This window comes from Sebastes umbrosus, chromosome 1 (genome assembly GCF_015220745.1).
Source record: "Sebastes umbrosus isolate fSebUmb1 chromosome 1, fSebUmb1.pri, whole genome shotgun sequence".
Classification (NCBI taxonomy): domain Eukaryota; kingdom Metazoa; phylum Chordata; class Actinopteri; order Perciformes; family Sebastidae; genus Sebastes; species Sebastes umbrosus.
The window spans coordinates 37,860,848-37,971,368 of NC_051269.1; the positions used below are offsets into that span (position 1 = coordinate 37,860,848).

Here is a 110,521-nt window from a genome sequence, read left to right on the forward strand (position 1 = left end):
CCCGAGTCCTTTCGCCCTCCCCCAAGTGAGCACTATTTAATTGGTTGTAAAAAGTGAGGTTGGCGGTGTGAACAGAATAGTGAACTGCTGCAGTTTTGAATGATGGTGTGAGCCGGACTCATACCAGTAAAATTTGTTAATGAGAATTCATGCTGGCTGATTTTTTTTTTGTATTTGTAATGATTTCAACTCATTTCATATGCTGGGTTTTGTGTTGTTTAAAAAAAAAAGAAAAGAACTTTGCATTTTTTGATATCAGAGTAGTTGTGTGTCATGATATATTTCTAAGTTTGTAATCGGAGTCTTAATAGCATTGTACAGTGTTGTAGTACTCAAGATCGGTTGAAAGTTTCTGTCTCGTCTCGGAATCGACCGCATTTTTACATGGTCTTGTCTCGGACAAAGAGGACTCTGGTTTTTATTTCAAGACCGGTCAAGACCAGAACTGCGGGGATGTCACTAAATTGTCTGTGCATTGTCATTTATTTGTTAAAGTCATTAAAGGGACAGTTCAGGTGTTTTGAAGTGGGGTTGTTTGAGGTACTTATCCATAGTCAGTGTATTACCTACAGTAGATGACGATCGGTGCGCCCCAGCTTTGAGAAACAGACAGGAGCACCAACACCGAAGCAAAGCAATGCACTGCTGTGGATGGGGCCGGCAGAAAAACATATTTTAGCCACCTCAAAGAAAGGCCCACCTAATAAAATCAATATCCGTTTAAGTGTACGCTATATTTAAAATATTTTGATGGCTTTATCTTGCCGTCAGACAGACCTTTCCTTCTCCTTTCTCAAGGGGGAAATAAAACGTATCTATGCTCTCCCCAAGGCCAGCAGGCTCAGATGACAAAAACAGTATAGATATGTTTCACTCTCCGTTCAGTTCGCTATCGGAAAATATAGTGTACACTTAAACAGATATGAATTTGTTTTAGGAAATTCTTTCTTTTAGGTGGCTAAACTATATTTTTCTGCCTGCCTCGTCCACAGCACTGTGTTGCTTTGCTTCGGTGTCGGTGCTCTTGTCTGTTTCTCCATGCTGGGGGTGTGCCGACCGTCATCTACTGTAGGTAATACACTGATGGATAAGTACCTCATACAACCCCACTTCAAAACACCCAAACTATCCCTTTAATGTGATTGGATGTAAAAGTTCCTAATTCAAATGCAACCATTAACTTGATTCATTTCTAATTTGAAATTTGTGTTACTGTTAACGGCTGTCACCCCTCCCCGTCCTCCTTCACACACACTCCTAGAAAGTGAATGAGGGAGACAGAAGAACAAGCTGTAGCTGTCTGGGAGGAGATTTGGCTATACCTAAAAACACACAGTGGTACTGGGACTGGCACTGGTCTGGTCTTGTTCTTGACTCAGTCTCAACCCCTCAAAGTCTTGGTCTTATATCGGCCTCGATACACTCTGGTTTTGGTCTTGACTTGGTCTCGGTTTAGGTGATCTTGACTACAACACTGGCGCTGTAAACATCAGAAAGATCAGGATAATACACAAAATCCTCAAAGAAACTGAAAGTATATGTCTTAATGTACATTTTTAAGTTTTTCCTCCCCATTCAATGTACTTGATCTGTGGCCATCTTAGGACTCATCTGAATGTAATTCTTTACGTCATGTCGTGATGTTGTTTTTCTACTCTGTTACAAACCGTAGCGCATCGTGAATGTTACCTGGTTTCTTCTGCTGTCTGATGTGTTCATATCCTCTCAGTATCCAGCTTCATGTAGAGCTTCTTCCAGCTGGTTTAAACCTGAAACTAAAGACCAAACTGCTGTGCACTGGGGGTCGTAAATGTATTTTTCATATAATGTACTCTGTTAAAGTTGAAAATGAATGATATAAATTTAGCTCTAATGCAAATTTATTCAAACTATATTATATTTATGAACCTATAACATTTTGTAGCTATCTACTGTAGCTCTTTCTCATCAGTGCGGGGATTGGTAATGTGTGTTAAAACCACTTCATTCAGCAGTGTGACGTGTTAATATTTGATTCTTCTTTTTTTTCTTTTTTCTTGTTTTAGATATTTAAATGCAGCTGTTTTCTCTTTCCCTCCTCTCTTTATACCCAGGCCTATGAAATAAGACAAAATAGGCCTGTCCTTTACTGTATGTATGAGATTGTGCATTCATTCTACTAAATAAAGTGTCATGTTGAAATCAACACAGAGTGTCTCAGACATGTTTATTTACTTTAACACAGACTGTATGTAATAGCGGAAGCATACACAGTTGCAAGGACCTTGTAAAACTAAGTGGAGCGTAGAACCTGCCCAGAAAACACTTAAAGGTCCAGTGTGTAACATTTCGGGGGATCAATTAGCAGTAATGAAATATAATAATCATAACTTTGTTTTCATTAGTGTATAATCACCTGAATACTGGGGGTGTGGAGGGGGGATATTAGGGCGTTACACTTGCTCTTATAAATGTAAGAAATGTAAGAAATAAAGTAGTATGTAACATGTAAATTATACAATATAAATGCAATATTTGGAAATATAAGTACTAAAATTAAAAATGAGAATATAAAAAATATGAAATACGTACAAATATTTGCATTATGACGTTCAATATATAACAAATAACCACAGTGCAAAAAAATAAATACAAAATACTGGGAAGGGGGTTCTATTAAGTGTGTTAAATATAAATGCCAGAATGGCATAAATAAGAAATGAATGAGAATATTTCTTGAATGTACAGTTTAAATGCAGTTGACAGTATTGCACAGTTGAATTATTGTATAAATTATTGTACAGTTAAGTCAGTATTTATAGGTATTGTATTGTGTTTAGTGTGTCACAGACACTCCAGTCAGCCAGCATGCACAATAACAGGACCCTGACCCACTTCAATGGATCAGGGCCATAATTAATGTTATTAATCACACCTGTGTTTACCCCAGGATTCTGCTGCACCTCTGACAGTCTCTACAGGACACATAAATGCAAAAGCATGTAAGCATAACCTCAATGTATGTAACTGGAATTGCTTTTTTCTCTTTTGTTTTTAGTTCTTTTACTTTAGTGCAGCTTCCTGTTTTTATTTCTTGTTGAACTTCAGTGTTTTGTTTTCATTTTGCATATGTTTTCTTTATTTTTCACCCAGCTAGAATCATTATTTATGCATGTTATGTTGTGTATAATGTATTATATATTTTTATGTCCACATCTGTGATTGTCAACAGTAATCTTAGTATTTTATGGCATTATTTTAACCTCTTAGCATCCAGTTTTTCCCTTTTATTCCCCCTTAAGTAGCTCTAAGGTTGTTAAAATCATCTAATTCCACTTCATGTGACAGCATCATATGCTGTGTATTGTTTCAGTTCTTCATTGAAGCTTTAAGATGGTTACAGTCAGTGAAACATTCAAACCAACATGGTTTTATGTCAGCATCATTAAATCAAATGGAAATATTCTACATGACACATACACATTTCTCAAAACTCCATCCTTATGTCGTATTTCACATCTTTGAAAAATATTAATCTAAAATAATTGTGGGTATTAACAATATTTGGGTTTGTAATGAATATTGGTTGCTGTGAAAAAGCCATATTTAAAGATGGGTTACAGGAATTATCTCTTTTGCATAACTTTGCATTATTTGTACCTGCTCTGTCACTGTGCCCTAGATTATAACCAACCCAGTATTTTTTTATCAGTTTAAATATCTTTAAAGCAGTAATAGGCTCCAATATTTAGTATTTCTAAAACCTGTAGGCATAATTGTAGTGTAGGAAAATCAACGTTGAAATAATAAATAAGAGAATGACCACCTTGGCCCCTCTGTAAATAGATCTGGTAGCTACATAGTGTTAAATGTTGTCAGAAACACAGCAGCAGTAGGAGCAGTAGGAGCAGTCTGCTATTCCTGGACCAGAGAGTCTTTATCAGTCACACTGAACACAGTGAGGAGGAGCAGAGCACGCGGTCTGAGTCCTCGTGCCAGGCTCGGTTTTATTTCCCGCGTTACAAATATTAAACCTGGATATATATCACAGACACAGACAGGGGGGTAAGTAGGCTCCTCCTCTAATGTTGTTGAGTATTTAATGTGAGCGGAAAAGACTCTCTGACTTTTTGTACTTCCAAATCTCAAAAAACCAACAATAACATGTACTGAACTTATTTAGTCCAGCTCTAGTCGACTTCCTGCAAAAACCTTCACAATAAAACTATGTTTGACTATATCTATAAATTGTAGACAAAAACAAGGTAACAACTGCAAAAGTAAAATAAACGCTAGGTTAGCTATATAAATATTAATTTGGTTAATTTAAAGTATCACAGCTGTGTGAAAAGGAGCAGTATGTTACTTCAAGATTTGTACTTTTCCCAGCCATGTTGAACAGGTGTTGTGTTGAAATCTGTTCCCCTGTCGAATAGTGTTTCCCTCCTGTTAAAATGATAGAACTCAGGTGTTTTTTGTTTTTTTTACAATAGCCGCTGAAGCCATTTTGGACCGCTTATTATATTTATAATATTTTATTGTTCAACACAGGCCATTTCGGTAGAATATGACAATAGAATAGAAATAATTTAGTTTTAATTTTGTACAGCACTTTTTAGGCAGACGTTTACTGGTGTCCGGTTGTCGCTTTCAGTCCAAAATGGCAGAAGGTTAGCTTTGCTGCTGGGCGCTGATCAAGCCCCCAGGAAGTGTGCCGGTCGTCGATCCCGACTTTCGTAGTGGCCAAACGGCGGTACTTCAACTTCCGTGTCAATCACGTGATGCATTGGGCCCAAAAATACTTTTTCCCATAGACTTACATTGGGAAAGAGACGTCTGTAACTCAGCAGATAATTTTTTTTTAGATGAATCAACTCCCCAGTATGAACAATCTAATAGTCCTTATTTAAAAAAATTAGTTTTTAAAGTTGTAAAACGCACTAATAGCTGAATCCAGAGTTATTTCCCTTCCTCCGTTTATGTGAATGAGACCCAGACCGAGGCTGGAGTGCAAGCCGTGACGACGTCGTGACCCCGTGACCAAGTCATGTGAGCGAGCGGAGATCCGGGTTCTTTTCCAGACGGAAGTTGAGCCATTTAGGCTTCATGCGCCAATGAGCAACTCTCATTGGAATGACCGGGGCCCCGCCTCCAACGCTGTATTTAGTTCTTTTAATACATCCATGGCGCTGATGTTGCAATGGAACTAACAATTGACTTTCACTTCTTGGCAATATACTTCTTTAGTCAGGGTTAGGGTTAAGGGTTGGTTCAGGTTTAGGTGGGAGAAACACATTGACGGGAAACATTACTCGACACAACACCTGTTAAAGCCAGTAGTTTTGTTTCTGAAATTTAAACTCTAAATTTTTCATTAACCACCATTTGAGTAGAGTGAGAGCTCAGCTGCCTGAAACACTGATCACTTTACTGTCTGAATTCATATTATGAATTAATATGAATTGCCAGCCATTCATGTTTACAACGGTGGCAAGCCACACTTAAGCCAGTATCAGGAAGAGTTCAGTTGCAGCTGGGCCAGTGTCAGGAGTCAGGACAGGAGCTATTTACGTTGACATGCCATTCATCCAGCTAAAAATAAAACGCACACATTCACTGCCCCTTTGAAATGTCATTGCAAACCACCTCCTGCAATCAGGGACTAAAAACAGCTAGTGAACTCTTGTTTCAGAGATTTAAGTTAAGCATGATTGAAGAACTTCTATTTTTGAAACGCATTTTTGTTGCAGCTTTTTCTCTGCTGTCATCGGGGCCCATCTTCAGCTGTTCTCGAACTTCTTCAGGCCCCGTTAAACATGTCATCTTCATATGCTGCTGCTATATCAGCCCTTCTTTCAGCCAGCTCTTCCAATCCACCCGTCAAACCCAGCCCTCACCCCTCCCCAAAAACAGGAGGGAGTCCTAAACCTGCCCACCACCCTCCAGCTGTACACAAACATCCTCATTCACCTGAGCCTCTGGGGTCTTATGACGAGGAACAGGAGAATCCTGCAGACTACTGCATTGGTAGGAAGCACCCCAACACCAGACTCCAACACACAGCTTGAGATCTTTTCTCTGATGCAGGCGGTTCATTGTGTTGCAGGCGGTTACTACTCTGTAGAGATTGGAGAGATTTTCGTTGACCGTTACCAAGTGGTTAAAAAGTTGGGATGGGGTCACTTCTCTACTGTATGGCTCTGCTGGGATATGATGTAAGTACAGATTTGACCTTTTGATTTTTCATATATAACATGATAACATAATAATATACTATAGAGATAATCTAATATGATATGAACATAACAGTAGCTAACTGCCATAATTGTTTGCATGCAGGAAGGGGCGTTTTGTGGCTCTGAAGGTGGTGAAGAGTGCCCAAACATTCACAGAGACGGCAATGGATGAGATCCAACTTCTGAAATGTGTCAGTGTGATCACATTGTTTTGTTTTAACATGCATACTAAATAGTTTTTAGTCATTTTAGAGTACTCTTACAATGCACAATGCTCTTACAAAGTGGTAGATCTGGCTAGAATGGTTGTGGAGCAGGGAGAGTCACTAATAAGTGAGACAGGTAATGGCATAAAATGCCATTTCCGTTGTCATTTCAAGATCTCTAATAAGAGACATGTTTGATATTGAAAGAAGTGTATCATGGGGAGGAGACTGTGATAGTTTTATTAGAGATAAGGGCGAAAATAATGCACTGTATACACTGTATGTGTGTGTGACAAATACAGGGTGGGGTACACAACATTTTGAAATACAAAATGAATATGTCATAGCAGCTCTCAGTTACAGCAGCTCTCATTACCAGTGGTTGCTCAGCCCATCTGCAAAGATTTTTTTATACACACCAATATGACTGTCTTTATCATTTTTATACATTTTTGTTGATATGTTCTGACCATCAGGTAAGGGACAGTGACCCCAAAGATCCAAAACGTGAGACAATCGTGCACCTTATTGATGACTTCAGGATTACTGGAGCAAATGGAGAGCGTATCCTTTACAGTCCCAACGTAATCGCAAAGTTTAACTTTGGTATTTTACTACCTGGACCCTATTTCCCAATGCTTTTGCATCTAATTGACTATTAACAACAACAATTTCTGAAACTGGTCCAGTATTGAGGGAGAGCGAAGTAGACGGCAGCTGTTCACGAACTGCAATATGGTGCTATTGGGGCAAACTGGCACCATCATTTAGGTCCACTAAAAGTGCTTGTTTTTGCCATGACAGGCTCTGATTGTCATTTTAAGTGCCATTATGGACAGAGTCTCGCTCAAGGAGAAGTCTTGTAACTCAGAAATGTGGCAGTAATGCAACATCACGGATGCAAGCTGCCGTTAAACACAAAAGAAGAAGTCTTGTTCTGAAATCTGGCGAGGTGACGTGTTGCTGGAAGACGACGGCGGAATAGTGGAATACATCCATGGTGGAAACCCGACAAAACGTGGGAAAATAGGGTTGAAAAGGTTGGAAAATTCCGAAGTTACCCTTTCAGTTCTGCTGTTTACAAATGTGCCTACACCCAGACAAACAGATGCCACCATGACAACATCCTTATATCATGGTGGTAGGATTTTAACACAAGATTGTGTCAATGTGTTTTTGCCTTCTTCAAACACCCAAGAAACTCTAAATACCCGAGCGGTACAGTATGAAACAAGGTCCTTAATCGCTCACCAGATGTGTGCATGGTTCTGGAGGTGCTGGGCCACCAGTTGCTGAGGTGGATCGTCAAATCCAACTACACTGGCCTCCCCCTGCCCTGCGTTAAGAGCATCCTCAGACAGGTGCTGTGAAACCCTTTATTCCGTCTTAAATCGTCTCTTTCAGCTCTTTTTTTTTTTAACAGATTATCTTCTATTTTTGCTCCTGGCTGATACGGGGTTGCGATGACAGTGACTGTATTTTTCATTCCTTATCACAGGTCTTGCAGGGTTTAGATTACTTGCACACCAAATGCAAGATTATCCACACAGACATCAAGCCAGAAAACATCCTCCTGAGAGTGGATGAGGTTTACATTCAGAACCTGGCGGCCAACACCAAGCTGTGGCAGCTGCCAGTGTCCTCTGCATTCACCGGCTCCACAGGTTAGTGATGCTGCATTAGCATTATAAAGAAATGTGTGTCACAGGAATCTGCGAGTATCAGGCCAAAGGAGGTGATTAAATTCAAGAAAAATATTCACTGCTGTTGCCCTTTTCACTTATTTTCACATTCTGTGCCTCTTTTTCCTGCTGATGTTTTCGCTTCCTGTCAGTGAACAGAAGCTCCAGAGAAAAACAGGTTTGCAACCTGAAATGTGTTCTTCTTTTCATTACTATTTCATTAATTATTATTCGGATAGTTGTGTTTTATTATAATTGCATTCTGACATCCGCGTTTCTGCTGTGACTTCCTAAGAGTTTGTCCAACGTGTTGGGGAAGCTGACTGGGGTTTTCCACACTCTTGGGGAGTGGGTAAGATGGATGTTGTGTTTTGCTTTTGCACTTTAACTGCATCTTGACAACATCTACAGCCTGGAACTCACTAATAGGACACTTGAAATCATGAAAAGGCAGGGCGTCGGACATGTAACAACTGACTTTGTCAGATTACTGTCCTAGACGAGCACACTGCATTGAGATTTCTGTTGATTCTGATTGATATAATCGCGACTGTAGGAGCCATCTCTTGAGTTAAGTGTATGTAGGACATAAATGGTGCTGTAGGTGGCACCCTTCTGTTGGGGTTTTCTATAAAGGTAGGAACCTTCATTCCGGTGACAGTTGTTGCTAGACGAAGGAGGAGCACAAATAGTTGAGAACGCTGGGTTTGTGTCCGTCAAAATGTTGACTGTATGGAGTTTTTGGACATCGCCGGTCATGATTGCTTGCATGTAGCTCATTGAGGACACATAACTGTGACAAATTAATATTCCAGCAGAAGCAAGAATGGAAGTTGGACTCTGTTATTTCACAACACACTACTTATACTACTTAGTGATGCTACGGCAAACGCGTCAATTACAAGCCCGTCTATGCAGCACCTCAGTGGCTTTAAGTTTTAGGATTAGCCGCTACAGTGACTGTGATGCTCTAGAAGGAGGAGACTTGAATCCTTAATCTACACACACATTTATGATGTTAATAATAAAGTAATTTCACCCCCACTTCCTACAGTTATGTGAGCTACACAACTTATTCTGACAAATCATTTTGTTGTCTAATCATCTTTTATTCAGGGTTGAACTGAGATCTGTAGAGACGGAGAGCTCTTGTATTTGCACTTTAGAAGTTTGGGTGATATAGTAGGTGTCTACCATTCTCATTCTGCTGCACTTTTCTTTTATCACACTTTGACCGTAAAGAGACAATAGAAATCCCTTAGCAATATTGTACAGTTTGCAACTCAACTTAAAAAAAATATTTTTACAAGCACTTTCTGCATTGCAGTCAAGACAAGTGAAGAGGACGTTATCAGAGTCGAAAACAAGAAATACTTATATTTGTACTGGGCAGTTCTTATATATTTTATAACTTTCACAATTAGAAGCCAGAGTTAAGAGAGAAATACTGAAATAGTCCCTGATCATTATTTTGCATGGTGACAGCTCTTGTGGGTTTGTTGCGTCACTAACAGTTGTAGGCTTCTGTAAGAGGACACAACTGCAGATTTTGATGTCCTTCCAACGACCGCTGTTCTGGTTTCAAAATAGCTTGTTGTTGGCAACTTAATGCTTTACAACATGTAGACTAGTAACAGTTTCACAACTTATTCTTGAGATATCAATACATGGATTTAATGTAAAGCTCTATAGGTGTATGGTTACTAACTACAGATAATATGCAGAAGAAAAAAAAAACTATGAAAATTTGGCGAAGGCTCAAACTAGCAAAGATTTCAGGATGGTCTGTAACAGTGTATTTGATATGTTGGTAAAAGAAGTTGATAAAAGTTCCAGCCCGTTCTCATTCCCATGGCGTAAAATACTGTCACGCTCTCTGACACTAAATTGTCACGCTCTAGTGTGTGATATCGACGCGCAACGCACCCTTTAGTGCCTGTATGAGACGCACCAGGCTTTCAATTAACAACAATGTAAACCCATCCGCGGCAACAGTAAATGCTCAGAGAAAGTGCTCCGGGAGTGTGGTGACGTAGTTTAAAGTTTGAAAATACACACACAGGGCGGGAGGGGAGGTGGAATGTGTCCAACAAACACAGGGCTTTCATCCAGGAGAGCGCCGTTCGTGTCCCGTTTTCACAACGTTTCATTTCATTTTCTCTTTACAAACGTAGTAATTTTAAGCCTAACCATGATGTTAAGCTAAACTAATCTGTCTTCTGCTCCACTAGCTCACCTTTTCGTTTACATCACACACAGTCACTTCCGCTCTCTCTCTCTTGCTTCACTACACACTTCCCACGTACACACACACACACACACTCTAGCTCTGCTGTTCTCCAAATGACCTACGCTACTCTTCAAACAAATGGCTCTGGATAGGGCCATTCACGTTTTTGTGTCGGCCACCGTAGTTTTCCTACACGCTTGGCACACGGGAGAGGCTGCAATCTGCAACCTCACTGCTAGATGTTGCTAAATCCTACACACTGTTCCTTTTAAGCATGTGCACTGCAACTGTAAAGTGACGCGGAGGGGTCTGACAAACCCTCAGTATGGGATGAGTTTGGATGACAATGTGTTGAAAGTTCATATAACACTTAATGCTCCTTTAAAATGTGAAAATCATGTTGAGTGCTTTTTGATGCTACCATTAGGGGGCGCCAAAGTCAAAGTTTTAAAATCCTACACATAGTGGCTTTAATTTGCATGATTTGCTTTACTTCCATAACAGGCATGACATTGTGATAATTCATTCAACAATTCATGAATTGTTTTACTCGATGCCCACATCTGATTGTTTGCACCCCTTCAGTCCAGCAAGGTCTCCAGGAGCCCCATAAAACGACTGACAAGAAAAGACAGGAGTCGACGAGGACAGGAGAGCACATCTGACCACAATCAAAAAGACAAGCTTCATGTGTCGTTCTCTGATGTCCCCGCTCCATCTGGCACCCGTAGCTCCACCTGTCACTCTAAGCTCACGGGTCCTAACCTCAAATTAAGGAGGCAGACGCTGCTGCTGGAAGACGGACTGGATTTGAAACCAAACAGCCACAGAGACTCTATTTGCTCGTGGCCAGACCTCAACACAGATGCTCCTGTCTCTGGCTCCAGATCAGTGTTATTACATCAGACTGCAGACAAAGAGCTGCCTCCTCCATCACCATCCTCTCCCCGTGGTCAGTCTCATGGCAATGTGCAGTTTGTTCCTCTTCCTGTGGAAACTCACTGTTTGTCACTAATCTGTACCATTTGTTAGTGTTTTTACATGCGCTAATATTTACATAGTATAGATTACCTAGAGCATCATCAGTACAGTACACTCAGTCTATCCTGGTCTGATATACTTGGCTATAACATTCTTTTATGTTATTTTAGGTATCAGTGATTCGGATGTACTCTTGGACCTACTGAAGCCCCAGAATGCTGATAAAATCCTCATCAAGATTGCTGACCTGGGCAATGCCTGCTGGGTGGTGAGTGATTATTTAACAAGATAACTAAACCTGAAAACCTACAGAATTACAATTTAATACAGTAGTTTCATCTCCCAACTAAAGAGCTGTCAGTAAGTGCTTACCTCCTCCATGTCTTCATAATCCTCCTTAATTTATTTTGATAATGGAGCATTCTTTAATATTTAATCTTTATTTATGCATCAAAATACACATATTGAGAATCAGGCTGATTGACCAAGATTTTGGGCAATACCTAAATGAATCCTGCATCACACTCTTGGGTTATATTCGTCTATATTTATCATGCAAACAAACTGCTTTGGAAAAAAAACAGCAACAGATTAATAACTGAAATTAATTTCAGGTTTATCAAAGTATTTTCTGTACCATACCAAGTGAAGATTTGATGAAATCGTAGCGGCAAAAAATAATAAAAGGATTAAAAATAAAATTAAAATCTGTTCAGCTAGAAATGGGTGGGACCTATCCTGAAAGATTAGTCTTAAATCAAGAAGTCTAGGACAAAAAATGAGATTTTTCTTCTGCATCTCCCAGTTTTTGGAGCCATGAAGCAAATTGTGATGTGTTTTATGAATGGCCACTGTCAGGCCGGTGAGTGCAATCTTGGCAGAGAGGAACAGCTCAGTGATTTATTGAAAGTTACGATCAGTAATAGGTGGATCCAAACACAGACGCAGAGTGTTGGGTTGAGCTAAGCTGGGCAGGCTGGAGTGAGTGAGAGCGTGGCTGGTGTGATAGCTCGGGGTTATGGTGAGGCAGGCAGGCAAAGTAAATCGAAGCAGCACAAAGAAATAACTCTGATTACATCAAGCAGAGCAGACAAGAACCACTAACTACCACAGTGATGGCAACAACGATCTGGCGAACAGTGAGTGAAGAACTGGGGTTGATATATTGCAGAATGATGAGCTTAATGGAAGGCATGTTTGGGTAATCAATGGTAACTGGAAGCTAGGAGGGAGCCAGGAGAGGAGCGCCACGCCCTCGCCACACAGACACAGACAGGGCCTTTCTCAAACCATCTCCTACACCCTCTCGCTACCTACTTCCACTCTGTTTGCGTGTTCACGTGGAGGGTCTGCCATATTCAGCGCCATTCCAAACCAATTAGCGGTGAGTGTAAGTGGGTTATAAAACCCTCCAACAGTGAGCCTGCATCGATGCCGACTTACTGGCCACGCGCAACGGCGTTTTATGTTCATCATGGAAAACTCTCCGTAACAAATGTAAGTTCCATGCGACTACCCGTTCAAACATAAACTGCTCAAACTAAGATAGCAACTTAAGTTTACATTGTATTTTGGATCAAATCTACCCTTGTCTGGCCTAGAAAACGGTAAACGTGTTCCCCTCCGCTTGATACGAAACCATGGTTACGAAATGTTACGACAGTTTCCGTCTGAGAGAGGGAAGTTCGTCCCAAAGCTTGCCGCTGTATTTATACCCTACACCTTAAACAAGGGTGCATCATTTAGCTGTGAATGTGACTACAAACGAAGTTCACTCCGTCATGGACTGGGAGGGTATAGGGCCCACAGACAAACACAAAGGAGGGGAAAAACACAGGGAAACCACAAGGGAAACTCTGAGTCATGGCCGTTACTGAGAATCCACGGGTGAACAGAAATGAGGCAGGGAAATGGTACAGATGAGGGTTCAGGTTCAGGAACAGGTGGCTGGAAAGCAAAGCATGAAGCAACATTGACAATCTGGTGTGGAATGGCTGTAAATGGGCCGGTAAATGTACCGCAGGGCTGATGAGGGAAAGTGGAAACAAGGGAGCAGGTGGTAGTGAGAGTCAGATGGGAGAGTCTGAGGGCATCTGGTGGATGGATGGAGAATAGCAATGCAGGGGAAGTCCCCAATGGAAGAGAGACCGAGAGGCAGAACAGACACAACAGGACCGAGGCAGCCGGTATGACAGCCACATGTCTAGTTTATAAAACACTTCCAAATCATCGTTTTTATAGAACCAAATGTGACAGTTTCTTTCTGTAAAGCACAGTAGCCATATTTACTGTGTGCCCTCCAGTGAAAAACACAGCTGCCATATGTTTCCAGTGAGACAAGACTGTGTGGGCTGATGTGAAATGTAGCTCGAGAGACACATATACAGTATAATCTAGTGCAGTTCAGAACTACCCGCTGGTGGTGGTTCTCATTTCATTTGGCAGAATCAGAGAAAGAGACAATGATGTTATTTCCTCTGATGACATTTCTCTTTTTTTTTTTTGGACAAAATGTTTATTCACTTTTGCACATTTGGAATATGCATAGCTGCTTTGTCAGGAAATGAAAAAAGGATCTATTCACAAACATTATGATTCAAATTAGAACTCATGGCATCATGAGCATCCACAGAGGAGTCTAAATAATTTAAAAGAAGAAAGAAAGAAAGAGGAAAAAGGAAGAAAGGAGAAGAAATAAAATGAATAAACAACAATACCTTAAAAGAGACGGATGTTAATTTTGGTCAAATTCACAATTAGATCGGTACAGCACCTTATCACTTTGGTAATATAAGTAATTACAGGAGCCTCTGTTTCTCATCTGTTCTATCTCTCATCTGTTTCATAACATGACTGTCTTAACATCATCATCATGTCATTAACCTGTCTTGCCATTGATGTAGTGTGGGTGGTAGTGGTTTGAGCCAAGATAAAGTTGCCCCCAAATTGTTTTAAATTGTTTGTTTTTTTAGCCATGCTAGAGGCACAGGTTTAGGGATGACAGTGTCCACCACTTTGGTCCAGATGGAAATATTTGACAACTTATAAGTACTACATTAGCATTTAGCTCAAAGCACCACTGTGCTTAAGTAGCCTCCAGTCTCACGGAGCCGCTAGCATGGCTGTAGACTCTCCGTTTTGTTTAAGAAGTTTGTTATCTTTGTCATTAAAGGCACGTTTTATTTACATTTTACAACTGCATATAATAATAATAATTATTGAGATAATATTGTATACCAAGATAATTATAATAAGATAATCATATGCACATAATTGAGAGTAAAAAGTCTGTAATTCGTCCTTTTCTAAGCCCCTCCCCCCTTGGTTACTGTTGCTAGGTCTGTCGAGCTTTTGAATCCGGCATGTCAATATGCCGTTTTCAACAATATCAGTGAGAGATATTCCAAAGGAAATAAAGGAAGATTTTTCTGGAATAATTGTAGAGAAGTAGACAGAAAGAACTACAACATGCATTTGAGATTTACATTCACAGTTTAGGCTAATTTGTGTTTGAGTATTGTAAATTAAGAAAATCAAGAGGAAAGCTCACCGGTCCTAATGCAAGCGTCAGACACCCCAAGTCTTTACAAACATACAGGAACAAAAATGTTACGGCACTGCAGGGTATGTGCCGTATGTCAATATATTGTTTGTTTGTTTAATTATGACTCCCTAAAGCTTTCATTATCTAATATAAAACTGAATTATTCCACTTTTGTATTTATTTAAGGTGTGCCAGGATGTTGCTCGCACACCTTCAACACACCTTCAACACACCTTCAACACACATTCAACACACATTCAACACACCTTCAACACACATTCAACCGTCTTTGTTTGCTAACGCGCTAAGCTAGCTAACGTTGTGAGCGTGTCTTACCTTGGAGCAAACAAAGGAGTTTTAGTTGATCTTCGATGGATTCAGCTGTGAGTGAGGTCTTCCACTCCGTTTAATCCATATCCGACTCTCGCCTTTTTGGCTTCAGAAAAGCGACAAAATACGTCACTCTTCTCTAAACTGCGAGGATTTCTGCTGTTGGACTTGCAGGTTCATACACAGAAAGCTTGACAGGCCTCCTGCGCCTAGTTACGGTTGCTAACGTAGGATTGGACAGTGGCCGTTCTAGGGAGGGGCTTAGCGAAGGGTCAGTTTAATTTAGAAAGTTAAATTAGTTGTAATTAATTTGCATTGAGCTGAAGAGGAGCTTTAATAGTCATAGAGGCAGGTCCTTTAATAGTGGAACATTAAAATCTCTTTTTCCGTCAGCACAAACACTTCACCGAAGACATCCAGACGTGTCAGTACCGCTCGGTGGAGGTTCTGATCGGTGCCGACTACGACACACCGGCTGACATCTGGAGCACCGCCTGCATGGTAAGACGAGCCACTGCATACATGTGTATTTTTGGAAAAAAATGTTTTTCATCTCTTTTTTCTTTCTTTTCTGTTCAAAATCTTTTTATTGAAACATTCCCAGGGTTGGGCAAATATATAGACTACCACAAAATATACACCAATATCTTACTATTTAAGTCTCTTTTTAATCTCTGAAGTAAGATCTTGTTAACTCATGATTCTTCTTATTTTGCAATATATATATATATATATATATATATACACAGTATATATGGGAAGATAATCGAATCTAGTCAACAAAAAATGATTTAGGGATGAACATTGGTACACACTGTAAATTTGGGGAATATATTAATTTTTATAGTTTATTTGTCCGGCAAGGGGACAGTGTGAAAGGGGACCACTGCAGTAGCAATGTTTTAACTCGACATAGTACAGTAAATTGTGTTCAATTTGAAATAGTATGTCACTGTAGTCTAGATCAAATGCTTATCTATTAAAGGAACAGTTCACTTTTATGTAGGTTTATCTTGTAATCCCGATAGGGATTCAAATTTAGCACAGAACGTGGTGCTTGTAGAGAGGTTGTTGGATCTGAAACATAGTAAAAGGTCGTCTGCACATTGCTCCTTTTTCAGTATGTTTCATTCCAGCATTGCCATTTCTAGATGTGTCTCAGCCATATTCTTTATTCCTTTAGGCGTTTGAGCTGGCCACAGGGGATTATCTGTTCGACCCCCAGTCAGGAGCCACGTTCTCCCGCGAGGAAGGTTTGTTTTGTTCACTGCATCTCTTTTGTCCTTGATTAAACTAGATGTGCTAATTATAATACAGTGTGCTCTGTCTTCTCACAGATCACATTGCCCACATCATTGAGCTGCTGGGATCCCTTCCATCCCAGTTCATGCTGTCGGGGAGAAATTCCAAACGATACTTCAACCGTAAAGGTAAAGTGTACTAAATTATTACAAATACAGTAATACTTTAGAAATGCTTATTTGCTCATCATACGGCCAAATTACCTGCATCTGATATTTGGACTCGGAGACTTCAACTTATAGTCTGAATTTATTATGCTTAAAGAGGATTTTGTGTTTTGTTTCATGAATTACAACTTGATATCAAAAGTACTCTTTACAATATCCAAAGCATTAATTTAGCAGCAAACAACTATTTGCTATGTAAAGATATAGAGACGTAATGTCTACCTGAGCAGAGAATGAAGTCACCCTCCTTCTGTGTATGTTGTAATCAGAGCTTTTCCGTGCTTTGTTGACATTGCCGGGCCGGCCGTGCGTGCTTTTACAACACATTCTCACTCCCAACTCGTCAAATACCGCCACTTGGTCAGTGCCCCTCGGCATCGGAGATCGACGCACGGGGTACCCCTCTTGTGTTACTGTTGGACGGATCAATATACGATCGTTACATGTATAGTGTTCTTTCAAAATAAACTTCCGTTTTCACAGGACGTTAGGTTTAGGCAATGCAACCACTTATGCCTAGTTCACACTACTTGAATTTAACCCTGACTTTCCACTCCCCGGCGTTTACAGATGATAACACTGTACCAATACAACCGATGGTGCCGTTGCGGAAGCGTTGTTAGCTGCAAGCACCGCTAGCTTCAAGCACCGCTAGCTGCATGCCAAGCTGCAAGCCACTGCTAGCTGCAAGCCCCCGCAGGTGTCGCAATGTTGAAAGCCATACGGAGGCAATAGAAATTTTATTTTTTATTTGTTTTATTTGCAAGAAGGAAAAAATTTTTTATAAGTAGACAAAAGCAGTGTAACAGTCTACTTCTTACTCTGTGCAGGACAACTGCGACACATTTCAAAGCTGAAGCCGTGGAGCTTGTTTGAGATCCTGCTGGATAAGTACGAGTGGCCGCGGGAGGAAGCCTCCCAGTTCAGCTCGTTCCTCCTGACCATGTTGGCGCTGCTGCCAGGGGAAAGAGCCACAGCTGCCCAGTGTCTGAAACACCCCTGGATCACCTCCTAGACGTGCCAGTTCTGTCTTGTTCAGAGCCCAGTGGACCAGCTCTCTGTTCAGGAGCAGGCTTGTACGTGGCATGGGACTCGGACAGCTGTGGGATATTGAAGAAACTGGCCTTCTACCTCCAAGAGGTCAAGGCCCAGTTACGTGTTGGTTAATCTTGTGTGACAAAGAGAATTTCCAAACAGATGAGTTAAAGCATAATGATTCAATTTATTCCGAACAATCAATGTTGCATAAGTAAAATAAAAGAGTTTACAGATATCTGGATCCAATCAACGTGTCCCTGACAACATACAGTGCATGGGTCAGTTCGTGAAGTCTGAATCCCGAGCTATCCCTGATCCAGTCTATTCATGGTTTACACAATAGTAATATTCATGAGCTTATGACATGTGATATTTTTGCTGCATATCTTCTTCTTTGTTATCTCCTTCTGACTCCTTCCTCTTCTTGACCTTGCAAAAAGAACAGCACCTGCCTCCTCCCTTTCCTCGCAATCACTCCATTCACAACAAATCCAACAGTCAGGTTATTGCAGGTCATTGTAAGCACTTTTGTACATAATAAATCCAACAATATACAGCAGTAGTCTGGTGCTGGCATCATGAGCACAGCTTTCATATTTATTATCCTGAATACAAGCCTTTTTCCCAGTTGGATTGCTTGGTCTTTTAGTATTTTAATGGCAGTCACATCTAATTCAGGCATAGCAATGACCAAAAAGAAACTTTGTCTTACTGGAAAACTGCCTTGTTACATGATCACAAAGTTCTTGAATTTCAATAAACTGACACAAGACTGACTTTGTTCTCTAGTAAGAAATGCCTAAGCAGTGAAAAGGTAATGGTAAACCAGTCTAAGGTATGATTTATTCTGACAGCACTCCGTCTCAGAAATGTCAAATGTCTTGAAGGAATACCCGGGTGACTCACCACAGAAAAAAAGCAGCTTATATGTTCCAGTATTAAAAACAACAAACTGCAGTCTGTGATAGTGACCTCATTGTAGGTGCTTTTGGAGAAAACGGTGAAAATGTAATCAAAATGTAAATGAGATACTTAGAATAAAAAATCTGTTTAAACGTCCAGATATAATGAATAGTAGTGGTTGCAACAGCTCTCAAAGTGAACAAGAATAAATCATTAAAGGAGCTGCAGCAGCCAAAGTGTGTATTAGCTTGTGTTGTTTATTGTAGAGAGGCGAAGTCACGCCCCTTTAAGTGCACCACCATGGGACCTTATTTCTGAAAAAATATGAACGGTAGTCAAGGTTTAGAGACAACATTTTTGATCCTGCTTGAATTGCGCCATGAATCACACATATGATGTTTGTTAATATAAAACATAATTTTGCAAGTCAAGAAAGTTTCAGTTTGTTGTAAAACGGTTGAAGTATCAGACTGTGAAAATACGAAAAGTGAAAGACTACACCCAGAAGTGGCATTAAGTGATGTCTCTCTCGCTGAAGCTGTGTGTTTCCTACTGGGATGAACTCACACCAGTAACGGTCTGGCTCGTTTTCTCTCTTCGCGGATGATGAAAATGTTTCATTTGTACGTGGAACACAGTTAGCTAGAGATGTAGTTCACTGAGCAGCTTCACACAAAACTAAATTATACTACGACAAACCTACGACTTTCTTGACTTGCAAAATTATCTTTTAAATTGACAAACATCATATGTGTGATTCATGGCGCAATTCAAACAGGATCAAAACAATATTTGTCTCTTGCCTTTGACTATAGTAAATATAATTTTCTGAAATAAGGTCCCATGGTGGTCCACCGGAAGGGCCGTGACTTCGCCTCTCTATACCATTTCAAGCCCTTGCAGCCTCTCATACTCAACCATTTACCGGGTGACGTCAGTCAAGTACCTGAGGGTTCAGGCTTTAGGGGGGACATTGGGATTGGGCCTTTATTTACCTGTGCACATTTAGACAAAGAGGGTGAGTCAGGCTTGGACATTTTCTTTTGACTGTCACGTCAAGTCAGGTCCTACTTTCATTTATCCATAACAGTTCTTTATCATTCTTTCCATTTAATAAACATGTGGCAGCTGCCAATTCTCTGGTGCTTGCTGTTGTTTCCCTTTTCCCTGGTGTTTTTTTGGTTGAGTTGCTGAGTGATTAGAGGGTTATTCAGTTCACCTGTTGCGCAGGGTGTGGGGACTGGCTCTTAAATGATAGTTGAGAGCAGCTTGGTGCATTCCCCTCTTGGCCAATCAGGGTGTAACGACGCCCTTTCTGTAGGGCTTAAAAGAGGAGGGAAACTGCACACCCAGGGTCATTCTGATCTCTCCTTCACTCAATGCAACATGTGTTATCAGCTTTACCAGAAACTCTGGTCTGTTTTGGGCCCTTTTGGGATTCTGTGATCTTTGTGTTTTGTTTGTTGAGAGTGTTGACTCCTAGTTGGGGAAACAAGTTAAGTGCCAACCAATTAGGTTACCTGCACTGGGACGATTAGGTGCTATTTGTGCAACAGCTGGCTTGCCTTACAATAGCCTAACGCCTGCAGGCTGTATTTTTGTATTCTATTCATTTGTTGATTTTCAATGAAACCCTTTATACCCATTTCTTTTAGTGTATTTTATTTGGGAAAACTTTAAAGGAGGGTAAAAGGAAAAACACAAACCAATATTTCAGTTTCCTTAATTGTTTGTTAATATAGAGGCATTTGTTCATTATTGAAGAGGCATTTGTTCATTATTATTATTAAGAAGGCATTTTATTTTATATTATTATGTGGATGGGAACTGTTTTTCAGTCTTCTGACTGAACAACTAAAGTCTGGGGAACTCAGTACCGCCACAAACAGTCAAACGTATGGATTTGTTTTACGCGTCACAGTAAAGCAGACCCCGCTTTGAGAATCACTGTTCTAAGCTTACGAAAACCAGGTGATTTCAGGTGATTATACATTCATGAAAACATATTTATGAATATTATATTCCATTTCTGCTAATAAATACCCCGAAATGTCACACACTGTTCCTTTAAATGCCAAGCAAGAATTACCTCCTCCTTTTTTTTTTACAATCCCAGAGTGTCAGCGTGTGACCGTTGAGATTAAGTCTGTTGTGCATTTCTTGCATGCTGACATTCAGCAGAGCACCAAGAGGGGGATGGAAAGAAGAGGAGGGAGGAGTTAGCATATATCAAAATATTATATATATACGCAGTTCTGTCTGCTAGAAGACTGACAGATTTTCCTCTAGCAGCCAGAGGAGGTGAGAAGAGGACAGGGAGCGCCACCTGCCCACACATGTAAGTCTCATTTACACAGTTAGATTTTAATGAGAGAATATTTAAGAATGCATGAGGTGTTATCTTAATGCCTCACAAGTGTTTGTTCCTGTGCTGCTCAAGGGAGACCAGTCTGGTTTTAATTCCTGTGATACCTTTTCTTTTATCTGAAAACTTTTAATGATTTGCATAGAGATGGAATTTGTTAGATCATATGCACAGCATGCAATTTGGTATTGTGCAAATGTCTCTCTACACAATGATAAAAAGATGAGAAGTGTGTTTATCAAGCTGTGCCAGGACTATTCTGCTTTTCTGTTTCTGAATCTCTTGGTTGTGTGTACGTTAGGAGGAAGACAAAGTAAAGGTTAAATCCCCGGTGAGCTGCCTTTTGTGACACAGCTCTTAACCCCCAGCCAGTTGCCATGCAACTCAAACTCCAAATCACAAGGAATTACCTCAACCACCACTGGTCTTTCACAGTTGCATTATTAGTGCAAGGTAATTCTGTTTCCAGCCATGCTCTTCACTGCTTTCCCACAGAAGGAGCCCTTGTTTAGGATTCTGGCTGTGCTTTTTCTCCTCTTCTCCTTTTTTTGCTCTGTTCTTCCCAGTTCATCTGTGCTCGGGGAACACACTAATTGATTCTGTGAGTGGGAAAAGCTGCACACACAGGGCTGTGTTGTGTGCTTATTGCAGTTGATATTAAATGATATCCTACAGTGATAACACCACAGTGAGACGTGTGTTGGTGTGCAGCTTGGACCTGGCAGCAGCAGCAGCAGCAGCAGCAGCTGATAATGAAAACAGGAGCAGTAACAGTATTGTACTCTGTATAGTAAACACCCATCTCATTAGCCCGACACAAAGGCAGAGTGAGGGGAGATATGAGAGCTTTCATTTATCTCATGCAGATGTACAGTTATTGATAGTGTGTATGTGGTTCATTAATCACAGCCTCTCTCTCCATAAATGCAGCAACGTATGACCACGCTGAATTAATGTATATACGCTCTCTGTCTCGGCTGCAGGATGTGGCTGACTCTTCTTTACAGTTGCACCGGTGGAGCAGCTCTCCTGTACGCTCTGTACAGATGGGTGATCCCCACTGCTGTGCAGTATCACGGAGGACTGGCGCTGATGTGGCATGATGTCATTGTGGAGTGGATGCTGGACACGTTGACCCAGTCCACACGTCCTCAGGTGTGCCTTCAATTTACAGTATCAACACATTCTCATCCTCTTTGTCATGGCCCTTGGCATCACTTTATTTTTGGCATCAAAATCACTATAGTTGGCATCACTTTAGGATTAGGCAACAAAACCACTTAGTTAACGTTGGCGTCACTTTAGGATTAGGCAACAAAACCACCACCACTGACGCCATGGAAATGAGAACAGGCTGACATTATTCACCTCTTAGAAGAACAGCCCTAACCACCAGATTTAACTATTAAATGTGCATTATCTGTCGCTATAAGCACCATAGATGTGGGTCATTACGGACCTACTACGTTGTGAAAGTGCAACTTCAAAGCAACACATTTTAGCAAGTTGGAAAACTGAAAGAAATGTTTTGAACACAAACAAAACAGCTTCTTTAGGTTTAGGCAACAAACAACAAGGTGTTAGCATGCTAAGATTAGCTAATTAGCACTAAACACAAAGTAGGCTACAGCCAGGGCTGAGGAGAATCATTAGTTTTGCAGGAATTTAATCATAAACCAAAGGACAAATGAATACTTTGGCCTGATGGCGGGCTTTGTTCTTTGTGGACCATAAATGTACAAAATGTCATGGCAATCCGTCGAATAGGGGCGAACCGAGTGACCTCCATAGAGTCACGCCGCTAGAATGACTAAAAATGTATGTATGTGTTCTCTTGTGGCTTTTTTTGACCTCTTGTTGCACATTGAGGACGTTGTTGAACTTCATTCCATTTTCACAGTGATTTCTTTTGATAAAACAATACACGTCAGCAATAGATTTAACCTGAAACAATAGACCTTTCACTGTAACAGAGAGCCATTGTTAACAGTAACAGTGCTTTTCCTGCTATGATGAGCCAAAAACGCTTTCATCTATTCTCATTAACAGTGGCTGCTGAAGTAGCTGGTCAAAACCTGCAGTATATCTGTCTGTGAAACAGCACAGAGATTTATGGATTTCAGCAATAAAAAATGTCACAATGTTGGAGAGAAAAACTACAGACAATGGAAGCACAAAGTTTCCTGTGTAGATGTTACAACATTTATAATAGATGTGCTTTGCCTTAAACACATAGTATTACAAAATACTGATACATTAAAGGTGCTCCATACGATATCTAGAGCATTAATATAGCAGCAAACAATTATTAGCTATGTAAAGATATAGAGGACGAATGTCTACCTGAGCAGAGAATGAAGTCGCTCTCCCTCTGTGTGTGTTGTAATCCGAGCTACTTCTTGCTTTGTTGATGCCAGCTGCGCATGCTTTTAGTGCATGTGAGCGTGACTAGCTCACGGCCGCCGCTCTGCACTGCTCTCATACTGCGGTTACAGCTGATAACGTCGTCCCGACCGACGCGGAAATAAATATTCTTTATAGTATTCTTTTATATTTTTGTTTTATTTTTCCTATATTTATTAGGGCTGTCAAAGTTAACACGTTAACGCAAATTTGTTCTAACACCACTTGTTTCTTTAACGCATTAACGCAACTTGTGATTTTTAGGTTGTAGCTCAGTTTTAAAGCTAGAGTGAAGATACTGGCATCATATGAAACTATAAAACCTAAAGAATCCATTGGTACAAACCATGTCATACTAGCCTGTAGCGCGAAGGAGGCTAAATAACGCTCCAAACGTATGCAACATTTTGGTGAGGAAAAACTGACATGGCCATTTTCAAAGGGGTCCGTTGACCTCTGACTTCAAGATATGTGAATGTAAATGGGTTCTATGGGTACCCACGAGTCTCCCCTTTACAGACATGCCCACTTTATGATAATCACATGCAGTTTGGGGCAAATCATAGTCAAGTCAGCACACTGACACACTGACAGCTGTTGAGTTTGACATGTTATGATTTGAGCATATTTGTTATGCTAAATGCAGTACCTGTGAGGGTTTCTGGACAATATTTGTCATTGTTTTGTGTTGTTAATTGATTTCCAATAATAAATATATACACACATTTGCATAAAGTAGCATATTTTGTTGATAAGAGTATTAAATACTTGACAAATCTCTCTTTAAGGTACATTTTTAACAGATAAAACATGTGCGATTAAATTGTGATTTTTGTGATTGTGAATATTTTAATGGTTTGACAGCCCTAATATTTATTTCTCTACTTTTGCAGTACTTTTACTTTTATTTTAATGTTCTCTTACGATGCTTATTAAATGCACCAAACACCAAAGCAAATTCCTTGTATGTGAAAACATACTTGGCAGTAAACCAGGATCTGATTCTGATAAAGGAGAGCCAGATGATTCTTATTAACTACTTGACAATAAAGCCTTTCATATAATTACATCAGACCCAACAGTGGTTCCTGAGAGGAGTTCCTTTGTGCTGATTAATTAGGGCTGATGCTTCTTCATCTGTCCCTAATGAAAGCAAACACACTAAAAAAAGCCTTCCGGCCTTGTTGTGTTCTGATCACAACGTGTTCAATCTCTGCTTAGCAAATGAACAGATAACAACAGAACATTTGCAAACCTTAACTTCACATTTTATACAAAGAGTTTGCCATGAAATAGTTTAGGTCAGAGTTGAGAGCTGGAAAGTTGCTGGATTGAATCCCAGGAATAATTGGCAAACGATCAAAGCTTCTTTTAAAACACTCAGTCAAGGGGCCATACTGTTGTTAAAGGCACGGCACACCCACTCAGATGATCTCATTCTGGTGGATTAGACCTCTGCTCACAGTGTGGTTCCTGTGGTCAAACTCAGGCGATTGGGTGTCTCGTGGGCATGTAGGGACTGTAGACTTTGAGAGGGTCAAAGGTTCAACAAACAAAGGTCAGTATAACCTATAAAAGAAACAGTGAATCAGTAACAGGTTGACAAACAGACTCAAAACAACAACCTAGAAGGGCTTAAACTGTTTGATAACTCTGAGAAGGTGCTGCCTGTAAACTACATACAGGCAGCCTAATGAGGTGACGGGAGACAGCTGTGCAGGCAGGTAGCAGGTAACCATGGTGATCAGTTGATGGCAACCAGGAGTGCAAGAGAAGAAACATGCTGAAGAAAGACTTGTAAGAAAAGTAGATATATGTGCGTCTTATATTATATGCATATGTTCAGGATCTCCCTCCAACGCTACTCTAAAACTACTGACCTCTTGAAATATTGAGCATCACTATTGATCACTTCAAGTCTGCAGAGTTGACTCGCAGCAGCCTTTTTCTAATTTAATAACTAGACAATAACAAAAACACATATTCCTTTTTTTACTTTATTTTACTTTTCTTATTAGGCTTTGTCGATGCCTGCTATTTAACTTAAATACCAAAAAATATATACACGCCAAAGGTTCATTCAGAAATGCCTCTGTTCCAAGGTTATTATAGTAATCTAAGCAGTTAAAAATATTTTTGTAAACTGAAACTAAATAAAAACTGAAACTGAAACGATATTGCCTGGTTAAAAACTAATCAAAATAAAACAAAAAATGAGCGTAAATTAATTTCAGTTTTTGTTTTTTAGCTTCTGAAAAAAGAGACAGCATGAATATCCATCAACTCTCGTGACATTGAACCACAGAAATTGAACGGACTTGACCTTCCAGGAGACGGCACTGTGCTGCAGTTGCTTCACTAAAACATCACGAAGATTAAACATTAAACATTATGGCCATTTCTCTACAGTTCTCCAACCATATATTTTGTATGTATATGTAGCTTCATACTAAAACTAAAACTTTCTGAAAACTAAAACTAAACTAAAATTAAATCAAAAGTCAAAACTAAAATAAAATGAAAAATAATGTAAATTTCACAACTATTATAACCTTGCTCTGTACCTGTATGGACAAGAAAATAATTATCAATAAAACATGTAAAAAATTAATATAGCTAATGTTTTCAACACTTGATGAAATCAAATCAAAAAGATAAAGGGACGGGTCATCGGGCAGAGTTGTAAAGGGTAAAAATTAAGGCTTTACATGCAGTATTATTGCTCCTTAATGCTGTTCTGCTGCATCTTCTTGGGAAAATCCCTATAGACTCTTTTCACAGCAGCCATGTTGACATGTTATAACAGGATAAACACAGGTGTAATTGCTCAAATTAATTATGGTCCCCATCTATTTAGTGTGTCACAGCCGTTCCAGTGGGCCAGCATGCACAATACCAGTGCCTTAGTCCACCTAAATAAAACAGTGCCATAATTAATGTTATTAGTTTATTAATTACACCTGTGTTTACCCTGCAATTACATGTCAAAATAGCTGCTGTGAAAGGGGTCTATTAAAAGAATTTGAGGAACAAGAGGATAGACACCAACGAATGGGGCCTATCGCTTAAATGTGTGGTCACAACCTGGCAACCCAGAAGTTCTTTTATGTATGCTTATTAATCATCTAAAGAAAATTAATGAGTGAACATGCCCTATTGTAAAGTGTATTGTTTTGTTGTTCTCCCTGCAGCGTCTCCTGGGTGCAGTAAAGAAGAACGCCACTAGAGGGGACCCTCGTAGCGTGATCCAGGCCATCGATCAGTTCTGCAGAACTAAGGAGTGGGCCATGAATGTGGGGGATGAGAAAGGTACAGATTTCTAATGTGTGGACAATAATATACACAATATGGGGAGAAATTATGCCTGATCAGAAGTGTTTTCTGTTAGTTTTGGTTTTATAGGTCAGGTAGAGTTTTTCTTATATATTATTATTATTATTATTATTATTATTATTATTATTATTATATATCTAATATAATGACTTTATTCTCATTAAATTGCGACTTTATTCTAATAATATTCCAACTCTTTTCTCAAAATACTTTATTATCAACATCTCAGAGAACACAGATATGTGGGACATGTTTTGAATGTGGTAGTTTTGAACAGGAGCAGAAATCTTGCTGAAACACATATGAACTAAGTCCAGCAGTTTATAAATGAAAATTAAATAATGGGTCATTGAGGTGCCACATGCACATTTAAAGAGGTTACTACTCCTAACAAAAGACACAAAGGAGGATGGAAGAGTAAATCATGACTGCCTGAGAGCCTTACTGCATTACATCCCATTATATTTTCATATTTTGAATTTCCACCTGCACCTGAATTTTGTGTTTTCTTTTAAATAAATAAACACATTTCTACCATAAATGATGGAGAAAAAATTACCAGAATGCAGGAAATTAAATGTTTGACGCTCAGAATTTTCTGGGGGAGGACTCCTAGACCCCATACTTAATGTGTGTCCCCACCAGTGTTGACATGAAACCCATGCTCCTACATATTATAAAGAGACACACTCTGAATTTCAACAGTGAATAAAAGACACTAGGAGATATTGTGTTGGGGGGTCCTCCTCCAAGAAAATTTGAAGATTTTTGTCATAAAACTATGCAATTTTATATCACTTTGGACCATTATTATTACTAGTTAAGTGATTATTTTATTATTTACACATATCACAGCATTCGTCTAAACATTTCATTCTTTTGGAAGCCCTAAAAGAGCAGATCCAGAAAACTTTTAAATAATGTTTCATTAATTATATTTGTTCACAAATACAAAAAGTTGAGACGAACAGCTCACTAAATATTTTACAGATGTGAACATTGTATTGATAAATTACAGCACCCTCGTTCTCACCCCCACTCCACTCTAGATGCTCCCCACATAGTTATTATGTTCATACGGCTTATGAGGCGAGGCGCAAAAACGCTGGCGCTGTGCCGTCTGATTATGAATCTCCCAGAGAACCTGATATGGAAGAGGGCAGAAAAGAGTACCGGCAGCTTGTGAGAAGTTCCGGTGCGCAAGAAAAAGTCACAGTATGCTAAAGAGTAAAATGAAGAAGTGCTGGTACTGTGTACCCACGTCGAGCACTGATCATATGTGTGTTTCATGTGTAAAATCATTACATGACTCAGTTGAGTGTTTTTGGTGTCTTCTTTCTTTTTCTTGCCGCAGGCTGCATTCTTGACTCGGTGGTGTCTGAGGTGAACCCATCCACTGTGTTGGAGCTGGGGACCTACTGTGGCTACTCCACGGTGCGGATCGCCAGCCTGCTTCCCCCTCACGCCAAGCTCATCACTCTTGAATTCAACCCAGACTTTGCTGCGATTGCTCGTCAAGTCATCGCTTGGGCGGGATTAGAGGACAAGGTAAAGCCGGGTGTCTCTGCACAAACTGAAAAATAATCACTTACATAGTGTGCACAGGTCAGAAGCAGAGGTCAGAGGTCAGAAGACGGTGTGTTTCTTCTTTCTAGATCCAGTTAGTTGAAGGAGCGTCTGGTGACTGGATCCCTAAAATGAAGGAGCAGTTTGGGGTGAAAACATTTGATTTGGTTTTCCTGGATCACTGGAAGGATCGTTACCTTCCCGACACAAAGCTGATAGAGGCGAGTTTGTTGTGCTCATTTTATACCGATCAAACTCTTGATTTTTCCGCCATGATGCGTGATGCTCTTTGCTTTTTCACCAGGAGTGTGGCCTCCTCAGGAAAGGCAGCGTCCTGCTGGCCGACAACGTCATCTGCCCCGGGACTCCGGAGTACCTGGAGTTTGTCCGGAGCAGCCCGCGGTACAAGAGCCAGTACTTCAAATCTCACCTGGAGTACACCAAAGTGGAGGATGGCTTGGAGAAGTCTGTCTTCTTGGGGTAGTTTTTAACAAAAAAAAGTGTCTTGTTTTTCACCGGTACTAGTCAACCTCAGACCTCTACTGTCTTGGGTTCACTGAGCAGAAGTTTAATCTGTTTTTCTAATATGTAATAGAGGCTATTAACTTGAAATTAAAAGTAAGGTGAAGGAATTTGTATTGTGTGCCTTATTACATCACACAATAGTGATGTGCAAAGTAGATCTTTTCAGTGTGCTGAATCACTAGAATCAGTTCAGCAAAAAGATCTGTTCGAAAGATTCGTTCACCGAATCGTTCAGTGGTTGACCGGAGCTCTGACTGCACCGCACGTAGTCCCACTCACTAACCTGAAACACGACTGAATGTTCAGTTCAGGTCGCTAACTAGTGAACTGAGAACGTAGAACTTAGTTGGATAAAAATACCGTTTGCAAATAAAAGATGAATGAAACTAAATGTCAGGTTTTTAAATATTTATTATACTGAAATGAAAACAAGAAATGATAAAAGCAGGAAATATAAATAACAGTGCAGATTAGGGCTGTCAAAGTTAATGCATTAACGCAAATTCTCAAATTTATTTAGCGCATTAACGCAACTTGTGATTTTTAGGTCATAGCGTTTTAAAGCTAGAATGAAGATGCTGGCAACATATACAACTAGAAAACCTAAAGAATCAATTGGTACCAATCATGTCATACTAGCTTGTCGTGAAGGAGGTTAAATAACGCTCCAAACTTACACTAAATTTTGGCGAGGAAAAACTATCATGGCCATTTTCAAAGGGGTCCCTTGACCTCTGACCTCAAGATATGTGTGAATGTAAATGGGTTCTATGAGTACCCACGAGTCTTTCCAATAATAAATATATACATACATTTGCATAAAGCAAGCATATGTGTCTACTCCCATGTTGATAAGAGTATTAAATACTTGACAAATCTCCCTTTAACATCTTGAACAGATAAAAAATATGTGATTAATCGCGATTAAATATTTTAATCGATTGACAGCCCTAGAGCAAAAGAAAATAAATATGGACTACAACTGAAGTTCAAAAAAAAATATTCAATCAAGGGCATTATTGACAAAATTTAATACAAATAGAAATGATTAACAATACTGTACATTTAAAAATGAAATCAAGAAGAAAATATGAACTTAAATGTGCGATCAAAAACAAAATAAATAGCTAACTGTAGTGCAAAAAACAAATATTCAATCAAGAGCATAATTGACAAGATTCAATTAGAGAAATGAATGAATCGTTTCAGGAAGTGATTCGGTTCAGTTCGTTCTCTTGATTGAATTGTTGGCAAATCACTACCACGCGATGGGAGTCTCAGTACTTGATGCATCTTTATTGTAACAGTAGGCGGCAGTAGTGATACTCTGCTCAAGCATCTAATTGACAGATGATGAGCTGCAAACTGATCTGGGGGGCTGCTTTTCCCTGAGCATCAACTCAAATCAATAATAAATCTAATCCAGCTGCATTCTGTGGTGCAGAAATGTATTTTTCTGTTCTGATAGTCTCTACCATTGTTCTCCTGTTGACAGGTGTGTGAGGAGAGAGTGTGTGTAGTGGCATGTTACTGTGTGTGTGTGTGTGTGTGTGTGAATCAAATCGCTGCTCATCTAATCTCTCAAAGTGAGCTCCATCATGCTGGGGGGGTGGGGTGGGGAGGGGAGGGGAAGGGGAAGGGTGGGGGTTTCCTGCATTTGGTTCAGCTGTATGAAAAAAAAAAAGAAGTGGGCCAGTCCACCTAGTGCTTTCTTCACAGACGCCTGCATGATAATCCCAATCTGTGGCCATTAGTGCACTGAGAGAACGAGCAAGGAGAGAGTTCAACACAGAGAGAGAGAGAGAGTGGGGGGGGGAGTGCCTGGACAGAGATGCACAAAGAGGAAAGAGAGAGAGAGAGAGAGAGAGAGAGAGAGAGAGAGAGAGCTTTTAAGGGATTTGGCAGTGATTTGTAGAATCTCACTGCTGTAATGTTGCTCTTTTCCTCCACTTTTCTCTGATTCTGCCATGATACTGCACCCTCACAACTCTGTGTTTTCATTCAGTCTTTATAAATCACAACTTCTTCTCTTTTAGACTATTGTTTTTTCAGTATTGTTCTGCCTATTTTTTTGAGAGTGCACAGCGGCTCTCTGAGATGATAGAGGATTTATTTTGGTGAGGAGAGGAGAGCCTTGCCTCTAGATATTATAATCCCATTTCGGACCATGGATGGAGGCCTGTTTGGAAGAGCTTGTGTGATGGATAAAATCATCAGGACCGGTCAATGAAGAATGGGCAGGTAAGACGAAGTGTCTTTACTTGAATTTCATATTTATTTTTATCCCACCTTACCCCCATCCCTGAAGAGGCTTTGCCTTTCTGCCGGGCCACCATTGTAAATAAGAATGAGATCTTAATTGACTTGCCTGGTTAAATAAAGGTTAAACAAATAAAAATAAATAAATGTCTCTACTTGCAGGTTGCATGTGACGGTATTTTATGTCTGCAACTGTTGTGTGATTTATCCAGATTCACTTAATGCTCTTATTTTGAGAATTTTCTCATTTCCAGGAATCTGACTTGACAAGCGGAGTACAGCAAAATAGAGAGATTTGGCATCATAAATATGAGTTTAAGTATATATTGCAATTTGAAAGAGCATGCAAACTGTTGTCATTTAGGTTTAACTCATATTAGACATTTGGATTTAATACTAAAATTTAAATTGCCCTATAATAAATATTTTCTTTTGTCTAAATTCTGCCTGGAAACATTAAATATATTTACACTCTTAATAATTTAATTATAGTCTGTGGGATGTTTTTTTCCCAGTTGTTTACTCTGTGTTTTGTCAATCATCCTCACGCAGATAAAATTAACCTGCTCCTAACTTTTGGAGCATGAAATGCAGCGACGGTGCAGTTGATGTTTTCTGTTTTGCAAAATTTATAGTGTTTTCCATCATCGTCTCTCAGCTCTCTGTGATAAAAGCTTCCAATATTCACTCTGTGTCATCCTGCATGCTGTCTAAAGTCCTGTCCTCAGCTACAGCTTGTTTTATGGTGTTTACATTTATAGCTTATATTTAGTGTTTTTTTTTTTATATTGTCCCAGTTTTGATCTAATGCGCCGAAAAGGATTGCAACAGAAAATCTGTCAAAAAATGTCTTTACAGATCTTCTAGTGGGCCTATCTATATTTATACATTGTGTTACCTGATATGGATCATTTTAGTATTTACATGCAATGTTAAAAAAAACCAAAGAACTGAAGGCGAGACCACCCAAGGCAAAACAAATAATGTTTTTAATGCATTGATTTTGGGCTATTTTGCTTCCATAACATGTCTTCTTTCACACTAGTGGAAAAAAAACATTCAGTATACACATTTAGGAGTTAATTTTACTATTTAGTCTATTTACGTCTTCAGATTTCTCTTAAATTCACCAAATGTTAGCGTTAGATAATACCTCAATTTCATATTTAAACATTGAATTTCAGAAAACGTGTAATACAAAAAAACAATTATCTTAATGTAAGTAATCATCTGGGGAAGTTTCATGGTGATATCTATGAGTTATATTTTTTTACCTATTCACCTGTAGTATATTGTAAAATTTAGGGAATTTTACAATCCATATCTTTAAAGGCCGCTTTAAAAAAAAAAGTTTCTGTCAGACTCTGAGCCAGAAATCTCCACTTCCATACACTAAACTTCCCAGTTTCATTCCTATCTATATTCTGAAGGTTTCTACCGAGGGGTTTGTTCATATATCATTCATAGCCTGATTTATACAACATTTTATTCCAAAAAACATGGAGAAATTCTTTTTTATGGCTGCCGACAGTATTTTCTGATATATGGAGTGATAAAAACAGATATTTAAAATTCCCTCTGTAAAATCCTTTGACTCTAATAAGTCAACAAAATAAAACAAGAATTTTCAATCTTGCTTTATCCAATGTTCAGATTTCTGTTCTGGAAATGTATGCATTTTAGCACACATTTGATAAGATAATGCCTCATTTGCATATTTAAGCATGCATTTTAAGAAACTTGTAATATCAAAAATAATGGCCTTAATGTAAGTAATCAACTGGGGAAGTTTCATGGTGATATCTATTAGTTTACCCTGTTCACCAGGGGGTCTCCTCTGAAAAACTACAAAAACAAGGACACGAAACCACACAAAATTACCATTAAACCATTAAAACATGCGTATTGTATTTAAATATTCCACAGTCACATAGCTTCACTGATGTGACAGACTAAACATGTGTTGGAGACATAAAGAACCAAGAAGGTAAATGGTAGAGAGAAAGAATACATTCTCCATCCTGTCGTGATGCTGAGGTGATAACCGGACGTCTCTCACTGCCCTCAGGTGTCAAAGGTAGAGGAAGTGGCCTGGCGCTGTCAGTACTTCTGCTGGTCATCATCATGACATCAGAGGCCCGCTCATCCCATCGGTGCTGCTGGCCCATTTCACCTTCCAGATACCAAACATGGCTCCAGCTGCTGTGGGCGCTGCTGGTGGGTATCAGCCCGGGCTCCTGGGCCCAGCAGGGCACCCAGCCCCAGTCCATCAAAATCGAGGGCGACCTCACCCTGGGTGGGCTGTTCCCCGTTCACTCTCGGGGCCCCGCCGGCATGGCCTGCGGGGACATCAAGAGAGAGAAGGGGATCCATCGAATGGAGGCCATGCTGTACGCCTTGGACCAGATCAACAGCGACCCGGACCTGCTGCCTAACATCACCCTGGGGGCCCGGATCCTGGACACCTGCTCCAGAGACACCTACGCCCTGGAGCAGTCGCTCACCTTCGTCCAGGCCCTCATCCAGAAGGACACCTCGGACGTGCGCTGCTCAAACGGAGAGCCGCCCATCATCCCGAAACCGGAGAGGGTGGCCGGGGTGATCGGGGCGTCCGGAAGCTCCGTGTCCATCATGGTGGCCAACGTGCTCCGATTGTTCGCGGTGAGTTTTCATCATTTCTCTCCATTAAACACTGAAAGGGTGAAATATTTAGGACAATTCCTCTTTTCAGTGAGTAAGCTGACGGGATGAATCCAGGTGAAAACTTTGACTGATTTATCTTTAAAATTCACATCTGAGGGGTCCAAAGATGATTAAAGGTGCAGTATGTAGGATTTGATGACATCTAGTTGTGTGGTTGCAGATTGCAACCAACTGAGTACCCCTCAGCTCACTCCTCCCTTTCCAAGACTGTAACGTGAGCCGCCGAGTGCAAAACCGTGGTAACGCCGTTTGCCTCGCTCAAAGGCCATCCTTACCATAATAAGTAATACGTTTTGCACTCTGCGGCTCATATTACTGCATGTCAGAGAACTACGGTGGCCTTCAGGTAACGTAAAACCATGAAAGGCTCTTTCTAGAGCCAGTGTTTGGTTTGTCCGTTCTGGGCTACTGTAGAAACATGGCGTACTCAATGAAGAGGACCCGTTCCCTATGTAGATATGAAGGGCTCATTCTTAGCTAACGAAAACACAACGATTCTTAATTTCAGGTGATTAAACATGAATGAAAACATAGTTATGAATATTATATTCCATTTCTGCAAACAGATCCCCCGAAATGTTACACTTTTCCTTTAAAGGAATAGGAACAATTTAAAAAGTTATGTTTTTTCCTCTTATTTTTTATTTTGGTCTTTTAATTGCTGGATACTTGAGGCGTCCTGTTGGTTGAGTGGTTAAGACGTGTACCACATAACTGCAACATTATTTAATTATGACCTCTGTCTCCCTGTGTTTCCTGTTGATCTATTCAGTTTCTGGCTGAAAAAATTTTTTTTTTGGAAACTTTCAGTACTTCAGGCCTCAAAAACACTTTACATGAAATAAGTGATTAGGGGTCACGAGTAGCATTGCGTTTTTTTAAGCCAAAAAAGTTAGTCAATGACCTTCAAACTAAGAGGGGACTGTGCCAAAAAGTGTGTAACCATCAGGAAAACATCCCAATTTTTCTTGTATGTTTAGTTTTGAACATCTTGTAGTGACAATCTGTGCTCAGAAATAGAGATGTTCCAATACCGATTCTGATACCTGAACTTGCGGTATCGGCCGATACCGAACCGATACTACGTGATTAAAACAAATTTATAGTTATTATTACTATTAAACAGCTGTTTACTTCTGACCATGTATGGATAGTGGACAGTCGTTGCCAGTGGTAGCCATGATGCATCCAGGGCGACAGCACAGTGAAGGCGACTGTTTTGGAGCAGCGAAGAAGAAGAATTGATTTCCGGTCAACAAGTTGATTTTTTTCTGGGTAAATAAATTATGGAATCGGTGCGCAGACTGGCGTACTCACCGATACCCGGTCCCAAATTTTGGGCGGTATCGGACGCATTTCGGATGTTGGTATCGGTATCAGAACAACTCTACTCAGAAAGAAGACTTCCCATGTGCCTGAACCATAGAAATAGAATACATTATATATATATATATAATGTATTCTATTTCTGTGGTCTGAACACAATTTTGCTTTTGATGTAGACTTATGGCTCAAACTGGCTGATTTTAATGAACTTACTTGTTCATGCTTGTACTGTTGAATTAGCTCACAGCTGATCTAGTTAAGCTGTACAGGAGCACACAGCGGTCTGATTCATTTAATCATTTTATCCACTCTTAGATGATAAATGAGGCCGTCATTAAATTTCATCTTCATTCTGCAGCATGAACACGGCGAGGTTTAATTGCAGTTCGCTTATGGATTTTATAAACCTAATTAAGAATACTCCTCACATCTAATAACATCTTCTCACTGGATATTTTGATTGATAATATTACACATATCTCCTTATTGCAGCACATATTTCACCTGATGTGATTTTTGTCGTTTAAAACGGTGAATAATTTGAGTCTCTTCACAGGATTGTGAATCCATTATCATGGGCGGCCTCCGCAGGCTAATCCGTGTTATGTGTTCATTGTAGTTTTTATTTATTTATTTTACAGACGATTGACCTCTGATAATTGATTACACTGCTTATAGCGATGATGGGACATTGAGTCTGTGTAAATCCCACATTATGTCATGTTCTCATCGACTTACTGACATAGTCTGCCAGAAATCTAGAAATGTCTAAAAATAGTCTGGGTTTAAATTGGCTAAATTTGTTTTACATGAAAAAAAAAAGAAATTTGTATTTGTTTGGGCTTTCTTTATATTGAGGATGTTGATATGAGAGCCAAGGATGTGCAGCTTGCATACAGGGCAGATGTTAACTACAGAATTATAGATCCCACCCTCCACTAAGCCCCTCTCAGGAGCTCAGGACCCCGGGCTGAAAATAGAGCATCAGGGCAGCGGGATGACATTGGTTCTAGGATAACAGCAACTTTTTAGCCCGGACGCCGTGGAGTAGATTTATCTAAATGGTATGTTTCCTCCTACTGTCCATATGTGCTGCTCTCCACGCCGCGGATACTTCTATAGACTGATGATCGCTATACGTTGAACATCTGCTCTTATAGCCGGAGCAGGAGATTCTGCAGCATCCACCACACATGCTGTTTTATGTTGCATATTTACAAGGCAACATAAAACAACATTTACAAGTTGCCTATATTTACAAGTGAAAACTGTAGGTGAAGGTAGAGCTGATAATTAAATATGTGTTATTTTATCGTGTTTTCAATGGAATCGTACTGTGATGAAATCATATATCGAAATATCGTGATACACAATTACATCGTCTAAATTCAAATTTCTCAGAAAATCTGACTTGATAATAATTCTGCTTATTGTAATACCCCAGTGTAGTTAAATCAAACTATTGTTTTAATCTGACTACTTTGTATTTGTTAGTTATTAGTTTTTTTTCTCTATAATTTAATTTGAAATAGTTATGTTCATTCTTCACTAAAGTTCTTAATTAAATGCTTTTTCTTTTTCATTTGTCAAGTATTTAATTCAAACAGGAGTATACAAAAAGCAATGAGGTAATTGGTATTGGAAGTGCTTTACATAAAACATTAAAAGCATCGAGAAACACATTATAAAAGATAAAGTAAGATAAAAAATAAAAATGAGATACATATATAGAATGCATGAAATAAGACGGAAAATAAAATCCACTGAATATCAATAATACTTAAAGGTGCTATTGACAACATTGATAACATTCAGCCACTAGATGTCACATTCTCCCTCCACCGTTCCATTGCATTTACTTCACAACAAGTCGTTGTCAGGCACTGACCGTCAATCTCAGTCATTTATCCGTTTTTCCACACTAACTGACGACACAGAGATACCACCTGATACCAACGTCTTTTTACATTTGGCTCACAAGCGTTGTTAGAAGTGGAAAGTAAACAAAACATTCATTTTGGACCCGCCAACATTTTTTAAATGATTAATTCACAATCATCTTTTTTTTCAGGAAAAGCCATACTTATCGGTGGATGTGGGTTTTTTTTTTTTTTTTTTTTTTAAAAAGAATATTTGTCTACATAAAAATGTTATCAATAAGACCTTTAAGTGTGTATCATATCAGTTTTGTATTTTACTCAACAGTTCAGTTTCTTAAATAACAGCAGCACCTTTAAGAAATCCCCATTTACTAGGTCTGTGTATTGGCAAGAATCTAGCAATATGATATGTATCATGATACAGGGGTAACAATTCAATATATTGTGATATATTGCGATTTTTTTAATCTAATTTGAGGAACTGTCATAGTATGAAGAACACACCATCAAATGCATAAAATCTGAGTAAAAAGATGCATTTGCATCCATCACAGTCACTGTAATATTGAACATCACAGCACTACTTTTTGTGCAATCTGAGCCACTGTCTGCCACGAATCTTGGCATGTAACTAAAAATTGGTAGTGTGTTTTTGAGAATCTATACAGTATCACAAATCATAATATCGCAATATTCAAGTGTATGTTTTCTTACACCCCCTACCATTTAGGGCTGATATGTTCAGTCGATAAACAGCATTTTTAAATTTGAGGATTTGTTGACAACACAATTTATCTATAAAAAATCTATATATTAACATAATAAAATAATTATTATTTGTAGGCAAGGCAAGTTTATTTATCTAGCACAGTTCAGCAACAAGGCAATTCAAAGCGCTTTACATAAAACATTAAAAGCATCAAGAAACACATTATAAAAGATAAATTAAGATAGAAATAAGATGAAATAGAATGCATAACATAAAATGGAAAATAAACCCACTGAATAATAATAGATGCAATTTATTTAGTATCATCCAATATTTCAACGTTATACTCTGCAACTGCAGACTGCTCAGTTAAAATTAATTTTCTCAAACCTCAATAAATCTGTTGCAAAGTGATAATAATTTACAAAAGAGAAACATTTGAATCCATCTAATGAATTTCCCCGGACCTTTAAGTGCACATTTTATAATTTGAATAAACATTTAATCATTCTCTAACACCCCACTTAAAAAGTCCATGCTTGTCATAACATCTTTATCTTGCACCTGCACACACTTCTGTTTAGCATTTAGTAAAGTTTAATCAGACCGTGAAGTCAGTAAGTAAAACCACCGTCATATTTCCTTGGCTCATATCCTGGAATATCTGACTGGGACTGTTTCAATCATTTACTGATAGCGAGAAGATTTCAGCAGGACGGGACTGTAAGTGGATACTTGTGTTACTGATACGGCTCATTGATTTTAGAGAGTGAATTGGTGCAGATGCTTCTACGATGGGATTAATTTGGAGAGGATTACTACGGTTCGTCTTGTTCGTTACAAATATGTATGCAAACAATTGAATCACCTTGCTGACACTGACTCATTCTCCTCTGGACACTTGAAGAACTCATCAAAAACAAGTTTGTTTTTTGGAGAAAGTTCACATCTGGTTGAAGATGTGGTTTGTAAAGTGAATGCTGACCAGTAAATTCAAGCTTGAAAGGGTTAACACACAGCAGCAGCAAGTTGAAGCTGCATGTGGCCATCAGAATTAAATATATTGTATGGCTTACAGCTGAGAAATGCTAACCTTTTTTTCTAGTCTCTTGATCTCTGTCTCTCCCTCTGTGCTTAACGTAATTTGACTAAAACCCCTATAATCCTTCCAGATAATCTGTGAAATGGTTCTCTCGCTCTCCTCTCTCCTTCACTACCCCTTGTGTCTACCTTTCTCTGCTCGTCCCCTCCAGAGGGGCCCAGCGTTAAGCCACGCTGGCGGACCAGCATTAGCAGGGTCAGGGTTGAGACTGTCGACATAAAACTGTGTCATTAAAGAAGTAGCACACCAGTAAATTAATCTTCTCATCCTTTTTTTTTTTTTCCCCAAACAAATGCTTTTACAGATGTGGTTGCTACCATCTGTATCTCACTGTGACGTTGTTTATATCCAGACCGCACCGTGAAGTTCTGAGAATTACTGAGAACACAGGCTGTTCAAGAGATGATTGCTCTCTATGATAGTCCAATTTGGGGATTTTAATGCACTACGAGTTGTTAGTATTAAGGCCTCCATCTAGACACCGCTAAGGTTTTGTCTGTGAGTAAGTGGTGCATCATCCTCTGATTATGGTTCACTGCGTCTCCTAGTCATTCTTTTTTTTTTAATCTTTTTGTATCACATAATATTGGCCTGATTGTGCTGCTCATGTTTTCCCCTTGACCTGACCCTTTCGTCATCGCTGACCCATCCCTGTGTCTCACAGATCCCCCAGATCAGCTACGCCTCCACCGCCCCGGAGCTGAGCGACAACAGCCGCTACGAGTTCTTCTCCCGCGTGGTGCCTCCCGACTCCTACCAGGCACAGGCGATGGTGGACATAGTCAAGGCCATGGGCTGGAACTACGTCTCCACGCTGGCCTCTGAGGGCAACTACGGAGAGAGCGGCGTGGACGCTTTCCTCCAGATATCCAGAGAAGCAGGTTGTGTGTCTGTCTGGCTGTATTATGAATTCACCGCTGTGACAATACGGGATTACTCATTTATCAAGCGCACTCATTAAAAGACTAAAATAGGAAACAAAAATCCTTTAATACACAAGAAGTAGCAGGGCAAACAGAAGTCAGCGCCTCTCATGGGTTTAAAAGCTCAAATGATGTTACTAGGGTTCAGATTTCATATCATTATAGTATCACACACACGCTGCACATCAATAATTGACAACGCTGGACAGTCCGCTGCTGTAACAGCATGCTGACCGCAGTTGGGCCACCACTTTGGACCAGACTCAAATATCTCTACAACTACCGGATGGATTGACATTCAGTTCTGTACAGACATTCGTGGTCCCAAGAGGATGAAGCCTAATGTTTCTGGTGATCCCCTGACCTTTCCCCTAGTGCCACCATGAGGTTCACATTTGTGGGTTTGAGTAATATGCCTCTATTATTATTATTATTATTACGCCTATTATAATTATCTACTCTTCAATTAATTGCTATGACATTTGGTAAGCCTCATGTTAATGGTTTGTGCAGTAGGTCTTTCTCACAGCAGACATTTTGACTTGTCATAGTAGGAAAAGCTCAGGTGTTACTAATAACACTAACGATGGCTCCGTTCTATTCAAGTGTTCCACTGTGAGAGTGACAGTGAGCCAGCATGCACGATACCAGGACCCCGAAACCAAAGCAGCTAAATGGAATTCAGCCATCGTTAATTTTATAATTTACAGCTGTGTTGTTCCTACTGTGACAAGTCAAAATGTCTTCTGTGGAAAAAGCCCCGTTGTGAAGGCAGTAAATGCACTCTGGTGAGGACCAAAGCAACCGGTCCGTCGTGTGCGGGCATTTGTTGAGATGTTGGTGCCTTCAAATGGGGTCGTGTTCACCGTGTTCACTGTGTTCACCGTGTTCACCGTATTCATGAGAACAGTCCATATGAACGCCCTCCTCTTGTGGTGTTCACAACCTCGCAAGTGGAAAGTTCCTGAAAGCTCAGTGTTCACGAGTTGTGACGTGTTTGTTGACAGAAATGTCGGAGGCCAAGGAAGTTAATTTTTCGGTGCATAATAAGTTAATATATTGTAATTTTAGTCGTTTATTGTTTTTCTTCATAATTTTGTATAATATGTTAGAGGAAGATGTTGATATTCCCAACGGCCCCATCTTTTTCCTCTGTCATTATACCTTTGCATTTACTGCATTATGTTCCCCACTTGCTAGCTTGCTAAATTGTTAGCCTCAGTAATGTTAATATTGCCGCTGGTGTTCTCACGATTTAACCACTTGAATGCCAAACATATTGTGTGTATCGTGACTTCCCATGTTGTAAACACAAGTTTCATTTGAAGGCACCAACAGATAAATGAAAGGTTAACATGAGTGGGAGAGGTTTGCCCTGGACTTTTGCAGAAGTCCGATGTTTGCTTGAAATCTGGGCCGAAGAGAACATAGAGAATATGATAAATAAAGTCTACGAAAACAGTGACGTTTTTAAATTAATTCGAGATAAACTGGAGGAGAAGGGATTCGTGCGCACAGTAGATTGTGGCGAGTCAAAGTGAAAAAAAAAACTTTGACAGCAATACTTCAAAAGCCGCGATTCCCTGCATACAAGTGGCAGCTCTTGGGACGACATACAAGCAACATTTATTTATTTTTTTTGGTCCGCATTAATTTGTGCATTGTGAAACCGAACCAGACTAAATAGAAAATGAACCAAAAGTGTCAATTTCACTCTTATTCGGTCTAGCTAAATGGACTATGGCTTGTGAAAGCGTCCTAAAGATGATGAATATAGTCAACATTAAACATGCTCGCTAAACATTAGCATGTCAGCATTGTCATCGCTTGTATAACATGCTGACGCTGAAGTCTCAAAGCTGCTATCGTGACTTTTAGTCTCATATTATTTATTGTTATTACTCAATGTAATTAAAATTATATTATATCTGGTTCACAGAATATTAACACATATTTCCTTCTCTAAATAGTAGCTACATCTGACGCTCTTCATCTAGTAGTAGAAACTAACAATGATGGGAAGGGAAATGTGAATAACTAAGTTTATGTAATATCAATGCTATGTCCTTTTTGTGATCTAAAATGAACTTTTTAAGGTTTTCATGATATTAATCATTAGTTTTATTATAGGCTATATATATATAATTATTTGACCGTGCATTGAGGGGAGAAAACAGTGATGTACAGCAATGCCAATGCATTTCTCATATCTCTGACACAGGAGGGCTGTGTATTGGACAGTCCATAAAGATCCCCAGAGAGCCCAGACCAGGAGAGTTCGAGAAGATCATCAAGAGACTGATGGAGACCTCTAATGCTCGCGGGGTCATCATCTTTGCCAACGAGGACGACATCAAGTGAGTCAAGCTCTGCATGCACGTCATATTACTGAAAGGAAATCAGCCAGAGGATAAAACAGCAGAGTGACAAAGTAGAAAGTGTGTAATGATGTGTGATCTGTTCTCTTTCAGACGGGTGTTGGAGTCTGCCAAAAAGGCCAACCTGACAGGCCACTTCCTGTTTGTTGGCTCCGACAGTTGGGGGGCCAAAAGCTCCCCCATTGAAGACCAGGAGGATGTGGCTGAGGGCGCTGTCACCATCCTGCCCAAAAGAGCTTCTATTGATGGTAAGGCAAATTTATTAAATCAAAATATTACATCTAACTCTAACCAGCTGGATGCACTGAGAATATTTGACAGTGATAGATGAGTCTAATATCAATGCAACAAATAAAGGAAATTAATGATGTTTGATAAGTCTGCTGGCGATATCACCACCCTGTCACTAAAAAATGAGTCATAACCATATTTCAATGTACGAAAAATTAGATTTTTTTTTCATTTCAACACAATATGATTATTGGTTTACTGATATCAATCGCTGTGGTTTTAAAGCATGCTTTTCATCATTCATGAAACATTAAACATTAAGTCTGGTTTGTGAAATGATTCAGGGTTCGACCAGTACTTCACTTCAAGATCTCTAGAAAACAACAGGAGAAACATCTGGTTTGCAGAATTCTGGGAGGACGACTTCAAGTGCAAACTGACCCGCCCGGGCATAAAGTATGAACTTGGTAGAAGAAAATGTACAGGTAAGCAGGCTGCAGTTTAACGTACAGGGAAGTCCCTTTCATTATTTTGTATGTCTCCGCACCAGTGACAGCCGCGACCGGAGACATTATGTTTTGGGGTTTTCCGTCCGTCCATTCTCGTGAGCCCAATATCTCTGGAACACCTGGAGGGAATGTCTTCAAATTTGGCACAAACATCTGCTTGGACCAAAGAGTGTAGAAGCAAAGAGACAAAACTCTGATGCTTTTTTTAACAACACCCGCTAGATGGCGCTGTTGCAGCGCTGCTTTATGCGGCTGTAATAATGGATATATTGGCTGTAATTCTTCACTTTTGTTATCTTATAATACACCAATGGGGCTGTATGCTGTAAGCCTGTACCGTGGTGGATGTATAAACGTCTCTGTTCCCAAACAACCGGCTATCGGCCAGTAGCTAGTAGTGCTAGTTGCATGACATGAAAATTTAAACTAACACGCAGGGCAAAAGCACAGGACACAACCTCTTATACATCCATGGTCTGTCCTTGACCTGACAAAGTTTGATATTGCTCTCAAAATCTGTGCTGGATTTTCCATTTATGTCCATCGGTGACTTTAAGATAAGATAAGATATTCCTTTATTATTCCCACAGTGGGGAAATTTGCAAAATTACAATTTATGTTCCTCTGGGAAGCCGCCGAGCAAAAAGGTCTAATAAATAAATAAGTAAGTAAGTAAATAGTTATAATAGCATGCATATTTATAATATATTATTGTTCAACACAGGCCATTTTGATAGAGACATTACAATTATGATAGAATAGAAATAATTTAGTTTTACTTTTCTACGGCACTTTGTAGGCGGACGTTTTTCAGTCCTACCTTCAGTCCAAAGTGGCGGATGCGTAGCTCTGCTGCTGGGCGGTGCGTTCCAATGGAACGAACAATTGACTTTCACTTCTTATCAATAAACGTTCTTTGCTTGGACTCGAGGATGAACTGATTCGATTTTTGTGGGCAATGGTCAAGGTCACTGTGACCTCACAAAACACGTTTTTGGCCACAACTCAAGAATTCATACGCTAATTGTGCCAATTTCACGCAAATGTCAAACAGGATGAAATCATGAAGTGATGACATTTTGGACAGACATGGATGTAAACTGCAAATTGACTGGTTGGCAGAGAAAAGAGCAGAAACAACTGGGTTGTATATATAATACAGAGGTGAAACAAAAAGCCTGACAAAATGTGCCTGATCCTGTTCAACCTCTTTTTAATACATTTATAAAACTGCCCACAGGAAGACGCTATAGATCCGCCGCAGCAACTAAGAACATTTACAAAAAGTGTTTAATTCCAAATGCAATAACTTTACTAAATTCATAAACACCATTCACACAGGGACCATGTCCGTTATTGCTATCTGTACTGTGCGTGTTGTGCTATTTATTGTTTGTATTGTGATTTACTATGATGTGATTTAACCAACCTGTGAAGCCGAAGGCAAATTTCCACATTTGTTGACAATAAAGATTATTATCATTATTTTTATAATACAACCACAAGGTGGTAATTCTAGTTTAACACTTTTGTCGTCCATCAGGCGAAGAAAGAATCAGTCAACACTCTCAGTACGAACAGGAGGGCAAGGTGCAGTTTGTGATTGATGCTGTGTACGCCATGGCCCACGCCCTACACAGCATGCACCTGGACCTGTGTCCCGGCTTTATGGGCGTCTGCGAGAAGATGGACCCTGTGGAGGGACGAGATCTGCTCCAATACATTCGCTCTGTCAGCTTCAATGGTGAGCTTTTGACCTTCAATCTCAATGTGTTTTCTCTCCTTTCTCAAGCAATGTGTGATGATTTAGATTCGAAAAAGATTTGAGATTTATGCTGTCAAAAATGTTGCTTTTCCCCGTCACTGAAGAAGGTTTGAAAGGAAACACATTTAGAAAAGAAAACAGTAGAAGAGAGGTCAGCTTGGAGTCAGAAGCCTTGAGATGTTTCTACTAATGTACCTAGCTACAGTACACAGCGCATTTCTTCAAAAGCACGTCCCCTCCCTGCGGGCTGCCTCCTCGCTCTTCCCTATACACAACGCTCCAGCTTTTCATCCTCGTCTTTCATGAAAAAGTCACAGTTTGGATAAAGAGAAAAAAAGAAGCGTTCTATGAGAGCATCCTATTTACTGCTCTTCCTCTTGCTGGATGACCTTGGCTTGTATGGAAGACTTTCTGATTGAGCGCCTGCAGGGACCTGAGAGGAACATTCAATCACGTTAGGGCAACTGAGCAGAGTGCACTGAAAGACTGTACGCGTGGACGAGAGCCTTCACTAAAGAGCACTCAGCTTTCACATGATTGCACAAGTCTGAAGGAAGCAAACAGAAGCTGTATTCAACAGCGTGTGGGTGTTTTCTCCGCCAACTAAAGATGTGGACGGATGTGTCCTGCTTAGAGAGCTTCCTCCTCCCCTTTGACTCACTTCTTTGCTTTTTAAATGCAGCTCAAAGGTCATTAAAACCCTTGTCTCCATCAAACAGGCAGCGCAGGAACTGGAGTGATGTTCAATGAGAATGGAGACGCTCCCGGTCGTTACGACATCTTCCAGTACCAGCTGTCTAATGTCAGCAACCCCGGGTACAAGGTTATCGGCCAGTGGACAAACCACCTTCGCCTCAATGTAAATATGTGTTTTTAGTCCTTTTAATGTACAACTTTAACTCCTATTAAAAATGTGACATTTTGAGAAGATTAATACTGTAGGGCAGGCTTCTCGTTGCCTTAACGCTTTATAAACTTACTTGTTACTTAATTAAACTACTGTAGAGCTGTGGGTAAAGCAAGACCATGGGGAGAGCTTTGTCCATGCAACAGGATCCACTTTAATGACTCAACTCCAGCCTAGGACAATTGAACACCGATAACCAAAAGGTGGCACATCACTTCTTACTTCATATCACGCCGCCAATCTTAATCATCACTCACCTTACAAGCAAGTAAGGTGCGCCATATTATATAGTTCCAGATCTAACTTAAGGAGCAGAATACAATATGTATACTGTATAAAATAAATCTTTACAAAAATAAATCTAATATTACAATACCACTATCATGTCTGTGGGCTAGAGCCAGCAGCCAGTTAGCTTAGAAGATGGGAAACTAGGGAAAACAGCTAGTCTGGCTCTGCCCAAAGGTAACAAAATCTGCCTGCCAGCACCTCTAAAGCTCACTAACAAACACGTTATATTTTGTTGGTTTAAACCATAGAAAAACCAAAGTGTTAAAACGTCACATTGTGGTTTTACAGAGGGTTATGTGCCAGACGGTTTACTGGCCAGGAAGTAACTTCCTGGAATTAACCAAGGCCTATTGAAGGAGGCTGGGTCACGCGTCATCAACACGTCATATCTTCGGGGGTATAACACATGTGCAGTAAAATGTGGTCTGCCCTCGCCGAAATTGAGCCAATCGCAACGCACAACCGCAGCTTCAGTTACACTGTGCATGCGTCATACCCCACACCCCAAGATCCATGTCCGCCCATGACCCAGCCTCCTTCTATAGGCCTTGGAATTAACCAGGCTAGCGGTTTCCATGTTTCCAGTCTTTATGCTAAGCTAAGATAACCAGCTGCTGGCTCTAGCTACATAGTTAGCATACAGATATGACAGTGGTATTGATCTTCTCATCTAACTCTTGGCAAGAAAGAAATATTCCCAACATGTTGAACTATTCATAATGAATTCATCAATGTGTCATGTCCCGTCTTCTCTTAGATTGCGGTTCCACTATTATAGACAGATTTTCATTGCCATTCTGTTGCTAGGGGCAACAGCTTTGGCTCAAGTTTGCTTTCTGTCAGCTAACGGCATCAACAACAATTGGAACAGGAAATACAAAGAGACCCATTTAGAATGTTTCTGTTGTCAAGTTTGAAAAGGTCTATAACTGAGCAGACACTGTGCGTCTTAATCTTAATATTACGTTGTGTTAACTCACACTACACATTTTAACAGCCTTTCTGCACGGTCAGACCATAGACTGTATATATAAGAAGTAGACGTAGTCATCGTGACGTCACCTATTGGTTTGTTGACTGCCATTTTGAAGCCTCGAGTTCGGAATTTTGGCCTTCGCCATCTTGGTTTTTTGCAACCAGAAGTGACACGAGGGGTCCGAACCAATCAAGACATTATTAGGTGACCAAAATGTTCTGATTAACTTACCTGAACTGAAGACACACTATGAAAGGGTTAAAGATCTAAGATGAAAAAACGGACAACTCCCAGACCGGACAACGCCGTGGTAGCGACCTGTCAATCACAAGGTAGCCACGCCCTAAAGCATCCCCTGCTTTATGGTCTATTTGACTCTAAATGGGACCATAATTTACTAAATGAACATCATGCTGTATTGAAGAAGACTTGAAACTAGTGATAGAGACCATAAACTCATGTTTACAATGTTTACTGAGGTAATAAATCAAGTGAGAAGTAGGCTCATTTTCTCATAGACTTCTATACAATCAGACTTCTTTTTGCAACCAGAGGAGTCGCCCCCTGCTGGCTGTTAGAAAGAATGCAGGTTTAAGGCGCTTCAGCATTGGCTTCACATAACAGACCTGGAGGTTGTACACTGGTTTTATCCATTGACAATTGCAATAAAGTTTAGTCAAACAAGACGACAGCATCCTCAACAATGTTGTAGAAAGGCAGCAATTCTACTATGAATGGAAAGTATTACGAAAAAATTAAAAATGTGGAGACACAAAATACCAAAATATCTCACCTGCCAGAAAATCCAATTGTTGATCTTTCAGGCAGTTAATCTGCCATCGTAACCCCCCTCAAACCTCAAACTGCACATGAAATGACAATCGAGCTGCAGAAGGTCTGCCCGATTCTAAGATTAGTTGGGGACGACAAATTTGTGTCTAAAATCGTGCTAAATCTGAACAGTGTCTGCCCGGCTTAATGGTAGCAAGTTCTTTCTTACTATATGTCAAGTATAGTAAGACAATGTTTGTGTGTTTGTACATCCACCATAGTCGGAGGAGATGCAGTGGTCAGGTGGTGACCGTAAGATCCCCGAGTCGGTGTGCAGTTTCCCGTGCGAGTCTGGAGAGAGGAAGAAGATGGTGAAGGGCGTCCCCTGCTGCTGGCACTGCGAGCTCTGCGATGGCTACCAGTACCTGCTGGACGAGTTTTCCTGCGACATGTGCCCCTTCGACATGAGGCCCTTAAGGAACCGCACGGGCTGCCGGGACACGCCCATCATCAAGCTGGAGTGGAGCTCTCCCTGGGCCATCATCCCCGTCTTCCTGGCCATCCTGGGCAGCCTGGCCACCCTCGGATGCATCGCCACCTTCATCCGCTTCAACGACACACCCATCGTTCGGGCCTCCGGCAGAGAGCTCAGCTACGTGTTGCTGACGGGCATCTTCCTCATCTACTTCATCACCTTTCTCATGATAGCTGAGCCCAGCGTAGCCGTGTGCGCCTTCCGCAGGCTGCTGCTGGGGCTCGGTATGTCCATCAGCTACTCCGCCATGCTCACCAAGACCAACCGGATCTACCGCATCTTCGAACAGGGCAAGAAGTCGGTCACGCCCCCGAAGTTCATCAGTCCCGGCTCTCAGCTGATTATCACCTTTATCCTCATCGGAGTGCAGGTATGCATGATGACGCTTCTTTCACGCTTATCACCTATAGATCCTCTGTAGCTCTCCGACTAACACTCCTTCCTCTCTGCAGTGCCTCGGTGTGTTCATCTGGTTTGGTGTGATGCCCCCCCACACCATCATCGACTACGAGGAGCAGAAGCCTCCAAACCCAGAGTTCGCCCGCGGCGTCCTCAAGTGTGACATGTCCGACCTGTCCCTCATCCTGTGTCTGAGCTACAGTATCGTGCTGATGATCACCTGCACCGTGTACGCCATCAAGAGCAGAGGAGTTCCTGAGACCTTCAACGAGGCCAAACCCATCGGCTTCACCATGTACACCACCTGCATCATCTGGCTGGCCTTCGTACCGATCTTCTTCGGCACGGCGCAGTCTACGGAGAAGGTGGGCAATTTAACGTTTTCATAGGTCACTTCTCCTGGGATTGAAGGTACTTGTACTGTACTTGAGTACTTTAACTTTATGCTGCTTTATACTTCTACTCCACTACATTTCAGAGGGAAATGACTAGAAGATCAAGATTTTGATTTCTTATCTGTCAATGTTTTAATTGATTCTTGTAAGGTGTCCTTGGGTGTCCAGAAAGGCGCCACTAAATAAAATGTATTAAGATTTTGCATAATTATCAACTTCTAAAATATGACGTATTTACAGACTGAACTACTCAACAGTATATAAGTAGATAAATTATTTCCACCTCACCCAGCTAAACCATAAAATGATGCTTACACATGAATGCATCAGTAAGAATCATCCCATAATACAGTGTTGTAGTCAAGACCACCTAAACTGAGACCAACTCATGACGAAAACCAGAGTGTATCGAGACCGAGACAAGAACAAGGCTTCGAGGGATTGAGACCAAGTCAAGACCAAAACCAGTGTGAGTCCCAGACTGCATGACACACTTAGATAAGATGTGGAACATGCAAACCATAGGCACTCCTCAAAACATTCCCATAAAAGAAACCACAGAAAACAAATGAAGATTTCTCTTCTTGCTGTATATACGTGAGTATGTAGAAGTGTACCGGGAAAAAAGTCTCAATAAAATAATCAAAAGGCTTTGTGGAGGTGAATTTTATGTAGGAATTTCCTTTGTTTTCTGGGCAATCTCAGTAATGATGTTAACAAATAAATCAGACAATAAAAAGACATTTAGAGATATCCCCGCAGTTGTGGTCTTGAATGGTCTTGAAATAAAATCCTCTTAGAGTCCTCTTTGTCTGAGACAAGACCGAGTAAAAATGTGGTTGATTCCGAGACGATGTGGCAGCTGCCAATTCTCTGGTGCTTGCTGTTGTTTCCCTTTTCCCTGGTGTTTTTTTGGTTGAGTTGCTGAGTGATTAGAGGGTTATTCAGTTCACCTGTTGCGCAGGGTGTGGGGACTGGCTCTTAAATGATAGTTGAGAGCAGCTTGGTGCATTCCCCTCTTGGCCAATCAGGGTGTAACGACGCCCTTTCTGTAGGGCTTAAAAGAGGAGGGAAACTGCACACCCAGTGTCATTCTGATCTCTCCTTCACTTAATGCAACATGTGTTATCAGCTTTATCAGAAACTCTGGACTGTTTTGGGCCCTTTTGGGATTCTGTGATCTTTGTGTTTTGTTTGTTGAGAGTGTTGACTCCTAGTTGGGGAAACAAGTTAAGTGCCAACCAATTGGGTTACCTGCACTGGGACGTTTAGGTACTATTTGTGCAACGATCTGGCTTGCCTTACAATAGCCTAACGCCTGTAGGCTGTATTTTTGTATTCTATTCATTTGTTGATTTTCAATGAAACCCTTTATACCCATTTCTTTTAGTGTATTTTATTTGGGAAAACTTTAAAGGAGGGTAAAAGGAAAAACACAAACCAATATTTCAGTTTCCTTAATTGTTTGTTAATATAGAGGCATTTGTTCATTATTGAAGAGGCATTTGTTCATTATTATTATTAAGAAGGCATTTTATTTTATATTATTATGTGGATGGGAACTGTTTTTCAGTTCTGACTGAACAACTAAAGTCTGGGGAACTCAGTACCGCCACAACGAGACCTTCAGAAAGTGGTCTTGAGACGAAGACTGAAGACTTGAGTACTACAACACTGCCATATATAATAACATATAATATAGGCCTGTGTTAATAATAACACTCTCACTAATAAATACTTTTATGTTCGATACTTCACGTTTATTTTCACGGTAACACTTTTGTACGTCTATACTTCAGTAAAATCATGAATGCAGGACTTCTACTTGTAATGGAGTATTTCTATTGGTGTGATATTATTACTACTTTTACTTTAAAATACGTTTCTACCCAAATAAATAAATTATCAATTAATTTGCAGATTATTTTACCAATTTATCGATTTATCTATAAAATGTCAGAGAATAGTGAAAAACGGCCATCACAATTTCCCAGACACCTAAGATGTTGTTTTTAAATGACTCATTTTATCCCTCCAGGAGTTCAAAATGCAAAGATATTCTGTGAATTATCATATAAAATAAAGAGCAGCAAATATTCACATTTGAGAGGCTGCAACCAGGAAAAGTTTTGCAGCGCTGTTTTTAAAAAGAAGGTAATCTTTTCTCCGTTTTCATTTGGATTCACCAGTTGGTTCTTGATTGATCGTTTATAGTTCACTCTGAGGCCTCGTTGTGCCAAAACTGATGTGATTTTCTGCTGTTGAATAAAACAATTACTCTCATCCCCTGAATGTGTTGGCAGTGTTACCACATGTGACTGCCCAAACACCTTTAAAGATGGTAGAAATGAATTCTCATTCATTCTGTCTATTGTAATTATTTGCTTTATGGTATAATCTATTAATTGATCGGTTAATAGATTCTTTTGTAAAGTTTAGTTCCTCATTTCGTCGTACAAATTCGTCGTTAAATATCAAATTAATAACGGTGCATTCATTTTGTTACAGTCATTTAATAATAATAATAAGAAGAGGTACTTTATTAATCCCTCTTGGGGAAATTCAGTTTTCCCTGAGGCTCTTTTCGGTGGATCCTAAATATTAACGGCAGTAGTTTAAATCAAAATTCAAATCAAAATCATGCAATACACAGTGGCACGCACTAATAGTTAAGAGCGTAAATTAATCCCTCAGATGTTCAAAGTGAAATCTGAGTTTGTTGCCTGTCATATCACATTTGCTTCCTGCTGTACTCACAGGACATCCTGCCTCCACTGTACGCAGACTTTAATTTAGCTTGTGGGCTATTTCTGCCGTCACAAAGTGCCACGCTGTTGGGGGAATATTTGAAAATCAGAGATACGCTTTGACTAATAGAGAGCTGTATTATGAGTCAGTCAGGCTGAAACAATTAAAGCCCGAGGTGCTTTCAAAGTCTTTTCACCTCCTTCGAATGGAAATGAAGTGAATTAAGAAAAAGGGGAGGGAGGGAAAGGAAAGGAGGTCAGATGAGCTGAGGGACGGCAGGGACCCCTCGTAGACCAATCCAGCCATCCGATTCAATTAATCATCACTTAGAAAAAGAGCTAAATATAGACGCTAACTTTTGTCTGGCTCGTGAAAATAGAGGCGGTTATCCTCCCCATCATGTCGTGTAGCAGGAGGTGATTTACCTGCTTGATGTCTGTATTTACATGTGGAACAACCACTCACTATCCCTGAGCCAGTGTTCGCCTCGGGCCACGCACATGAATACAATCACCACAGCTCCTTTTACAAGTGGAGAGGTCACCGATGAAAAGCACGACAGAGATGATAAAAGAAACCTTACAGTATGGACAACAGCCTGGGAGACGACATGAACGTTCTGCTGTTGCTGCTGCTGAGGATAGTGTACTATTTATGACTTATTGATGGCACAACTATATCTTATTTATGGCACATATGTCCTGATTTATTTATGACTCGTACAGTTTTCCTGAATAATGAGTTCATAATTCATTGGAGGAGGATCTCAGGAGAAGTTACTTGTCATTATTATTGTTGGATTTGCATCAAGAGGAAGAGCAGCGAGGAGTAGACGTTGGTCAAAGCCCATAAATAGAGCCTCTTTTCCTGACTACATACACCGGGCCATAAATCATTTATCAGGGGAAAGACACTGCCTGCTGCGCTTTTTGAGGAAAATTGTAAAGACTGTAGTGTGACAACCTATGAGATGACATTGTGTATTTTCTTGAACCTGTACAAGATGAAATAATCAATTATTAACTGCACACAGACGGATACTTAAAGGTTCAGTGTGTAGGATTTGGCGGCATCTAGCGGTGAGGTTGCAGATTGCAACCAACTGCGGTACCGTGAGCTGCCGAGTGCAAAACCGTGGTAACGCCGTTCGCCTCAGAGGCCATTCTTTCGGTCTATGCACACCAAGTCTGTATTTTTCGTATGTGTTTTTTTAATCCATCATCCGATAATGAACGTTACACACAGAAACTTTGCACACTGAGTCCCATGCGTTTTATTATTGTATTCGTTGCAAAATTTCACAATAGGAGACAAAACTGAGTTAATTACGTGGGTGCTATGGATAGCGCTAGTCCCAAACAGGGCTAATGAATGAATGATATTAGCAAGAAGCTATCGTTTAGCTGCCTAGAGCACAATCACTACAGTTTAATCTTTCTACATCCTTCGTTTTGCGACCATCCTCGATTCTAAGTTGTCCTGCCACAATCTGTCTTTAAATTTTGCATCTCTGCGTCCTTTTATTTCTTTATCGTAAAGTGCTTTGTGCCGGGAGACTAAATAAATGTTCATCATGCCATTTTGGATGATGACTTTTGCATGGACGGTGGCTCTGAGTGGTCAAACAACCCTCTTTTGGCTTTTGGTGGGTGCGAAAAAATGTAGAACATCAAATCTGTTCAGAAAACTTAAAGGATGGACGAACGTTTCGGAGTCGGTGTGTAAACTTGATTGATACAACATGAGGTGCTATTTATTTTTAAACGTGCGATAATTTCGGATGAAAAATACAGACTTGGCGTGCAAAGGCCTTTACCATAATAACACTACTGTAGGAGCAACAGAAGTCAGACGGCGGCTGGCGGTACCACAGTTTTGCGCTCTGCAGCTCACATTACCGCAGTTTCAAAAGTGTATCAGAGAACGATGGTGGCCTTCAGATAACGCATAAAAGCTCTCTCTCTAGAGCCAGTGTTTGGTTTGTCCGTTCTGGGCTACTGTAGAAACATGGCGGTGCAACATGGCAGACTCTGTGAAGAAGACCCACTCCCTATGTAGACATGAAGGGTTCATTCTAAGCTTTCTAAGCTAACGAAAACACAACGATTCTTAGTTTCAGGTGATTATACACTAATGAGAACATAGTTATGAATAATATATTCCATTTTTGTTAATAGATCCCCTGACATACTACACACTGTTCCTTTAAAGATCCCTAAGAAAGTAGCAGGAATGAATTGATAATTTGTTCAGTAACTGTGACCACAAGTGTGTGTGTGTAAAGATCTTTCTGATCTGCCGCGTCTCTGTTTGCAGATGTTCATCCAGACCACCACCCTGACCGTGTCCATGAGCCTGAGCGCCACCGTGTCCCTGGGCATGCTCTACATCCCCAAAGTCTACGTCATCATCTTCCACCCGGAGCAGAACGTCCAGAAGAGAAAACGCAGCTTAAAAGCCGTGGTGACGGCGGTCACCGCGTCCACTCAACTGTCCCAGAAGTCCAACGACAAACAGAACGGAGAGTCCAAGCCCAAGATCGTGCCGGACAGATCACAGTGAAACAAATGAAACTTCATCACAAGCCCACACGGAGAGACGGCTGATGACAAATCAGCATTTAGTTTTGGCTTGATTGTTTTTCATTTCTCCCCTTTATTATGGATTGAAAGAACAGCAAAGACGTTCCTGGATGTTGTTTCTTCTCACACGTATTTAGATCTACTAAACCTGGAATGAGGCACTAGAGGAAACGGAAATGCTCACCCTTAAGATGAACAGCTTTTTAGTACACCTACACCACAACTGGAAGGATGTTGAGCCGTCCTGAGTGGACTGACTTAATTTCTTCTTTTGTAACATCCACATATACGCCTCACCTTGACGAGATGTTGTTAGTTTTAACTTTCCCTGGAAATGCTGTTAAGGAAAAAAAAAATAGTTTAAACGCTGACCTTTGCCCTGCAGGAAGATGTACATGTATGTGGAATCCCTCGGGGTCAATGAAGCGTTGTTTCCTGGCTCCAGAAGCACTGCATGGATTGTGTGTTTTACAAGTGTACATGAATGTTTTTGAAATATTGTTCTTATGGGGCGTTGTGACGTTTTCTTCTGATTGCACTGGAAGGAACTAGCTTTTAAAATGCACCACGTCCTGTTACAGTCCCTGATAAAGTCCCCCAGGGAGGTGTAATTAATCACTTTACTATAATCACTCACAGCAGAGCCGTTCAACGTCCAATCACTAATGCAACGAAGCATTTTATTTAAATTAGTGTCATTATTAAGGTACACAATGTTTTTTTATTGTGGAAACTGTAAACCCATGGGTGCAAACAGGATACTAGTGATTATGAGCAGGATATTTATGTTCTACCTGGTACTTTTACTTCTCCACAGTAGAAAACAATGTTCGGCATTTCCCCATATTGTTTGTCAAAATATCAAGCAATCTCCTCGAAGGCCAAACCACTGTTTTGTTCACGCATGGGAACCTCGTCAGAAAGCTTCCCGTCATCGGTGGTATTTTTTTTTTATGCCATGAAAGGTCCTCTATCACTACAAGTTCTCATCTCTGCAAACACAATTTAATTTAACAACAGTCCCTTATTTGCCAGAATATGATTTGCAGTGTTCCTTTTGTTACTTGATCACAACGTTCAACTCAGGTTTTACTGAAGGTGTTTCAAATAAGTTTTTCTTGAGGATTTCCTTCTGTTCTGGCGCAGCCTTTTTTTAATACAAATTGATTCAGCAGCTACCACGTGCAGTGTACATTCCTCCTCACAGTGCAGAGATTCATGTCCTCATGTGAGAAAACACTGTTTGTACTGCCCTCTGCAGGAGAGCACACCTCAGTGAAATGTATGTGAATAAAAACACAGTCAAGAGGGAATTGTTTGTAGAGACCCCACACAAACCTTAATAAAAAAATATTGTTTATTATTTGAGTTGGTTCACATCTGGCAGGACCAGTAAAACTAAAAAAAGTATATCCACATGTTGGTGTGTCAGGAGACGGGTTTTAAATAAGATGCATCAGTGATCATCAATGAAATAAGTTGATTTGTCTCATCTACACATACAGACGCCCACATAACAACAACAACAGGAGAAGCAAAGACACAGTCTCCACATACAAGTTTAAGTCAACACAAAAAAAAAAAGTTCAGCCGGTTTGCTTAGCATCCGTTATCAAGCGGGAGGTCAGTTTACTGATTTTAATAAAGTTCAATCAGAGAGTTCCGTTTGGTGCTGAGTGGCAGAACCGCTGCTAGGCTGGTTCTGTGTGCCAGAGCAGCACAAACATCCCGACCTTAGACTCAGCATCCGGGGAAAGAAGAGAGGTCGACATTTACTCGAGGAAGCCGTCCAGAGTCAGGCAAGTTGCAATCTTGTGTTGAGGCCTGGTGACGTTTTTCCTTTTAGCTTTCATCAGCGGGCGAATCTCTGATAAAGGAGACTGAAGTGGAATGCTTGGTTAAGGAATGATGCAGATTACACATTGATGTTCTTTCTGTCCTAATCACAATGTTCTGATATGAGTTTTTACTTCTTCCATGACTATTCGCCTAAAAATGTCTAAATGAATATTATCCAAATGAGTTTTTTGTTTAAAGGTGCTCCACGTGCTATCCATCAAACAACTATTTGCTATGTAAAGATACAGAGGAGTAATGTCGACCTGAACAGAGAGTGAAGTTGCTCTCCCTCTGTGTGTGTTGTAATCCGAGCTTCTCTGTGCTTTGTTGACATATCCGGGCCGGCCACGTGCATGCTTTTAATGCATGTCCATGCATGTGAGCGTGCCCCGCTGACTAGCTCACGGCCGCCGCTCTGCACGGCGGCTACAGCTGATAAAGCCGTCCCAACCGACGACGCCGTTGCTGAGGCGAAGCACCCACCCTCCGGTTCCCCCTCAGGTAAATACTGTTAGCTCTGTCAGTAGAGTTTGCTGTTGTTTTCACTGTTAGCGCTGTTAGCACCATTAGCTGCGAGCCGCCAGCTCAGCCGTCACCATGTTGAGAGCCGTGTGGAGGCAATAGAAATGCTCCCAATCTCGCATTTAAACTTTAAAGCAGCAAGGTTTGATCTCCACCAACTCCTGCGGGAAATATCTGTCTATGTTTACTAGTTATTCGCTCACTGTGTCTGTCTGCTGCTTGGTGCTGGGCAGGTCGCCTACAGCAGGTTTATCAGATCTAGTCCGGACACAGCAAAGATTCAACAACTTTATAATCAACGATCAAATTAATGATTGAGTTCAAATAAAAAAACATACATTCCATACGACAGAAAAAAAAGGATACGGGTTGGATGAATTTAGTTCGTCCTCCTAATCCATCATAGCCGGTTCTCACCTGAAACGAGAAACATTTTCTTTCATCAAACCACTAAAAAGAACAAATGACGCATGAAAACATTTAATGGTTGTGCTGTACGTACAGCTCCGAGCTTCCTCTGAGGGTCCAACATGCTGCCGAAGGTCTTCTTTCTGAAGAGGATGGAGTTCCTAAAGAAAGGATCCATGGATCCGTCCTCGTCTCGAGCCTGAGGTAAGACAAAAAATATTGTGAGACGAGTGCAACTAATCTGAAAACGGACCTTGTTGAGTGATATTTACAAAGCTACCTTGCTTAGAGATGAACTTTTCTCGTTGCGTTTGAAGTCAGGCGACCTGAAAACATTTTACAACACAGTTTAAGGCGTTTCTACTTAATCTTTCGTAAACAAAAACACATCTTTCAAAACACTATATTATGAACACATGGCTCACACAGCAGCAGCTTCCACAGCCACCTTAGAACAGATCAACACACACATTCCCACAAAGTTACCCTGGAGGATCTAGCCGCATCTTCTTGGATTGGAACTTCGGCGGCCTCTTGGCCACGTCATCTGGCGTAGTGATGTCATACGTCATGTTGAGGTCGATGTCCTGGCTATCTGCAGGGTGGCGGAGGCGAGGCTGCTTCAGCTCCAATGGGGCCGGGCTGAAAAGATGGGCATCGGTAAATCACACAGTGTACGTTTTCGTGAAAGATACGTCAAGGCAAGTGGAGATTTCAGTCCAGCGGCTGAGTGACGCACCTCTCAAACACGAGCCTGGTGAGGGCTTCATTTGTCCGCGTCGGGGTGCTCAGCGTCCTCTGAAGAAACTCCACTTTCTTCTTCAGACTCTGTGGACGGACACACATGCAGGAGTCACAACCCTGAATTTCTCTGACATTGAAAGTATATTTGGTGGATTTTTGCCTTACGGTGATCTCTTTATCAGCACTGGCCAGATCCTTCTGCAGAGACTTCATGTCCTCTTTGGTCTGATTCACCTCCATTGTGGCTTTGTGTAACTAAAATGACAACATTTTATTTAGAGATTTACGCATCCAAGAATGGATTCCTCCGGTTGTGATGACTTACTAACATAAAGTCACCTTGTTGTTTGAGGCGAGCACTTCCCTCTTCAGCTTCTCGCACATGTCATTTGAAGACTTATGACCTCCTTTTAGATTATCGTACTCTCTAAAAGAAAAAGGGAGATAAATGCAGAGTGAGTGACGACGAGGAAGTTGCATTCATTAGGTTTGAAGCTCTGAACGATGTAGTGTGAAAATAATCTGTCGCACTGATAAGCAGCTCTTACTTTTTGAGCGAGATGCAGTAGATGGAGAGCTGCTCCACGGCCGCCTGGCTGACGCCCATATCTGTGATCATGGACTCCACCTCCGCTCTCTGACCCTGCAACAACACGTCCAGGCTGTGGACAAACCCTAGTATTAGTGCACAGCGTGGCTTTATTTTGCAATGAAAGAAGACAGTATACCATGCAGATATTTTGATAAATCATTGACATTGTCATACTAGACTCTGATTGTCATATTACCATTGTTGTTATGTAACCTTAAACTGTATCTTTATCGAACTATTCTGAGGGAAATGTGCAATGAATTCAAATAATAAAAAGCAGTGACTGTCCAGCTTTACTTTGAAAGGAAGTTCTTGTTATAGGGTGGCAGTCTGGAAAACATCTGAGGCCCTCTGGTTGTGAATTAAAAACAAGTCTTCATCGTTAAGTTGTTATCCATGTCTTAATAAAGGATTTCTAATCAACAATCAGAGTGCCTCGGATGTTTTCCAGATTGCTATCCTATACTGAGGACTTCCATTGTTCTTTGACTACTCGCCCCGCCGTTGAAGAGCACCTGTTTTTTACGTCAACATTACCAACAGAGTTTCCTGACCCACTGCAGCACTCCAAATTTGTTTCTTCATGAGCACTGAATTCTTTCCTTGCTTATATATCCAAATTACTACTGATTATTTTATTAAATATTTTATAATATATGATATTGAGATTGTCAAGACTTGCAGAATCAAGAGTCAATATTGTGATTAATAAAGTGTGACTCTCCTTAGAAGCCTAAATATGACAGTACTGTACTTATATGAGTGCAAACACCTTTCATAGGTTTTCATTCTGGTCCTGAGTCTCCGCGCTTCCTCTTTGGCGGCCTGAGTTTCATTCTGCTGCGTCTCCAGGTACGTCATCTGTTTCTGTATAAAAACAATTATGCAAATAATCAAAAGAGGAATTGCAGAGACAATATGAGATATGAGTCAGTACAGAAAATTTGTTTAAACACTAGAGAACAGACAGCTTACCCTGAGGGTAGAACAGAGCATCTCCTTCTCCATAATATCTTTCCGTACACTGTCCAGGTCCCTCTTCTGTTTGTCCACAATGTCCCTCAAGCTGTCCACCGACTTCTGTTTGTCCCGCCAGTCTCGCTCTACAAATTTGAACAGACGGAAGGTGAACTACTGGTGTCTGCTTTCAACAATTAAGCATCACCGGATCACAACATAACAAGGTGTAAGAAAATAACGATACACTTCAGATCACGATATGTTTTGTGATACTGTATTGATTCTCAAAAACACTATCGATTATTAATTAACAGTTTACATGCAAAGATTTATGACAGACAGAGAATAACATTGCACAAAGAGTAGGGCTACAGTATATGATTCTGGGTCTTGCAAGGGATGTAATAAATGCAGATCCCTCTGTTCTGATTGCATAACAAAACATGTTTTACTCAGGTATTATGCATAGGGTGATGCGTTCTTTATACTAAGACAGTTTTCCTAAAATTAGATGTAAAAAATTGCAATATATCGCAATATTGAATCTTAACACCTCTATCATGATACGTATCATGTTGCCAGATTCTTTTAAATACACATCTCTACAACATAGTTAGGTTTCTTACCTTTAGAGGTTAAAAGCGCCTTCATTCGATCAAGTTCATTCTAAGGAAGGGAAAAACACAAAAACATATGACACTCTCAATCAAATCCAGATGATGTAATGACAAGAAGGACTACCAAGTACAACATTATCATAGGACTTTCCTCCTCTCAAACCCAACACTGATATATTAGATGCTCCAAGTTTGGTACCTGCAGGCTTTCAGGATCCGCTGTGCTCTGCCCCTCTTCACCAATGTCAAAGAACAGCTTGTTGATGATGTGTCTGGTGCTGACCTACAAACACACACACATACATACATACATGGGACACAACAGTATTTAAGTGGATGTTTTTCTTCTTGTTTGGGCTGGTAGCAGCTTAGTGGTGTTTAAAGTGCTGTACCTGTTTTCTACATTGTGGACAGGTTTTTGTGGGGGCTGTCTGAAACCACTGGAGAAGACTGAGAAGAAGAAAGGGGAAACAATTAGACATTTATAACGTGACAGACATGTGAGTGCTGAAGGTTTCACTTTGTCGTATTGTAAATTTGTGAGCCTGGTTTGATAGTTCAGGGCTTATATATATATATATGTATATATATATATATATGTATATATATATATACATATATACATATATATATATACATATATATATATATATATATATATATATATATATATATATATATATACATACACACACACACACATATATATATATATAAATATACAAATATACATATATACATATGTATATACATACATATACATATGTATATATGTATGTGTGTACATATATATACATATACATATATATACATATACATATATACACACACATATATACATATACATATATATATATACACACACATATATACATATATATATATATATATATAAATACTGTATAGTATATATATATTTTTTCCTTTTTCTTCCTTTTCCTCATAACACAATAAAATAAAATGAAATATTGATAAAACAAAATGGAGAGAAAAAAAATTAAAGGAAATAAACAAATAAAGAAAAATAAATAAATAAATAAACAAACAAATAAACAAAGAAAGAAAGAAAAAAATAGAGAAAATAAATAAATAAATGAATAAACATTTCCCTTTCAATAGGAGGTTATACCATTCATAGTGGAAAGTGTGTCCGCAGTGGATGGCAGCAACATCTCTGGAGTGATCGAAGAAGTCGGAGCAGATGGTGCAGTATGCTCTGATAGGCATGTTGTTGTCTCAAAGACCAGCCTGTTATGAACAGAGGAGATAACCGTGTTAACGTGGAGTAACGTTACAGACAATGTCCCGCTCTCCCTTATGGATAGCGGTGCTCGTGAGTGTGATGTCTCCTTGTCTACAGCTGTTGATGTTGATGCTGATGCTGTTAGCGGCTAACACTGAGCTGCACTCATCAACATGATGCTAAGCTAACAGTAGTTAGCTTTAGTAAACGTTGTCAACAGGTGCCATACTCACACAACAAAGATGTAGAGTTACTTCGTAATGAAATCGAGCCCTAATCTTGTGTGTAATATGACATTTTACTGGAGATAAACTGGCTCTAATCAGACAGACAGCTCGTCGTTAGCTGAGCAGCTAGCATCAACAGACTGTTCCGGAAGTTTCCCCGCTGCACGTTCAAACACAAGCCCCGCCCCCTTACGCAGCGCTCTTCTTCTTCTTTGGTGTTTATTGGCGGTTGGCAAACCATCTTAGAGGCGCATTACCGCCACCTGGAGTGTGAACAGGAGATTGTGCAGAAACAAAATAAAAAATAAAATAAGATAAAAAAAAAAAAATAAGATAAAAAAAATAATAAAAATAAATAATAATAATAATAATAATGAGGAAAACTCTACATTCGTTTAACTAAATCAAAAAAAGCAACTTTACAAAAAAAAAGTTGTAATAGTACAGGAATAAAGTCATAATTTAACGAGAAAAAAAGTCGGAATATTACGAGAATAAAGTCATAACTTTACGAGAATAAAGTCATAACTTTACTAGAAATAAAGTCGTAATATTACGAGAATAAAGTCATAACTTTACGAGAAAAAAGTTGTAATATTACGAGAATAAAGTCATAACTTTACGAGAAAAAAAGTCGTAATAGTACAAGAATAAAGTCATAACTTTACGAGAATAAAATCATAACTTTACTAGAAAAAAAGTCGTAATATTACGAGAATAAAGTCATAACTTTACGAGAAAAAAGTTGTAATATTACGAGAATAAAGTCATAACTTTACGAGAAAAAAGTTGTAATATTACGAGAATAAAGTCATAACTTTACGAGAAAAAAGTTGTAATATTACGAGAATAAAGTCATAACTTTACGAGAAAAAAGTTGTAATATTACGAGAATAAAGTCATAACTTTACGAGAAAATAACACTAAAATTACTACTTTATAATATTATGACTTTATTCTCGAAATCTCAGATTTATTTTTTCCCACAATGTGGCCCTAATACTCCATCGTACATTAGACCTACAACAATGATAAATACAAATTAAAATGTAAACAAAAAAACAGTTATTCATTTCCATTTTTATAAATCCACGGGGAGCCACTGGAGAGGAGCTAAAGAGCCACATGTGGCTGACCCCTGAACTAAGTGCAGGAATGCATCATCAACACCACTGCATAACTACTAGCCAGCTAAGCTACATAACATCACACACATAATGCAACAATATGCAACTTTGAGCTACCAGATTGAATCACAAATATTTAAAAATTACGTAAAATTTTAGTTTTATTCGACTGAAATCGGCCTGTTTACTGCTCCATAGCAACTCTCCAGAAGAGAACTACATTACCCATAATTCCTACTTCCGCATCCTAACGTTAACTGTTAGCAGCAGAGCATGTTGACTAGCAAGAAGAAGAAGTAGTTACTTCTGTCTGGTCTTGTCTCTGCTTGTTAGTCTTAGTTGCAGTGTGACAAGCAGAGTTGTGGAGCACAAACGACCAAATGCAGACAGCTCCGGACATGAAAGGTAATAATATAAAAGTGATTAAACGAGTCATGAGAGCTGTTTTATCAGAAAGCAGACAGCAGCTAGCTGCACATACTGTTGACTATCTGCTAAAGTTAGCTATCAAAGTAGCCTTTGAAGTTCTTCATCTGAGTCTGAAGGGTGTGAAACTAGAAAATGAGGAGTGTTAACACGAAGGAGAAATGTTAGAGTCTCTTATTTTGTCTTCTAATTTAGCATCACACTATCTGCTGCTTTTAATGTCAGCAACAAGAGTGCAAATCTGCTTTAGTTAAGATAATATAAGATATTCCTTTATTAGTCCTGCAGAAAACAAGATGCATCAGCTAACACAGTAAAACAAAAAGAGCTAAACAAAGTGTAACAAAATATGAACCATTCAAATAGAAGGAAATATAAAAATAGGAGCAGTATATACAAACAGACTATAAACAAAATTGCACAAGTGTAAAATGATATTGCACAGTGAGAATGAAATGAAATTCCACCTGAAAATATTGCACAGTATGAATTACACCTGAGTAGTAATAATGATAATGATATTGCACAGTAATTATACAGTATATATACAATCTTCTGAGTTAAAAGGTTGCAGGGTTTCAGGGTTGCAAGGACATTTAAGATCAGATAAGATATTCCTTTATTAGGCCCACAGTGGGGAAATGTGCAGTGTACAGCAGCAAAGGGAGATAGTGCAGAAAACAAGATGCATCAGCTAACACAGTAAGAAAAGAGCTAAACAAAATATGAACCATTTAATTAGAAGGAAGTATAACAATAGAAGCAGTATATACAGTATTGACAATAAACAGAGTATTAACAAAATTGCACAAGTTGAAAAATGATATTGCACAGTGAGAATGAAATGAAATTCCACCTGAAAATATCAGGTTATTGTCAGTTTTTGGTGTGTAAGTGGTCTACTGGGAGCAGTGCTGGTTGTTGAGTCTGACAGCTGCAGGAAGGAAGGACCTGTGATAGCGCTCCTTCACACACTTTGGGTGGAGCAGCCTGTCGCTGAAGGAGCTCTCTAGTGCTGAAATGGTATCCTGCATGTGGTGGGAGTCATTCTCCATCATGGATGACAGCTTAGCCATCATCCTCCTCTCTCCCACTACCTCCACTGTGTTGAGGGGGCATCATCCCAGGACAGAACTGGCCTTCCTGATCACTCTAGTTTCTTCCTGTCCGCAGCCGAGATGCTGATGCCACCACAGTGTCATAAAAGTTCTGACGTCTCTTAGCAAGTTACACCATAACATTTATATGACTCGCACACTGTTGGTCATGTCATAATAATAGCACATCGTAACCAGCTTGATCTTCAGTCACAGTCACAAAGCTGTTGACCTTTGGTTCCATATATACAGTAGCACTCTGTCTGTCTGTCCTGCCAGGTGTGTGTTCCTGCCATAAGTAGCAGTGATGGAGGGAGAAGCCCAAAGGTCAACTGCGTCCTGGGAGAATGGCACCCTGGCTCCCATGGACCACCTTCGCTGCGAAAGGGGGGACAGCCCCACACCAGGTCTGGTGGAGGGAACTGAACCAGGTGAGGCTGATCCAGATGCAGCACTTTTTACAGATGATCAGACAGACCTATAGTGTGACTGAAGTTTAATATAAATCTTTATAATCTGAACCATGGCAGAGTGGTCGTCTCGCTAAGAGGACTGGGAAGCTCAAATATACTGAAATTGTGTTGTGTGTGAACTTCCACTTGCAGGCACTCTACACACTGACATGATGCCTTTAGTTGCAACTAATAATGCAAAATAATCAGCAGCTAGTGCTGCAACTAACGATTATGTTCGTTGTCGATTAATCTGCTGATTATTTAATCGATTAGTTGTTTGGTCTATAAAATGTTTGGAAGAATGAAAGTGTTTTCAAACAATACTTTTTTTTACTTTTATAAGAAAAAAGACTTTAAAGATGAGGACTAAGTAGTTGGTTTTGCAAATGTGAGTCTGGTTAACCACCCCATCTTCAGTAAAGAGTAGCGCACTGCTCCCTGAGCTTTTCTATGGAAACCAGTCTCATCCACTGACATCCGACGCAGTGGATAGGGCTGCAACTAAAGATTATTTTCATTGTCTGTTAATCTGTTGATTATTTTCGCCATTAATTGATTAGTTGTTTTGTCAAAAAATTGTGAAAAAATGTCCATCAGTGTTCCCAAAGCCCAAGATGACGTTTTCAAATGTCTTGTTTTTGTCCACAACTCAAAGATATTCAATTTACTGTCACAGAGGAGTAAAGAAACCAGAAAGTATTCACATTTAAGAAGCTGGAATCTGAGAATTAAAAAAAAAAAAAAAGATGAATCAATTTTCAAAATAGTTGGCGATTAATTTAATATTGACAACTAACTGAATAATGGATTAATTCTTGCAGCTCTAGTTGCAGCAACAAGTAAATCCCAGCAATTAGCCACTATCAATGGGATTTTCTTTTTGCCATTTGTTCTCTCATGCTTATTTAAAAAAAAAAAAACTGTAGACCTGTGTGGACATCTTTGAGCTTGGATAAATGGATGAATGAATTGACTTAATAAATAAATAAATGTAGGCAATGTTTAAGTGTAATTCCATCTCCTGGTACATCCCCCATGGGATCACATTACAAAACATCAAAAATGTTTATAGTACACGAGTTTAATGTTTACAGTACGCCAGTGTCTGTTACACAAAGAAACCGCTTCATTTTGGGTTAGTCATGAATCATCAGTCCATGGATGAGTAGAGATCCACTGTCTTTAATTCTAAGTAATAACTCTTATTCAAAGTGTCAGTGATACATAACTAAAGCTTTTGTTATCTCCTCATTGGCATCCAGACAACAATTTAGCTTCTATGATTGCTGCTTAAAAATAGAAACAGAAAATCTTTGCAGCCGACACTATGCCTGCGATTATAATGAATTTCAATGGATACATGACAAAAAAAACGCGTAAAGCACAACAGCAGTACTTAGGCAACACTTGGGTACAGGGGGAAGTTCTCCATTTGATATCGTTATAACCGTGCGATCTAATGGGAAGGATTCTGTGCACTGCGTGTGAATGAGAAAGAGAGAGAGAGAGAGAGAGCATGAGTATGCACATCCTGTTTGAGCAAAGAAATGTTGAACATATGATCACAATTATGTGTCTTTTGTAATCTGCCTGCCACTTTATTGGCTGCTCGAGGGAAGTAATCTTGTGATAAACTCGACAAAGAATGAATTGACAAGGAGCTCCTGAATGCATCATCAGTTTTAGGCTGTGAGACTGTAATAATAGTAATAATCTCCCTTAAGATCATGTGACAAAAAACTTTAACGCATGAGGAATACCTCGCCATACCGACAGTGTAAGAAGGAAACACCAATATATCCACCCCCAAGAACTGTGTTAATACAGACATCTCTTGACTGAAGTCTGTAAACAAAGTGTCATGGTGAAAGCATGTCGACGGCAGCACAAGTGTGTCACATCCAGCTTGAAGAAATCCAAATCTGACAGGAAAAATTGTGCAACATTTCCTGGATTTGCTCGACTAGTCTAGTCTTGAGATAAACATGACGTTCTTGTAGTGTTATCCAGCTGACTCATTATCAGACTCGTCCTATTATCTATTCCCTATTATTCTACTCAGATAAGCTGGAAACAGAGTTTATTAATTCTTCTTGCTGTGGCTTCTCTGAAAAGCTATTAAGCATTATTACAGGGCTGTGTTGAATACTCAATTCTGATCGGTCAATCACGGCGTTCTGCGGTCTGTAATTTCTCTATAGCAGACCGTTGCTATGTATAGCAGACCGTTGCTATGGGCGCAGTTCAGATGTTGGACTCTGGCGGACCGTTTTTGTGTAAAAATATTGGTTTCTTCAGTAAGTAGCCGGGTAATAAGCGGGATAATGTACAGCTAGCGGTCATTGTTGTGAAAGAATCCCCTTCAGGGACTCCGCGTCGGGGTGCAACATCGCCCTGTCAGGGATTCTTTCACATCAATGACCGGCTCGCTGTACATTATCCCTTACTTAAAAGACCAAATAGAAGATCTGTTATAGAAGCTTATTCTGGACTGTGGCTAATGTCACTCAGTGTTCAGAAAGGTTACATTTCCTTGTGCAGAGTTTTTATTTTTTAAGTCAATTATATTCATATTGCCCAATATCACAAATTAGCCTCAGGGGGGCTTCCAGGGACAATCTGTACAGGAAACGTCACCCTCTGTCCTTTAATGACCCTCACATGGAATGAGGAAAAACGTAGCCAAAAAAAACTTTTAACAGCAAAAAATGTTAGAAACCTCAGGAAGAGCAGCAGAGAAGGGATCCCTCTTCCAGGATGGACAGACGTGCAATAGATGTCGTGTGTAAAGAGTAACAACATAATGAAAATACAACATAGACAATCCATTTGACAAAAATACATATGATGTGAAACATATGAAGAGATGAATCAAGGAGGATGTCAAGCAGCTTCCAGGCGTCACCAAACAGAGCCTGAGCAACACGACCTCCGCTCCACCATGTAACCTAGAGAGAGAGGACAGGCTACACAAACACACAAGAAGCAATCTGAAGCACATCATTCACACAGATAGGAGACAAACAAACATACAAAGAGAGTGAGGCAATACTATCCTTTTTTAGTAAAAGGATAAAAATCATATCTTGCAAATTGACATGACCTAATATAGCATCTTGCTCTGTGTCATTTGGCAGCTTTTTCAACCGCCTTTTTTGGACAACGTTAGCCCCGTTTGGGACCGTCTCAGCCACTGCGTAGGAGACGGTCCTGGTTGGTTCCCATATAAAATCTGCTCTGCAGAGGAGGGGGATTTAACCAGACGTACATTTGCCAAACCATCCAGTTAGTCTTCATCGTTGAAGTCTTTTCTCCTGTAAACCTGAAAGCTATAGGTTGAAAACATCTTCCGATAAAAGATAAATCTCACCTTTTGTGTCAGATGTTTGTTTTCAAGGGCTGCAACTAACCATTATTTTTATTGTGGATTAATCTGTTGATTATTGTCTCGATTAATCGATTAGTTGTTTGGTCTATAAAATGTCAGAAAATGGTGAAAATTGTCGATCAGTGTTTCCCAAAGCCCAAGATGACGTCCTAAAATGTCTGTTTTTTTCTACAGCTCAAAGATATTCAGTTAACTGTCATAGACAATATTCACATTTAAGAAGCTGGAATCAGAATTTTTACTTTTGTTTTCTTAAAATAAATACTCAAACCGATAAATCGATTATCAAAATAGCTGTCGATTAATTTAATAGTTGACAACTAATCGATTAATCGTTGCAGCTCTATTTTGGAGTATGTACTTGGACAAACCAGACAAAGGGAGGATTTATACTTCGTTGGAAGTGTTTTCAAACAATATTTTTTACTTTTACTAGAGAAAAGATTTTTTTAAGTGTTGGTTTTGCAAATGTATGTCTGGTTAACCTCCCCACTTCCATTAAAGAACAGCTGCTTCCCTGAGCTTTTCTATGGAAACCAGTCTCATCCACTGGTTTCCCACACAGTGGATGAGACAGTCCTGAACAGGGTTGGGCCAACAGATGCAAAACAACAACAACAACAACAACAAAAAAGCAGCCTCTTATAGGGCTTTATTGTTTTATAGTTTTGCTTATTAATTCCTTACCCATCGTGATAATCATATATCCCTACATTAACACAGGTGCTGGTCAGAAGAGTGCCATGTTCGCCCACACACAGTCTTTCGAGGATCTGACTGCTGCGGCCGAGGAAGAGGTTCGGAGGGAGGCCGACCTGGACAAATCAGGAGAGTGTGCAGACGAGCTGAAGGCGCTGGCGGGAGACAAGACCATAGAGGAGCAACTCAACAACGACATTACGTCAGAGAGTAGGACTAAGGAGGAAGACGTGACCAGTGAGGCGTGGAGGAGCCACAGGAAACACGTGTTTGTGCTGAGCGAGGCGGGAAAGCCGATCTACACCCGCTACGGCACGGAGGAGGCTCTGTCCAGCACCATGGGAGTGATGATGGCCCTCGTGTCCGTCCTCGAGGCCGAGAAGAACATCATTCGCTCCATCCATGCAGGTCAGAATATATTTTGGTTCATAAGTAAAAAATGAATGGCTCAAAAGTGCATTTATGAGTTATGTTGAATCCAACTCTGTAAACGTTTTGTGTGTCAGATGGCTGTAAAGTGGTTTTCCTCACCAAGAGTCCTCTGGTCCTGGTGGGCGTGTCTCGAACCTGTCAGACCGACAAGGAGCTGCTCCGGGAGCTGCAGTACATCTACTACCAGATCGTCAGCCTGCTCACCCTCACCCAGCTCAACCACATCTTCCAGCACAAGCAGAACTACGACCTGCGCCGCCTGCTGTCCGGCTCCGAGTACCTCACAGACAACCTGCTGCAGCGGCTGGACCGAGACCCCGGACTGCTGCTCAGCGCCGTCACCTGCCTGCCTCTGGCCAGCTGCGCCAGGGACGTGGTCTCATCCAGCCTGCAGGCCGCCAAATCCAATAGCCTGGTGTTCTCCATCCTGCTGGCGGGGGACCGCCTGGTCACTCTGGTGAGGAAAAAGGACCAGTTCCTGCACCACATAGACTTGCACCTGGTCTTCAACCTCGTCGGCTCCTCCACGTCCTTTCGAGAGGGCGAAGGCTGGACGCCGATCTGTCTGCCAAAGTTCAACACTGCAGGGTTTTTCCACGCTCACATTTCTTACCTGGAGCCCGCGTCCGAGCTCTGCCTCATCCTGGTCTCAACCGACCGAGAGGACTTTTTTAACATGTCCGACTGCAAGCAGCGGTTCCTGGAGAGGCTGCGCAAGCGCAGTGCCTACCAGGCCATGAAAGAGGCTCTTAAATGTCCCAGCTATTCTGTGGCGCAGGTCGGCATCCCGGAGCTCCGGCACTTCCTGTACAAATCAAAGAGCTCAGGGCTGTACACCAGGTGGGCAGGACGTCACGTTTTGAATTTATGTCACAAACATGCTTCACAAATCATCTTTCATTCTTGGCATCCCTCTGAGTGCAAAACTTAATAGATACTCTTATTTATTTTGCTCCAGTCCAGAGTTCCCTGAAGTGTACCAGTCTGATGAAAAGCAGGAGAGGCTGATGGGACTGTACCAGGACCTCCACAGCAGCCTGCATCATCCAACAAGACCTCTCCGCTCCTTCTACCGCTGTAGTGAAACTGAAAACCTCCTGGCATGGGTAAGCCTGGCATCGTGAGATGAGATGCTTGTACTGTCTTTCACAGTAATTTACAGTTAACCTGGCTCAATTTATTTTATATTTTGTGTTTCACAACATCAATATTTCAATCATTTGTATGTTTAATAATCTAAAATAGAGTAAGCCACTGTAATGCTGGAGAGCATATGACAATAAACTACAACTGACACTACTGTAACAGACACTCAATACATACGTACTCACATAGCGTTTCCCCATTTTCTCCTCTCCATCACTACCATACTTTTGAAAGGTATGGCAGTAGTGCTGACATTATTAGCAATTTATGTCTTAATACACACAAGGTTATGAGGCGGCTGTATTTTGAGAACACGAGCATGTGATTTAGAGTTTTGCACTTTTATGTCAGGACAGCATTTTGTGTTTAAAAGTAAGAATTTAACAATTCAGTTTGGCTCTTTGCGTTAAGACCTCCGGGTCTGAAAAGTGAAGCCAATACAAGAGTGTCTTAAACTTGTATTCTTTTCTAACAGCCAGCAGGGGGCGACTCCTCTGGTTGCAAAAAGAAGTCTGATTGTATAGAAGTCTATGAGAAAATGAGCCTACTTCTCACTTGATTTATTACCTCAGTAAACATTGTAAACATGAGTTTATAGTCTCAATCGCTAGTTTCAAGTCTTCTTCAATACAGCATGATTCATTCATTTCATTTAGTAAATTATGGTCCCATTTAGAGTCAAATAGACCATAAAGGAGGGGATGCTTTAGGGCGTGGCTACCTTGTGATTGACAGGTTGCTACCACGGCGTTGTCCAGTCTGGGAGTTGTAGAATTTTTACCCTTTCACAGTGTGTTTTCAGTTCATGAAAGTTAATTGTAACATTTTGGTCGCCTAAAAATGTCTTATTCAACGTTCGGTTGTACTTAGCTTCACCCTCTCGTCTCACTTCTGGTTGCAAAAAAACAAGATGCAAAATGCAGAACTCGATGCTTCAAAACTGTAGTCCAACAAACCAATGGGTGAGGTCACGGTGTCTACGTCCACTTCTTACATACCGTCTATGGTCACACCCCTGGTCTCGCTCTGCCTCCTGTCCTGCAGGTGACGAGTGGCTTCGAGCTCTACCTATGCTTCAGTCCTCTGGGGACCAAGGCCCTGGCCGTCTCTGCTGTCAACAAACTGCTGAAGTGGATCAGGAAGGAGGAGGATCGCCTCTTCATCCTGAGTCCTCTCACATACTGAGCCCTTGCTGCCGGCTGACCTCCTGAAACAAGAAGCATCACCCTGAACCTCCACGGGCCTGGTGGTGCTGCTAACAGATGATGCAGATGTCAGTTTAGTGTTCACCAATGATTGTCAGAGCTACGCTTTTTTTCTTTCTTTCTTGCTTTGGGTTCCTCTGATCTAATTGTGATTAAATCAAAGCTGTATTTTATCTGGCTAGATTTTTATAACTTAAATTTTGAATAACAACAGATGAAAGCAGCATCATCCATGACAATAACATGAACAGTGTTTGTATGCTGTTGAAGTTGTTTCATAAATAATTATTTTACTGTAACAGACCTAGAATGCCTCTCACAATATGCTGTCTTTGTTTTATAAACGCTATCTGCTCAGCTCTTAAAAAAATCAAGAATAAAATTTGAATTAAAAAACTGGAATTTTCTGCAGTAGAATGTATAATAATGTTATAATAATAATATGGGTTAACCACATTCCTGTTGTGTTTTATCTTTACATGATGACCAATAACTGTAATCATGATTTTACCTCTATGCACTTTCTTTATGCAAAAGACACTCCGAAGAGAAACGTGTTCATGAGTCTGTGACCTGTTTACTGCTGTCGTTTGTGTTAACATGTGTTGTTAATGTCGGTGTCAAGGAATCTTAATTTCAGTCACATAATCTTCTTGTGTCCGTTAATTTGCCATATGTATATTAACTAAGAAAGTATTGTTTGACATTTTATCTGCTTGTGTCTAATCCTAAAGGTTTACGGTATTTCATGGGATCCTGTTTTGCTTAAGGAGTCCAACGTTGCCACATCTGCCTCCACTAATCATGCCTTAACTAAAAAAAAAGCCAATAAAAGGTTGTAACAGTGCAGATTAATGACTGCTGCACAATTCCAGAATTATTAGATATAAATAAATATTTGGCTGGTAATTAAACAGATTCAGTGTCTTGCTTGACTGCAACATTGGTGCTCTTACATATATTAGTTAGCTTATTGGTAATTAAAAATACAAATACAAGTCTCTCATTCAAGATTTCACTTACGTAAAAGTACAAACAGCAAAGTAAAAGTACTTTTGGGCGGGATGGTCCCTTTCAGAGTTATAATATTGGAATATTATTACTGTTGCTTTAATACGTAAGCAGCATTTTAATCTTACAGGTGGTGGTGTATGAAATGCCATTTAAGTTCATATTAAATAAATAATTACATTAAATGAATAAATATGCCTATGAAATAAATAAATTTGGCTATAAAATAAATCCTGAAATAAATAAATGTGGCATTAGGAAATAAAATTCCACAAAATAAATAAATGCGGCATTTATTTATATATTTATTGCCTCATTTATTTTATGGGCATATCTATTAATTTATTTACATCATAAGCATATTTATTTATTTAATGGATTTATTTATGTATTTAATAAATGGCATTCCATAGAGGTGGAGCACATTTTAACTAATAATAAATAAATATGCCTATGAAATAAATCCTGAAATAAATGTTTTATTATGAAATAAAAATTCCCTTGAAATAAATAAATGTGGCACTATGAAAAAAAAGTATTTATTTATTGCCTTCAAGATTTATTTTATAGGCAAAATTATTTATTCATTTATTTATTTAATATTGGTTTAAATGGCATTTATATAGGTGTATAATTTATTTGTTTATTTTTTTGCAGTGTATCATCATGAGTACCATCATACTCCAGGAGACCAACACAAGACCAGTAGACATGCTGGTCTGTTGCCTAAACAATAAGAGAACTGTACACTTGGAGCATAATAACACTAACTGTTGTTTTAGAGGAATAGTGCTGTAGAAACACGGGTTAAATGTACAGTAGGTAATCCTGAATTGGTTACCAGCCAGAAAACAACATATAATAGATAGATAGATAGATAGATAGATAGATAGATAGATAGATAGATAGATAGCAACTTTACTGAGGGAAATTCAAGTTTCCAGCATCACAGTTCCATAGTGCAAAACATGTTAGTAAAAAGGCAGTAAAAAAGTTAGTAGTACAAAGTACAAAAAAAATATACCAGATATAAAAATACAAGGAGATGAAGAAAACTGTTAAAACTGAATATAATGCAGGGTAACACCTGAGATACACGACTATTAAAAAAAAGTGAATATAGTGCAAAGTGTAGTGCAAAGTTAGTTCTAAAAATACACATTAACATCGTTCATTCACTTATTTATGGGCTCATGTGCGTCACTATGAACTAATAGAACACAATGAGGGTTAATTGGTTTTCCTGCTGGAGTGTGAAGCGTCTGCAGAACAGAGGGGAGGAGCTGGAGGAGCTGGAGGAGCTGAGCTGCTCCACTCAGACAAACAGGACTAACACTGCACTAACGCTCACACTGGAGCTCAAGTTAAATCCGAAACCAACACAGTTTACACACCGACAGCGGTTTGGGAGGACGAGCAGGTTTTAAAATCAATCTAATGGTCGCACCTTGAATCTACCTGAGCAAAGACTTGTAACCATCATCTCTGCGCGCTAAACATCAGACCAGGAGCAAAGCTGAAGAGGACAGAGAGGAACTAACCTGTAGCCTCCAGGTAAGAGCTCTCCACAACACTCACAGCTACTGTAGCTGCTATCTAACACACACATTATTAAACTAAAGAGAAACAAAGCTAGGCACCTGACACTGCTAAATCTACCTGCATAGTTAACCACTAGGCTACAGGTAAACAACTATTCCTCAGGTGATTCAAAATGCCATAAAGTGTGCTAAAAGTCATTTTAAACATACTACTGTGAACCACTTCCATGATTTAAATCAAATTTTAGTGTTTTTTAATTAGAGTTTTAATTGTAATATAGGCTGAAGTGTTGAAACTGTGGCATGTTGTGTTTGTGTGATGATGAGTGGAAAATTGGGGTGTAAGAAAATATAGAAAATATCGAGTATTGCAATATTATAATTTTGTGATACTGTATTGATTCAAAAAAAATATATACTGTATTGATTTTTAATTAATAGTTTGATTGCAAAGACTAATCCAGCTATTATGTAATTTATGTTATTTGCAAAGATATGCATGCACAGATGATATTCTCTGTGATAAATGCAGATGCAGATCACTTTGTTCTGATGGCATAAAAAAGTAAATTTTGTTTTTTTTTACTCAATTTTTATGCATATGGTGGTGTGTTCTTTTTACTATGACATTTCCTTATAATTAGATTTTTTTTTTAAATCGCAATATATCACCTTGCTTACTGTATCACAATATATATTCCAATATATTGAATATATATAATAACCCCTGTATCATGATAGGTATCATATCGCCAGATTCTTGCCATTACACAGCCCTATAGTGGAAAAGGCGTGTGATAATAAGGGTTTCATTTATTCCTTGTAGTGTGATATGGCCATAATCTTCTATCATGTTTGATATATTTATTGTTAATGTTGTTATCATATATATCTTGCTCTAATTGTTTGTCATCACTATTATGTAGTCCTATTATTTCTGTATATTAATCTTGTGTTCTCTATAACATTGTGACATTTTAACACTATTAAAGGGAAGGCTTCAAATAAGCCCAGTGGGTGTTTTTTGCCTCTCTGCACTGTATATTGTTATGATTGTGTAGTCTTAATTTGTGCAAAACATAAATGAATATCAGGATATAGGTCATTTCATATCTTGATAACAATATATATATTACGATATAGCATGTTTTCTGGTAATTCAATAAATAAATAGTCTGTATGAAAACACAAAAACACATGGTAAAGCATATTTGTGTGTACTCCTGTGTGAATTAAATACTTTACAAATGAAAAGTATTTTCTTCATTTTAAGAACTTGAGTGCAAAATGAACAACAAAAAGTACTCCAAAATACATGACATCATACAGATCATAGAGTGCATTAACAGGGCAGCATGTTGGTCAAGTGTTTGTTACTTAATTGAAGCAACTGCTACGTTAAAATCATTAAAGAGGTAACGGTCTCCAGTTTAAGCTTGGCCTGCAGATCGGTCCAGGACCAGGACCGTAGTGGAACAGGCTTGTTTTGCCAGCTTCTGGTATATATTGTATATATATGCAATAGAAATGATATAGAACATATATACAATAGACATTTTTATATCGTTTTGACTATCGTCATATTGCCCAGCCCTATTTACATGTATAATTTGAGAGTGATAATATGAAATATTACAGTTTACACCTGTAAATGGATTTACTCTCAGTGCAGTATATATAATATAGTAATAGACCACAGAGCCTGACTTTAACCATCCCTAGAGCTTACAGAGCAAACCTGTTCTGTGCAGCTATTTTGATCAAATACATCTGGAACGGAGCCAGAATACACGGGCACAATATCACGGAAGTTAAGGCAGACACTGTTGGGATAAGAATCAGCAGCATGAATATGGAGATAAGATTAAAAAAACATACTACCAGAAAGATAAAAAGGCTTAAAATGATGCAGCTTCTGTGCAGTTTCTAGAATTGATTTGATGTCGACTTAACCACTTTGATTAATCTCCAATCGTTTTGAAGAGTAAACTCAAAGAAATCATTCTTATATGAATGTTTCAAAATAAAGTAAAATGCGGAGCTGTTGTCTCTTCATACTGGTGGGCTTTGCTGGTTCTCTACTGGTTTGGGATGCATCTCCTGCCACTGAATCAATACTTCTGTCCTTGGGGGACAATATGTGTTTGACCATTGATTATTTGCACAGCAGATTGCTTCTTCAAACCCCTGTGTATATCTATGCATGCAGTGATTAATGGAGGAGAGATGCCCTTTCTTACTCTAATGAATTGCTGCCATAGAGCCTGTGAGCAAGGCACTTTTCCAATTAAGCTGTTGCATACTGCAGTCAATGTAGAGCTGCAGCGATTAATCAATTAGCTGTCAAATATTAAATTAATCGCCAACTATTTTGATAATTGATTAATCCATTTGAGTTATTTTTAGGGATGTCAAAGTTAACACAATAACACGTTAACGCAAATTTGTTTTAAAGCCACTAATTTCTTTAATGCATTTACGCAGCTTGCGATTTTTAGGTAGTAGCGGGCTCAGTTTTAAAGCTAGAGTGAAGATACTGGTATCATATGAAACTAAAAAAGCTAATGAATCATTTGGTACCAACCATGTCATACTAGCTTGTCGCGAAAAGGGCTAAATAATGGTCCAAACGTACGCTAAATTTTGGCGAGGAAAAACTATCATGGCCATTTTCAAAGGGGTCCCTTGACCTCTGACCTCAAGATATGTTAATAAAAATGGGTTCTATGGGTACCCACGAGTCTCCCCTTTATAGATATGCCCACTTTATGATAATCAAATGCAGTTTGGGGGCAAGTCACAGTCAAGTCAGCACACTGACACACTGACAGCTGTTGTTGCCTGTTGGGCTGCAGTTTGTCATGTTAGGATTTGAGCATATTTTGTATGCTAAATGCAGTACCTGTGAGGGTTTCTGGACAATATGTGTCATTGTTTTGTGTTGGTAATTAATTTCCAATAATAAATATATACATTCATTTGCATAAAGCAGCATATTTACCCACTCCCATGTTGATAAGAGTATTAAATACTTGACAAATCTCCCTTTAAGGTACATTTTGAATAGATGAAAAAATATGCGATTGATTGTGATTAAATATTTGAATCGAGCCCTAGTAATATTTTAAGAAAAAAAAAAAGTCAAAATTCTCTGATTCCAGCTTCTTAAATGTGAATATGTTCTGGTTTCTTTACTCCTCTATGACAGTAAACTGAATATCTTTGAGTTGTGGATAAAACAAGACATTTGAGGACATCATCTTTGGCTTTGGGGAACACTGATTGACGGACATTTTTCACCATTTTCTTTTCCAAACAACTAATCGATTAATCGATACAATAACCGTCAGATTAATCGATAAAAATAATTGTTAGTTGCAGCCCTAAGCCGATGTAATGTCTGAATCCTTCTCAGTCACTCACAGGTTATTTGCTGTAAGTAAATGATAATAAAAAAACCTTGCGTTGTATATTTGGAAAATTTAATTTTTAAATTCATATAGATGCTAAGATAAAAAATGCACAAGCCAGGAAACAGAAGATGCATCTTTAAGTCACCTGTGAAGGAATAAACCTGCATGCTGACCGACCTGTAAATAGCAGCACTATAGTTGAATGAATGGAAACTCAATTTCAACCATTTGCTTTATTAACCATGAACATGAAGAAAGTCAATCAGTGCCATTACTATGTGTACACATGTCCTAACCTTAACCTCAGTTACACACAGAGCTACCTGCAAATGTTAAAATGTAACACAACCTCAGCGGGACTCTATGAATTATTGATGTGAAGACACCAAACTCGACAAGTTGAAACTTTTCCGTATGACTGCTTATAGCAAGATTAAGTGCTGTTTTTTTTTTTAAAAGACTTTTGGCGAAAATTAAGTTTCTCTGCTGCAAAATGAAATAATCAAGAGTTGATTAAAATTCTCTGGCACGAGCAGACAAGCCGTTTCTTCTTCACCTTGGGGCTTAAAGAGGCACACGTCGTCTTATGAGCATCAGTCCGTGCACATCTTTCCCCCTGAAAGGCACGTAGTGGTTGTGACAGGAATGCAAAGTGGAGAGGCCGGGGTTCTTGAATACGGCCTCACCGTGATGTGTCTGGTTAATGATCCACCCATCAACGAAGACAAGGCTCAGAGTATGAAACACGGTTCCATTCGGTTGCTTGTTGTTTGGAGACCGATGACGGTGAGACGGAAAAATGCTATATTTTAGTTGATAACTTTTTTTACTTCCTTCGTTGCTACCGCGTAAAAGAGCATGACTCATAGTGGGAGAGAAACAGATGGGATGTTGGATAAACCAGAATAAACATGACCAGACAGTTATGAATGACCTGCACAGGAAGTCACAATAAAACATAGTTTTATCCACCATGTACCAACACAGCTCTGTGTTTTATTATGTAAACACTTCCTCTCAGTGTTGGCGGTGAGTCAGAGGAGGCTTTTATCTTTATGACCACATGTGCTTTATCATCGTCTTGCTCAACCGAGATGAAGATGTTTGTCACCTCAGATCTGCTTTCGGATTCATAATGAAGCAGATTGATATTGATTTGAATTTCATCAGTGACAACTAATGCACACTCCGAGGTCGCACCATTTCCATAAAGCAACACTTGTTTCTGTGATGAGCCACTGTTGATAGTTTCATAGTTTTGCAAGAGGTTTAGTGCAACTGAATACAACAGAACTGATTTCAGTCCAGTCCCTTAGGAGATGAGGTTGAAAGCTATGAAAACGCTTTTTATGTCGAAGCATTCCAGGGTCAAGAATGAATTTTGTACGCTGTGGTTTCGGCCATATTTGTGTTGCAGAGCAGCGGTTACCAACCTTTTTCCTTAAGGGACCCCTTATCTATCATTGAGTAAACTGACGACCCCTGACTAAGTGACATATTTTATGGATATATCATATTATATTTAATGCAAAGCAACAACAGCCGTACAGAACAACTGATAAACTGTACAATTAATACAAATATAACTGCAGTTAGTTTGTGAGCGATTTGGATGAATTTTGAGCAGATTATTTCCTGTGACTATTACATCTGAGATGAGTTTTCTTGTTATTTTTTAGGAACTTTTAATACAATTTTCTGTATTGTGTTTTTATTTTTCTTATTTTTAACAATCCTTTATACTTAATAGGCTTCTTTTTTTGACAAATTCAGTGTTTTCTTCTCCCTGATGCTTGGCCATTTCTATTAGCTCTTTGGTTGTTTTAACTGCGCACTTTTCTAATGCAGGACAAAGCTGTTTAGCAGAAAGGGAAGGCTCTTGGCTTGTGTTCAGGTCTTCACTGCGCTCTTATCCTGTGAGATTTTTTTAAAAAGTTTATATCTTAAGGCCCAGACACACCGAACTAACATCAAAGAACTAGCGACGACAAAGGCCGGCCATTGAGTCGCCTCACGTCGCCTTTGTCTTGGCTAAAAAGTTGCACTCGAACACACCGCAAAGACTACAGCCGACGGCCAACAACCACGTACGTTCTGCGCCTACTTGAGATTAAATAATTCTCCATACCAGCAGGTGGCGGTAGTCTGTATTCGTCATTCAAAAAGAGAAACCGGAAGACCGAGGACTGCGGATATAAAAGCTGTTGTTATGATACGTACATGAAACAAAGCGGCGTTTGCCGACCATTTTCACACCACTCTCACTCACCACTTAGCTTCATTCCAGATGGCCATGTTGTTGTTAAAATATCCGTGTATTGGAATGATCAGATGACATGAAGATGAAAAATGAGAAGAGTCTTCTGTGTTTTTCCTCTTGACCTTACTCGTTGGCTTGCTTTCCTCACTTCCATTTCTCTTCTCGTGCAGTGATTCGATTAATCTGAACAGCCAATCAGAGTGATTTGTCTCACAGATGAGCTCCGCCGACGATTCAACATGTTGAATCGGCCAAAAAACTCTGACACTTGCAGACTACAGCCGTTGGTGCGGACACACCGAAAAAACTAGGCCGACAGACGCTCATTGACAGCCGACCATCGGCCTGGTGTGTCAGGACCAGGCCAACTATATATATATATTTTTTTAAACAAAGTTGTCTACACCCCATAAAATCATGAAGGCCTCACAACCCCCCGTGAAGCTTTGGCGACCCCTAGTTGGGGCCGGGCCCCCCAGGTTGGGAACCAGTGTTGTAGAGGATCATTTCTTAATGATTTAATAACTTACTCTTCTCTCTTCTTTCAGGTATCAGCCGCTGGTGTGTTGAGGATGCTTTTGTCCCGACATCAGACCTGGAGGTAACCCCACATCATCTATACTGCTGCACCTCGGAGTGGAGATGGTCCACTGGACCACACAGTGGGGGACATGCATCATCGTCCAGACTCTGCTGGGCTTTGCCCTGGCCAACTGTCCCTCACTCACCTCCAGCCCGGTCAACTTCTCCGTGGTTTACACCATGCCCTTCTTCCAGGCCCGGGGCCCCATCCAGAACATAGTCAACAACTCGCTGTACCAGGAGGTGTACGTCGCCTCTCAGAATGTGATCGAAGCCGTCAACAGGAGCCTGGAGAAGGTGTGGGAGCTCCGCACCGGGCCGGTGGGAAGCCCAGAGTGTCAAATATGCGATTTGTGCGACATCGACAAGGACCCCAACTTCCTGGAGGACACAGACAATCAGATCTTGCTGTTGGATACTCTCTTTATGTATTTATACTCTTGTGGAAGTTCTCAGTATGGTGTGTGCTATTTCCACCAACTTAACTCAAATGGAGAGGCGCCTTCACTTTCTAAGTGTTTGTTCAGAAAGGAGTCAAACTCTGCTGCGTACTGTCCCGACTGTGTGGCGAGCCCTCTTGGTACCAAAGTCACCATGGTGGAAGAGGGTCAGACCGTCTACTTCTTTGTTGCCACCACTGTCAACGACAGCGTGACACAGCGCTACGGAAGGAAGTCTCTATCGGTGCGTCGGCCACTGGCCACAGAAGATGGTTTCTACAGTGATGTGCGTGGCCTGACTGTCCTCCCGGGCTTGCGGAGGACGTACGACATTGAATATGTCTACAGTTTTTTCACTCAGGAGTTCGTCTACTTCCTCTCAGTTCAGAGAGAGAGCCCCGATCTGGACTCCTCTCCGTTTCAGACTCGCTTGGGCCGCCTCCCGCGGAACGAATGGGAGATGAAGAGGTACCGCGAGGTGATCCTGGAGTGTCGGTTTGAACCGAAACGGCGGAGGAGGAACGTAGCCAGTGAGCCCTATAAGGATGTGGTGTACAATGTGGTCCAGGCAGCCCATTTTGGGAAGGCGGGCAGCGAGCTGGCGGAGGAGTTGGGCGCGGTGGAGGAGGATGACATCCTGTATGGGGTTTTTGCCGTTACCGACGACAACGGGGTCACGGAGCACGACTCGGCCCTGTGCGCCTTCCCTATGGACACCGTGAACAAAGCGATCGTAGACGGGGTGGACGACTGCTGCGAGTCCGGACCGGAGCAGCTCTCCAGAGGGCTCTGCCATTTCCAGCCCTGTGAGAGCTGTCCACATGAGGTGAGCCCAGCAGTCCACTAACGCACAACCAGTCCAGCTTTATTAAAGTGACCTCAGGTCTACTAGTGTTTGACTGATTCATTGAGGGCTGGTTAGAGTCTACTGGAGAAGATGGTCCATGTGTTTCCAGGAATACATCACTCAATTTCATAGAACTCACATAAAATAGGGTACACACTACTCGAGATTCAAGCTGATTTTGGGCCCGATACCCCCCTCCCGACAATCGTCAGCAAAGCCCCGATGTTTTAATGGTTCTAAAGATTATCTTGTCAGATATTCCTGTGGTGTGAAGTATGTTAAGAGTGTTTTTTACATCCTCCGATCAGCTCAGAAGTCCATCCTGGCCGCACCGATTTCAAATCACAAATATTAAACATGTTCTATATTTACGATCAGATATCCTGTTGCTGATGCCGATGACGCAGTCACGCGGGAAAGAACGATAGCCAATTGAGAACTAAGCTGACTGCAGCGGAAGGACGACCACCGCCGTCGGCTAAGGCAAAATGCGACGCATAAAGTAGTAGTAAGATGGACCTCAGAAACGGAGGACCAACTTGTTGATTTGTGGCAAAAATACACGTGTTTATTTAACGTGTCTCCATGACTTCATCCTTATTATTTTTCTTTTTTTCTTCGTCAATTTTCAGTACAAAGTAGTTGCAAAAACCAACATCGTTAATTGTTCCTGCCAGTCGTCCGCCATGTTTGTTTACACTAAAGTCATGTTTGATTGTGAGAGATTTTGCGAGATTTCCATTTTGTTTTTTTTTAGTCGGGACTCGTGTTGTTCATGGAATCTGTTAGTGTGTGGTTGTGCTGTTTTTGGCCAAATCGTTTCTCACCATACATTATAGGAACAAAACTTAGATTTAACATAACATGTTGTTATGTGTGGGCGCTCTCACATTTTCAACATCTGTTAAGATTTGAAAAATCTTTTAGTGCGGGCCAGCCATAAGTCATCAACGATAAGCAACCTTTTTGATGTGCCATTTTTAAATTCTCTTGTTAATCAGTGCGCCATATCAACACCAAGGTTAACATTATGACACCACATCAGAATTTTATTTCTCCAACAGATCTGTAATTGTATTCCATCCATATAGGCAACATCATTTTTAGAAAACATTTTTTCTCCCATAATCAGGACATTGTAATTATATATAAGAGCACTATACAAGAAGACTGCCATCCTCATGAAAACACCCACATCTGAGTTGAGATCAGTGACCCTACCAACCTTCCACCAATCTTGTTCATCAGCAATGAACTTAACAAATCCTACGAAGAAGGTACGAACCAATCAGAGAATGCGGGTGAGGAAAAAATCATTCAAACTACCGTAAAAGAACAGGCCACACAACTGCCAATGGCTTTGAAACAGGTAACTTGGCATGCGGATGAGAGCCGGGCACTTAAACATTTCCAAATAACTCTCTTGCACACTTCTTGTTAGCGTGCCATTAGTTAAGCTGTCGTGTGCCATCATTGCATAAGGTTGTCTACCCTTGATCTGAGGTATTTCCCTGAACTGCACCCAGTCATCCGAGTAACAATTAGCTCACTCAGGGTTCAGGTATCTTGACAGGACCTGTTAAAAAATCTCACCATGTGGGTGTGGAGCTATAAATTATGGCTGTTCTCTTAACATGTGCACACACATTGAAAAGTCAGTAAGGCTACTGAGACCTTGTTGAGGCTGGATTAAATTATGGGAAACCATAATTTGCTTGTATATGAACAAGGAAAGACAATATCCAAATGAGTAAATGGCTTTGGTCAAAAATGATAATGACAAGACTAAACCTTTGTCTTGTGTTTTTTTATGATTATTATGGAGAAATATCTTTTAGTTTATGAAATCATGTAAACCCCTAAAAAAGCAATACTTTACTCACATTACTGGCAGACTCAGCCAAACGTGACTAATGCAATGACACAAACTGTAAAAAGCTTTTTATCCTACCACAGCTCCGGCTGCATGTGGTTATTGTGACTCATTGTTTTCCAAGTTCAATCTGTCTGCAGATTGTTGTGTAAAATGAAAGTGAAACCACCGTCATCAGAAATAGGAATTAAACTTGCCTTTGAGACATTATTCATACTTTACAACTGATACAAACATCATTTAACATCTCCTGTAATTTGACATTTTGGGAAATACACTTATAGCATTCTTCCCGAGAGGTAGATGAGAAGATTGATACCACTGAGGTAAATATGAAGCTGGAGCCACGAGACTGTTAGTTTAGTTTAGCAGAAAGAATGGAAACAATGGGAACAGCTAGCCTATCAGCACCTCTACAGCTCGCTAATGAACAAGTTATATCTTGTTTGTTTAATTCATACAAAAACAGTACGTGTAAAAACGACAATTTGTTGTTTAAAGGTGCAAATGCGAGATTAGGAGCATTTCTGTTGCCTCTGCACGGCTCTCAACATGGCGACAGCTGAGCCGGCAGCACATAGGGTACTAACAGTGAAAACACAAGCCCCCAGGAAGAGCGCCGGGCTGTGAAGCAAATTTATGTAGTGGCCAAACGGTGGAATTACAACTTCCGTGACACATGATGCCATTGGCCCCAAAAAGACTTTTTTTCCCCATAGACTTATATTGGGAAAGAGACATCTGTAAATCAGCGGGTCATTTTTTTTTAAGGTAAATCAACTACCCAGTAAGAACACTTGAATAGCCCTTATTTAAATCATTAGGACCATTAGGACCGAGGGCATAATGGATGCGGAAGATTGCTGGATGATCCGGGTACTTTATCACTCGGCAGTCGAGCCATTTTGGCTTCATGCACCACTGAGCAACTTTCATAGGAATGAATGGGAGCCCACCTCCAATGCATTTCTCTTGATACATCCATGGTGTCTTTCACAAGCTGCCAGCTTGACAGCTGTGAGTACTAACAATAGTCGTTGTTTACGTTCATAATGATCATTTTGGAGGAGTGGCTTTGGAGGGAGGCCTGAAGCGACGGACTGCTAGATTTAAGTGACTGAGCTGGAGCTGCTGGCTACTTTCATTGGAAAAGAGTTGACAACACTGGGCTGGGTTTTTCGGTTGGATCATTTTTAAAAATCTAGTGTACTCTTGCTAGTTTCTCAAGATTACTGACCCTGCCTTTAATTCATATAACAAAACAGAAGTTTAAAAATGACAATTTGTGGTTTAAAGGAGGTGACTTCCTGGTTTCTTGGTGTGAGGTTGCTGCAGAGACAGATTTGAGTCTAATGTCAGGTGGATTATTTACCTTTGGACAGAGCCAGGCTAGCTGTTTCCCCCTGGGTCCAGTCTTTGAGCTAAGCTAAGCATGCAGACATCAGAGAGTGGTGTCAATCTTCTCATCTAACTCTTGGCAAGAAAGCAAAATGTGTATTTCCCCAAAAGTGGAACTATTACTTCATTGACCCTGTCAGTGTGTGATGGTGTTGAGGTTTGAAAGTGATGATAACAGCTGATTTAAACAATGAGTCATGAACACACATGAAAACAACTTTGTTATGGCCTTTTTTATTTCCTCTTTGAGCTGAAATTATCTTTTTTTTTTATGCACTTCCTCTTCATCATGTGTCAGATCTTCTACATTACATGCCCATGAAAAGGAAACTTTTTGGGGGATTTTTTTATGCAGTACCATAAAGGTCATTTGCATCCCAGCTGGTGGAGGAATGCGACCAGAACCACTTGCATCAGCATTCAGCGAGCGCTCACTGTTAAATCCAAGAAAACATGGAGACAAATTGCTTTTTGGATGGAAAAAATAAGCATGGAAAAAGTCAGCTTGCACACCGGTGGAATGAAAATTGGACGGAGGCCAGGTGGCAGTGAAGGTTGTTGTTGGTGTGACTTGTTTTCTGCATCAGCTGAGTGAATTTCTCAGGTCAGACAGGAGGAGGGTATTTAAAAAAGGCTATTTAAATGATCAGTCATAACGGGCATGGTGTGGGTGTATTCACCATCCTTTTAAGGTATCTTAGATTACGACTGCATTGGTTTATTGTGTTAGTTCTCTTGGGAAACGGCTTTTTATTTCCAGATCCCATGCATATTTCCCATAAAATTCTTATTTATGTTAAGATATTCTGTGTTGGCTGCTGGGGAGTGGGGGGGTTGTGGTAAGACTTCCCATTCCCTGTTTAGTAAAAGGGCATTCTTGCCAGTTTGAGAATAAGGTAATTAGGTTCCCAGAACTGAGTTGTTGTTATTGCAGTCGCAGCTGTGATTTCATAGTTTGGATGTTTGAACTTGTGGTAAGAAAATAGATGTTGTGACTCAGAAACAACACGGTGCGGTGATATCAGTTGTTCAAGGGGTAAGAAACGCTGAAACATTAACATTGGTTTTGATTTCAGTTTTATTTGTCTTCCCAGGAACACTTTCTACCTGAACTAGTGAACTTCAACTCTTGAGGCTTTTTTCTGCTTTGCTGCTTTTGGCTGCCGGTCTGAATGTTGAGTAACCTGCCGGCGGGATTATCCAACGATCTGAAATTCTGGTTCTTCCATTTCTCAGCAGATCAAAACACTTTTTGTGCCAACAATGCCATCTGTGCTCCACAAATACTACGCTTTTCTGCTTTTTAGTACGTCATCATTTAAACATTTCATTATGAGTTTGCAATCCTGTTGATCACAGGCCACATTCAGCTTTTGGGCTCTCTCTGAAATATGAAAATGTGTTTTAGTTTGGCATAGTATATGACAATATATATCATATTGTTATTGTCTTTGTTCACACTTTTTCTCAACGTAATTTTAGGTGTGTTAGCCCTTAGAGGTATCTCAACCTTTGCAATATGTGTCATTAAGCTTCCCAAATAATTAGGTTTTTATTTTTAGGTCAGTGAAATTTGAGGTTTAGGGTCCCGGAAACTGAATTACAGCCAGGCGGCTACCAGGTGCTACCTGACCTTGCACTCTTTCTAACAGCCAGCAGGGGGCGACTCCTCTGGTTGCAAAAAGAAGTCTGATTGTATAGAAGTCTATGAGAAAATGAGCCTACTCCTCACTTGATTTATTACCTCAGTAAACATTGTAAACATGAGTTTATGGTCTCAATTGCTAGTTTCAAGCTTTCTTCAATACAGCATGATGTTCATTTAGTAAATTATGGTCCCATTTAGAGTCAGATAGACCATAAAGCAGGGGATGCTTTAGGGCGGGGCTACCTTGTGATTGACAGGCCGCTACAACGGCGTTGTCCGGTCTGTGAGTTGTCTGTGTTTTCGTCTTAAAACTTTAACCCTTTCACAGTGTGTTTTCAGTTCATGAAAGTTAATCATATTATTATTATTGTACTTTTCTCCACCCTTTCGTGTCACTACTGGTTGCAAAAAAACAAGATGGCCACAACTTGAGGCTTCAAAACCGTAGTCCACAAACCAATGGATGATGTCACGGTGACTGCATCCACTTCATATATACATATGTATATACATATATACATGATAACAACCAAGGTTTAATGTTCTTCTAGGGTTTGGAGGTGAATAGTTTCAGGCAAAAGTAATGCTCACATCACGAGAGAGGACGGTGGAAGATGCATGTCTTTTTTTTTGCATCCACTTGATTTGAAAAACACTCATTTCCCAGTTTCCTCTTCCCCCTTTTTATATGTCAAGAACACACTTAGAAAATTGTATTTCTTTGTTTTCATAACTTGCCCTCAAGCTATTAACCAGTTTTTACCTGGAGACTCCCTTTAATCAAACAGTGATCTAACCTGCTCCGTGTCTTTAGCCACGAGGCAATCCTTTTGTCAGTAACGCAGCACGTAGTCATTAATCACGGCCTCGTAAATTATGAAATGATGATATTAACGTGGCAGATTTACCTGATGCTTCTGTTGTGCCAGGGACTTTCTGTTTCTCCTGGTTACCATGGTGACCAGTGCAGTGCAGCTCAAACACGTCCTCCTTACAAACAAACAGCTGGGCCTGTCTCACTACATCTGTACATTTTTACAAGATAAAATATTATTGTCTGAGAATGTGGAACTCTTCAGAGCACATTAATGCACACTTTCTTTTGTTTTGTTTATGAGTTTTTTTTCCCCTTTGTTTATTTAGGTTTTTAACAAGTGGTACAATACGGTATAATATATTCAGTGACATATATAAACATAAAAAGGAAGAACACAAGAAAAAACAGAATGGTACATAGTGATAATGAAAATTCAAAAAGCACAACATACAGTTTAAAAATAATAATAATAATAATAATAATAATAATAATAATAATAATAATAATAATAATAAAAAAATAAGAGTAATAATGGCTGTTTTATTATTCTTTAACTTAAGAAAGTACAGTACGTCTTTGATCCAGTGAATAAAGGTTGGTGTTTTGACTTGACATTGAGTTTGGATGTTTTGGTTTGGTTATTATTTCCAAGGTCAAGAATAAACTTTCATGCTTCGTATAAACTATGTTTTTTTTTTACCTTAAACATGTTAAATACACTGAAGCCACTACAGAAGGAGCTTTCCTGTATCTAAAGGCTTAGCCACCTCTTATAGACCCCACTGTCGACCTAGTTTAAACTAATCATGATTAATTATAATGATGTTGAGTGTATTTTCCGCCTCACTTTCTCCCTCGTTGTCTCATCTCCATGTCCTCTGCTGCCCGCGGCCTTGGTACTAGAGCATGGAGAACAACGCCACATGCAGAGACCATCCTACGATGGTGTCTAAGCCCTGCTACAGAGTGGACCTCTTCAACAGGCAGATGACGGATGTGCTGCTCACGTCTTTGCTGGTCACAACCATAGAGAGCAAGACCGTAGCCCATATTGGCACCTCTACCGGACGCCTGCTGCAGGTATTCAGCATGCTTTGAAAAAAAAATCCCTATATTATTATTATTATTATTCATTTTATTTATTCTTTTCCATTTATTCTTTGCATACACACCCATCGCGCAAACAGACCTTCTCCCACTTATCATTACCTTCCACCTTCACGCATTACATCCTTCCGTAACCAATGCAACATATTATAATATCCATAACTAATTATTTTAATAGATTTTTACATCCTTTTTTATTTATTTATCTATTTTATTTATTTATTTAATTATCATTATTATTTTTTAAATATTATTTATTTATTTATACTTTATTTATGTATTTTTATTTTATTTTTTTTCTTCTTGATTGTCTATTAGGGGGGCTTTATTGGACTAAACTTGCAAGGGGGTGACATGGGGGAGGGCAGGGTCCCTAAAACAACAGAAAAACAAAAAATAAATAAATAAATACAAACAACATAATAACTCACTCATAATGGCCCGAGGCAGTGACACCCATGAGAAAAAGATAAGAAAACAAAACACAAGAAGGAAAGGAGGACTCCATTAGCCTTCTGCGGTCGCCTCCTTCCCGGGCTACACCGAACCCCTTAATTATTTATTGACTCATTTACTTATTTATTTTTACATTATCATTATTATTTATTTATTTTTTTTTTATATTGTTACTATTTACTTTTATCTTTTCCTTACTATTACTATTATTATTTATGTAGTTATTTCTCTGTCCTCCTTCTCCTCGGACATACCTGCACATCTCTCTGGTTATTCACATACACAACACACTTTCATACACGCACACAAACACTTCCCACTCACTCAAAAAAAATAGAAAAATTGTGGCAAAATTAAAACAAAAAAAAATTTATTTCAACCATTTTGGGGTATTTGTCTTCTCTTAACTGATTGTATATGATCCACTACTACATGTAATAATAACATGTTTGTGTCTGTGTTGGCAGCTGGTGTTGACCAGATCCAGCCCTATTATCTTTGCCAATTACTCGTTGGTGGAGAACCAGAGGGTCTCGTCCATCGCTGCCGTTTACTCATCAGAGTATCTTCTCTTTGTGGTTGGAGACAAGGTACAAGATTAATCCCTTAAAATGAGAGTCAAACGATCACATATCACGGTGACATTACCAGGGCTGTCAAATATAATAACACATTATTGCTAATTTCTTTTAACACCACTAATTTCTTTATCACATTAACGCAACTTGTGATTTTTAGGTTGTAGCGGCCTCAATTTTAGAGCTAGAGTGAAGATACTGGTATCATATGAAACTAGTATTAGAAATTTTGGCGAAGAAAAACTGACATGTCCATTTTCAAAGGGGTCCCTTGACCTCTGACCTCAAGATATGTGAATGTAAATGGGTTCTATGGGTACCTATGAGTCTCCCCTTTACAGACATGCCCACTTTATGATAATCACATGCAGTGTGGGGCAAGTCATAGTCAAGTCAGCACACTGACACACTGACAGCTGTTGTTGCCTGTTGGGCTGCAGTTTGCCATGTTATGATTTGAGCATATTTTTTATGCTAAATGCAGTACCTGTGAGGGTTTCTGGACAATATTTGTCATTGTTTTGTGTTGTTAATTGATTTCAAATAATAAATATATACATACATTTGCATAACGAAAGCATATTTGCCCACTCCCATGTTGATAAGAGTATTAAATACTAAGACAAATCTCCCTTTAAGGTACATTTTGAACTGTTTTAATCGATTGACATCCTTAGACATTACAATTAGAAATGAGGTGGGACTGTGACTGATTGTCTGTCATCGACCCTTTGATGCTCTGTAGACCTGTCCAGGGTGTTCGCCTGCCCTCTGCCCGGTGCATGCTGGGATAGGTTGCGACCCCTGTGACCCTGAGAATGAATAAGAGGCTAGAGCAAATCAATAAACTTCATATGACTGCAGTTTGCAGCAGAAGCTGGCTCTAGATCTTGGGTCTTGTGGGACGTTTGGACTATTAGCTTGTGTTGTTTTTCATTTCTAAGTGACCTGTTAAACAGTCTGGTGCTGAATGAGGCCCAGGATCAGTTTACATGTTAATAGCCACATAAATAATGAAGCAGCACAAGGCCATACGATTGAACGTGTGACCTTTTAAAATGGTTCTGTCTCTCTGTTCCAGATGATCCAGGTGCCCCAGAGAGGGCCGGGCTGTCAACACTTCCTGACTTGTGCCACGTGCCTGACGGCCCCTAAGTTCATGGGATGCGGCTGGTGCTCTGACGTGTGCTCCTGGGAGAGCGAGTGTCTCAGCAGCTGGAGGAATGAGTCCTGCCCATCGGGGATCACTGGGGTGAGGTTTGTTCTGTAATCCAGGACGCAAACGTCTCTTTGTGCAACTAATAAAAAGCATCCATCAAGGTGGCACTATATATTCTGCTTTATTGACACAGTTCTTTCCACGGACTGCTCCTCCTGATGGTCAAACAGAGCTAACGGTGTGCGGATGGGAGTTCCAGTCCCCCTCGAGACCCGCCATCACCTCTAGGACCCACCAGGTCCGGCTGGGACAGGCTGCGTGCACTGTGATTGGAGGCAAAAGCAACAACACACAGTGAGTATCCATGCAGGCCTTCTGCTAGTTCCAAGTCCAATCTGCTATAGTCATTTTGTGGAACCCAGAGGAACCCTGAGGATTTTCTTGCGTTGTAAAAAGAAAAGAAAAAGCTTGTCATGTTTTTTCTGGAAGCCTTCTGAGAAAGTGAGAAAACAGAGCGCAGCTTTGGTGCTCTGTGATTTGGTCTATCGAGGCTACTGTTTACGGAGAAAACTGGTATCAGACTCTACAATGTCTGACGGTTGAACACCATTGACACCAAAACTTGATATGTGCCCTATTATATGTATATAATAGGGCACATATTTATGACATACCGTCGTTGGTCGGACGGTGTTATCAGCTGTAACCGCCGTATGAGAGCAATGCAGACCATGTTTACCATCTTAGTTTAGTATTTTAGCATGCTAAAATGCTAAAATTACGCGGCTAGTGTGGCTAAGAAAGGGATAATATACAGCGAGCCCCTTCTGCATCGCCCTGAAGGGGTTTATTTCACAACAATGACCCACTAGCTGTACATTATCCCGCTACACGGCTTAAGAAATCAATAATTTGACACAAAAATGTTCTGCCAGAGTCTGACATCAGAACTGTGCCCATGGCAACGGTCTGTTATACATAGCAACGGTCTGTTATACATAATAACGGTCTGTTAATGGCCTCCTGTTGAAACAACTTTAGTCTCTTGATGCTGTTTAAAGTCCAACAATTTAAATCTACCTTGATATTCAATTGTCGCTGGCGTTGCAGTTACTGTATTTGTCACTGACACACATATTTTGTGGTGCTCTTCAGCTTGGTGTGTAAGATTCGCTCCGGGGCCACTGAGCTGTCCAAACCGGTTAACATTACAGTGGAGGTGCATGAGGGCAAGGTGGAGGGACGCTACGCTATAGACGGGAAGGCAGAAACGCCAGGATTCACCTTTGTGGTAATCTTTGCTGTTATCATCTACTGATATCCTCATTACAACATACACGCTGTACATCATTTTATAAGTTATTTAATCTATGGAACCACTTTTCAAAATAATGTAAATAAACTGTCCCTCCAGATTCCCAACATCACAGAGATCCAGCCCAACTATGGGCCTCGTGTTGGGGGCACACTCATCACAGTGACTGGACCTCACTTGGATGCTGGGAGGACCAGGAAAGTCACTCTCAATGACATGCCCTGTCCCATAAAGAGGTCTGGAAATACATCTGCTTTCACCCTCAAACTGTGTGTAGAATAATTATGGTTTACGAGCTCTTAGACAGGTCTTGGCATCCAAAGACTGACTCAGAACTGAACTATTTACTACTGGAGATGTCATCTTATTGAACACTCAAAAATGTATTTAAAGCTTTTTGATCTACTACAGTTCACCAGTTATAACATGTAATTGACATACCTCCGTCTCCCTACAGAGTCACAAAGCCCAAAGGCAACGTGTCTTCCATTATCTGTCTGTCCCAGCCCATCTCAGAGGTGAGGGACGTCCCTCTGAGTGTTTTCATCGACAAGTCTCCCGTCCTCACCACAAAGGTGTTTTACTACAAGGAAAACCCGCTGATTACAGCCGTCCTGCCCGACTGTAGCTTTGACAGGTAAGACCACGAGACCTCCACCTTTTCTCATCTTTTTCTCATCATTATGAAAATGTAAACACGTCTCACGTTTGTCTGAATTTCAGGGGGTCAAAGATCGTCATCGGGGGGGAGAACCTGGATTCTGTTTACCGCACGATCATCCGCTTTAAACCCAACGAGAGCCACTTGAAACCTGTGATGAGGGTACAGTGTTCATCATCATGTACAGTAGACACATTCAAAAACATTATCCTGTTAGCCAGTCTACAGTTTTACAATTTCTTCCCTTCAAGGTCAAATGCTTATATTTGACTGTGTGGGCATTAAAGGAATACTTCAACCACAAAATGAACATTTGTATATCAATGACTCACCTCATGGTGCCTTGAATCCTTGAAACCTTTTCTTCACGGTGAAGGGAGGATCTGAAAATGGAGTAAATACTTGATGAACTGAAGTAAATGGAGGCTAGGTTTAACAACTACCATTGTGGCGGAAGCATGGACCACAGAACGCATCTGAACAAGGTGGATCCCGCAGAAGGAGTGGGGCGTGTATGCATTGAAACAGACATAGGCCTGTATTACTGATGTATGAGTATTGAGTTAAACGTTAAACAACACCCAGGCCAGATGCCAGGATGAAGTGACTGAGCAGGCTGTTAAAAATAACCACAGAAAGGCTAAATAACAACAATTATCATTATCATAAAGGCTGCTGTTTCAAAATAAAAGAATACATTTATTAATCAGAGCACTCACATAAGAATGTAGCACTAGCAAAGCGGCAAATATTTTTGAGCTTATGAACGATTCTCTGTCAAAATCAACAGGGGGAGGCGCGTAGAAACAATTTGCGGCTTGCAGCGCTCTCTCTCTCTTTGCAACCACGAAAAGCAAGCAGGCTAAGAAACCACACTGAGCAATGTGAGCTGTCTATCTGTCTATGGGTCTCCTCCGTTTCAGTACTACGGACAGCACCGTAAATGCCAAATTGCATTGCGGCAGTGAGTGGGAGTGAGTGAAGGTGACCAATATCGTTTGGGTCGTTTTAAGTTTTAAGTTTTGAGAAAAAACACAGATAAAATTCATAAAATTAAATTAATTTATTCATAAAAATATTACATCAGGCTCCAAAAGTTACCCGGGATGCGGCCCCTCTGACCCCCCATCCCCGCTTTTGTGGTCTATGGGCGGAAGTGTTATAGTAAGATTTTGGCGAAAATGCATGTGTTTGAGAAATACTGAGCATACGACTGGATAAAGTCTCTATTTAGATTATACTGCACGAGTTGTGTGAGAGTTTGTAAACGGATTTTTGATATAGTTCTGCTGCTGTTAAACCTCCATTTACTTCAATTTATCAAGGATTTACTTTCATTTTTGGATTCTCCGTTCACCGTGGATGGAGGCATGCGAGAAAAACTAACTTTTCTTCCAGAATTCAAGTTAACACGCCGTAAATATTGATGTTAATATGGTAATTTTGTGGTTGAAGTACTCCTTTAAAGTATGATGACTCTGTTTTGTTTCAGGAGTGCATAGGCAAGTCCTTGCCCACGAGGATGGAGTGCGTCTCTCCTGCGTTCCCCCGGGATGAGACCGAGGAAGGAGAGCTTTCTTTTGACATGGACGGAGCGTTGGGACTCTGGAATAAAGAGTTCTCCTACCACCCGTACGGCGAGCCTATACCTTTTGAAACAGAGGGACACGTGCTGAATTTGTACCCTGGGTTTGATGAAGTCTCACTTCATGTAAGAGACAAAATAAATGTGTATTTGTAATATTTATTATACATTTTGAAATAACTCATTTTGCCTCATATCTTGATTTGATCTCTCTGTTCACAGCATCAAAAGCTGAATCTGGTGAGCTCCTGTATGACCATCATTATGACGGTGGCCGGCGTTGACTGTGATGCTAAAGTCCTGGATAATGAGATCACCTGCAGGATCCCCAAAAACATGACCATGCCCAGTGAGGGCCTGCCAGTGAAGGTAAGTCAGGCTGATGATTAAGTGATTGACTTACCTGGATCCAGCATGAAAACATGGAGCCCCAGGTCACGTCTGTCCAGTGATCACCAACCATTCTTGTACATTGTGCAAGAACACTGTCAAGCATCAGTTGAGATAGGCAAATAAGGAAAAAAGAAAAAAAAAAGCTCTATATATTTCTAGTAAAGATAAGTAAGACATTTTGCAAAATAAATTGCACATTGTTTATTTTCTATGCACAAATCCAGGACACTTTAGAATGTCTGCATCAGGGTTATTATAGAAAAATATTTTTAGTAAACTGAAAACTATATCCTTTAAGAAAATCTGAAACAAAACGCAAAAATATTTCCTGTTTAAACAAAATACAAAAAAATAAAATAAAAATCAACGTAAATATATTTCAGTTATGTTTTTTTAGCTCTAATATAATATAAAATGGAGACTTCATGAGTGACAGTCAACTTTCATGACATTGAACCACAGTAATTGAACTACAATTAAATACTTTAATTGATTGACAGCCCTAATAAAAACTAAACTTTTCTGAAAAACTGAAACTAAACTAAAACTAGCGAACACACTGTGAAAACGCACTAAAACTAAACTAAAATTAAATTGAAAAGTCAAAACTAATATAAAATAAAAAACAAATTGAAAATTAAAAACTATTATGATCTTGGTTTGCATGCTGACAGTTAGCTTACGCTATCATTCAAAGTCAGTAAAACTTAAAGGTACAGCATTTTACACCGATTCCCTTTATAATAATGGTATTCACTGTGTTTGATGAACTCTGTTCTTTAGATCTCCATCAACGGGCAGGTGCACAACGTTGGCACGGTGGTGAGGGTCAGCAACCACTACATGGTGGGCGTTGTTCTGGGCATCCTGGCAGCTCTGGTGGCCGGGGCGGTGCTGGCCTTCGTTGTCATGAAACACTTGAGGAAGAAGAAGAAAGGTAGGCTTCCTCTCTGTTGTGCGGACCTTTGGTCAGACCTGTTTGTACAAGTGTTGCCGGCCGTGGGTGGGAATTTAAAATGAATTACACATCAACTAGAACATCCCCCGGTGTGACATAGGATGTACATGTGTTTCTTCCTCTGGGGGTTGATGATTAAAAAGTGTTGTGAAATGTTTTTCAGCCTCCATGGTGGAGACCCGTTTGGCCCACAGCGTTAGCCGCTCTGGTACAAATAATATGGAGCTGTCGCCCGTTGGGGACTACAGGAGAGGTGACTGCACTGTAATACTGTATAGCTGGTTTGCTTCTGACACATAACTCTCATTAACAACCCCCTCTGTCTGGACTTTTACCAGTAACATCCCTGAGTCCTCCGACCCCGCTGGTGGGGACGGTGGTGTTCCCCAGCCTGAGCTACGCTGCAGTAGGCATAGATCCGACCCTCACCCCCCTCATGCGTCCAGAGAAGATCTCCATCTCCAGTTTCAGGCCGGAGCTGCTGGAGGAGGTGAAGGATGTTCTTATTCCTGCTGAGATGCTTATTGTGCAGCACCACCGGATCATAGGGAAGGGTGAGGAGCCCCGCAGCCTCGATCTGAAACTAAACACTTGTTATGGAGCCTTGTATGTCCTGTTTGGAAGGAACAACAGTAGTCATGTGTCATTCTGTCTTTCTTTCCCCCCTGTAGGTCATTTTGGCACCGTCTATCACGGTTACTTCACAGACCTCAACAACAGAGAAATCCACTGTGCTGTCAAGTCTTTGAATAGTGAGTAATATCTATATGTCTATATCTATATCTATATATCTACGCTTTAGGACACTGGTTTCCAACCTGAGGGTCCCGACCCCAACTAGGGGTCGCCAAAGCTTAACGAAGCCTTCGTGAGGTATAGTATAGATACAGTATACAGTTGGCTTATACCTAAATTTAAAAACTAAATTAAATTGTTCTTTTGGGTTATTATTTAAGATATAAACTTATAAAACAAGATAAAAAAATCTCACAGGATAAAGCTTTGTTTATACTCGCACCGTGGCGCGGGCCTCCGTAGGCTGTGCGTGTGTTACTAGCATGCACAGAGGCGTTTATGCTCAGTGCGTTGTTTGTTACAATATGCTCCGAAATGCCAGGTGCTGTAGAAACAGCCTGCGTGCAAAAAGCCTCTTCTTTCCCCAGTGTGTTCCCTATTTCTTTCCAAGTATTTAATTTCATCTGACTGGTGAAGAAAGGTGACGAAATTAACACAAGTTATATTCACAGGGCCGTCACTCTGCTAAACAGCCTCGTCTGCTCAAAATTCATCCAAATCGCTCGTTTTACACAAACTTCCTGCAGTTATTGTGTTCGCTATTTGGGTTAATTTGTACAGTTTATCAGTTGTTCTTTACTGTTATTGTTATGCATTGAATATAATATGAAATATGCATAAAATATGTCACATAGTCAGGAGTTGTCAATTTACTCAATGATAGAAAAGGGGTCCCTTAAGGAAAAGGGTTGGGAACCACTGACATAGGAAAGCACCTTTAAGAGAGTCTACCTTTAAAAGTTCTCAAAAATGTGATTCCAGTTCTTCCTTTAGGTTTGAGTCCATAATGTTTATGTAATTGTGTGTGTTTGTGTGTGTTTGTGTCATCAGGAATAACAGATGTGGAGGAGGTGGAGCAGTTTCTAAAGGAAGGCATCATAATGAAGGGTTTCCACCACAGTAATGTGCTGTCTCTGCTGGGCATCCTCCTGCCGCAGGAAGGACTCCCTCTTGTGGTGCTGCCGTACATGAAGCACGGGGACCTGCGGCACTTCATCCGCTGCGAGAAGAGGGTGCGACGTCTACATTAAAACAGTGCAAATGAATGAATCATCTGATTTATGTGCAGCCATCTGTTTACTAACTAGCATCTTATGTACATTTCCAACTCTTTTAAATCAGTGTTTTTTGTCATGTGTTCAGAACCCCACCGTAAAGGATCTGATTGGCTTCGGGCTGCAGGTTACCAAGGGGATGGAGTATTTGGCTCAGAAGAAGTTTGTGCACAGAGATCTCGCAGCACGCAACTGCATGTGAGTCCCCGTGATGTGCAGAGAAATCAGATTAGAATTTCTTTTTGATTTAGTGTTTCATGTGACAAATATCAACAACAACAAAACTTTAATCTCAGTTTTTCTTTCTTCAGGCTGGACGAGTCGTATACAGTCAAGGTGGCAGACTTTGGCATGGCCAGAGATGTTTTTGATAAGGAGTATTATAGTGTTCAGGATCACAGGAAGGCCAAGCTGCCTGTCAAGTGGATGGCCATCGAGAGTCTGCAGACTCAGAAATTCACCTCCAAGTCTGATGTGGTGAGCAAATGACGATCTACCTATAAGTATAATCAAGATCTCTGCAGTAGTTGTCAGAGTTTTGAGGGACACTTGTCAATGTGTGTAGGGGTGGAAATGAATATTTAATGCATGATGTGTTTGTCTTGTCGGTAGACTGTGAAAAATAGTATTATCTGACAGGGGGAGTACAGTAACTATGTTCCCCTATGGGGTTGCAATGTAAATTGGAGGGGTCACAAAATGATTAACAGGATTGGAAAGGAGAAAAACAAACATTTTATGCTACACAAATTTATGTAAATCTTTTTTTCTAATCTTTGATTTTTTGTTCTTGTCAACTACTGAATAATTTTACCTCTTTAGGCCTTTAAAATTATTAAAATACAAGGGTCAATGGTTGAAATGGTCACAAACAGTGTATTGGTAATGATGAGGAGTCACATCCAGACATGGCTTCGGTTTAAAGGGATAGTTTGGCTGTTTTGAAAGGGAGTTGTATGAGGTTCAGATTACCGCACGGAGGTAAAGCAATGTATTGCTGTGGACGGCGCCGGCAGCAAAATGTATTTTAACCACCTAAAAGAAAGGCCCATTTAAAAAAATCTGTTTAAGTGTACGCTATATTTAGACATTTTTTGCCAGTTTACCTCTCTGTGAGACAGTTATACAGTCTATGTTTCCGACGGGGAACTGAAGCCGTTATCTCTGCTCTCGCCAAAGCAACCAGACTCCATTAAAAAAACTGTAATTTTACCTCGCAGAACATGGGAGTTGCTGGTCTACCGCTGCTTAGATCAGTTAGTTTGTTTGTGTTATTATGTGACTTTAATTAATTCAGATTCACCAAAGTCGCACAAAAACACAAACAAAGTAATCGGTCGAGGCAGCGGTAGACCAGCAGCCCCCGTGTTCTGTTAGGTAAAATTCAAGTTTTTTTCGATGGAGTCTGGTGGCGAGAGCAAAGATGGATACAATGGCTGCAGTTCCCCATCAGAAAAGGCTTTCTAACAGCAAGGTAAAGCAGTGAAAATATTCTAAATATAGCATATATATATAATATAGCTGATTTTAGGTGGCGCAAATACGATTTTCTGCCGGCCCCGTCCACAGCAGTACATTGCTTTGGTTCTATGAGGTAACTCCTGTTTGCTTCTCCGACTGTCATCTATTGTAAATGCCTGATCTATCCCTTTAAGGGGTCACAAGCCAAACAGTTTGGTAAACACTGCTCTACATAGCATTTTGCATTAATGCCACTTGGTTGGGTTATGCACTAAATCTTCTGTATTGCTTTACAGCACAATACTATACAACTGCATACAGAACAATAATAGGAAACAGTGTTTCACAAATTTATTCCTCTTCCACTGTCATAGTTTCAACTCAACACTGGCCTACCTCCTCCTCTGTGTTCAAGGCTGTACAGTTTTTCTTCACGTTTCACAAATTGCTCCATTTAGCACCTTTAAAATTGTATACAGCATTTTTAAACTTTTCTTTACATGTGTGCAAAACACAATACAGATTAGGAGTTCATATTTGCTGTAACGTTTGCCTCTCCTGATGCAGTGGTCCTTTGGTGTGCTGATGTGGGAGATGCTGACCAGAGGAGCGAGCCCCTACCCGGAGGTGGACCCTTACGACATAACACATTACTTACTGAAGGGCCGGAGGCTTCCCCAGCCTCAGTTCTGCCCTGACCCTTTGTAAGTAGTATTAGCAGTAATAGCATTATGTTGCTCACTTTGTTGAATTAGTATAAAGAATAATGGTAAATCAGTTGCTGTTTCTTAGTTTGCACACATCCGTTGTAAAACTGCTTTTGTATGAATACTAATACTACAATAACACTAACACAGATTTACAACTACAAGACGGAAGCACAAAGTCCAAGTAGTAATAGCAAGATGTTCGAACGGTCACTCAGTAGTGTGAAACCCATAAATTGTCCACTACTTGGTATTCCGGCACAGTTAAGCAACGCAGTTTCTGAGTTAATGTTTATGTCTACAAATCACCTCAAAAAACGTCTTTCACAAAACCACACGCACAAACACACACACACACACACACACACACTGGTGTGACTTGACAAGTAAGAGCCAACATGTTTTTGCTGTTTTAATGATAAATCCCGTTGACTGTAAGCTTTTGTCCACCAATTTAAAGATTGATGGAGAATAAATCAACTATTCATACATCTTGTCCCCACGGAAGGGCTCATGGGAAAGTATCACCCGGGGACTCATACTATGGAGTACAGAACCTTCCAAAATCAACAATAAATGAATGAATGACTCGATAAAGAAATACATATGTCATTAAATGCAGCAAAAATAATATTAAAAATAAATGTAGCCTTTGATTAATTGATAAAAATTTGACATAAATTGATATTTCTGTTATAATTTACTTCTTTATTTATCTATCCTTGAATTATTTCCCTTATTCATTTACTCATCTGTTTAATTTTATTTATTTATTTATATTATTTTTTTAAATTATGTTTTTATTTTTGCATTTATTTTCTATTTATTTCATATTTATTTTTAAATATGTTTATTTATTTATGCACGATTTTCCCTTTGCATTTCACCCCTTACTTCTTTATTTCCCCAAATGTATTTATTTCTGTATTTTTTTTTTCTTTATACCTGTCTTTACATATTTATTTTTACATTTTATGCAAATGAGGGGGCTTGATACCACTCTACTACAGTGTCAGTAAAGCAAATATGAAGCTACAGCCAACAGTCGGCTGGATTAGCTTAGCATAAAGACTGTGAACAGGGGGATAGAGCTAGCCTGGCTCTGCCTAAAGGTAACAAAATCTGCCCTCCAGATCCTCTACAGCTCACTAGTTAGTATGTCATATGTCATTTGTTTAATCCATACAAATGTAGTGTAAAATCAACAATTTGTTATTTTACGGGGTGTTATGTGCCAGACTATTTCTTGGCCGGGACCAACTTCCTCGTTGCCTGGTCTTTAAGATCCAGTAGCCTTCATACACATCAAAAACACAGATGAGCACATGCACATAAAAACACACAACCCGTTCTCATCCGTCAAATACGGCCGCTTTGTATCTGACAGAACTAAAGGGGGCCTTGTGCCCATGGATGTATAATGCTTGTGCCTCGGTATCAGATGTCGAGGGGCGTGACAAAGCGGCGGTAGCCTATTTGACGACCTGAACGGGCTGCACACCCTGCGCGTGTGTTGTTGGCTGGGGTTAACACCCCCACGTGCGGCCCAGAGACTGTTTGCTGAAGCCCAGAAGCGTCCCGAACACAGCAAAATAATTAGAAAAGAGAAAATCCAGGCAGAGGGCTGCAGGGTCTCTGCAGATACAGACACCACCACACACTTGTAGTGGGGTATAAGTGATGATTGAGAGGGCTTATTCTGCATATTATACCTTTTAATGCTAGCTAATAATATAGTAGACTGAGTTGGGCATTCCCTCCTTGCTCAGACTCAGACTCTGTCCATGTTTGTTCCAGGTATAGCATAATGCTCCAGTGCTGGGACCCTGATCCAGAGTTGAGGCCCAGCTTTGCCACGTTGGTGTCGGCCGTCTCCACCATCCTGTCGGGCCTGGAGGGAGAACACTACATCAGCCTGAACGTCACCTACGTCAACCTGGACCAGCCGAGGCCCTACCCGGCCCTCACAGAGTCTGCTGACGAATGCGACTCAACAGACGTTGAAGACTCGGGCTCAATCTCTTCCTGATCCTCCTCCTCCTCCTCCCTCCACTCTAAACTGGTATTGGTGCTAACAGCAAGAGCACAAAGAAACCTCGGCCAGGTCAACAACAGCATCTGAAACAGAGATGCTGTCTACTGCTCGTGTGCATGAACAGCCCGTTCTCATTCCCAGGACGTCAAATACTGACGCTTTGTCACGACCACTCTACCCAGTGAGCTACAGTCGCCCCAGCTACAGCCACACAAGGCACCCTTTAGCGCCTGTATGAGACGCACCGGGCTTTCCATTAAAGCTGCAGTGGGTGGAAATGGAGCAACTATGATTATATGATGTTTTATTTTTATAAAACGGTGACTATATCCTGACAGTAGTGCATAAGACAGCTAATCTGAAAAAATCATGTGCCTCTATGTCTTCCGGTGCTTCTAACGGCATCTGCAAGATTTCACAGACCGGAAGAAAACAACCAATCAGAGCCGAGCTGGAGCCTTGCCATCTCTTAGCAGCTGTCAATCACTCGCGAACTCCAATCAACCGGTCAAACTAGGCAGCGCTGATCAAATATGAATCAATATTCTGTTACTGTAATGCCTATTTGTCACCTCAAATGTTTTCAGAATCATCTTGTAGTGTACTGTTTAGATGTAAAATGAGAAAGTTTGTGACCCGGCAGCCATGTTGAGATCTGCTGAAGAAATACCAAGCACCGCCCACCAGCCAATGCATAGCCAATAGGAACGCTCTCTCTCTGAAATGACCTGTGATTGGCCAAAGTCTCCCGTCACAGGCTCGATTTTTTTTAAAGCCTGAAAGCAGAGCCATGAGGAGGTGCAGAGGTCTAGTTTTCTCTCAGAACACTTGAATTACAATATGCTGAAAGGTCATTATGGAATTGTTGCCCAATGATGCGAAAAACTTGCCTACTGAAGCTTTAACTATAATGTAAACCCATCCACGGCAACAGTTAATGCTCAGAGAAAGTGTTTAAAAGAGCGAAAAGACGCACACAGAGCGGATGGGCCCAACAAACACAAGGCTTTCACGCAGAAGACCGCTGTTCGTGTCCCGTGTCCACAACGTATAGTTTAATTTTCACTTATCAAACGTAGTAGTTTTAAGCACAACGTCCTAACTATAAGGTTTTGATGCCAAAACCTAAAGTGACGCCAAAAGGGCGTGACAAAGCGGCAGTATGCGATGAGTTGGGATGAGAACGCGTTGCAGCAAAGTGGTATTCAGATGCTTTCAGTTGGCATAGCACACCCTCGGGCGGCAATATTGGAGGTCCATCACTTTTGTAACAATAGAAAAGTTTGAGCTTCCAAACTCATCTTAAAAGTATTTAATAGACATTTAGTTTCTGTGTTATTTTTCACTGCTAACAGATGTCACTGATGATACATCTAATCCGTTTTCTAGCACTAGTTTGTTAGCTAGAGAGAATAAAACAACACATTTTTCACGTCCATAAGAAGCTAATAAGCTTTATACTGGTTCACTAAAGCAGCCTGCAGGTTAGCTAGTGAGCTAACAATGGTGAAAAACTGAAGTAAAGGTTTTCAAACACCAAAGTATTGTGCAAATAAATGCACAGTCTAGGGCTAAATACATAACCAAATCTAACTCAGTGCTGATCCGACCTGTTCCCACACTACAGGAGTCTTTTTCACATATCTGTTTGTTTTTCTTGCTCAGCTGGTATTAAAGTGGCAATCCTTTAGATTTCAGTCCAGGTTGATTTACAATTCCTATTTGAGTGAAAACAATGGAGTTATGCTCAAAGTTCAGCAGTCTGGAGTCTTTTTGTTGATACATGAACATAGAAATAGAATAGAAAATGATATTTCTAACTATATGAGCTTGTGTGCATAGTTCCATTTTTTGTGTTTATACCACAGCATTGTTTCTGGGAATGTCACCACAGACACCCAGATCATAATACTGCAAATATAAAAATATTGCAATTAGGGCTGTCAATCGATTAAAATATTTAACTGTGATTATTAGCGAATAATTCACAAATTTTTTATCTGTTCAAAATGTACCTTAAAGGGAGATTTGTCAAGTATTTAATACTTAATCAACATGGGAGTGGGCAAAATATGCTGCTTTATGCAAATGTATTTATACATTTATTATTGGAAATCAATTAACAACACAAAACAATGACAAATATTGTCCAGAAACCCTCACAGGTACTGCATTTAGCATAAAACAATATGCTCAAATAAGGCAACAACAGCTGTCAGTGTGTCAGTGTGCTGACTTGACTATGACTTGCCCCAAACTGCATGTGATTATCATAAAGTGGGCATGTCTGTAAAGGGGAGACTCGTGGGTACCCATAGAACCCATTTACATTCACATATCTGGAGGTCTGAGGTCAAGGGACCCCTTTGAAAATGGCCATACCAGTTTTTCCTCGCCAAATTTAGCGTAAGTTTGGAGCGTTATTTAGCGATCTTCGCTACAAGCTAGTGTGACATGTTTTTTCTAGTTTCATATGATACTAGTATTTTCACTCTAGCTTGAAAACCCAGCCCGCAAGAACCTCTGAAAGAAAGAATAGCGGCCGGGCCTGCCGGCAGAGTTTTAAGGGGTTAAAAAAAAATTTGCGTTATCGCTTTAACTTTGACAGCCCTAATTGCAATACTTTCATCAGTGGGCCATCGGCTCAATCGCCATTGTGTTACCTCATTTAGCCACAGATAGTGACTTTACAGACATTTATTTAAATGAAAATCTTCAGGATTGCCACTTGAATGTCGACATTATAAATGCAAAAGTCAGTTCTTCCATGTCCACGTCTAACAGTGTTGGCTACAGTGTTGAGGAAAGGAGTCACAAAAAAAGCAGAGCTACGATGCAAACAAGTAAAATCCATGTAATTCATGAGCTTTCTTTTATACAACCTACATAGTTTATTGTTACAGCAGCAGATTTCATGTACCTTTAGGTATGACTTTGCTACATTAGCTTTTAATTCTTTTGCAGTGATTGTTCTGTGTATTTTGGATCACACTTCTATAAGGCACAATGTTGACCACAATGTTCTGAAAGCGATCACCCTGTTTGCTTGTATTTCTGACACAATGTCTTTGAGATAGTGTAATAAATTAGAATATTTATTTGTTTATAGATTTGTTCTCATGCTGTGGACTTTAAGTAAATATGAGAATTTATTGAATATTGAATATTTTTGCCTCATGGCTGCTGTGTGTTGCATCCTCCACTAGAGGTCAGCGTTCTGTTAGAAGTCCTCTCTGTTGATCTGCTGCTGAAGATGCTCCCAGCAGCAACATGGATGCAGCATTCTTTATGTGTGCATCACTTTTTGCGGTAGCATAGCAACATGAATGACCCAGGTCTTTCCCCCCCCTATCTCTGAAAACCAACCAATAAGCCCTCTAGATGCCACATAAGATATTAAAAGCCTACCAGAACAGCACAACAGACCGAGCGGGCATGTTTTCCTCTTTTCCTCCTCTTTCATTTGTTCTGCCTTCAGTCCGTTTGGCAGCAGCAAACAACTGCGTTTTCAATTAAACGAGTTGAAGAAACAACTCGACATAGACAAACAATCTGTCAATCTCACAAAGAAACCAAAGAAGCCAAACATACAGTAGCAACTCCCAGCGCTGTAAACAGACGTCACACACAACGAGCACACTTCCCCCCCACAACAAAAACCGGAGTCAGATAAAACCAGAGGGAAATAAACATCATAAAGTTTTCTCTTTTTTCATGCTGCCAAGAACAAAAGTTAATCCCCGCGTGGTGGGGCCTTTGATATAGAGAGAGTGAGCCCAGCTTACGTTGTCAAAATGTGTGTGTGTGTGTGTGTGAGGCCACGTTTTGCAGGGCAGAGCCCACAGGATCCACAAGAATCAAGACCGCCATGATCCCCCCCTTTCTCTCTCCCCTTTCCTCTTGTTCCCTGTTGTATTAACTGGGCTATAAAAAGTGCAGAACCTGTGAAGAGTGCTGCTGTCAGCTGTGTGGCCACCTCAAGCTTTATAGCTTCCCTCCTGAGCATGCTGGGTTCACCATTAGGTCCCACACCAGAGGCCTTCTAATGTACACTCATTTTTCTCCTTCCCATCTTCTGATTGTTTATGTGGACTTCAAACCAAATACAGAGATAAGACAGTTGATGCTGGTTGATGGTGATGCAGAGAGGACAGTGTGTGTGAGCGATTTATGTCTGTATACTGCATGTGTTATGTGGCAGCCTCATTAGAGGGAACATGAATAACCAGTGCTCGAGTGCTGTGTCAAGTTTGGAGAGAGGGAAAGCAATCTGTGAGATTGGCCATCTGAGCAAGACTTTTTTTGAGAGTGATAGGCTAATTATTTCCATTGCTAAGTGATGATGGCAAGCCCTCACAAATAAGCGCCGGAGCCGAACTGGGAGCTCTTGGATTCTGTTCCAGTAGGATCCGGACCGGCATAAAAGAAGTCCTGAGGGAAAAAAAACTCTATATGGAACCAGTGAAGCAAGACTCTCATCATATGTTGCAGCAGGACACCGTTTCAGTGACAAGAAATAGAGGTCTTTTTTGACATATTCAGCATTTGCATTCAAATAAGCTTATTTTGTGCCGGTGGTATTACCCTCGTGAACCCTAGAGACCCAGCATGAATACTGTCAGAGACACTTTTCTTTTACAATTCCTACACAGTCTCAGGGCAGTTCATGAAATAGTCACGAAATTCAATCTATTTGATTCGTGTACATCGAGGATAAAGGATTTCCCTGTTTTTTCCCGTGACATGACTTTCAACAACGTATAGGGAATGGGAATCGCAGAGGATTCTGGGGTGCATCGCCATTTTTGGAGAGCATACAGCGCTACGTTAGACTGTCATTATCTGTCACCGGTCTATTCATCTGTCATCCGTCAATCATTCATCATCAAAATGTATAAAGTACATACAAAAGACAAACGCCCATATAAAGAGAAGCTGACAGAGGCAAAGGTGTGATATATTACAAAATTTAAGTTAGTTTATGATATTGATCCTAATGAATTAGGAGGACCATGACAGCTTTCCACCCATTACAATCACTGATGTGTTTTGGCGTTAGTGAACACCTGTCAGCAGTTCAAAATACGTAAATCTTTGGAGGTCAATGTCCAGTTTATAAACGGGTAGGTATATGACCTTCAGATCTACAAGCCAAATGCCAACTACACAATCATCCAGACAAATATAAGCTAGCTATTAAAACGTCACTTAATGCTGCATAATTAATCTACCTGTATCTTGCAAAATGAAACCCATAACGTTAGCCTACCTTTGTGTCTGACTGCATACTATGTATACAACAATTCAGCTCTCACTGTTTAGTGTTCTGTGTTAGTTCCGCAGTTCTTTTGACACTTGCAGTAAACAGCCAGCGGATGGCACTCTTACCCTTTATCCTCCAAAAATGTCCGACTTGCTGTCGGTGACGTCACATTCCCGTTCCCTATTCCAACATATTCTCACGGCAGTTTGTGAAATAGTCACAAAATTGAATCTATTTGATTTGTGTACATAGACACAAATTTCCCTTTTCTTCGTTACGCTCAGCACGACTTTCAACAACATATTTTTTGTTCGTTTTCCTACGAATGTCCAGCAACGCGTGACGCACGTGTCAATTTATGCTACAGTCTTTTCAAAATAAATCTACTTAGTTAGGTTTGGGAATAGATCAACTTGGTTAGGTGTAGGCAACAAAACAACTCAGTTAAGTTTAGGAAAAGATGGTGGTTTGGGTTAAAATAACTCTGCACGCGCTGTAACTTAATTACGAAAGTTACGTGACAAATAAATCAACTTTGACTTCTGGTTTCACACGGGTACGAACACCAGTGTCCTGAGCAAAAGTCCAGCGTTTTTTGACCCACCCATCCACCCTGACCTCCTCTCAACGTGGCGTACACCTCTCTTTATACTTCCCGGTTCACAATTATGTGGATTACATACAAATTGATTTTGTGCTGACCATCACAAAATCGTTTTTGTCTATGTACACAAATGAATACATTCAATTTCGTGACTATTTCACCTGAATTCCATCCATCATGTCCAGGACAGTGCCACTGTGACATGACAGTTAAGTTGGTGAGATAAAGCTATTTTTGGCTACTGGAATGACATTTCAGTTGAAGATGAGCTCTATAAACAAACTGCAAAACAAACCTGAAGAAGTTACAATCTGTTAAATTTTGCAACCTTGCACTTTCCAGCCCCAAACGATTGTTGGTGAATTTATGAGAGCTGCACGGAAATCATTCAACATAATTTAAACAGCACAGCCTTTGGGCCTTAATGTTTTTGTAGTGGCAGTTAGAGGCAGACATGAAGAGCAAAATATTTTTGTACAATGTTCAACCATAATTGGTGCGTCCTGCTCTCCCTGCTCTGAGCACTTCTTGCTGTATTTCAATTTATTACTTCCTGAGAGGTTTTCCTGTGACCAAACACTACACGCCATAAATTACACTTAACGAGGTTAATGTATGTCTCGGTATGTGGGCATGGTTGTTCCTCTCAGTCGCAGCATATTTATAGTTTTAGAGCACCATTTGCACATTTAATTGCTGCATTTTGGCCTCTTCATAATATAATAATCATACATTTTATTTTTATAGCGCCTTTCACATATACATGCAATGCAACTCAAAGTGCTTCACATCAAATTGTATGGAAAAAAAACAGTTAAACAAATAGGCAGCAGCTTTGAGTATAAAGGGAGAGACAGATAGCCAAGCCAGAGATTTAAGTTTTAGTATGCCTGGCGAGTACACGAGTCTATGCACCGATCCGATATCACGTTATATCATTTATCAGCTCATTTACGCTACACAGCAGCAACAACAAGACGTGTCACTCGATACCCTATTTATATATCTTGCCCGATTGGTATGGTGCATGTGCATGAGAAAGACGCAAGATGGCTCACTCGTTAGCTACTTCCGTCATCAGCTCCAGAAAAAATGATTGCGGTTTCCGAAATCGATGATGTAAGTAGCCATCTTGCTTCCTTCTCATCTCTGTTGAGGGTTGCACATGCGCTGTACCGATCGGGCAGGTGCTAGCGGATAGTGTAACGTTAGCGAGAGCTGGCAAACCAGTGAAATGGCGATTTGTTTTTAATGCACTGTCGTCAGATTGGTACTCGGTATCGACTGATACGCAGGATTAGGTTTTGGAATCGGTATCGGGAAGGAAAAAAGTGTATCGAAAAATCTCTACCAAAAACCACAATTACAGTTTTGCACTCAATTTCAAATAGTTGTGCACATCTAAACTTTTTAAGGTAGCCTGTTAAACAATTTAAACTATTGGAGTCATCGGGCGCTAGCAATATATACAGTTGAGTATCGTCTGCATAGTTGAAAACATACATTGTATTGTCAAGCGGAAGCATGTATAATGAAAAAAGGAGTAGACCAAGTAAGTAGCCCTGTGGAACACCAAATGGGTATTTGAAACATGCTGATCAATATTTACAAAAAAACTGTCGCCCTGTTGTTGTGTAGCATTTCGAGGGATCTATTCGCAGAAATGGAATATCATATTCATAACTATGTTTTCATTAGTGTATAATCACCTGAAACTAAGAATCGTTGTGTTTTCGTTAGCTTAGAATGAGCCCTTCATATATGAATAGAGAGCGGGGTCCTCTTTACAGAGTTTGTCATGTTGCACCGCCATGTTTCAAACCAACCACTGGTTCTAGAGAGAGCCTTTCATGTTTTTACGTTACCTGAAGGCCACCATAGTTCTCCGACACACTTGTGAAGCTGGTAAGGTGAGCCACAGAGTGCAAAACTTTGAAAAAGTAGTGTTATTATGGTCAGGATGGCCTCTGAGCGAGGTGAACGGTGTTACCACGGTTTTGCACTCGGCGGCTCACATTACCGCAGTCTTGGAAAGAGCGGAGTGAGCGGAGGGGCACTCGGGTGGTTGCAATCTGCAACCAAACCGCTAGATGCCACCAGATCCTACACACTGTACTTTAAATAGCTTTATATTAACACAACACATGGTTTGAAAAGACAGAAGTGGTTGCAAGTGTTGACCTGATCTACACTCTTTCGTCTGTTTCTGAAACCTCTTTGCCATTAAAAACTCCTCCTGACCTTCAGTGTTGACCTGTTTGTTATGAATCTGTGCAACAGAAGCACTGTGCAAGCTACTTGCAGTATAGTTCTGTTGCCTATAACCTGACAGTGTAGATATGAGCCATCCATCAGCAGCCTCGGCCTCTGGGCAGTCCTGCCTAGCTCTGCTGAACGGAGCCCCGCAAGCTGCTGCAGATGAGAAGAAAGCAAACTGTTGTTAGGCCGATGTCAGTTCTGTATCGGGAGGAAAAACTTCACTCCCTTGAGAGTTCTGGCCTGCATGTGTAATACAAGCCATTAATAATTTACACATCTTCTTTTCTTTCTTTTTTTACAGGGAGAAGGAAAATCAAACTTCTTTTTTTCTCCCCAGCCATATTGACAGCAGAGAGGAGATGCGCTCCGTCAAGCTGATATTGGTCCAGTACCTGAGCTTGAAATATAGTGATGTTAAAAGCTATTGATTTTACAGCATCATGCCTGACTTATTTCACCCAGGAGGTAGAGGATGAGGTCAAGACATACTACTGATGTTTTTATCTGGCGGGACTTTGCATAGATTTGAAGGAGGTGAAGGGAGAAACTAGTGTGAAAGGCTTTTTTTTTCTCCAAATAAACAAACTTTGTCCACCACCGACAAAAAGGAGTAGAAAAATGTAAACTCAAGCAGTCTGCTCCAGAGTAAATTATCTCTTCCTTGTTGTCATTAATTTATTTTACAAGTGCCTGTAAGTATACATCATACTTTGGGAAAAATGTGCCGGGCTCCTTCGGCAGTTTTTCAACTCATCTCTTCTTTTTCATTACAAATCAAAATAATTGAAAAATAAGATTGGATTTCCTCGTACTTCTCAACACTTAGGCACTTGGTGTGGGACATTCAGCAATGTCCTGATCGAAAATGGAGGAGGGGGATTAATGATTTCCTGCCTCTATTAATCTCTATCAAGCCGCGGCAGGCTTCTCAGCTGTCCCTAAATAGTAGTAAATCGTAAACAGGACAGCGGAGAACAGAGTCCTTCAGGTCCAT

General features: G+C 40.2%; 6 protein-coding genes and 1 long non-coding RNA gene across 10 annotated transcripts; 5 read left to right on the forward strand and 2 right to left on the reverse strand.

Annotated features, from left to right (window-relative positions):
* The first annotated feature begins 2,907 nt into the window (after positions 1-2,907).
* LOC119496577 (SRSF protein kinase 3-like) lies at positions 2,908-18,834 on the forward strand. 2 transcript variants are annotated; one of them, XM_037783979.1, is made up of 16 exons: positions 2,908-2,981; positions 5,730-6,006; positions 6,086-6,194; positions 6,319-6,406; positions 6,898-6,985; positions 7,676-7,782; positions 7,920-8,085; positions 8,256-8,281; positions 8,399-8,455; positions 10,919-11,285; positions 11,485-11,582; positions 15,582-15,689; positions 16,372-16,441; positions 16,526-16,618; positions 17,488-17,764; positions 18,245-18,834. In XM_037783979.1, exons 1-15 carry the CDS (start codon positions 2,970-2,972, stop codon positions 17,670-17,672), a joined length of 1,851 nt encoding a protein of 616 aa, XP_037639907.1. In that variant the 5' UTR covers positions 2,908-2,969; the 3' UTR covers positions 17,673-17,764; positions 18,245-18,834. The 2 variants fall into 2 exon arrangements, with proteins under 2 accessions (XP_037639907.1, XP_037639914.1); XM_037783986.1 differs by lacking the exon at positions 2,908-2,981 and adding an exon at positions 3,904-4,044.
* Positions 18,835-20,776: 1,942 nt separating this feature from the next.
* Positions 20,777-28,897, forward strand: comtb (catechol-O-methyltransferase b). Of its 2 annotated transcripts, none has more exons than XM_037769316.1 (6): positions 20,777-20,936; positions 21,947-22,118; positions 26,558-26,675; positions 28,054-28,247; positions 28,355-28,486; positions 28,570-28,897. In XM_037769316.1, coding segments are annotated over exons 1-6 (798 nt in total). In that variant the 5' UTR covers positions 20,777-20,934; the 3' UTR covers positions 28,750-28,897. The 2 variants fall into 2 exon arrangements, with proteins under 2 accessions (XP_037625244.1, XP_037625336.1); XM_037769408.1 differs by lacking the exon at positions 20,777-20,936 and adding an exon at positions 21,264-21,416.
* A 1,692-nt stretch (positions 28,898-30,589) lies between these two features.
* LOC119496170 (metabotropic glutamate receptor 6-like) lies at positions 30,590-55,364 on the forward strand. The gene is made up of 11 exons (XM_037783292.1): positions 30,590-31,031; positions 33,118-33,710; positions 39,434-39,650; positions 41,914-42,049; positions 42,164-42,318; positions 42,646-42,786; positions 44,354-44,554; positions 45,295-45,434; positions 47,802-48,425; positions 48,508-48,819; positions 53,914-55,364. Exons 2-11 carry the CDS (start codon positions 33,174-33,176, stop codon positions 54,157-54,159), a joined length of 2,709 nt encoding a protein of 902 aa, XP_037639220.1. The 5' UTR covers positions 30,590-31,031; positions 33,118-33,173; the 3' UTR covers positions 54,160-55,364.
* On the reverse strand, positions 34,009-53,672 carry LOC119496189. The gene is made up of 3 exons (XR_005208663.1): positions 53,414-53,672; positions 52,273-52,277; positions 34,009-34,022 (listed from the first exon to the last, which is right to left on the reverse strand). It is a non-coding gene; the product is annotated as an uncharacterized LOC119496189 (long non-coding RNA).
* Positions 55,365-55,518: 154 nt separating the features above from the next.
* Positions 55,519-61,541, reverse strand: LOC119496178 (TRAF-interacting protein). Its single transcript, XM_037783303.1, has 16 exons — positions 61,338-61,541; positions 60,991-61,109; positions 60,254-60,311; positions 60,061-60,144; positions 59,871-59,910; positions 59,260-59,387; positions 59,057-59,151; positions 58,241-58,354; positions 58,032-58,119; positions 57,858-57,947; positions 57,688-57,776; positions 57,435-57,590; positions 57,229-57,274; positions 57,043-57,147; positions 56,907-56,957; positions 55,519-56,059 (listed from the first exon to the last, which is right to left on the reverse strand). The coding sequence occupies exons 2-16, from the start codon at positions 61,086-61,088 to the stop codon at positions 55,952-55,954; spliced, it is 1,350 nt and encodes a 449-aa protein (XP_037639231.1). The 5' UTR covers positions 61,089-61,109; positions 61,338-61,541; the 3' UTR covers positions 55,519-55,951.
* A 1,131-nt stretch (positions 61,542-62,672) lies between these two features.
* Positions 62,673-72,220, forward strand: mon1a (MON1 secretory trafficking family member A). 2 transcript variants are annotated; one of them, XR_005208752.1, is made up of 7 exons: positions 62,673-62,863; positions 64,261-64,412; positions 68,548-68,931; positions 69,030-69,795; positions 69,914-70,061; positions 71,146-71,374; positions 72,041-72,220. XR_005208752.1 is itself a non-coding variant. In XM_037784019.1 (6 exons), exons 2-6 carry the CDS (start codon positions 64,289-64,291, stop codon positions 71,284-71,286), a joined length of 1,563 nt encoding a protein of 520 aa, XP_037639947.1. In that variant the 5' UTR covers positions 62,673-62,863; positions 64,261-64,288; the 3' UTR covers positions 71,287-72,220. The 2 variants fall into 2 exon arrangements, 1 of the variants encoding a protein (XP_037639947.1); XM_037784019.1 differs by having other exon boundaries at positions 71,146-72,220.
* A 1,362-nt stretch (positions 72,221-73,582) lies between these two features.
* Positions 73,583-101,821, forward strand: mst1rb (macrophage stimulating 1 receptor b). The gene is made up of 21 exons (XM_037774847.1): positions 73,583-73,871; positions 80,080-81,379; positions 88,040-88,216; positions 89,167-89,289; positions 90,359-90,529; positions 90,630-90,790; positions 91,592-91,727; positions 91,851-91,987; positions 92,209-92,388; positions 92,475-92,574; positions 93,905-94,123; positions 94,220-94,366; positions 95,174-95,327; positions 95,512-95,601; positions 95,687-95,902; positions 96,020-96,100; positions 96,975-97,156; positions 97,287-97,396; positions 97,510-97,675; positions 99,227-99,363; positions 101,164-101,821. The coding sequence occupies exons 2-21, from the start codon at positions 80,174-80,176 to the stop codon at positions 101,393-101,395; spliced, it is 4,125 nt and encodes a 1,374-aa protein (XP_037630775.1). The 5' UTR covers positions 73,583-73,871; positions 80,080-80,173; the 3' UTR covers positions 101,396-101,821.
* The last annotated feature ends 8,700 nt before the right edge of the window (positions 101,822-110,521 follow it).

Coding starts and splice junctions, on each gene's coding strand:
- comtb (XM_037769316.1), top strand. Junction 26,676..28,053: donor GAATGTGGGGGATGAGAAAG/GTACAGATTTCT, acceptor TTCTTGCCGCAG/GCTGCATTCTTGACTCGGTG. Junction 28,248..28,354: donor GGGCGGGATTAGAGGACAAG/GTAAAGCCGGGT, acceptor TCTTCTTTCTAG/ATCCAGTTAGTTGAAGGAGC.
- LOC119496170 (XM_037783292.1), top strand. CDS start 33,174: ATGACATCAGAGGCCCGCTCATCCCATCGGTGCTGCTGGCCCATTTCA. Junction 33,711..39,433: donor ACGTGCTCCGATTGTTCGCG/GTGAGTTTTCAT, acceptor TGTGTCTCACAG/ATCCCCCAGATCAGCTACGC. Junction 39,651..41,913: donor CCAGATATCCAGAGAAGCAG/GTTGTGTGTCTG, acceptor TCTCTGACACAG/GAGGGCTGTGTATTGGACAG.
- LOC119496178 (XM_037783303.1), bottom strand. CDS start 61,088: ATGCCTATCAGAGCATACTGCACCATCTGCTCCGACTTCTTCGATCAC. Junction 57,275..57,434: donor ATGCGGCTAGATCCTCCAGG/GTAACTTTGTGG, acceptor AAATGTTTTCAG/GTCGCCTGACTTCAAACGCA. Junction 56,060..56,906: donor GAACTAAATTCATCCAACCC/GTATCCTTTTTT, acceptor ATTCCACTTCAG/TCTCCTTTATCAGAGATTCG.
- mst1rb (XM_037774847.1), top strand. CDS start 80,174: ATGGTCCACTGGACCACACAGTGGGGGACATGCATCATCGTCCAGACT. Junction 94,124..94,219: donor TTGATGAAGTCTCACTTCAT/GTAAGAGACAAA, acceptor CTCTGTTCACAG/CATCAAAAGCTGAATCTGGT. Junction 97,397..97,509: donor CTCGCAGCACGCAACTGCAT/GTGAGTCCCCGT, acceptor TTCTTTCTTCAG/GCTGGACGAGTCGTATACAG.
- mon1a (XM_037784019.1), top strand. CDS start 64,289: ATGGAGGGAGAAGCCCAAAGGTCAACTGCGTCCTGGGAGAATGGCACC. Junction 64,413..68,547: donor GGTGGAGGGAACTGAACCAG/GTGAGGCTGATC, acceptor ACATTAACACAG/GTGCTGGTCAGAAGAGTGCC. Junction 70,062..71,145: donor CTGAAAACCTCCTGGCATGG/GTAAGCCTGGCA, acceptor CCTGTCCTGCAG/GTGACGAGTGGCTTCGAGCT.
- LOC119496577 (XM_037783979.1), top strand. Junction 6,007..6,085: donor TCCTGCAGACTACTGCATTG/GTAGGAAGCACC, acceptor ATTGTGTTGCAG/GCGGTTACTACTCTGTAGAG. Junction 7,783..7,919: donor TTAAGAGCATCCTCAGACAG/GTGCTGTGAAAC, acceptor TCCTTATCACAG/GTCTTGCAGGGTTTAGATTA.